At 42.0% G+C, this 105,370-nt stretch overlaps 1 protein-coding gene across 3 annotated transcripts; it reads right to left on the bottom strand.

The window, feature by feature from the left end:
- Nucleotides 1-31,883: 31,883 nt before the first annotated feature.
- Nucleotides 31,884-89,396, bottom strand: WDR47 (WD repeat domain 47). Of its 3 annotated transcripts, none has more exons than XM_075833397.1 (16): nucleotides 89,144-89,396; nucleotides 80,416-80,582; nucleotides 67,609-67,692; nucleotides 66,140-66,224; nucleotides 63,492-64,294; nucleotides 60,958-61,090; nucleotides 55,557-55,735; nucleotides 49,580-49,837; nucleotides 47,634-47,694; nucleotides 45,412-45,575; nucleotides 45,124-45,293; nucleotides 41,619-41,789; nucleotides 41,073-41,204; nucleotides 37,946-38,164; nucleotides 36,701-36,748; nucleotides 31,884-35,033 (listed from the first exon to the last, which is right to left on the bottom strand). In XM_075833397.1, the coding sequence occupies exons 2-16, from the start codon at nucleotides 80,571-80,573 to the stop codon at nucleotides 34,891-34,893; spliced, it is 2,808 nt and encodes a 935-aa protein (XP_075689512.1). In that variant the 5' UTR covers nucleotides 80,574-80,582; nucleotides 89,144-89,396; the 3' UTR covers nucleotides 31,884-34,890. The 3 variants fall into 3 exon arrangements, with proteins under 3 accessions (XP_075689512.1, XP_075689511.1, XP_075689513.1); XM_075833396.1 differs by having other exon boundaries at nucleotides 89,151-89,396; XM_075833398.1 differs by lacking the exon at nucleotides 36,701-36,748 and having other exon boundaries at nucleotides 89,151-89,395.
- Between the last annotated feature and the right edge of the window lie 15,974 nt (nucleotides 89,397-105,370).

The raw sequence follows: 105,370 nt of genomic DNA, 5'->3' as shown, positions 1-105,370 counted from the left end.
CACAGAGCCAGCCACTGTATACCCATAACAACCGTCACAGAGCCAGTCACTGTATGCCCATGACAACTATCACAGAGCCAGCCGCTGTATGCCCATAACAACCATCACAAAGCCAGCCACTGTATAACCATAACAACCTTTAAGTGTTCCATCACAAAGCCAGCCACTGTATAACCATAACAACCTTTAAGTGTTCCATCACAGAGCCAGCCACTGTATAACCATAACAACCATCACAGAGCCAGCCACTGTATACCCATAACAACTGTCACAGAGCCAGCCACTGTATGCCCATAACAACCATCACAGAGCCAGCCACTGTATAACCATAACAACCATCACAGAGCCAGCCACTGTATACCCATAACAACTGTCACAGAGCCAGCCACTGTATGCCCATAACAACCATCACAGAGCCAGCCACTGTATACCCATAACAACCGTCACAGAGCCAGCCACTGTATGCCCATAACAACCATCACAGAGCCAGCCACTGTATACCCATAACAACCGTCACAGAGCCAGCCACTGTATGCCCATAACAACCGTCACAGAGCCAGCCACTGTATACCCATAACAACTGTCACAGAGCCAGCCACTGTATAACCATAACAACCATCACAGAGCCAGCCACTGTATAACCATAACAACCATCACAGAGCCAGCCACTGTATACCCATAACAACTGTCACAGAGCCAGCCACTGTATACCCATAACAACCGTCACAGAGCCAGCCACTGTATGCCCATAACAACTAACACAGAGCCAGCCGCTGTATGCCCATAACAACCATCACAGAGCCAGCCACTGTATAACCATAACAACCTTTAAGTGTTCCATCACAGAGCCAGCCACTGTATAACCATAACAACCTTTAAGTGTTCCATCACAGAGCCAGCCACTGTATGCCCATAACAACCGTCACAGAGCCAGCCACTGTATACCCATAACAACATCACAGAGCCAGCCACTGTATGCCCATAACAACATCACAGAGCCAGCCACTGTATGCCCATAACAACATCACAGAGCCAGCCACTGTATAACCATAACAACCATCACAGAGCCAGCCACTGTATGCCCATAACAACGTCACAGCCAGCCACTGTATGCCCATAACAACCATCACAGAGCCAGCCACTGTATAACCATAACAACCGTCACAGAGCCAGCCACTGTATGCCCATAACAACCATCACAGATCCAGCCACTGTATGCCCATAACAACCATCACAGAGCCAGCCACTGTATACCCATAACAACCGTCACAGAGCCAGCCACTGTATACCCATAACAACCGTCACAGAGCCAGCCACTGTATGCCCATAACAACCATCACAGAGCCAGCCACTGTATGCCCATAACAACCGTCACAGAGCCAGCCACTGTATAACCATAACAATCGTCACAGAGCCAGCCACTGTATGCCCATAACAACCATCACAGAGCCAGCCACTGTATGCCCATAACAACTGTCACAGAGCCAGCCACTGTATACCCATAATAACATCACAGAGCCAGCCACTGTATGCCCATAACAACATCACAGAGCCAGCCACTGTATACCCATAACAACTGTCACAGAGCCAGCCACTGTATACCCATAACAACCGTCACAGAGCCAGTCACTGTATGCCCATGACAACTATCACAGAGCCAGCCGCTGTATGCCCATAACAACCATCACAAAGCCAGCCACTGTATAACCATAACAACATCACAGAGCCAGCCACTGTATACCCATAAAAACCGTCACAGAGCCAGCCACTGTATACCCATAACAACATCACAGAGCCAGCCACTGTATGCCCATAACAACCATCACAGAGCGAGCCACTGTATGCCCATAACAACCGTCACAGAGCCAGCCACTGTATAACCATAACAACCGTCACAGAGCCAGCCACTGTATGCCCATAACAACATCACAGAGCCAGCCACTGTATGCCCATAACAACATCACAGAGCCAGCCACTGTATGCCCATAACAACATCACAGAGCCAGCCACTGTATGCCCATAACAACCATCACAGAGCCAGCCACTGTATGCCCATAACAACATCACAGAGCCAGCCACTGTATGCCCATAACAACCCATCACAGAGCCAGCCACTGTATGCCCATAACAACCGTCACAGAGCCAGCGACTGTATGCCCATAACAACCATCACAGAGCCAGCCACTGTATAACCATAACAACCATCACAGAGCCAGCCACTGTATGCCCATAACAACCATCACAGAGCCAGCCACTTTATAACCATAACAACCATCACAGAGCCAGCCACTGTATAACCATCACAGAGCCAGCCACTGTATGCCCATAACAACCATCGACAGTGTCCCATCACAGAGCCAGCCGCTATATGCCCATAACAACCATCACAGAGCCAGCTGCAGTATGTCCATAACAACCATCAAGTGTGTTCCATCATAAAGCCAGCCACTGTATGCCCATAACAACCATCGACAGTGTCCCATCACAGAGTCAGCCACGGTATGCCCATAACAACCATCACAGAGCCATAAACTGTATGCCCTAAACAACCATCAACTGTGTCCCATCACAGAGCCAGCCTCTATATGCCCATAACAACCATCAAGTGTGTTCCATCATAAAGCCAGCCACTGTATGCCCATAACAACCATCAAGTGTGTTCCATCATAAAGCCAGCCACTGTATGCCCATAACAAGCATCAACAGTGTTCCATCACAGAGCCAGCTGCTGTATGCCCATAACAACCATCACAGAGTGTAACGTCCACCGGGGATGTGGACCCACTGGGCCATTCCGCCCTAACTGAGTAGCAGCTGGCCAAACAATTATAGGACAGTCACCAGTCGATGGTATCTGGTTGGCAGGTTGGTTCCAGATAGCTGTAAACTGATTTGGGCTGGATTAACAGAAGATGGCTTTTGCTGGATAATCAGAAACTGTATTATCGGAAACTGGTTTGTGCTGGATTATCGAATGCTGTCTTGTGCTGGATTATCGGAAGCTAGCTTGTGCTGAATTATCGGAAGCAGAACTGGTCTCGGACACTGGACACGGATACCGGGCACGCCACAGATACTGGACACGGAGGCTGAAGTGGTCACGGGCACTGGACTTGACACTGGACACAGTTACTGGACTGGACACAGTTACTGGACTGGACACGGATACTGGATAGTCACGGACACAGGTTTCAGGAACAGGCCTACGGAACCTTTGCAGACTAAGAGCTGATTCAGACGAACGTGGCGTTTTTGCGCACGCAAAACACGCTGCGTTTTGCCTGCGCAAAAGCCACTTGACAGCCCCGTGTGGCAGCAGCATATGATGCGCGGCTGCGTGGTTTTCGCGCAGCCGCCATCATTATGACACGCCATTTGGATGTTTGTAAACAGAAAAGCACGTGGTGCTTTTCTGTTTACATTCATCCTTTTGACAGCTGTTGCGCGAAACAGGGAAGAGCTTCCGTGCGGCATGCAAATTTTCACGCACCCATTGACTTCAATGGGTGCGAGATGCGCGAAAAACGCAGAGATATTGAACATGTCGCGCTTTTTACGCAGCGGACAAACGCTGCGCAAAAAGCACGGACTGTCTGTACTGCCCCATATTCTTCTATTGGTCCATGCGAGCCGCGTGAAAACCACGCGGCCTGCACGGACGCAATTCACGTTCGTGTGAATCCGCCCTAACACTGAGTTAGCAACAACATTGCTCAGGCACTGGTCTAGTGGGCAGGGTTCCTTAACCCCTTAACGCTCCATGACCTACTATTAGGTCATGCTAACTAGAGCGTTCGCGCTCAGTGACCTAATAGTAGGTCATGGATTAAAGCGCGCCATTTTCCGCCGGCACGTTCACGAACTGTGACAGCTGCTGTTTCAGACAGCAGACTATCATAGCTCAATGTGCAGGGACCGATCGCGGAGGTCCCCGCCGATTAACCCCTTAGAAGCCGCATTCAATAGCGATCGCGGCTTCTTAAGGGTTATGCCACAATCGACGGCCCGCTCCATGATAGCGGGCGGCGATGTCTACTATGGCAACCAGAGTCCTAATAATGTACTGTGGCTACTTCATCGACGGAAGCCTAGTGGGTCCTGACAAAGTCAGGACCCACTATGTTTGCTGTCAGTGAGTAGCTGACAGCTCTAATACACTGCACTATGCATGTAGTGCAGTGTATTAGAATAGCGATCAGGGCCTCCTGCCCTCAAGTACACTAGTAGAACAATGTAAAAAAGTTGTGTGAAAATAAAAGTGATAAAAGTAAAAATCCCCCTTTTTCCCTTATCAGCCATTTATTATTAATAAAAATTAATAAACTACAGTTCGTTACGCAAAAAAGGTCTTCCCTCCTACTTTCTTGTAGTCCAGAATCTCCTTGACCTCGAAGATATCTGAAGAACCGCTGGGAGCAGTTGCAGAATTGGGGGACTTGCTGTACCGATTGAGAATGACAGGTCTCAGGAGAGATACGTGGAAGGAGTTAGGGATTTTGAGGGTAGCAGGCAGGCGTAGTGTGTAGGACACAGAAATGTTCTATTGAAATCTAGGAGAAAATTTGTAGGAAAGAACCTTTAAACGTATATTCTTGGAGGACAAAGAAACTCGTTTCGGGGGAAAATTGAGGAGGTGGCCTTCTCATCCTATCAGCGTATGTCTTCATCTGCGACACCGCCTGCAAGATCGCTGACTAGGTTTGTTCCCAGATTTGGAGAAGGCTTCCTTAGGAAATATTGGCTGCAGGAACTTGGGAGGTAGCAGGCACAGGGAGAGGCACACGAGGATGTTGGCTGTAAACTACAAAAAATTGAGAAGTAGCAGTGGATTCGCTTGTATGATTATTATATGCGAATTCTCCCCATTGAAGGAGTTGTACTCGGTTCTCATGTTGAGCTGAAATTAAATGGCAGAGATAGTTTTTGGACAGTTTATTAATTCGTTCCACTTGGCCACTGGATTGAGGATGGTGCGGAGAAGAAAAGTCCAGTTTTACATCCAGAAGTTTACACAGAGCCCTTCAGAATTTGGATGTGAACTGGACGCCCCCGATCAGAGATAATGTGAAGAGGCAATCTGTGCAGATGAAAAACATGCTGAATGAAGAGATTTGCCAGGCAAGGAGCAGAGGGAGGGCTAGACAGAGGAATTAAATGTGCCATCTTGGAGAAATGATCTACCATGACCCAGACAGTGGTGCATCCAGCAGAGGGAGGAAGATCTATAATAAAATCCATGGCAATATGCTGCCAGGGACTATCAGGAACCAGCAGAGCTTGGAGTAGACCTGCAGGCTTCTAATAAGTAGCTTTGTTTTGGGCACATTGGTACAGGAATCCTTGGACATCCTTGGGTAGCGTGGACCACCAATATGGGCTGGTGATGCAATCGCAGGATTTTCGAATGCCAGAATTACCTTCCGATTTGGAATTGTGACCACAGGAGAGAATTTTCCTCCTGTCTGCAGGAGCAGCATAGGTTTTCCATGGAGGAATGTATTTGATTTGCAGAGGAGTAACAGCTATTATGAGAGGGGTCAGTGATGTGCTGTAAATCCTCTTCATGGTCAGTTGTCTCAAATGATCGGGATAGCGCATTTGCTTTGACATTTTTATCCGCTGGACAAAAATGAAGTTGAAAATTAAACCTGGCAAAGAAAAGCGATCACCTAGCTTGACGTGGATTTAGTCGTTGAGCCGACTGTAAGTAGGTAAGGTTCTTGTGGTCTGTGTAAATGATTCCTAGATGTGCCGAGACTTCCAACAGATGTCTCCTCTCTTCTAGGGGCAACTTGTTGGCTAGAAGTTCACCATCTCCAATAGAATAATTCCTCTGTACTGCCAAGAAGAGTTTAGAGAAAAAGCCACATGAGACAGCTTTTCCATTAGAGTTTCTTTTGAAGAGGATTGCTCAGGCACCAATGGAAGAGGCGTCAACCTCCAACGAGAACTGACGAGAGACATCTGGATGGTGTAGAAGGGAGGCAGAAGTGAAGAACCTTTTAAGCTCGGAGAATGTAGATTCAGCTTCAGGGGGGCAATCCTTAGCATTGGCTCCCTTTTTGGTGAGAGCTGAGATAGGAGCGGCAAGCGAAGTAAAATTCGTAATAAACTGTCTGTAGAAGTTTGCAAAATCCAGAAACTACTGTATAGCACAAAGACATTGAGGACGAGGCCACCTAGAACGGCCTTTACCTTTTCTGGATCCATCTGAAGTCCATGATCAGAGATAATATAGCCCAAGAAGGGCAAGGATTTCTTTTCAAAGATGCATTTCTCCAGTTTAGCGTAGAGGTTGGTCCCCCTTAACCACAACAGTACTTGGCGAACATGCTTCCGATGTGTTGTCAGATCAGGTGAGTAGATCAAGATGTCATCCAAATAAACCACCACGCAGACATACAACAGATGCCGGAATTTATAGTTTACAAATTCCTGGAACACAGCTGGAGCATTACACAAACCGAAGGGCATCATGGGATCTTCATAGTGACCGTCTCGGGGGTTGAATGCGGTTTTCCACTCGTCATCCTCGCGCATACAGATCAAGTTATAAGCCCCACAGAGATCATCTTAGTGAAAATCTTTTTCCACTAATATGGTCGAAGAGCTCAGATATTAGCGTTAAGGGGTACTTGTTTTTGACAGTGATCTTATTCAGGCCACGATAGTCTATGTAGGGCCGGAGGGATCCATCTTTTTTCCCTACAAAGAAAAATCCAGCTCCGGTTGGAGATGTTGACTTACTAATAAACTCCCTCTCGAGGTTCTCCTAGACATAGGCCAAAATAGCTTGGGTATCGGGCAGAGAGAGGGGATATACCCGTTCACAAGGAGGTGAAGTCCCAGAAAGCAACTCGATTGGACAGTTGTATCGGCGATGCAGAGGCAAGGTCTCAGCCTCCTCCACGTCTGCATAACAGGCATATTGCTGAGGTAGACCAGGAAGAGACCAAGGCACTGGAGGTCGGGCAGGACGAACCACAGGTAGACAGTTGAGGTGACAGCGAGGTCCCCACTGAAGAATTTCTCTAGAATTCCAATCAAGCACTGGAGCGTGCTTGCGAAGACAAGGTAGTCCCAACAGAATTGGATTAATAGCCATAGGTAAAATGTAGAAGGTTATTTGTTCATAGTGTAGGGCATCCACTTGTAGCTTCAATGGCTCAGTGATTGCCATTTACGGAAGCCACCGCTAGAGGTTTTTTTAGTGGAGTCGTGGGTGAGGGCGGTCTACTAAGGCCTGGTTTTTGAAGTTCCCGGCCGCTCCAGATAGGCCGAGACGGAATGGGAAGCTTCACCAACGAGGATAGAGACTGTGTGCTAGAGTTTAGGAGAGGATTTTATAGAAGACATGCGTTCACCTAGGGTAGTCTCTCCTATCAACCCTAGGAGCTGGAGTTTCCCGGCTTCTGAGGACACTGATGCACATAGTGACCCTTTCTCCCACAGTACATATACAAGTTAGCAGTGCGTCTGTGCTGCCGCACCTGGTCCGATATTCTGACCCGGTCAACCTGCATAGGCTCTTTAGAAGCTTCCCAGGGCAGAGATAGCGGCCAGGTACTCTGCTTGCTGTAAAGTTCTTGTGGTCGCAGGAGATAGGGCCCCTGGAATGGCAAGGCAGTCTCTGCTACGTCAGGAAGCTCCAGCGATTACTGTTCATATACGGACAGTTACTTCAAGGGAGCTTCCTGATGCATACGTTTAACGGAGGCCTGAGAGGAATGCCATACAGTGGCATCTGCTACCTATACGCCCCAATGTTATAAAACTGTATACCGCAGAGTATATATTTTTTTGCAGGATCTGGCGACTCCAGTTTACTACAATACACAATCCTTTAAAAAAAAAATAAAAAAAAAAGTTAAACAATGACTGTCTTTTGGCCTCTGTTGAGCTAATGAAACTATGGACACGTTAAGCGCATACGTTGTTCACTTTCTTGCCATACAGCTAGACATAGGGCCAAAACATGATGTGAACTAGACCTTACTATACACATTTCCTAACAATTCACTAGTTAATGTGCCAGTACCTGAGGGTTTTTAACCACACACTGTACATGCCTGGCGGCTGTATATACTTTGAGCGCTTGACTGAAACTTAAAGAGGCTCTGTCACCAGATTCTCAAACCCCTATCTCCTATTGCATGTGATCAGCGCTGCAATGTAGATAACAGTAACGTTTTTGTTTTTTTTTTAAAACGTTCATTTTTGGCCAAGTTATGAGCAATTTTGATATATATGCAAATGAGGTTTGAAATGGACAACTGGGCGTTTTTTTTCGTTATGTTCAACTGGGCGTGTATTGTGTTTTTAACTGGGCGTGTTTACGTGTATGACGCTGACCAATCAGTGACCAGTCAGCATCATACGCTCCTCTACATTCATTTACACAGCAGCGATGTGCAGCCACATAAACAGAGATTAATGTTAATCAAGTGTCCTGATAATGAATACACATGACCATCCAGCCTGGACGTCATGTGTATTCAGAATCCTGACACTTCTGACTCTTTTCTTTGAGATTTCTAGCAAGGGAAACGAAATCTCGCGAGATTACGGAGGTAAACGAGATTTCGTTTCACTTGCTGGAAATCTCACAGAAAAGATTCAGAAGTGTCCTGATAATGAATACGCATGATCATCCAGCCTGGACGTCATGTGTATTCAGAATCCTGAATGTGTATTTTATTACTTGCTATTTCTAGTATATAATTTCTATTTGGTGATTGTTTATTTGGTCCGTATTCTGATTTATTTAAAAAGGGTTTACATTATTCCTACATTAATAGTGTAGTTGAATATCAACCAATATCAGCACCTTTATAGTTTCAAGTTCCTATAGCTGATGTTTTTGCATTCTTGCTGTGTACTATAGTTAAAACAGCTATGTCTGTATGTGCTGTATAATTGCGGTCTCATTAATTGCAATATCTGTTGCTTTATGATATCCAAACGATGTTGTAATTGTCTTATATGTAGAAACGCAACTCAAAAATGGTCCGAGGTGGACCGAAACATCTTTCTTTGGCAGCGGCGCCTGCATATACTTTGAGCGCTTGACTGAAACCTCATGCGCGACTTGAAAAAGGTCAGAAACAGACAGAAACTTAGTCTGTCACAGTCCAAGTCATAAAGCTTATGCAATTATCTTATTTTGGAGATCAGAAAATGTAATTATAATTTCCTTTATATTAACCCCTTCCCGTCGTAAACAACTTTCAGATTTTCATTTTCGTTTTTTCCTCCCCACATTCCAGAAGCCATAACGTCTTTATTTTTCCGTCTATATAGTACTATGGGGGCTTGATTTTTGCGGGACGAGTTGTAGTTTTTCATAGCATCTATTTTTCCGTATAATGTACTAGGAAACGGGAGAAAAATTATTTGTGGGGTAGAAGATGAAAAAAACAGCGATTCCTCCATCGTTTTTTGCGCACCGTTTTTACGGAATTCACTGTACAATTAAAACAATATGTTAACTTTATTCTGTGGGTCAATACGATTACGGCGATACCAAATATATATAGTTTTTTCTATATTTGATTACTTTTACATGTAAAAACCTAAGTGTAAAAAAGAAAATTTATTCTGCGTCGCCAAATTCCGAGAGCCACAACTTTTTTATTTTTCCGTCGATTAAGTGGTATGAGGGCTTATTTTTTGCGGTATAAGCTATAGTTTTTAATAATACCATTTTGGTGTACATGCGATGGTTTGATCACTTTTTATTTCATTTTTTGTGGGAGATGAGGTGACCAAAAAATAGACATTCTGGCGTCTACAATTTTTTTTTTTTACGGTGTTCAACGTGCGGGTTAAATAATGATATATTGTAATAGTTCAGACTTTTGCGGACGCGGCGATACCAATTATGTGTATTTATTTAATTTTTTACTATTCTCTAGGGGCAAAATTTTTGAACTTTTAGTTTTTTTGGGGTTTTTTTACACCGAAAAAAACGTTATTTAACTCATTTTTACTTTTTTTTATTAGTCCCCCTATGGGACTTCAACCAGCGATCGTTAGATCGCTCGTACGATATACTGCATTACTAATGTATTGCAGTATATCAGGATTCTGACAGGCACCTATTAAGCTGTGCCGGAGGCAAGGCTTAATAGGTGTACAAAGATGGCGGACCTGGGGGCGTTCATTAAGCCCCCAGGCAGCCATAGCAACCATCACCCCCCCCCTGTGATTGCGTTGCGGGGGGTGCGATGAGCTGTTAGAGGGGGTCGCCCCCCTCTTTCTGACGGTTTAAATGCTGCGGTCGGTATTGACTGCAGCATTTAACGAGTTAAACTAGCGGGATCGCGCTCGAGCTAGTTACTCTGAAGTGTCGGCTGTAACATACAGCCGACACCGTCATCGCATGAAGCGAGCTCACTGCGTGAGCCCACTCCATACTTCCCCTACCCGACTTTGGCGTATGGATACGTCAAATGTCGGGAAGGGGTTAATGAAGATGCTTGTTTTCTGGTGCCTGAAAGAAATATATGATATTTGGTTACAAATAAAGCTATCTTTCATTTTTACCTGAAATTGAGGAGTACCGTGGTTTTATTTATTGCCTATTATTAGAATATTGTCCAATAGTGGTTTTATGCTACTGCATATACCTACAGGAGAGTAAAGAAAATAATTGTATATCACTAGCAGGCACATCCCATTAAGCCCCTCACTATGCCTCCATTTGGCCCTTGTTTACACCGTGTTCCAAATTATTATTCACATTGGATTTAAGTGTCATAAACATTTAATTATTAGTTTTTCAATTAAACTCATGGAGGGTATTATGTCTTAGGGCTCTTTGGATCATTGTAATCAATCTCAGACACCTGTGATAATTAGTTTGCCAGGTGTGTCCAATCAAAGGAAAACTACTTAAGAAGGACGTTCCACATTATTAAGCAGGCCACAGGTTTCAAGCAATATGGGAAAGAAAAAGGATCTCGACACTGAGTCCTCCGCGCTCCCGGACACACGGCGGCACCGGGCTGGTATAGTGAACAGGAGAGACCCGGGACCCTTCCTCCACCGGCCAACCTCTAGACTGCTACATTGTAACAAGTCCTCAGCTGTGCGAAGTATCAAGACACCTCACAGACTGTATGATACTGAAAAGCCGTCATGTAACTGACACGTCAGTGCAGCTCTGGGTGTGACTGGAGTATAAAGCAGCAGAATAGGGGACTTCCGGTTCCGGCGCTGGGATGTGAGGACGGAGCTGCATGAGCTCCTGATCCCCTAACCCATCTACGCCACACACCCGCAGGATATAAACACCCCGGCATTAGGAGGAGAGTCGGGGGACAAGAACCGGGCGGTTTATGGAGAGATATCTCCTCCGGAGCGGCAGCAGAGAGATCTCCTGTCCGGCCGAACACAGCGCACGAGGTGAGGTGCTATCCAAGATGGCGGCGCCGCTGCAGCCACCACTTTCACAGAGCCGGTCTCAGAGCCCAGAAGTTCAGAGGGAAATGTTATCGCCGTCGGTAATGACTGACTTACAAATTGATTATCGGAAGCTGGCAATTGAGGTAGCTACCCAACTGGCCCCCGACATCAGAGACTCCCTAATAGCCACAGTCACAACAACGCTCCAAAAACTCCAAAATGAGGTGACATCTCATGGCAATCGACTAGATGAATTGGAGCAGCGGGTTGGTCTCATGGAGGATGAATCAGCAGGGGCACATACCTGCATTAGAGACCTAATGCGAGATAACACAAAACTCAGAGACCGCTTAGAAGATCTTGAGAATCGTTCCAGAAGAAACAATTTAAGAATAGTGGGACTGCCTGAACATATTAGACCGCAGCTCCTCCAGGGCATCTGCGAGACGGAGTTACCAGAAGCGCTAGGCCTGACCAGATCTTGCATAGTGGAAAGGGCACACCGAGTGGGCCCCCCTGGTCCGAGCGCCAACGCCAAAGGAGAGCCGCAAAGCAGACCGCGCCAGGTGATCATGCGGTACTTGGATTACAATGATAAAGAGGAACTTCTGCGCACTTTCCGGAACCGTAATACCCCTTTGCATATAAGGGGAGCAAAAATCATCCTGTTTGCAGATTATTCGGCAGAAGTCACAAGGCGTCGGAGAGCATTTGGAGGGGTTTGCACCTCCCTATACAAACGCAAAATCAAATTCCAGCTACAGTATCCGGCCACTTTGAGGATCATGCAGACAGATGGCGCCACCAAGGTATTCCACAATCCTGAGGAGGCGGCATTGTATGTAGACAAGATCCCTGGACTTCGGGGCCCTAGACAATCGGGAGAGGAGACGGCGAGTCAAGGTACAGGAGGGGAAGGTCCTCGTGCACCAGTATCTTCACCGAGGGACTGTACATGGTCAGATATCGCCCGCAATTCCACTTCCTCACCCAAGCAACAACGGGCAGAATCGTCGAAGATGCCACATCGACAACGCTCAGACAACCGGCTTGCAACCATCCCGGACTGATAAGTATCTCATAGAGGCTCCATGAGCGCATTTGATTGTGCCTTATATATTGATGTGGCAATTGGTTCTGGTGGGATATTATGCAGACAAAATTCCTGCTATAATAGGCATAAGCACTTGTACCCGTGATGTATAGGAAGTCCAACTTATTTGAATGCCTTAAAAATTAAAATATGAAGACCCAGTATGTCATGAAAAGATGGCGGGAAGGGGAAGGGGGGAGGGGTCACAGACCAGAAAAAAGTGAAGTTATGTATGCCAATTTAAAGTTTGTCTCACAGGAAATGCTGGTGACATTCCTGGATGGGCATTTTGTTGTTAAAGGTTGTGCCAATTCTCTGGCACCAAATGCAAATGTTGTTATTGTAATGTTGGGAGCAATCTGGAGCAGACGCCGCCGGGCGGCTACCAAGGCAGCAAAGCACTCTTGCCTAGAAATAGATATATATGACCAGTCAATAGTGAACCTTTTCGGAACGCCCAATTTATGCAGCTGACCTCGTGGAATGTAAAGGGGCTCAGGTCCCCTAACAAGAGAATGATGGTACTCCGTCACTTAAAAAAACTCCATACGGACATCGCTCTTCTTCAGGAGACACATTTGGAGGAGAGCGACTTCCACCGCATGAAAAAGTTGTGGGTGGGCCAAGTATACGGCTCTTCAGCTTGTGGCCGTAAAGCGGGGGTACTTATATTAATAAATAGAAACCTGGTACATGAGGTAATCCACACTGATGCAGATAAGGAAGGGCGACTGCTCCATATTACTCTAAGCACACCATGTGGGGTATTAAGCATTTATAACGTGTATGGACCTAATAGTGATAATATTGAGTTTTTCAATGGTTTGGAAAGGGCCCTTCTGTCAGATAATGTCCAGCACAAAATAGTGGGAGGTGACTTTAATTCAGTTTCTGATCACAAGGAAGATAGAAGCACACACTGTCCACAAAACACGGAATCCATTCCTACAAGGGCCCCCAGAAAACAGGACCGAGTGTTAGGACCCCTGATGGAAAGAACACACTTAATAGATCCCTGGAGAAGGGGTAACCCGGATGCCCGGGAATTTACACATTACTCCCACGCTCAACAGTCCTGGTCCAGGATTGACTACCTCTTAATATCCCCAACATTACAACCGAGGCTGGGGGCCGCTGAGATAGGGGACTTAGTGATCTCAGATCACGCCCCGGTACGAGTAGATTTCCAGGAAATATATCCCAGGGGATCAGACTTTATATGGAGATTCCCGGCTCATTTAGCAACTGACGACACCTTTGTGAGACAGCTAAGAGGGTGGTGGTTAGAATACACGTCGACGAATTCAGGACACAGAGATGATCCCTCACTGTACTGGGATACGGCCAAGGCAGTGCTGAGGGGGAGGATAATGGCGTATACTGTCAGCAAAAAACGGGAAATAACACAAAAATTTAATACCTCTAGTGCTACACTGAGAGCAACCTATACAGCATATTTGGCACACCCTACACTAGATGCTAGACAGGCCTGGACTCAGGCAAAACACTCTTTTGACGAGTGGGCAGCTCAGAAAGAAACAATGCATACTCGAGACTTTGAAGCTACTTTACATAAGTTTGGAAGTAAGGCGGGTAAACTTTTGGCCAATATGGCTCGAGGAAAGCGCTCAGTGCAACACATAGCGAAATTGAGGGATCATAAGGGGCAAGAAACGTGCGATCCAACTAGTATAAACTCCATCCTGGCCAAATTCTATGAGGAGCTATACTCTGATACATCTTCCCTTTCATTGACAGACACACTGTTAGACAAGGTCACTTTACCGGTCATCTCCGCGGAACAGTTGCAACTTCTAAATGCCAGGGTCACAAGGGAGGAGGTGGATGAGGCAATAAGAAACCTTAAAAATAGTAAGGCGCCTGGCCCAGATGGGCTGACCGGCGAATTTTTTAAAGTAATGCGGGAACAGATTACGGAGACTTTGGTCTCCTTGTTTAACAATGCTCTGGGAGAGGAGGGGCTACCACCATCAGCAGATACATCTTATGTGAAATTATTGCTTAAACCTGGAAAGGACCCTCTACTACCAGGATCATACAGGCCCATATCGCTCATAAACGTGGACGCTAAACTCCTGTCCAAAATCATGGCTGATAGGTTAGCGAATATAATGCCGTTCCTCATAGCCCCAGAACAAGTAGGTTTTATCAAAGGTAGGTCGGCGGTCACTAACATTAGGACGGTTCTGGCAGTGCTAGATAGAGTACAGCATAACCCATTTCCGGGGGAACATTCGGCTTTACTTTTACTTGACGCGGAGAAAGCTTTTGACAATGTCCGATGGAAATGGTTGGATGCTGTCCTGGATAAGATGGAAATAACAGGGGCATTCAGGATCTTATTACACCACATATACAAAGACCCTAAGGCTAGAATCTCCACACCGGGCTTTTTATCTAAACCATTCCGTCTATGTAAAGGTACAAGACAGGGGTGTCCGCTATCGCCACTGTTGTTCAATCTGGCTTTGGAGCCGCTGGCACGTTATCTGGCGTCATCCAATTTATATACGGGCATAAGGGTGGGGGAGATGGAGGTCAAGGAAACGTTGTTTGCAGATGACATCTTGTTATTTCTCGCAGACCCCCTTAAAGATGTTCCGCGTATCTTCCAGGCATTGAACGACTTTGGGAGCTATTCAGGGTACAAAGTTAACACGTTAAAATGCCAGTTATTAGATTTGGGAACGCAGGACCCAGCATATAGGCGGTCCCTAGCCTCCCTGGATGTTGAGATGGCTAAGTCAAACATTACTTATCTGGGTATTAAAGTGGGTCGGGCACCCAACTCTCTATATGATCTAAATTATCCCCCCCTTATACAGGATATCCAAGCAGACCTTCTGAGATGGCACAGTCTACCTCTATCACTGATGGGAAGGAGCTGTTTGGTCAAAATGTCAGGATTTGCGAAATTACTCTACCCGCTCCAGACTATTCCACTTCTGGTCAAGCACTCAGATATCAATATACTCAACTCATCATTTACCAAATTCATATGGGGGGGAAAGAAACCAAGAATAGCGCTCACTAAACTCATGATGCGGAAGGCGGAGGGAGGGGTCAATTTCCCTAACATCCGGGGTTATAACCTGGCCTGTCTGAGTAGACATCTGCTAGATTGGAAACACAACACGGAGTTCCACTCCAACACTAGACTGGAGAGACAGCTAGCAAAACCTTGGGATCTCATGGCTCTGGTACACACAACGTTCACTTGTCTCCCAAAGATCGTCAAGAAATCATCTCTGTTACGAGATACCATCATTGCCTGGAAGGTATTGCGCAAACATTATAACCTATCTTATCGCATTTCAAAACATATGCCCCTATGGCAGCACCCAGAGTTTGCAGCAGGAAGATCTAACAAACTAATGTCAGAATGGAGGGAGAAAGGGGTAGCGACTCTGGGGGATATGTTTCACGCGCAGGATAAGAGGTGGTTAACCTTGCAAGAGCTCCAGAATAAATACGTTTTTGTTCGGCATCAGCACCTACAGTACTTGCAAATAGTTAATCACTGTAAAACTAAACTTGCGGATGTAGCGGATGAGGTCCCCCCCAACCTGTTTGATTCATGGTTCACGGACAATCACAGACACTCCATTTCCCAGTTATATAGTACACTCAGACCATCACTACTGAAGATGTCCCCGGGGCAGGCCTTTGGGAGATGGGAAAAACTGTTTAATTTACCAGGCATTGAAAAGCATATTGAAAAAGGGCTGGTGGATTTCAGGGCACACGTACACAGCGAAAACTGGAGGGAAACTCATTTGAAGATTATTCACCAAGCAATATATGCATTTACCCTGGCCCCCTCCGCCTCACAACCAGATAGGAAAACGTCATGCCCTAGATGTAATATCTCAAAGACGGACATGTATCATGGCCTTTGGGCGTGTGCACATATTCAGCCATTCTGGGGGGAGATAACATCCTTATTGCAGCAGGTGGGCAGGTTCCATGGGAATGTAGGGCCAATGGAGGTCTTATTCCATATACAACATGATGGAGAATTAGAAGAGACAGAAACGACACATTTATCTCCCATGGCCCATGCCACACTGATAGTGGCAAAGAGGTGCATACTCCAAAACTGGCTGGTAGCTGAAGTACCGACTCAGAATATGGTGGTCCAGGGGTTGAGGAAACTGTTTTATCTAGACCGCATTGGTATATTACAGAATAAAGACACGCAGAGCAAAAAATTCTTTGAGAAATGGAAGCTTTTCCTCACAAAATATTTCACCAGTGCAGAACGGAGGGACATTATAGGCCCATTCACGGGAACGTCAGGGTACTTGATTGAAGATCTCAAGGGCACTTTAGGGGCACTGAAAATATCACGGGAGTAAAGCGTATATCTCCTCTTGGGTTTCTTTATTCTTGCGGACTAGCTGCCTGAGTCGGTGAACTGCTTCACGAAGCTCCAATTGTTATGTATGTTCCCATTTCTTATTTGTTTTGTGTATTGTTTAGATATGTTAGCTAGGCAGATATGCAAATTTATGTAACCATGTTTACAGGAATACCTAACATGTGGGGTTAAAAGGATGGGAAGGATAGAGGAGATGAAGGAGGGCTGATAGCCTCTGGGGAATACCATCCAAGATTAAACCTATTTTGCTAGGAAGCATTTAATACCACATGTTCATTTATACATTTTTTTGTAATGTTTATTATTATGGCAATGCATTACTGTATAATCTGTGTTATTTCTTTGTTGGAAAAATTTAATAAAAATATGTTTTAAAAAAAAAGAAAAAGGATCTCTCTGCTGCCAAAAAGCGTGAAATAGTGCAATACCTTGGACAAGGTATGAAAACATTGGATATTTCAAGAAAACTTAAGCGTGATGATCGTACTGTGAAAAGATTTGTGGCTGATTCAGAGCACAGACGGGTTCGTTCACTTAAAGGCATAATGAGGAAGGTTTCTGCCAGACAAATTAATAGGATTAGGAGAGCAGCTGCTAAAATGCCATTGCAAAGCAGCAAACAAGTATTTGAAGCCGCTGGTGCCTCTGGAGTCCCGCGAACCTCAAGGTGTAGGATCCTCCAGGTTTGCAAGTGTGCATAAAGCTATTATTCGGCCACCCCTAAACAATGCTCACAAGCAGAAACGGTTACAGTGGGCTCAGAAATACATGAAGACTAATTTTCAAACCGTGTTGTTTACTGATGAGTGCCGTGCAACCCTGGATGGTCCAGATGGATGGAGTAGTGGATGGTTGGTGAATGGCCACCATGTTCCAACAAGGCTGCGACGTCAGCAAGGAGGTGGCGGAGTCATGTTTTAGGCTGGAATCATGGGGAGAGAGCTGGTAGGCCCCTTTAGGGTCCCTGACGGTGTGAAAATGACCTCTGCAAAGTACGTAGAGTTTATGACTGACCACTTTCTTCCGTGGTACAAAAAGAAGAACCGTGCCTTCCGTAGCAAAATTATCTTCATGCATGACAATGCACCATCTCATGCTGAAAAGAATACCTCTGTGTCATTGGCTGCTATGGGCATAAAAGGAGAGAAACTCCTGGCGTGGCCCCCATGTTCCCCTGACCTAAACCCTATTGAGAACCTTTGGAGCATCCTCAAGCAAAATATCTATGAGGGTGGGAGGCAGTTCACATCAAAACAGAAGCTCTGGGAGGCTATTCTGACATTCTGCAAAGATATTCAATCAGAAACTGTCCAAATACTCACAAATTCAATGGATGTAAGAATTGTGAAGGTGATATCAAAGAAGGGGTCCTATGTTAACATGTAACTTGGCCTGTTAAGTTTTTTTGGATTGAAAGAGCTTTTGATTTCTGTAAATATGACCTCCTGATGCTGCAAATTCAACAAATTACCATTTTAGTTCTCTTTATAACCTTTAGTTCTCTGTTGTGCATAATAATGTGAAACAGTGCATTTTGAGTTTTTGACTTCTAAAAAAAAATCTGTTATCATTAGGAGATTTGTTCAATAAAATTTGCATTATACTCAAACGGTTGATGGCAAGAAGATTATACTGACTGTCATTTGCATCGACTATTTAGGAAAATCACCGAAAAATAACATCTGCATAATTATTTGGAACGCGGTGTAGAGAAATCCCAAAGAATGAGAAGTATTATTTGTGTGTAGTGTATAAGAGTAAAATCTAATTGATAAGTGTAAAGTCCGTGGTCGCTGACCACAAACTCCTTCCATTCAGTCGACGCCCTTCTCTCAAGAGATGTTTGCACATACGGCCGTCCTGCTCCACAGTGACCACCAGGGTGCGGTCACGAGCTCAGTCCAGACTTGAGAAGCCAGAGGTTTGTGATGCATGTTTGTGATTGAGCTAATTGGTCCAGAGTACCCTGGGCTATAAGAAGGTTCCAGCCCTTCCTCCCACGCCTGAGCTTTGTTGTGCATTCCTAGTCTGTCTTGCAAATGGCCCCCTAGTGTTTCCTGCTCCCAGTGTGCCTGTATCCTATACTTGTATCCTGATCTAGTGCTGTGCTGAGCTGTAGTCGTGCTGTGCTGTATACCACGCCAGTCTTCCTTCTCCACGCCTAACGTCCACCTGCTGCCAAGTTCCCGCCGAGCCTGCCTTGCTACTGTCTGAGCTGCCACAGGTACCCTATACGGACTATAGACTTTTACCTGCGTCCTGTTGGCCAGCTGCCTTCCCGCCAAGACGGTACGGCCCAGTGGGTCCACGAACCCTACGTGACAGTAAGCTCAGGCCATGGACCCCGCTGGTCGATCCAAGACCATGACGATGTCACAAGAGATGCGGGCGGATATGCTAGACCTCCGGTCTCGACAGGACCAACTCCTCCAGGCTTTGAACATTTTCGCACGTCGGCAGGAGGCATGAGCTGCCATTCCTCCTACTACACCTACTGGCAGTGTTGATCCTCAGACTACACCTCCTGGTAGTGTCGACCCGCGTTTTTCTTTGCCACTTCCAGACCGCTATGATGGAGACGCAGGTACCTGTCGTGGATTTTTGAACCAGTGTCAGATCCACTTCAGCTTGTATACTAGGACATTTTCTTCTGACGGCGCAAGGGTCACTTTCATCATCTCTCGCCTCACTGGCAAGGCTCTTGCATGGGCGAACCCTATCTGGGAGAGACAAGGACCAGAGACCTGCGACTTCCAGGGCTTCCTCCAGACTTTTCGCATGGTGTTTGAGTAGCCTGGACGGGTCTCATCTGCAGCGGCTTCCTTGATTAACCTTCGCCAAGGAGACACCTCCGTGAGCGAGTACGCCATCCACTTCCGCACCCTGGCGGGAGAACTGTTATGGAACAATGAGGCCCTGGTGGCTGCATTTTGGCATGGACTGTCTCCTAAAATTAAGGACGAACTTGACGCTCAAGACCTGCCATCTACCCTGGATGACCTCATTCTTCTGTCCGCCCAGATTGATATGCGGATCCGAGAACGCCTCCAAGAGGTTCGTCGGGAGGGAGGCCTTCCTAGTCTGGTCCCTACTTTGCAGCAACCCCTGCTGTCCTCAGATGTCGATCCTCCTAAGGAGTCTGTGATTATGGACCAGTGTAAACTATTCACCCAGGAGAGACAACGCAGACGCACTTCGGGACTCTGTCTATATTGCGGCCTCTGTGGCCATCTTGTGTGCCTGTGTCCCAAAAAATCCCAAAGCCTAGGGTTGCTAGGAGAGGCAACCTGGGTAAGAAAGGACTTCTGTCTAAATTGTCCATACCAGTGACCATGGTGTCCGGCGAGAGAACACATCAGGTCTCTGCGTATCTGAACTCTGGATCCGCTGCTAATTTCATCCGTAGAGACCTGGTGGATCTTCTTCAATTACCCACTACCCCTCTGGAGAGGCCATTGACAGTTGCATCAGTGAATGGACTACCTCTACCAGACCCAGTTATAGCTGTGACCAAGCCGCTGAGGCTCCAAGTAGGAGCTCTTCACTCCGAACTCCTGTCGTTCTATGCCCTATTCAAAGCCGTTAGCCCTGTGTTGCTGGGCCTGCCTTGGCTCCGACTACATGCCCCAGTACTGGACTGGAATTCTGGAGAGGTTCTACAGTGGGGCCCTGAGTGTCAAAGCCGATGTCTGGTGCACATTCTTTCGGCTCAGCCTTCGCTGCCTCTGTCATTGGCAGGATTGCCGGGTTATTATGCCGCATTTTCGGACGTCTTCAGCAAGAGGGAGGCGGAGACATTACCTCCACACTGGGCGTATGACTGCCCTATCGAGCTGACTCCTGGTGCAACCCTTCCCCGTGGTAGGGTATATCCTCTCTCCTTGCCAGAGACTCTGTCCATGTCTGCCTATGTGAAAGAGAACTTGGAGAGGGGCTTCATAGGGAAGCCTTCCTCCCCGGCAGGAGCCGGGTTCTTCTTCGTCAAAAAGAAGGATGGTTCTCTTCGTCCTTGTATTGACTACCGAGGTCTCAACCAGATCACTGTGAAAAATAAATATCCGTTGCCACTGATCTCAGAACTGTTTGATCATATAGGTGGTGCCAAGATTTATTCCAAATTAGACCTGCGTGGGGCTTACAACCTAGTCCAGATTCGCCAGGGTGATGAATGGAAGACTGCATTTAACACCCGTGATTGACACTATGAATATCTAGTAATGCCCTTCCGCCTGTGTAATGCTCCCGCGGTCTTCCAGGAGTTTGTTAATGACATTTTCCGTGACCTCCTCTATGTTTGTGTAGTAGTCTACCTTGATGATATCTTGCTTTTTTCTCCAGATCCTGTGACTCATCAGAGACATGTCCGTCAAGTTTTGCTGCGGTTAAGGGAGAATTGTCTGTACGCTAAGTTGGAAAAGTGCGTGTTTGAAAAAGATGTTCTACCCTTCCTGGGCTATATCGTCTCAAATCGAGATCCCGAGATGGATCCTGAATAGGTAAAGTCTGTTCTGGAATGGCCACGCCCTCAAGGCTTGAGGGCCATACAGCGCTTTCTGGGATTCGCCAATTTTTACAGACAGTTTATTCCAAACTTCTCACTGACTTCTCCTATCTCTAACCTCACTAAGAAGGGCATGAGCGCCATGGTGTCTACTCCTGAGGCAGAGTCCGCATTCAATAGCCTGAAGGGAGCCTTCACGTCAGCCTCTATCCTCCATCATCCAGATGTCTCTCTACAGTTCTCGGAGGTTGACGCACCCTCTGTCGGTGCTGGTGCACTCCTGTTCCAGAGAGGCTCCAAGGGCAAGTCAATTGTATGTGGATATTTTTCGAAGCTTTTGTCTTCCGCAGAACGCAACTACTCGATTGGGGATCGGGAGTTACTGGCCACCAAATTGGCTCTGGAGGAGTGGAGACCTCTACTGAGGGCGCAGCTCATCCCATCCTGATTTTTACGGACCATAAGAACCTTACCTATCTTCAGACGGCCCAAAGGCTGAACTCTTGTCAGGCCAGGTGGTCACTGTTCTTTACTAGGTTCGAGTTTGAGCTCCATTATCGCCCAGCCGACAAGAATGTGTGGGCCGATGCCTTGTCCAGGTCTTTCGAGACAGAAGACACCATGGAGATTCCACAGAACATCATTGATCCGTCTTGCATTGTCTCTGTCAATCCCCTGCAAGTTGGGGACATTCCTCCAGGGAGGACTTTTGTGCGCGTGGCTGACCGTGGAAGAATCCTCCGCTGGGGACACTCCTCTAGACTGGCAGGTCACGCGGTGATCTGATTGCTCGTCATTTCTGGTGGCCCACGTTGCCTAAGGACATTATGGACTTTGTTTTTTCATGTTCAGTATGTGCAGCCAACAAAGTCGCTCACGCCAGACCTGCTGGTCTCCTCCAGCCATTGCCTATGCCCAATGCCCATTGGCAGCATATAGCTATATGGACTTTATTACGGACCTGCCTCTCTCTGCCGGATGCAGTACTGTCTGGGTGGTGGTCGATTTTCTAAGATGGCCCACTTCGTTCCTCTGACCGGTCTTCCTTCTGCTCCTCTGCTGGCCAAGCTGTTCATCCAACACATATTCCACCTGCACGGCTTGCCACAGCATATTGTGTCTGATCGGGGGGTTCAGTTCACCTCGAGGTTCTGGAGAGCCCTCTGCGGACTCCTAAGTATAAAGTTGGACTTTTCCTCGGCCTACCATCCTCAGTCCAATGGTCAGGTCGAGAGGATCAATCAGATCTTGGATAACTACCTACGCCACTTCATCTCCAAACAGCATGATGACTGGGTGCAGTTGCTTCCGTGGGCTGAGTTCTCTTACAACAACCATACCAGTGAGTCCACACAGAAGGCACCGTTCCTTATTGTCTATGGCCAGCACCCATGAATTCCTCTCCCGGTCCCTGTTACGTCCGAGGTGCTAGCTGCTGACACGGCCTTTGGGGACTTTCTGCAGATCTGGCAGCAGACTCAATCCTCCATCCTGCTGGCGGTCGACCGCATGAAGCAGAAGGCGGACACAAGGAGAAGAGAACCCCCTCAGTTTCTTCCTGGCACGAAGGTCTGGCTGTCCTCCAGGAATATTCGACTGAGGGTGCCGTCGTACAAATTTGCTCCCAGTTTCCTCGGTCCCTTCAAGATCCTGCAGCAGATCAACCCTGTCGCCTACAAGCTTCGGCTGCCTCCTACCCACAAGATCCCCAACTCCTTCCATGTTTCTCTCCTGAAGCCAGTGGTTCTGAACCACTTTACCAAGACTCCAAGCCCTGCGGATGCCTCCAGCGGCCCTTCAGACACCTTTGAGGTTAAGGAGATCTTGGACATTAAAAAAGTAAGAGTAAGAAACTTTTATTTAGTAGATTGGAAGGGGTTTGGTCCAGAAGAGAGGTCCCGGGAGCCAGAGGAGAATCTCAACGCACCTACCCTCATTAGGCTATGTTCACACGGAGTATTTTGGGGGAGGAATATCTGCCTCAAAGTTCCAAACGGAATTTTGAGGCAGATATTCCTCCCCCAAAATACTCCGTGTGAACAGTAATTATCGCGCCGTTTTTCGCCCGCGGCCATTGAGCGCCGCGGGCATAAAACAGCGAGATATACGCTTTCTCCTGCCTCCCATTGAAGTCAATGGGAGGTCGGAGGCGGAAGCGCCCGAAGATAGGGCATGTCGCTTCTTTTTCCCGCGAGGCAGTTTTACTGCTCGCGGGAAAAAGACACCGACGCCTCCCATTGAAATCAATGGGAGGCGTTCTCGGGCCGTTTCTGCCGAGTTTTGCGACGCGGTTTCCGCGTCAAAAAACTCGGCAAAAGACCCCGTGTGAACATAGCCTTAAGAGGTTTCTTTCTCGTTCTGGTCCCAAGAGCAGGGGGCGTAAGAGGGGGGATACTGTAACGTCTGTGGTCGCTGACCACAAACTCCTTCCATCCAGTCAACGCCCTTCTCTCAAGAGATGTTTGCATATACGGCCGTCCTGCTCCACAGTGACCACCAGGGTGCGGTCACAAGCTCAGTCCAGACTTGAGAATCCAGAGCGCAAGCATGTTTGTGATTGAGCTAATTGGTCCAGAGTACCCTGGGCTATAAGAAGGTTCCAGCCCATCCTCCCACGCCTGAGCTTTGTTGTGTATTCCTAGTCTGTCTTGCATATGGCCCCCTAGTGTTTCCTGCTCCCAGTGTTCCTGTATCCTATACTTGTATCCTGATCTAGTGCTGTGCTGAGCTGTAGTCGTGCTGTGCTGTATACCACGCCTGTCTTCCTTCTCAACGCCTAACGTCCACCTGCTGCCAAGTTCCTGCCGAGCCTGCCTTGCTACTGTCTTAGCTGCCAGAGGTACCCTTCACGAACTATAGACTTTTACCTGCGTCCTGTTGGCCAGCTGTCTTACCGCCAAGACGGTACGGCCCAGTGGGTCCACGAACCCTTCGTGACAATAAGGCGATTTGTAATCAATTGGAAATCTCACAGATACAGTATTTTATTCATATTAGAGTTAATTAACCCCCCTCTGAAGAAATCTTTATTAGTCCCCCTGCACTCGCTGCAGATTTTGTTGCAGATTTTATGCTTTTTGCAGAAACAACCCTATTCAGGTGAATGGAGCTGATTTTTAGTGGCAGAAATTTCTGAAATAAAATCTGCAACGTGTACATGGGGCCCTAGGGTGGATTTACCCATGGCAGAATTTGTCGCAGAAATTTCTGTGACTGAAAATCGACAGACTTTTTTCGCTCATCATTTACGCAGTGTGTGGATGAGATTTGTTCATATCTCATCCTCTCTGCTGCTACTGTAGTGTGCTGCGGATTTTCCGCTATGAAATCCGCAGTATTTACGCTATGTGTGAACTGACTCTTTAGTGATAAACATTGATTATAGCAAACTATATGTGCACCTGCGTTTTCTACTGCCTCTCTGCTGCGTTAACTCTGTAAAAACCGCAACAAAGCAAATCTATTGCAGAATTTATTGAAGTCCAAGGTCCGAACACGCAGCATCTCCATACAGAACACACAGCATAAATTGACATGTTGCAGAATTGAAAGCCGCACCCCAGAACACTTTCCTGCATGGCTTTCCTGCGTTTTTTTCCCAAAGCGTGGGCATAAAATTTGCTTAATCTCATTCACTTCGCCTTGCTGTACAATTTAGGCACAAAGTTCAGTTGTGGAAATTCTGCAGCTACGTGGGAACCCAACCTTAAGACACTTTTACAGAGGCCAATGATTGGGCAACCGCTCGTTTAACGACTGATCGCAGTGTTTAGGCAGCGTAAAATCTTATCGTTGTCGGCAGCACATCTCTCTGTGTAAACAATTACTCATCTCCATACACACCTCCATGTGAAAGGAGCAAACAAGCGCCCATCAACGATCTGTCTCATGGGATGAAACAGGAAGAAGGAGGGCGTTCTTTGTAAGCATGATTTTTTTTTTCGGTGTTGCAATTTTTGGGCCGTAATAGCTACAATTACGCCGCAACACTTGGCTTTCTGTTGCAGGTTTTGCATCCCCATTGAATCTAATGGGTAAAAACCCGCAACGGAAAATCAACAAAAACGCAGCATAAATTAATATGCTGCGGAATTAAATTCCGCACCGCAGGTCAATTTATTAACATTTACGCTGCGTTTTATTCCGCAGCGTGGGCATGAGATTTACTTAATCTCATCCACGTTGCTGCTACTGTAAATGCTGTGGAATTTCCGCACACAATTTTATTGCAGAAATTCTGCAGCGTTCACCTTAGGCTGGTTTCCCACGGTGCAGATTTGCTGCAAATTTTGCATGTTTTAAGCTAAAACCAGGAACAGAACCTAAACAAAAGAAATCAATAAAGAAAGACCATATAGGTCTGCTCTCCAGGATCACATTCTCATTTTGGTTTACATAATGCAAACAAAATCTGCAACAAATCTGCACTGTGAGAACCCAGCCTAAGGCCTTATTCACACGGCCATATTCGGTCCATGAGACCGAAATGTGGCCGACTGTATGTCGGCCGCATTTCCCGGACTGAACACAGTTCAGGGAGCCATACTTCTAGAATTATAGTCATCCATGACGCTGTGAGTCAATTTATATTGCGAAAGTGCTGCAGAATTTCCGCTCAGAAAATCCTCAAGGAAATTCAGCAGTGTTTACGCTATGCGTGAACATGGCCTAAGGAGGAAGAATTATTCGTTATTATTTGTTTTTTGCATCATTATTTGCTTCCCCATTCCTCATTGTATTTTACTATTTGTTTACATTTTATATGTGACGTCACAGTCGAACTTTGACCCGTTTTTTGGCGGGTTTTTTTCAAAACATTGTCTATATTAGTTACATCACCTTGTTTTCTATTGCTCTGTATTTTTGGCCTGATGATGACGCTGGTCCGTCGTTGAAACGCGTAGCCACTCATAATAAAACCTTTGTTTTTTTGTTTTTCATATATTCTCCTCTTCTTTCTAAACTTCCTTACCAGCAGCGCCACTATGGTTCACAACTTTTTTTAAATTTTTCAAATAAAGTTATTTTTCTCTCATCTACAATTCTGTATATTTACTGGTAAGTGTCCGGTCCGTAGAAATAACCCACAAAAAATAGGACATGTCCTATTTTTTTAATTTGCAGACCGTGCTCCTACACTTTATAAAAGAAGCACGGCCCGCAAATGTGCATGAGGCCGTAGCCCATGGATGTGTACTCTATTACTGTTTTTGTGGTAGTTACAGTAGAGCAAAGCGTAATCTCGCTGTAACCTGTAATTTACCGCGTAATCTCGCGAGATTACGCTTCCTCTGCTGTAACTACCACAGACAGAGTAACAAAGTGCAGAGATTGTGAATAGACATCCCGTGGAATGTTTATTCACTGTTTAAACACTTCAGTATTGTTAATGTGTTAGTATAAGACAGCACATAGCGATCTAAAAGGATCCCTATGCGCTGTCTAAATTAATGGAGAGGAGTGCATGACGCTGATTAGTCACTGATTGGTCAGCGTCATACACTCCTCTGTACAACGCCCACTTGGTCTAAAGCAAAAATACGCCCACTTGGGCATTAAGCAACTCATTAGCATAAATCTAAAATCGCTAATAAAGTGGTGAAAATAGATTGTTTTATTAAATAAAAAGCACTGCTGTCATCTACATTATAGCGCTGATCTCCTTATATAGGAGATAGGGCACTTATAATGTAGTGACAGAGCCTCTTTAAGAGAATAGCAGGGTGGCTGATGGGTATACTTCAAACTGTGTTCCGAATTATTTTATTTTTTATTCTTGGCTATATAGGTTTTCGTTTGTTTATATGGCTAATGACAGTTTTATGTAAGAGAACTAATAAGGTGATACATCATAGGCCGATGTGGTGGATGGGCAGAAGCAGTAAGGAAGTCCCCCTCACCCGGTTTAGTGGGTGAGGATAGTAGCTTGGGGATCAGTGAATAGGTTTTAAGAATGAGAAAAAGGAGGGTCTGGACTTTATCATACATTTTACATATTTATTCTCTAATCTTAAATCTATTGAAGTTTTTGCAACTGACTTATGTAACACTTTTGTTTTTCTTTTGTAATGTCTCACCGCAAGCTGAAAAGATATTTCCTCTTTCTTAGACAGACTATGAATCTCCTCGTATAGCTAAAAATATGATGAGTCTGAGCACGTAGCTAAAATATATGATGATTAAAATTATGACAAAACATGTGATATAATGTATACGTGTTATTTTCTGATGACTCCAGGACAAAATCCTTTGTGATTTAGAGAAGGAGGAGACATGGTCAATATTGATTGGATAGACTGAAGGCCATGGCCCCTCTTATGTGATTGGAAAGGAAGACATAGCCAACACCCCTTTATAATGATATATAATCTATGTATTGTTTCCTAATGAACTTGAGAATCTGATTGCACTTACATACATGGAGTCAAGCGTGTTAATTTCTCTCTGATGCATCACTTAATTGCATGCTCTCCCACCATTTGAAACCAGATAGAGACTACCAGTTGATGACCTGCCTAAATTGATGTCCCTAACAGTTCTTAATAGCTATAAGTACACCTTTACGTTTAGCATCAGCAGAGGAGGTGTAGATATGTGGGAAGGCTTTATGTGTGTTTCCTGAACTAATAAAACATTGCATTAAAAAATTACGAGCCTCCTTCCATAGTAAGCTACATTTAAATGGACTGTTCAGTCCATGTGCATTAATAGAGGATATAGTTAATGTAATTTTATCCTAGAAAAAGGGGAAACCAGTTGGACGAGTGTAAACCCCAATCTGCATGTTGGCATTATACAATATATGACATCAGATAACCGACAACAATACACCAATTGACCATAATAGAATATCCCTACAAGAAAGAACAAAGTGAAATTGTACACTAAGTGCACCACATAAAACTGGGACATAAAAAAGTAGAAAAAGAAAAGTCTTAGTGCATCAACGCACCGTACCATCGGGGGGAGAGATCAAAGAGAAAGAGAAAATAAAAGGGAAAACAGCTGAAAGGATATGAGAAGGGTAGTTACCAGCAAATCTATAAACCCAAGTACACATTTCAAGTAATGTCTCCTGACTGTCCAGAAGTGGACCATTCTTCAGTGATGCGGGAAGGTTCAGAAGTCATGGAGCGAAGATGTGTAGAGCCCTGCGGAGAGACTTTCCATTTTTTCAGAAGAGAATAGCTTTCATCCATGGAGAAAATTACCATCAGAGCGCCATTTCTGGAAATCAAGAACTTCACTGGAAATCCCCACCTATACTTTATGGGAGAGTCACGCAGAGCTTGAGTTCTAACAGAAAATTGCCCCCTGGCCTGTAAGGTAGTCGCTGATAAGTCAGAGTAAAGTGAAACTTTGTCATATGGTTCCGGAAGACTATCCCGCTTCCTTGCCCCGAACATCAGCTGTTCTTTTATTAGATAAAAATTAACCCTCACCAAAATGTCTCTGGGTACCTTGTCCGGGGCCACTTTAGTCTTGGGGATCCGGTGAGCCCTATTCAGAACAAGATCCATCTCCGATAAGGTGGGGATCAAGGTTTTAAACAGCTGCTTAAGGAATCTGTATTTCAGATGTAGTCACAGTTTCAGAGAACCCTCTAACTTTTATATTGTTACGCCGTGATCTGTCTTCTGCATCAGCAGATTTAGTCTTGAGCCATTGAACTTCCTCTTCTAAGGCAGTATGGGCATCCACAAGCTCGTTGTGGGCTGTAGAGAATTCTGTCATCTTTCTCTCCAAATGATCTGTTCTATTGCCAATAGTGTCAATATTGGTTTGAAGTTTGGTAGCCATTGTAGTAACTCTATTGTTTTGGAAGAATAATCAACAGAGATTTAAGAGTACTCCGTCAGTGCAGCAGAAGATGACAGGAACACCTCCAACTTGCAGGATTCCAGCACAGTGGGGTCACGCAATCCACTCCTGGCGGTAGCAGGGGTTCTAGAGTTGGAAGCAGATTCTTTGATTGGAGAAGCAAACGCACTCGATCGCGCCCCACTCTCCCCGGGGTCAGGAGGGGAATCCACCAGTGACAATGATTTAGAATGAGGGTTATGTGTGCCTGGCGGCACTCCAGCCCATCTGGGGCATTAGTAAATATTTCATCAACTGTGGGCTCCATTGCTGGAAAGTAGGCTGTCAATTTTCTCGGACCCACAGACTTGCCCCTACGTTTAACCATGCCTGCAGATTAGTAGTTCACATGCACCCCAACGAATAATTGTTGAAGAATACCCTTTGTCTGATTACAGAAAAGATGTTTGTCTACAATCCAATATGGGAGAAGGAAGCAGCAAAGTAACACAGGAATAGTCTCAAATATGGCCCAATGTTAGATGTCTAGCTCCAGGGCAAAGCAGCTGCTCAGTTATATGTGGCTGCGTGGTGAATGGTGTCTTACCAGAGGAATTCACACAGGCAGCATCAGTGCAGAGAACCCACTGCAGAATCTGGAGGGGGAAGAGATCCCACACAGGCGGCATAACCGTAAAGAGAGAGAAAGGTCTGAACACGTGGTAGAATCTGCAGAGGGGAAAGACATCACACATGCAAGCTGCATCAGTGTCTGTGTGGACACAGGGGAGAGGAGATCACACGGGGGCTATATTAGAAGGGAAAGGCAGTACACGAATGAAGCTGTGCTAGATCATGAGAGCAAGTAAGGGTAGCTTTCTAGATTCACAGAGGGCACATCTCCCATGTATTACTGGAAGGAACACTCCCACAGAAGCTGTGCGAACTAAGAGCTTGTCAATGGTGTCCATAGCTGTTAAGCCTTATTTACATAAAAGTACTTAAAATGTATAGGGAGCTGCTTAAAGTATAGTTTTCACTTTAAACTTATGACATATCATACATATGTGGTCCATGTACCCACCAATCACTAGCACAAAGGGGAACAAACTTCCTCATGTTCTATCCTATGAGGGTTCTGAAAGTCTGGATTCCATAGATGACTGACATTTCAGAAGCTATAGCTGCATACTGTGCAGTGACAACCCGTCATTAGTCAGGTGTAATAGTACCTCTAGAATAAATTACTAGATGTATGCACTCTTTACACTTGAATGGGGCTGTGCTCAAGTTCCTTGGGCATCGGGTGTTCTGAAGCTCTGCTGTGCAGGGAAACACAATGAAACAGCAGAGCTAAACCAGTGCTATGAACCCTTGTGGCGGTCAGGGCATACACTAGCCGATAAGAAAGTGATGCCATATATCATCATTTTTTGTAATTGGAATAATCCTTTAATGCGTAGTTTTTGCACAATAGACATGTCCTTCTAGAGGTTACTCAGAGCGGCCTTTCTGGAAACGGATAGAATCAACAGATTGTCAGTCCAGGGCCTAACTGCTACTGGTGCCCAGCCTTACCCTGGTACCCATCATGTGCATATTCACCCATGTCACAACAGTCTGCACAGTTGAACCAGTATTGTCAGATGAAATGATGAATCTTCGATCTCTTTATTTATATTGCAGCACAGTTACACTTCCATAGTAAACAGCTCCACTTTAAACAATAGGTAAAAAATAGATACGTACAGTGCACAGAAAATGTAGTATGTTAAAAGAACAAAATAATAATTCCACTGCATATCAAATAAATAAAACGTTCCTAAATCTTATTTAGTTTTTTTTTTTAATTTAACAAAAATAAAAATATACAGTATGAACAGAATAATCCAGGAATATTAGCATTTACATTAGTGAAGACAACATTGAACCTATATTTCTACCGGTATGATAGAAAAATAGTTAATACAACACGCAAGTGCAAGACCTAATATCCAGGTTAGTTGTTGCTCTGAAAAAACCCAAAACAAAAGGAAACTGATTTCATGCTAATGTGCCATGCGGTCATGTAACCCATTAGGTGCCAGAAAGGGAGTATTGTGTACAAGCTCCATCACTGCCTGTGTGAGGTCTTACTGGCCATTGAAGCAGAGGCTGTGCAGGGAAATCTGGTTTATGTTGCATATAAATACGGTGTATATATATATAAAAACTGGAAAACATCAAGATCAACACTGGATAATTCTAGCAGCATTTCACCCACGATAAAATTCAGCATAGAGCACTGTATAATAGTGTTGAGCGCCTTGATTTGCTTTGTATGGGGTTGGTGAGTTCACATGCCGACACCTCACGGACAACAATATAGTCAAGTGACATGTAAAGGTTCAGACTAGAAAGGGGGCTAGTGAGCTGTAAGCAGGATTATACGAGCTTCCCATCTGTGACCATACAGCGATGTTCATTTGTGAGCCCGGCTTCCTGCTTTTCTCATTTTGTGACCGATGCATTTTTTTTCCTCCTCAATGAATGTTGTTACATTTTCCGATTTATTGTATGTCCACATGTACCACATGTTAAAAACACTCATAAATAAGGAGTTCTACTTTTTTTTTTTTCCTATAACTGCAACTAAATGCATCATTTTTGTTGTGGATTTGCTATGACTATGGGGGTTGGGGAATGTCATAGCAAATCCACAACAAAAACGGGACACACAGGGCCTCATGTATGAAAACGAGCGCAGAGACAAACATGAGGTGTTGCCCGTAGAACCTACGCAATCACTGCTTTAGTTTTCAAACATAAAACTTGAAATCTGATTGGTTGCTATGGGCAACACCTCCAGTTCTTACCTGTACTAGTTTTGATATGAGGCGGAGTTTAAAAAATAAAAAATTAATTAATAAAAAAAATTAATTTATATATATATATATATATATATATATATATATATATATAAAATTTACTTTAATGGTACCTCTGGCCACTGCAGTAACTTACAGAATACATTAAGGCCACGGAAAACACAGCTTTGCTGCAGTTAGTAGCAAGATATTTTCTTATGGGGAATGCTCTCATGGGTGACTTTTTTTTCCAAGGGTTTTTTTTCATGCGTTGGATGAAAAGTGTGAAAGAAAGGGTAGATTGCAGTTTGTAGTATGAGGGGACGCTGTAGTTTTTCCGTGGTAGTAAAAACTGGCAGAAAATGCAAAGTGTTTATGAGGCCCAATATAACCTGCAAGGTGGAGACTGGAAAAGTCTGCTCTTTGCGAGGTGAAAAAAGTAAAGAGCAGGGTGCTGATAACGGTGCCCAAGTGGTAAGAAAAAGATCAACTACCACACAAGTTCTGTAAGAATTGGAGCAACAATTTTGATTTGGACCAATTAAAACTTGTGTTAAAAAAATTACGCCATAGTCAATAGTTAAAAAGCTTTTTCCAAATTAGACATGTCATGTGTAAAACAGGAGGGTATCTGGCCACTGGGACCCTCATTGGTCTTAAATGATGGGAGCCTGGTGACGGCACATGCGTGGTGCGATTACGTAAATGAAGCCTAATCATTGTATAATAAAACATTGTACAACCTTCTAATACACTTTGTTCTACCCCATTTGTTAATATTTCAGCTGTCAGTGAATGGAAAAATTATTTTCTACAGCAAGTGGAAGAAAACATGTTCTGATCATATTAACGGACACGGGTGCATGGCTTGTTAAATGAATCAGAACTATCTCAAGCTGTAGACCTGGATGAATAGCGCATGATCAGGATGGGTTTTCAGCCTCTGGGTGTAAAATAATGTTTTTAGTCACTGACAGCAAGAATGCATCTTGAAAATGGGGAGGAAAGTATATTAGAAAGTTATAAAAAATTTCATTACACAATAAATAAGCTTTAATTATAAAACCGGAAACAACTGCTAACTATGCAAATTGTCAAATGAATCACGCTAAGGCCTCATTCACACTTGCGTATGTGGGTCAGTATTTTGTATCCAAAAAGCAGGAGTGTGTCCAAAACAGGATAGAGGTACAAATCTTTCCAATTTTTCTGTTTAGGTTCCACTCCTTATTTTACAAATATAGATGCAAAATGGACCAGAATATGCATGTGCTCTAATTCCGTTGCTGAATAAGGATGGGAGGTCCAAGTGTTGCATCCATAATAAGGGCGCTAAAAAAAAAAAAAAAGCACCTGTATTACGCTTGTCCGAAAGCAGCCTAAGGCTTTATTCACACATGTAGTTTTTGATGCAGTTTTTTGGAGCCAAAACAAAGGAGTGGATACAAGAGAGAGAATACAAATCAGTCTTTAACTTTATACTTTTCCTTCTTTTTGTGTACATTCCTGTGTTTGGCTCAAAAAACTGAATGTGTGATTGCAGCCTAAAACTTGTAAGAGTCCGTTCACAGAGTTTTTTGCCACTGATTTTATCGCAGAAACCGTGTTGGAATCAGCGCCAAAAACGTCCATAAACGCACACCAATGATTTCAACGGCAGGCAGAAGCATTTTTTTTTTTTGCTGGGCGGCTTTTGGGCGCTCGCGGGAAAAAAAATAAATCAACATTTCCTTTCTCGCCGCGGCAATCGCCTCTTACCTCCCATTGATATCAATGGGAGGCAGAAAAATCCTGTGGCACTAGTTTGAGCGTTTTTTGCCCACGGTCCTTGCATTAGCTTCAATGGCCGCAGACGAAAAACGCAAAACACAAAGGCAGTTCAAAATCCACCTCAAACTTCTAGAAGGAATTCTGTGGCAGATTTTTTTCGGCCTGCACAAAAACTCTGTGTGAACAGGGCCTAAGACTCCCTTGACCTCATTACTGCCATTATGTATTAGATCAAGGGTGTACCTATCACAAATCTCACTCTACCCATCCGGCATTGTCAAGCCACCATCTAATAAATAATAGTAATGATAGTGAACGCATCTTATAGATATTTGGGTGGTTCCCGACCTATGAAACTCACTCTGAAATGGGCGTAGAGGAAAACTACACTGGTTATTTTTGTGTTTTTGTTTTTATTACTGCACATCCCTGTATGTAAAAGAAAAAAACAGCTAAATCTGCACTGCAATCTTTTATGTCTTTGGTGGTTGTTGTCATGTTCATGTAATTAAATGGATTCTATATCATATTGGCACACTCTGCCATCAGCTACTGCAATGACTTGACAACCAGTGGGTAGTAATATAAATATTAAGGTGCAGTTGTCAATTAAAACCAAATAGAAAACGGTCAGACTTGTGTGATGTGAACAACCTGTCCTGATGTGTACGTCATTTGAAAGTGCTACTGTTTGTTTTAGCATAGGCTAACAATGCAAGCTTGTTCCGCAGAGATGCATGCTCTTACAAACCAGAAATCCCACTCACTTACTGATGAAGCAGGAAAAGAAAAAAATATATATACATATATATATTAAATGACCTTTAGCTACGACTAACCTTAGGCTAGTGACAGCCTTCTTTCCTTCTCTTTGCCCCCTTTCATCTGCACTACTACAGCATGATGTATCTATGATTTTGTTCTATATTCATTTTTGGTAGCAGGCATTCAGTGAACATACGCTCTGGCAGCTTAGAGGTTCAACTGTAAAACCATGATAATGGAGGTCAGATAGGAAAAGCCGCTAAGTTAGCCTCTTAATGAAAGTTGACCTAAAGTTTGAAGTGTCTTTTTAAGCATTGTAAGCCCACAGTGAAACAGTCCTGTCAGCAGAAGACGACAAGAAGGAGAGATCTTGTGTATGCCACCGGCACTGGATCACCTTGTCCTTGTGCTCACCGACGTCAATAATTGGAAGAGGTTTTGTAAGATCACCTGAAGAGAAACAAGAGTTATAGCGATGAGATAAGTGTCACCAAATGCTCTTCATAAAAGCCAGAAGGAGATACGCACATACATGTAAATATATATTCTGCTGGGATATATATATATATATATATATATATTAGCACTGAAGGACGCAGCAGAAGACCTACAATGATACAATATGTTACCTCTCTGTGATCAGCTTGTCTCAAGGGGGCCCACAGTCTCAAACAAGTTGGTCCAAACTGGACATCCCCTTTTAAAGAAGCACTCCAGCAATTTTTTGTTTTGTAGAATAATGTAGAGGCTTCTGTGTATGCCTTGTGTATACATGTTTTAGTTGATGTGTCATTTATGAGTTGTCTGCATCTTGGTTCCTTATTCCCCTCTGATATGGTTCCCCTAATGCAGACCACGTTTCCCAAGATGCTTCTGGATTTGCAGAGGGGGCAGAGTCTCTGCACACTGCATTTGCTCGGTGTCCTACTTAAGTGCAGCAAGTGATAGTGACATAGAACTTCTGTCCCCTAACACTCCAGAGTCTTAGTGTATCCTATGTGATGCAGCTCAGCATGTCTCCTGCTTGTGTCAGTTTTTACACAGGAGGCAGTGAGAAGCAGCATCTCAGAAATACACAGAACTCTGCACACAGCACTGACAGATAATATAGACAGTCAGTGTCTGTCGGGAGTATTATAAGTCTGTAGTTAATCATTATATGGACTCACCTATTATATCACTGCACTTCTGCTCCCTTAGGGCAGAAATTAGATCTTCAGGAGCACTATATGCATAGGGGACATACAGAAGAACAAGGAGGGTGGTGCTGGGTGCGGAGGGGTCTCAGAGCTGCCAGGAAGGATTCGATTGGTGAGGATGTAATCTTGTAGCTCACAGGAAGTCAGTCACAAAGGAAAGCATGGTCTATTTTGGTAATCAGACTGAGATCACTTGACACAGCTGTCAATAACGAATGGTTTAAAAATGTATGGATGCAACGGAGTTGGGAAGAAACGAATGACACTGATAGAATATTGCTGGTGAGTTAGCATATGTGCAAAAAAAATAATTTGCTGGAATGCCTGTTTAAGTTGCAATGCACAAATGCACGTGGCGTGTTTATGAACCTAGATGAGAATTTGCACACAAACTTACTATAAATCTCCTTTCATAAGAAAGAATAGCAATACACTATGGGTGAAAACTACCATAAAAAGAAAGTTGCAGGGAACAATGATCACAGGGACTGGTATATCTGTCTGTAACACAGTGCTCTAACCACCAGCATGCTCAAAATAAAACATGTACTATCACTGCCAACCTTCACCTGTTGTCACCATGTGGTTAATGATCACTGTGACATCTTCATTTTTTGGGGGCAGTTTATCTACTGTAAATGCATGTCAGGCAAATAATAGTGTATACAATCTGTCCATTTACATGGTTTATACATGAGAGCTAGAAACCGAATAAAAGAAGTATCATCCAAATTGGAGTCTTCGAGAAAACAATCCAGCCATGACATTTTCAAATAGGATACAAATAGAAGATACAAGTGTGAAAATTGTATAATTGAAGCATATACATTTCTTATTTGTATAATGGTGATGTCACATGATGCATCATTTCTAACATCCATTAAAAAAAAAAACGAAAAACAAAAAACACCTTCCTACCCTGGCTGGAGCCTAGCATCACATGACTCTGCACCTGCCTACAGGCACCTGTGTAATGTGTAGACAGAGGTAATTAGCATATGGCTGACATTTCCTGGTCTGGGGAAAAATGTCAAGGAGATCATGTCATGAACTTCTACAATTTTTTTTTTTTTTTAAATACAGTAACAGGAAACACATAGCTTTTACTTATAAGCGCTTTGTTAAAGCAGATTATTACGGTCATTTTTTTTTGGGCTGGAATTTTATTTACGAACAGCAAACTATAATCAAAGAATAAACGAAGACTAACTTATATAGCAGGTAATATTTATCAGACAATTCTCCAGCCAAACACTGACCGCGGAGGCGATCTCAGCGAGTATGAAACATGACGGCTCCAGCCAGTAATTGGCAACCTGCTGGAACGAAATGGCACTGCTCCAGCCAATGCGAACAGAGACCAATGGGGACCATGGAACGGTGGCGCTGGAGTGGCGGGCGAGTAGGTGGTGTGTGTAAGCTTTTTTTTAATGCTATGTTACGCCATTTACGGGTAAAATTAAATTTTTTATAAAGTCTGGATAACTTACTTTGGGTACTAGTTACCATATATTTATTTTACCTAGATATAGCTATTTCCCTCATATTTTAGCTTCTAAATCTATTCAAATACTATTTACATACAGACATTACAGGTGATATAATAGTAATAATGTAGAAGTTTGTTGTAGGTGCAAAGGAAATTTCATATGGTTCAGTGTGCAGTAGTGCCTCCGACTTTAGGAATTGTTTCGGGTAAAATATTAGTGATTTACATAATAAACAGATTCCTAATATATTAGTATTGTCTAAGATGTTCTTGCAACAACCTAAAAACAAAGTAGCCACAGGGAATTCTATATCCTGCAACTGCTTGTAATGTGGCCATACACATAAAATATTTGTCTTCAGTAGACAAGCATCTCTCCTAACGCCAACATGCACACGTGGCTCGGCTTAGCATGCATGTTTATTTAAAAGAGGAGAGGAAAAGTCCTTTGCCAAATTGATCGCACATGTTGAAATCAGCAGATCACACTTTCCTCCCTGACATCTGTTGTCGGTGTCATGCACCGCCCCCTCACGCTCTGCACACAGAACAGGGTCTACGTTTTGACTGGAGTATTCCTTTATGTGACGTTCCATGGCAGATCCACTCTGCAGAGACTTCATTTTCAGCCTAGAGAGCAATACTTTTTCCTACAGTGTAAAAAGACCATGTACCTTGAAGATCTGTGACTTTAATCTTCATGTCATAAGAACCAGTGAGCAGGTAATGTGCTCCAGGTGAAAAACGGACAGATCGCACATCACTGGTGTGTGGATGATAACTCTGTACCATTCGACCTCCTCTGATGTCATACAGCATGCAACTGGTATCCTCCTGTCCTGTGGCAAGCAGCCTTCCACTAGGATCTACTGCCACTGAAGCCACTGGACTGCCTGAATAAAGAGGAAAAAGACACAATTCAGTTAAAGGGGTTGTCCCACTATTAAGTGTTATTACAATATAATTCAGCAATAAAAATAAATTTGCTTTGTAATTTACTTTATGTTACAGAAATGCTGCAGCTGTAAGATATTTCCTTTGTTTCATTATAATGGCGCCCCCTGGTGTTCAATCTGTATAGTAAGCTGATTAGGAGAGGACGGACGCGCTCAGTTCTACTCTCCAACTGCCACCAGCCAATAAAAAATGCCTTCTCTACAGCAGAAAGGAGACACCCCATGAGTTGCCAACCTGAAGAAAATCTAGCAGAGCAATTGAAGCAATGAATAGGAAGATCTCTGGAAGATACAGGGCTGGTTCTAGCTTTATTAGAAAGAGATAGGGCTTGTCCACACACAACATAATTGCTGCAGAAAATTTCTGCAGCAATTCCGTTGAAAGTCAAAGGCTTTCCGCTGCGGCAAAAATGCACCATTTCCTGAGTTTTGTACGGCAGAAAATGGTGCGTAAATTGCTGCGTTTTCCCCAATGTTAGGAGATGGAGTTATCTCTGAAAAGCGCGGCAATTCTGGACACTTTCCGTAACAGGAATGGGCATGCTGCAGTCCGAAAAACACGCACCACAGGTCAATCTCGGCTCGGAAATTTTACGCAGCATGTGGATGAGATTTGTTAAATCTCATCCACTATGCAGCTACTGTATTCTGCAGCTTTGGCCGGAAAAAACGCGGCAATTCCGAAGCGTGTGGACGTGCCCATAGTCATGCACTATGTTATGCCAGATTTTTTTCCATTAATTCTGGGACAAGCCCTTTAACCCCTTAAGGACACGGCCAATTTTGGCCTTGAGGACAGAGCAATTTTTTTTAAATTTCCCTCTTTGCATCCCGACGCTCATAACGCTTTTATTTTTTGTACGACATAGTTGTATGAGACTTTGTTTTTTGCGGGACGAGTTGTACTTTATGTACGTACCATTTTTTGGTACAAATACATTATCGTTTAATTTCTATACATTTTTAATTAGATTAAAATGCAGAAAAAAAGCAGTTGCGCAGCAGTTTTAATATTTTTTTTTTTACACCATACACCGATCATCATAAATAATGTTATACATTTGTTGTACAGGTTGTTACGGTCGTGGCGATACCAAATATGTCTATATTATTTCATGTTTTGGGACTTCTATTGTAAAAAGTTGATTTATTATAAAAAATGTGTGTTTCTGTGTATTTTATTTACTTTTTATTTATTTATTTACCATTATTTATTTATTTTTTACATTCACTTAACTTTTTTTTTTAATCCCATAAAGGGATTTATCATTTTGATTTTTATTTTGTAACTGCAATGTACTGGCATAGATCTATATGCCAGTACATTAGGCAGTTACTGATCGTACACAGGCAGTTGTTAGGGCATACCACAGTATGCCCCATCAACAGGAAATATGTTCAGACGGCCCTGGGGTCCTTCAATAGACCCTGGGCTGTCTGGCCATACGAGTTGTGGACTTTGATCGCGTCACAGTTATTTTCTGTGACGCGATCAATGTGCAGTCCCCCCTCCTTGAACGCCGCGATCAGCTTTCATCGCGGCGTTCAAAGGGTTAACAGCGGAGAGAAGCTGTTTCTCTCCTCTCCTCTGTCAGAGCGGGGCCGTGGCTGTGTATTACAGCCGTTGCCCCGCTCTCGATCGTGCGCACAGACGCGCGCAGGGACGGCTGTCACACAGGACGAGTATGCTCGTCCTAATGCGCGAAGTGCTCGCCGCTCAGAACGAGCATACTCGTCCTGTGTCGGCAACCAGTTAATGAACACAAAAGCAGCTAAATTAAAAAATTTTAAAACTATGAAATGACTCAACGCCGGCCTAAAAGAAAAGAAAAAAGATGGAAATATTTGATGCAAAACACCAAATCTACACTGTATGCTTGAAGCCCAATGAAGACTATACACAAGCCAATTTCCCCCAATTCGACCAGCATTTCAATATTTGCACTGTTGGGAAGTTGGTTGTTAAAGGAGTTTTCCCATGATGGACATATATGACCTATCCACAGGATAAGTCATAAATGTCAGATCGGTGCGGGTCCCAGAGGTGGGACCCGCATCTTTCTGACATATACTATGGATATGTCAAATGTCCCTCATGGGAAAACCCCTATAAATGGACATACAGTGCAAGAGATCTGCAATGATCAGAATGATTTTACCTGTAGAAAAGTTTTCCATTCTCTACAAATTGTAGCATTTAATCAATAAGAATGCCCAGACATGTAGGTTTTTGTGATTTTTTTTCACCCGTACAATATGTACAGGTGAAACACTATGAAATCATGTGGTTCATCTGTACAATTCATGCCGTTTTGTACACTACCAGCATATGGCCGCTATGTGTACGGGCACCATCAGGACCAATAGAAATATAGAACAAGCTCAAAACCAGTTGCAACCAATGTATCGCATTTTTAATCAGGTGGCACTGATCTTTTTTACTCCCATAAATGATCATTTTTTTATGATCACCTTTAAAGATTGGATTGTTAACATGCTGCGGTAGCGGATTTACCACTAATTACCGTAGTTTTGCTATGCAGCTTATGGCCGCGTGGCTTGTACATGTGAAGCACATGGTTTCAATGTGCTTTACCTGTACAAGCCTATGCAGGCAAAAAAACGCATCACAAAACCATAACAATTCACAGCAAAACCAAGTGCAGTTTTTCCGCGCGTACGGCACGGTACCACAGTACGGCGCGGACTATCCAGGCACCCAAATTGTTGCATCTATTGCAAGATAAAAATTTCCAGCCTGCTGGGGTAGGGAGGGGGAAACATACAAGCAACTAAACTATAACTACAATAGTATAGTAACTATAATTGCAAGTCACTGGTTTACCTGTTCCATGGAATGTAGTTCCAATCACTCGAACACAGCTAGGAACCCGGAGATCCCAGAATCGGACAGTCTTATCTTGAGATCCTGATGCAATCATCCAACCACTCCATGTGTAAAGAGCCAAGATATGCCCTGTCACACAAGGTAAGAAATCTCCTTTATTATTAGGTTGTTAAAAAAATCTACTTGTGTACGCTCATAATTCACACGCTGCAGATTTTATTGCAGAAATTTCAGCAAACTGAAAATCAGTTCCATTCATCTGAATGGGTTTTTTTCTGCAGAAAGCACAAAATCTGCAGTGTGTGCAGAGGAGCTTAGGCATCTTGGGGTTGTCCATCTTATACGTTGTGTGCATAGTAGAAATAATCACAAAGCAGTCATTCTGTCTATACCCTCCAATCCGTGCTTAGAGGGTATTCAAGAAGAATGGCATGCAGAAACTTGTATTTCTTTTGCAACCAGATATATATATATATCTTACTTTGAAAAATGAGAATCCTAAACCTATTGGTGCCCCTGATGTATGCTTGAAATGATGCTTACCTGTGTGCCCACTTAATGCATGAAGTCCCTGCCCACGCTGGCAGTCTGTAGTGTAGATATTACAGTCTCCTGCACCAGCACTGATTAATATTGCACCACCGCTCTCTGGCCCTTCCATAAAAGCCAAGTCTCTAATAGTTCCATCATGCATGCTGAATTCCAAGTCTGGGCCTGAAAAGAAAAGATTCTGAATTACAGTCCCCAATCTGATACATGGATAGCTTATTCATTTAAAATCCAGTTTAAAGCATAGAGACACTTTCAATGGAGGGGTTGGACATTCCATGAACACAATGTTACACATTCAGTTCTCCTCCTCTCATGCAGTGCCTACACTTTATAAAATAACGTAATGTAGTAAGGAGAGCAACTATAAGTCATGAAAAAGCTTCATTAGTAACTTGTGCACTTTCTAAAACCTTCATAGTAGCGAGTTGGCAATACAGACTTTCATGGCTGGTGTACACATACATTAAGAAGACCATTCTATTGACTAGTAACTACAATTTTGATTTTGCTTTCATTTGTTTGTTCTGAATGATGTAATTTAATCCTATATCCACATCTTAATAAATTAGTAAAAAAAAGTAAACCATTTAATCCTGTGTACAGTAGTGACGCAGTAAACATAATATTTCTAATGACATACATGTAGTAAGGCCCCATGCACACGACCGTAATTTTGGTCCGCAATTACGGACCGTAATTAAGGTTAAAATACGGTTCCATTCATTTCTATGGCCCACGTATATTTAAGGGAAGGTGTCCGGGCTGTAGAAATGACCTATTTTCTTATTTTACTGATCGTGCGCCCATACTTTATAATGGGAGCATGGCCCGCAAATGCGGGCGACTGTGCGCTGCGGTCCGTAACCATAATCACAGACCGGGATTATGGCTACGGCTGGGGGCAGGGGGCCTTACAGGCTGTCCCGAGAAACAAGGTTTATATTAATGGGTAACTCCAATGAGACCAGAATTAACTGAACTAACATATCTTCCACCCAGTGGTCACACAAAGTATTTCCAGTAGAGTAAGTATACTTCTCTCAATATCTATGAGGAGTATTTTTGGACAAGGAGCAGTATATAATTTGTGTTGTGTTAATCCAAATTAATATTATAGTCCTAGCCATACATGATACAAAACTTCCCATTTATGCTGGGCATTACTAGAACTTACAAGAATAAAGGGAGTTTAGGTAATTACAAAATTATATTATATTATATATATATATATATATATATATCATACACTAAACAGAAGTGTACCTGTGAAATTGAAATGAAATGTGATAGTTATTAACTGGATCCTGAAGGTCAGAGACACGCAGGTCCAGCTTACACCGCTGCAGCTGACATGACCGAATCGACTTTGACAGCAGGATACAGCTTCTATATATACACAGTATACATAGAAATTGTATCTTAAAAAGGTAAAAAAATAGTTAAAGTAAATTTGAGAGTTGTTTGAAATCACTAAAAAACATGATTTATTAAAAAAGATTTTTATTCAAAGGTTTACATAGTCTTTAAGGACAGAGGAGGATGTTTTTTGGCCTAGGTAGAAAGTACCAGGTTTCCTCCATGGGGTGGCGCTAGGCAAATCCTAAAATCCAGACAATGTTGTGTTACACTATAATGGAGTGTATAGGTGAAATTTGGGATTCCCAAAAGTGTGTCAGAGTTCTAGCCCACACTTGTCTAGCTTGGAAAAGGAGGTAATTGTGTCTATTGGCAAGATTATACACCCGGCATCTACCAAATAAAGCATTTCTAGGATCGAATATATTAAGTGGAAGTGCATTTGTTATAAATGAGTGGACCCAGTGCCTCTCCAGACTTCCCCAATGTAGCACTTCACTCAATTGCCAAATAAAAAAGTTGAAGATCAGGGACTGCTATCCCTTCATAGTCCCATGTGTTCTGTTGAATTTTCCAGGCTAGCTTTGCCTGCCCCTCTGGACATACAAAGGCGTTCAGAATAGAAGTTTCCAAAACACAGTTTGGGCATGGTATAAAAGGAGACTGATTGGCGACAGAGAATTTTAAAGGGGTTTTACAATGAGAGACATTTATGACATATCCACAGGATGTCATAAAAGTCAGATAGATACGGGTCCCACACCTATCTCCAGAACGGGGCCCCCTATACCCCGTTCAGCCACTCTGTGTTGCGGCTGAATCAGGTGAATTCCAACCATGAAAAAGGTTATATGGTCGTGAGAAAAAAAAACAGCATCGTTGATGTTATGGAATTACTTGTTGTGCAATTCCCAAAAGGCTACTGGAGACTGTCGGGAGAAAGCATGCAAATAAAACCGCAACCCCAAATCCATCACAACTCTGATCGACAGAATCTAAGGCAACTCTGAGGTATTCGCCAGAGCCCACCGCAAGGCAGGATGGTTTTTGCTGCATAGAACCCAGGTTGTTCTAACAGAGTTCAGTGTTGGGTAAGGGGTGCAATGCAGGCTATACCTGAACAGGTAAACAGACAGCCAGAGGGTAGACAGAAAGTTCCAAATCAGCAAGCAAGTGGATAACAGCTATAGCAGAGGTCAGAACCAGCCAGGAGCAGAAAGTCCAAATCAGAGAGCAAGGGGATAATCCAGAGGCAAGCCGAGGTCGGTTTCAGGAAGTCCAGAAGTCTAGGGCACAGGGTAAGTGAGAGCTTGATCACAACACCTAAGTAAGGAGGAATTTCACAAGCAAAGAACGAGGGAGGAGGCCAGGTATAAATACCCCATCTAGCCATGATTAAGAACGCAGGAAGCGTTTGAAACGCGTAGGCTCTGCCAATTTTCTCACATCTCTCCTAAGCACTCTAGGACATCATTCAGATTGATCCTAATTTTAAAAATATTTTCATTAAACTTGGAGCCAGTTCCTTTTTATTCACAGCAACGCTGGATCCACTCTGCTCTGTTTTTCTACTGTCTACACATCGCGTGCCGACACGAGGATCCGTGCGGTGACCAAAGTGCAAAGTCCACACACAAAAGGTGAGCTGGAGGTTACGTCTCCCCCTCTTTTCTATAAATACCCCACCCTCCACCTCACAGGAAGAAGACAGAGAAGTGGGATTGGCTCAGGTAGTAAACAGGAGTATCAGTACTCCTAGCGATCTTAAAGACACAGACGCTTCCTAAGAGCTGAGCTACACTGTTTCCGCAAGTCCCAAAGAACTGAATGGTAGTTATAGACACAGTATAGCTCCCATGCTACGCTGCTTCCATAACTGCCAAGCACTACTTTGGGAATTACAGAAACAGCGTAGCTCAGCGAGCTACGCTGTTTTCGTAACTCTCGACCGTATAACCAGGAAGTGGACGGGAGGCAGAGAGATCAGACAAAGCTAGGTTTAGGGGCCCCATTCTAGAGATACTGTAGGTGCGGATCCCAGGAGGTGGAACCCGCATCTATCTGATCAGAATTTTAAAAATGACGAATGTCGGCCAAAGTTACAAGAAAAAACACACTATTTAAATGCACTTAGTCTTACCTGTTGCATTGCAAGTTTCAGCATTGAAAGGCAGCACCTTCACATACTTGTCATTAGATCCTGTAGCAAGGAGCTGCCCACAGGGGCTCCAGGCCACACAGTAAATGGACCCTTTGTGGTGTTTGTTCCTCTTAAATCGAACTGCTGGCTGTATGGGGCTGTTTGGGACACTAAAACAAAAGTAATATATCTATGGAAAGCTGTACACCAATCACTAATGCACATGGCCTCTGTAAGTCATCCGATGCAATGTCACTTACTGCACAAACGTATTTTAAGATCCTTTACCTGGTTGTATCCAAGGCCTCTGGGTAAGCACAAACTCTAAGCGTTTTGGAATTGGATCCAACAGCATAAAGTGACCCACTAGGGTGAAATGCTACAGCCCGAACTGCTTGTGTATCCTCCAGGGTTGTGAGGCAGGTAAACTGCTGCTTTGATTTTCCATCTGGCTGTTAATGTAACAAAATGGGAATTGTAAAACTTGATGGCAAGAGTCTATGTGCTAATCTTGAAAGTAAACTGCACATTTTAAAGAGGAAACAAAACCAAAGAATACACTTAAAATGCTGTAAACAAATCCATGTGCTTTGCTATCACTGATCTGGACAAACCACACACAAAAAAAAAAAAAAAAAAAGATTTTCAAAACAAATTTCACTAGTTATTCAAATTACTTACATAAAATAATATTTCTTTCTACTAAATCCAAACAAAACGAAACTGTAGCAATATTGAAAGTCTTACATGATAAAAAAAAAAAAATGGCAGCTTATATAGTGAACTATGAAGTATGCAAGTATAATGCATAACTGACCATACACCACAGTGTAAAACATGTATTATGTAGACCAATCCCATTATGAAGATCCCGTTCAAACTGTGTTTTTTTCCTTCCGTGGGAGGTATACTTTAGGAGGACTCCCAACATAAACCTCAGATGGAAGGCTGCAACATATCCCACTGCAAAAGCATACAGTAGGATATGCTCCCCGATCAGAGCGCTACCGAAAGCGTTGTGCCCGGAGAAGCTACTGATGTCACTGTCCATATATGGACAGTGATGTCAGGAGATTTACGATGCCAGAGTCCCCGGCCAGAGCATCGTAAGCGCTCTTGCTGCAAACTCTACCTATATCCCCCCACGACCTCAAGAACTTTAAAGAGGCTCTGTCACCAGATTCTCACATCCCTATCTCCTATTTCATGTGATCGGCGCTGCAATGTAGATAACAGTAACGTTTTTTTTTTAAAAACTTTCATTTTTGGCCAAGTTATGAGCTATTTTATATATAGCAAATGAGGTTTGAAATGGACAATTGGGCGTTTTTTTTTCCGTTATGTCCAACTGGGCGTGTATTGTGTTTTTAACTGAGCGTGTTTACGTGTATGACACTGACCAATCAGTGACCAGTCGGCGTCATACACTCCTCTCCATTCATTTACACAGCAGCGATGTGCAGCCACATAAACAGAGATTAACGTTACTGCAGTGTCCTGATAATGAATACACATGATCATCCAGCCTGGACGTCATGTGTATTCAGAATCCTGACACTTCGGACTCTTTTCTTTGAGATTTCTAGCAAGGGAAACGAAATCTCGCGAGATTACGGAGGTAAACGAGATTTAGTTTCACTTGCTGGAAATCTCACAGAAAAGATTCAGAAGTGTCAGGATTCTGAATACACATGACGTCCAGGCTGGATGATCATCTGTATTCATTATCAGGACACTTGATTAACGTTAATCTCTGTTTATGTGGCTGCACATCGCTGCTGTGTAAATGAATGGAGAGGAGTGTATGATGCTGACTGGTCACTGATTGGTCAGCGTCATACACGTAAACACGCCCAGTTAAAAACACAATACACGCCCAGTTGGACATAACGAAAAAGGCAGTTGCACACGACCGAGTGCCACTCGGGCCGTTTTTCACAGCATCCAAGTGGCACCCGATAGTTTTAGTGAAAACGGACCTGACTTTCCGATCTGTGGAAAGATGGGACATGTCCTATCTTTCCACGGACGGGACGCTGCCGGCACACACTGTCGTGTGCATGAGGCAGAAGGGGCTCTATACCTAGCTGGCTGCTGAGCGTGGGAGAAGAGTCCACACTCCACTCCTGTGTGGTCTGCACCGGGTCTGGCTATATGCTTTTTATTTAGTGCTCTTATTTATATTTTCATTGGAAAGCCCTCTCATGGCTAAATAAAAAAATATAACCTGGATGATCACAGCACGGCTGCTCTGGTTTAGGAACTGTGCATCCACCAGCAGCAAAGTCACAAGGCTGCCTTGATGTAGAGTATCATATGCTAGTAAGTATCCAGACATAAGCCTATCAAACGCATGCTAAAACAATACTCTTCTGGGATAATGTACCATTGCCCCAAAGAAACATTCCTATACCTTTGTTTGGGTACACAAAGAAGATATATGTCAGAAAATTTGTGAAAAGGTCATGTTAACAAATCTATACATATTTTTTTTATTGTTAACCTCTCACCTCTGAACTTTTCCTTGCTCCAGCCATTAAGAGTTCTTCAGGGTTTTGCTGATCCTTTTCACTGTAAGGAAAAATAAGGCAAAAGGTTACACATATGGGCTAAATAAATGTATACTGCCAAGACAAAAAAAAAAACACAACAAACATTTCATTTCTCTTCTAAAAACATTCCCTTTAACCCCTTAATGACCAGCTGAATGTTTCCGTTTTTGCCTCCCTGACTTTCAGCAGCCATAACTTTTATTTTTTCATTGACGTGGTTGTATGAGGCCTTGTTTTATGGGGGTGAAATAGTATTTTTTTTTACGGCGTGAATATAGGGAAAAGTGATTCTCGGCAGTTTTTCTTGTTTATTTTTTTTATCTCGTTCACGTTTCACGCTAAATAACCTGTTAAATTAATTCTTCAGGTTACTACCGTCGTGTAGATGCCTAATATGTGTAGGTTTTTTGTGTTCATGTAACTTAGGGGCAAAAAATATATATATTTTATGCAAAATAATGACAATTTTTTGTTTACTTTTATTTTTAATCCCATTAAGGGATAACTTTACTTAAAACTTTATTTTTTACTTATAATGTATTCACATACTCCTGTATGGTAATACATTACACTATGTCACTTTGACACAGGCTGCTGTTAGGGCAGCACATAGTGTGCCCGAACAGCAGGCAAACTGGACAGCAAGGGGTCCTTTCTAGGTCCCCAGGGCTGACTGCAGAGGGATTCCCAGGATTTAATCATGTCACCAGGTTTCTGATGACGAGATCAAAGAGGGGAGCTCCCTTTGATCTTGCCGCGGTCAAGTATCGCAGCAATCAGAGGGTTAAACAGCTGGGGTTGGAATGTTTTACGACCCCAGCTGTATTTACCAGGCTGCTCTAAGATCAGGAGCTGTAAGTTACAGCTCCTGCTTAGAGGAGGAGCGCTCATCAGCTTCTTCTATAGCGACGCCAAAAGGCGTCACTGTAGACGAAGCACCTGCACCACCTGCCGTCAAAAGACGGTGGGCGGTCATTAAGGAGTTAAGTATTGAAAAACCTTATACGTGCAATGAAAGCTTTAACTTCCAAGTCAAAAGAGAAATATAATAATACAATATTGGAATTATCCAAGGTTTTTTGGCCAAAGATGAAGTTCCACTGTGTGACAACATTCCCCAACCAGCCGCTCTGGAGCCACATCTGGCAATTCATTCCACTGCATGGAGATCCCTGTCTGTTGGCAGCTTAAAATACCATTATGTACCAATGACACTCTGGAGACTAGAAAAATCGACCTTGGCAACCAGGTTTCTCTCTCTGTCCTTCATGCATTCAGCGGCCAAATACAGGAAGCTAAATGAAGCAGTTGGCCACCGGCTGCACGACTGTAGAGCACTGCCAGTGGAGGGCGCTTTAAGAGTGTGTTTGGAAGGGGAGAACATGGGTGAACCTTGCGGTGGCTACTGGGAGGGCTAGACCTTGTGTAACTTCGGAGGGTGGTGGTCTGGAAAGAGTCTTGCTGTGAGTACTGGACAAGTAAGGAAGGAGCGCTGCTGTGAGTACTGGGGAAGTAGGGTCTCCACTGACAACTGGAGAAGTGGAAGGAACAGTGGGGAACATCATTTTACTGCTAAATGGGCAAGGGGGCTACTCCAAAGGAAGCTCCATTCTGACTACTGGGAGCAAAACCTCGAGTGACATTTAAGACCAGGCGCCCACATCCCCTGATGGATCGTTTTTGTGCATTAACTGCTCCTCAACCAGGTTGTGAATTCCAGGCCCTATAGCGTTGTGATTTTTTGATCCCAGGCCTGTTACAGTATCAAAGGAACTTGTTAATCGCCATTGATATGGTTCTGACCCTGGTGCCAAGCAAGAACCATATAAGTGACTGCTTCTGTGGAAAGCTGCAGTGTAGCAGTATCTCATCATACATGAAGGACATTAACATTTTTAACTAACCCTATGATACCAAACACCGGAGACTCTTCTGGGAAAGGTATTTGGGCATCAGCTTCTCGTTTCCTAGGGGTGCTTGTACTTATGCTCTGTCCATCAGGCTGCTGATTTCTGGGTAGGGAAGAAGTAACTGCAGGTGAAGGCCCATTTGTGGTAGGCGAGCTGCTGTCTCTGGGCCCATTGTGTGGATGGCTCTTTGTCTGAATTTCTTCACTTAGAGGCTCCATCCCGACATTTAACTCGCCAAGCTTTCTGATAGACCTAAAAGGGAATAGGAGGACAAAAACAAATGCTAAATATACAAAGTAATACAGTTATATGGCTGCTGAGAACCTCCTTCAGCGTTTAAAAAGGCATGTAAAAAAACTTTTTGGTGGTGTTTTTTTTATGTTGTACATGCATTTTTTTAAGTCTTATAGAGAAGCCTATGGAAAAGGCTCTCTCATATTTTACTATAGACTTCAAAGCAGCATGTGTCTGCAGGATTTGTAGGCAATAAAAACGCTGTTAAAAACACTGAGGTGAGTAAATGGTGGGTAGATTTACTAATGCGGTCTAAGATTTAGGTAGTATGCACTTAGACCAGGCAGTCAGAAGATGCATGCTGTATGATAAATTAGGCGCATCTTGCTAGATATCTTTCCCTTATACCAGCTCTGGATTGGCTTAGTTTACACCAGTTTGATGTGCCAAATATTTTGATGCAATTGTGTAACATTTAAGCCACACCCTATTCCATTTGACCTAGTCTCCTTTTCTTCTACCTATTGTCAGACAAGGTGCAAAAAGTGTGTCCAAAACGGATAATAAATGTGGCACACAGCGTGAGTGCCAAAATTATGGCTGAATTTCAATAGTAAATCCTCCCCAGTGTGTGAATCCAGACTGAAGGCCATTTTACACCGGCCGGTGCAGGGAGCGCTGGATAGGGACGAGCGGTCGTTACTCCGATCACTTGTCCCCATACATTATTATCGTGTCGGCAGTGTGTCTCCATGTTTACACAGGGAGATGCGCTGCCGACAACGATAATCTTTTTTTAAAACGATACGACCAGCAGACGATCGAGCGTCTGCTTGTTCATCTGCTGATCGTTCCCCTTTTTACACAGCGCAATTATCGGCAACGAGCGTTATATGAACGCTCGTCTGCCCGATAATCGTCCTGTGTAAAACCCCCTTTAATCAGAGAGTGATTTAGTGACAGCACTATTGTACTGCTAGAGGACTATATAAGGTAGATAGTCAGGATAGTAATATTATACACACAGAGAAGACTTTGCATGCTTCTCCCCTATCACTCCTTGGTCTCTGGGCAGGATCTATACTCCATTACTGCCTGCAGACTGTAATAATCTATGACATTTCTCTTCCAATTAACGCTTATTTATTTAATCTGCCATAAAGCATGTACTATCTATGCGGACCATACAGGAAGGAAGTGTGCATCTTCAATATGGCCTACCCTAGAAAAGCTTATTTTTTCTCTTCTAAATACTTACATCTAATTAATAAAACATCTCCTTTAAGTAAAAAAAGAAGAGCCCATTTTGTCTTAAAGGGGTTTGTCTCACATCTCCTGTACAACGTAAAGAAGTCATGCTTGGACCTAAACACACCACAAATAAAAGTTATTCTTTATGTAAATTAACAAAACTATGTAGGATAAATTTCCTTTAAAAGGGAACCCGTCAGCAAGTTTGATCCATCAAAACTGCTGACAGCGCTATATGCAAAGTGGGGAGTGCAGCGTAACGATACCCGTGTTGTCGGTCATGCAAGTTGCATGACCTAGAATATTGGATTTTTGTGCTCACCGTAAAATCCCTCCCTCGTTTAATTCATTGGGGGACGCAGCACCATCGGTATAGGTTCTTGCCACTAGGAAGCCGACACTAGGTAGGAAAAGTCTTGGCTCAACCCAGACAAGCCATAGTCTTTTCACAGACACTAGCTAAAGGGCCTGTTCACATCACCGTTCGCTTTCCGTTCTGGGGTTCCGTCAGAGGTTTCCGTCGGGTGAACCCCGCAACGGAAAGTGAAAGTGACAGCACAGCTTCCGTTTCAGTCACCATTGATCTCAATGGTGACGGAAACATCGCTAATGGTTTCCGTTCGTCACCATTCCGGCTGGCTTCCGGTTTTCCTACGGAATCAATAGCGGAGTCGACTACGCTATTGATTCCGTCGGAAAACCATAAACCAGCCGGAATGGTGACTAACGGAAGCCATTAGCGAGGTTTCCGTTGTCATTGAGATCAATGGTGACTGAAACGGAAACTGTGCTGTCACTTTCACTTTCCGTTGCGGGGTTCACCCGACGGAACCCCGGAACAGAAATGAACGGTGATGTGAACTGGCCCTCACTTTCACTTTCCGTTGTGGGGTTCACCCGAAGGAAACCTCCGACGGAACCCCGGAACGGAAAGTCAACGGTGATGTGAGCAGACCTAACTTAGTTTGTACAGAAGCAATAGGAGAAGACAAAAAACAACAACAACAACATGTCCACGGTCCTAGGAGTAAACCAAACAAACAGGACAACAAGTCCCGAGCATGGAAAAAACTAAAAAGCCAGATAGATGCAGACTAACCCTTTTACTACGTCAAGACACGGCAGACCCCACTCCCTCGGATGAGATGGGGAGGAACAAAATGAAGGAATAAAAACCCTCTTCATTGATGTGAAAGGCAGAGACCAATTTTGGGAGAAAAGAAAGGACAGAACACCACTTTATCTGTATGGCTGACCAGAAAAGAAGAAGACTTGCAGGAAAAATCAGCTAGTTCCAAAACTCATCTGATGGAGGTAAGGGCCACTACGGAGCTATCCAGGAAAAGAGACGCAACAAAGTTTCTCTCAAGGGTTCGAAGGGAGCTGTCTAAAGGGCCCCAAGACCAAATTAACATCCCAAGGCTCAGTGGGATATCTCAAGGGAGAAACATGAGTCACCTCTTGCAAAAAAAGCCTTTAACTTGGAGCAAAAAGCCAACGTTCACTAAAAAGCATATACAGCGCAGAGACCTGACCCTTAAAGGAAGATAAGCCAAACTCCTGTTCAAGACCTGATTGAAGGCAGGACAAGATTCTAGGTGTAGGACATACCATGGGATGGAAACTGCCTTGCTCACCATCATCGGAAATAAGCTTTTCATGTACACTGCTACACTTTGGCTCACTGACTTTCCTGCTATTCTGCATAGTTTGAATTGCTGGTTCAGAGAGACCGTGTTCTCTTGGAAACCACAGCTTCAACAGCCGCACCTTGTGAAGTAAAGTGGGGTTAAATAGCAGACCTTGGGAAAGGAGGTCGGGTCGTAGTGGAAGACGCAAGGTGAGTACCGGAGCAGAATGACCAGGTCAGCGAATCAAACCCAGTAAAGACCGTGCGCCACAAACAGGATCGCGGGAACGCCCCCCAACTTTATACTTTTGAGGAAGGGAAGAGATACAGAAGAGCGAAACTCTCCCAAGGGGTGAATACAGCATCCACTAGTGCCCTGGGATCACATGCCATGGCCACGTAGGCTGAAACCTTGAGACGAGACGCAAAGCGATCCACGTCTGGGGTCTGGCAGACCTGAAGGAAGACGTCTGGGTAAAAGACCATTGCTCTGGATCTAGTCGTTCCCAAAAGAGAAAGTCTGCGGCCCAACTGTTCACTCCCGGCATGTGGATGGACGACAGAGCAGGCACATGATTCTCTGCCTGGATGAGGATCCAAGAGGATTCCGCCCGACTCCTGGTGCCGCCTTGGTGAGCCTAAAACTGCTCCCACCCTGATAGTCTGGCATCCGTTGAGAGGACTAGCCAATGGAATAAAAGGAAGGACTGTACCTGTTGGATGGCCGGCGGTGTCTCCCACTAAAGCAACTCCTGATGAACCGAGAGGACAGGAAAATAAACTAGTCCAGTCTGCCCTGGCACTTGTCCCATCACGAGAGGATCACCCCTTGTTGTGCCCTTTTATGGAATTACTGAAAAGATCAACATCACCCTGCCCAGCACCCGCATGCAAAAGCGGATGGAAGAGGGAGTGTCCTGGCGAAGGAGAGCCACCTTGGCTGGTATACCCTTGGTCGAGTCCACCGTGAGATTGACTTTGGCTGTCTGTTGAGGATAATTCCCAGAATCTCCATGCGCTGAGCTAGGACAAAAGTGGACTTCTCCCTGTTCACGATCCACACGTGTCTAGAGTGATGTTCAGTAAGAAAAGATCGTCTTCCCTAGAGTGTGCTTTAACTAAGAGCGGTGATGCGTCATGAGAGACACCAGGACCTTGGTGGAGACCATTGCAGCTGTGGCAAGCCCGTATAGAAGGGCGACAAACTGGAAATGCTGAGAACGGACAGTGAAACCAAGGAAACAGTAGTGGGCCCTTGTGACAGGGATATGGAAGTATATTAATTTAAAATCACTGAAAAAAAAAAACAACTTACTCACAATGGCAGATGCACGCACCAATGGCTTTTTTCAGTGATTTTAAATTAATATTGCTCACATTTTGGATATGGAGGTATACATCGCAAATGTCAACAGAAGAGAGGTACTCTCCTTGTTCTAGAAATGTGACCACTAACCACAAGGATTCCATGCGAAACCTCCACGAACAAATCAATTCAACTCCATCAGACCCAGGATGTATCTGACAGGCCAGTCTTTTTTGGGACTGTGGATAGAATTCAAGTAGAATCCTTGGAACTGGGATAACTTCCTGGAGGAGAAGAACATGAACAAGCTAAAAAAAAAAATAAGATAACAAAAGCGCGATTCGAGGCGCAAGGCGGAGTCGACAGAAAAAACAACCGGAGGGAAAAAAAAAAAAAAAGGTTGAGAATTTTTTCATTTCCCCTGTTAAAACAACTTGTCGAACCATATCTCCTTAACTCCGATAGCCAATAAGGCGGAGGAAGGTCATATGACCAAAACGGGGCAGGATGAACAGCCGTGGAACTTGCGGTCTAGGTCTATAACAAGCCAGGGGCTAGACTTGTAATTTCTGCCGTGGCGTTGTCAGAACGAGCACAGGACCACTGCAGAGAAGGCAGCAGCAGTACAAAAAATGGTTGCCAGTGGGTTTCCCTAGTCAGGTGGTCCCCTCCCTAATAAAATATAGCCCCTTCTCCATAAACAAGGTTTCCAGAGGGGATGGGAGGGGTGTTTAGCTCCTAAGAGGGAAAGTACACTCAGACCTTGCAACAAGGATTCTTACTTCAGGTCCTATTACCCGTCCCGTCCTGGGCCGTGTAAACGAGCGCCAATTAATGAGACATCTCGTTGATTGGCGCTTGTTTGCTCCTTTTACAAGGAGCTAGTATGGGTATGAGCGCTCGTTACTCCGGTTGCTCGTCCCCATACTTTATTATAATGTCCTGCCGACAACCATAATATTTAACTTTTTTTAAAACAATATGATCAGCAGATGAACGAGTGGCAACAAGTATTCTATGAACGATCGTTTGCCCTATAATTGGCCAGTGTAAAAGGGCCTTTACTCTCCTAAACTTCGGGTGTGCACAGGATCACCTATTCTGTAAACTTTCATACATAATTGTGTTACTGGCACTCCAACTGCGGATGCAGACAATAAATTAGGTGGCCAGCAGTTACGGAAAATCAGTGCAGTGAACTGCCTGGTTTCCCGACACCTGCAGGGGGTTAACTAGGCTAGAGACCTACCTAGTGTCAGCCTTCTAGTGGCAGGGGCCTATACCGATAGTGCTGTATCCCCCAATAATATTTACAAGAAATCTATGTTTGAATGCCCCTGGAGCTGAGATCGCAAGTACCACGGAGGTAGGTCTCTTCATGTTTAGTGTACTGGACTCTCTGCACTGATCACTGCCAGCGCCTCTAAGTGACAATCTGGCGATAGCTAGACCCGTAAATCAGATCATAAAGTGCCACTTGAGAACACAGCGCTTGGGACATTAAAATGTAGATTTTTTTCCCTTGAATAGTGCCCATCAGTTAACCATACCTATTAAGAAACTGTTCTGTGAGGTTTTGGGGATGTTCAGATTCCTCTATTTGGTTGACTCCCCCCTCAAACAACATTTGTTGATAGAGCTGCCTTTGCTGCTCCTTCTGTTCCAGGTGCTGCTGGTAACGCAACTTCTGCCGGTAATATTCTTCAAACTGTTCTGTAGAGTCCCGGAGCTGAAATACAATCACAGCCAAATCTAAAGTTTGCAAAAGTTGCTGTTGTTATTCTATGAAACAATAGCAAATGAAGAAGACTGCAATTTTTGGGGGACTTTTAAATCAAATAAATTTTTTAGAAAGTATAACTCACTCAAAATTGTAAACAGAAATAATTGCAGAAATATTACAGGTCAAATGATTGAAGGAGTTGTCGGATTTAAAAAATAAAATAAACTAATAATAATAATGCCCTTTTACAGTATTATGAATCAATAGAGAGGGCCGTCTTTCAGAACACTTTATCTACACAAAGTATTTCTGAAAGACATTTCATTATCTTGTTCTGCCACATGTGCAATAAATCCGAAAATAAAATGGGTGCGGTTAAACAGCTTGTAACAGTCGCCCCACAATGTATTATACTGGCATACATGATGAGGTGGCATGTGCCTAGTATGTTGTGAGCTGTGCAATGTTATGTACTGTGTGCAATTTTGATAAATTTGAAGGAATTCATTCTTAAAGAGGCTCTGTCACCAGATTTTGCAACCCCTATCTGCTATTGCAGCAGATCGGCGCTGAAATGTAGATTACAGTAACGTTTTTATTTTAAAAAAACGAGCATTTTTGGCCAAGTTATGACCATTTTTGTATTTATGCAAATGAGGCTTGCAAAAGTCCAACTGGGCGTGTATTATGTGTGTACATCGGGGCGTGTTTACTTCTTTTACTAGCTGGGCGTTCTGACGAGAAGTATCATCCACTTCTCTTCACAACGCCCAGCTTCTGGCAGTGCAGACACACAGCGCGTTCTCGAGAGATCACGCTGTGACGTCACTCACTTCCTGCCCCAGGTCCTGCATCGTGTCGGACGAGCGAGGACACATCGGCACCAGAGGCTACATTTGATTCTGCAGCAGCATCGGCGTTTGCAGGTAAGTCGATGTAGCTACTTACCTGCAAACGCTGATGCTGCTGCAGAATCAACTGTAGCCTCTGGTGCCGATGTGGCCGACACGATGCAGGACCTGGGGCAGGAAGTGAGTGACGTCACAGCGTGATCTCTCGAGAACACGGCTGTGTCTGCACTGCCAGAAGCTGGGCGTTCTGAAGAGAAGTGGATGATACTTCTCGTCAGAACGCCCAGCTAGTAAAAGAAGTAAACACGCCCCGATGTACACACATAATACACGCCCAGTTGGACTTTTGCAAGCCTCATTTGCATAAATACAAAAATGGTCATAACTTGGCCAAAAATGCTCGTTTTTTTAAAATAAAAACGTTACTGTAATCTACATTGCAGCGCCGATCTGCTGCAATAGGAGATAGGGGTTGCAAAATCTGGTGACAGAGCCTCTTTAAATTGCTGATAGCCTGGTCCAGGGACACCATTACAGGACTATGGCAGAAAAAGGATAGTTATCCCTCATTTAGAATAGTATGCCATAAAACAGTATTTTTTAGGATTTATACTCCTCTTTAGACTTTTGTCTAGTCACTGATACTCTATTTTTCAGTTTAATAAAAAAATATATACATCATAAGCACATCAGAATCTGCATTACATTAAAAAAAACAAAATAAAAACAACTCATGTACACACACTTCTGGCTGCACACATGTGCCATGCCATTATATTATACACCAACTCATTTAATCCTTTGGCAGATTTGAACATACATGTACAGTACATCCAAACGTACTGTGAGTTAAGGAATGTATGTTCAAATGCACCCCCGGACAGAGCTGAGCCGCCAGCGGGTTTACGGTCATACATGAAAGCCCATTAGGCCATGCCTAATAGATTGTGTGTCAGTGATACATAGACAGACAATATTGCTTTGGAATACTAAGCATGTCAAGTGAAATTAAGTTAAATAATGTTTAATGGGAAAATAAATCCCCCCCCCCCCAAAAAAAATGTAACAAAAATTGAACCCCCTTTTTTCATTAAATGATTTTTTTCTTTTTTGTTTAAAAAGAGTTCAACATAAAAAAAATAAAAATAGGTATTTGGTACCCACAGTGACCGGTAAAGTTCAAAGGGCTTGTCCAGGCACGGGTGCCGGATGTTATGCAGGGTATGCAGTATTCGGAGCTGGAACCAGATGGCTCCGACTACTGCATAGTGGTCGTGCTGCAGAACAGAAACTCTGCTCCTATTCACTTGAATAGGAGCAGTACTGCAGCTCGGCCGCTATTCAGTGACCAGAGCCATTTGCTTCTGGCACGGACATCAGGTGCCTGGAGGCAGCCAAAACAGCTGATCGTTGCAGGGTCTGGGTGTCAGACCCCCACTGATCATCTACTAATGACCTATCCTGTTTATACCTTTTATTTATACGGGCTTCTTTTTTAAAAGGAATGATCCAAGACAGCATTAAAACGCGTCTAGCTAGTGAGACAACCAGCATACCACCATCTATACCTATCATTTGCTTACATGCACATTCTATTTTTTTGTATTTCAAGTCCTCCAGGACTTCTGCTTCCATCATTATGGATCCGACTAAGAAAAACAGTGCAATCGCTTGGCACCACAAGTCCCAGTATATCCAACTTTTATGATGGCGATTGCGTACTAATAACACCAAGTGGCACCAAGCGCAACTACAGTGCCTTGCAAAAGTATCCCCTCCTTGGTGTTTTCCGGTTTTGTTACATTACAACCAACCTGGAATTAAAATGGGTTTTAAATTTGTTTTTATGTAATGGACCTGACAAAAATATTCCGAATTGTTACAGCAGAATGAAAGGAAATACCTTGTTTAAAAAAAAGCTAATAAAATAACTAAAAACTGAGAAGTTAGGATTGCATATGTATGCACAACCTTTGCTATGAACCCCCTAAGGGTGTATTTAACATGCTGCGGTTTTGCCGTCTGTCCAAAAACCACACCGGAAAATGCTTTTTTACCGCAAATTTGCTAAATGTTTTGGTGCAGTTTTCAGTCGTGCGGCAAAGCCGCACAGTGTGAATACACCCTAAATAAAGTCTGGTCAAACCAATTAACTTCAAGTCACATAATTAGTTGACTAAGGTCTTCCTATGTGCAATCAAAGTGTCACATGATGTCAGTATAAATTCATCGGTTCTGAAAAGCCCCTGAGTCTGCAAAACCACAGAGCAAGCAACATGAAGACCATGGAGCTCTCCAAACAGGTCAGGGACAAAGTTGTGGAGAAGTATAGATAGGGTTTGGGTTCTAAAAAAATAATAATTTTGAACATCTGCCTGAGCACCACTAAATCCATTATAATAATAATGGAAAGAATATGGCACAACAACAAACCTAAGAAGAGAAAGCTGCCCACTAAAACTCACAGAATGGGCAAGGAGGGCATCAGTCAGAGATTCAACAAAGACACCATCAATAATACTCAGATATCCACAGTGGACATGGAAGTATCTGTCCATAGGACCACTATGAGCCGTACACTCCACAGAGTGGGACTTTATGGAAGAGGGGCCAGAAAATTGCCATTGGTTAAAAGAAAAACATGAGAGAACACATTTTGGGTTTGGCAAATAGCATGTTGCAGACTCCCCAAACACATGGAAGAAGGTTCTCCGGTCAGACGAGACTGAAATGTAACTTTTTGGCCATTATGGGAAACACCGTGTGGCGCAAACTAAACGCTTTCCATCACCCCATTTCCACAGTGAAGCATGGTGGCGGCAGCATCATGCTGTGGGGATGCTGATCAGCAAGGACTGGAAAACTGGTCAGGGTTGAAGGAAAGATACGGCCAGTAAATACAGGGCAATTCTTGAGGAAAATCTATTTCAGTCTGCCAGATCAGAGACGGAAGTTCACCTTCCAGCAGGACAAGGACCCTAAACAGACTGCTAAAGCTACATTGGAGGGGTTTAGGGGGAAACATTTAAAATGTCTTGGAATGGCCTAGTCAAAGCCCAGACCTCAATCCAATTTACAATCTGTGGCACGACTTGAAGACTGCTGTACCCAAATGCAACCCATCGAACTTAAAAAGGCTGGAGCCGTTTTGGCTGGAAGAACGGGCGAAAATACCAGTGTCTAGATGTGCTAAGCGAATAGAGACATACCCCAAGAAACTTGTGAATACTTATGCACATTAAAAGTTCTCTTTAGTTACCCAAATTTTTTGTCTTAATTATCAATTGTGCCATAGTAAATTAATATTTTGCACCTTCAAAGTGGTATGTATGTTACGTAAATTAAATAGTACAAAGCCCCCCAAATCCATTTTAATTCAAGGATGTAATGCAACAAAATAGGATAAACACTGAAGAGGGGGCAGGGTGGTGTTGAGTACTTCGGCAAGGCACTCTAACTTGCATTACGGCGTATTGCCCAGAATTAAAACTGGTTTAAAGTCTCGGACACTGCAGATGGTGGGCATACCATGAAGACTATTCTGTCGATGGGCAGACCTGAACAAGTCAAGCATGCTGGATTGGTCAACACGCAGACGCAAGGTACCAAACCAGAAATTCTACGGTCACTATGCATGGCTATTTCTTACTAAAGTGTAACTTTGCCATAATCAGTAAGGATAGTGGATGATGTGGCTTGTTCCAACAACCAATACAACTAGTATAAAACATGGCATAGGCAACTATTCACTACGATGGTACAGTTGTATGCTGCGATGGCCCGCATCTTTTCTAGAACGATTTTTCAGATACTTGGTATTTTAGTAGTACATTTTTTTTTTATTAGTTGGTGGTCACCATGGAAACTAATGATTGTCGTCTATTATAATTTGAATAACCGTACTGTGATTCTACATATGATATTTTCCCACAAGAATAAGACGTCTTGGGAGCCAGTGTTTTGCAATATTTTTCATTTGAATTTTTGTGTATACCAAAAATCCCTTTCACCAGTGCACTCGACGCCTTAGCCACCATTTTTAATGTTTTCGTCAGCTCTCCATATATACACACACATTTTTTTTTACAAATTATTTATACTGCACGCTGCATGGATTTGCTTCTTTCCCATCACACCCCCCAAAAAAAAACTTCTCAAAGTTAAAACAGTAAATTACAAGTATCCCAAAATTGTAGCAATAAACAAAAATTCATCCCACAAAAAACAACCCCCATAAAGTTATGGCTCTTGGAATGAGACAATGAAAAAGCAAAACAAATTGCTTGGACCTGACGGCCCAAAATAGGCTAGTCCTTAAGGGGTTAAGATTCTCTAAGTACTTAGAGTAATGAAATCCCCCTGCAAGGAAAAAATTACCTCATCTCTCTCTGGTTTTATTGGCTCTTCACATGCTGCCGCTGCTTGAAAATCGTTCTCGTTCTCGGGGCTGATGTTTTGGCACAATGTCTCACTACTGCCCGGAATATCTTTATCCTGTGGAGTTTCACTTCTGTTACAATAATAAGAGTTAGATTATATTTGCTGGATATTCCAATAGTTGATTCTGCGAAAAGGAGATATTCGGTGACAGGGGTATTCCATTTTTCTTTTTAATTTGTTTATAGAATAGAAAATCATAGAAGTTTCTAATAAATCTGAAATAAAATTCTGCTTGCATCGCATACCATACCAGTGCAGTAGGTGAATTTCTCTGTACAGTAGAATAGTATAGAGCAAATATCAGTCCTGTGTAGTGTATTAATGGGCTAACTGAATAGAACAAAACATGGCGTCAGTCATCTGACCCCCTGGGATTCAGTTAGCAACCGGGTATAAAACACAGGACATGTGCCGTGTCAATACGCAGGATGCATCCATGGCCTACTGAACTGGACTGTCTTAGGACTAATTCTTACTATTTATTGCAACTTCTTCACGGCCTGTTTTTACTTGTATAATATGTTTGCTTGTCTCTATGTAATGCTGTCATGTTGTTAATAAAGTTTACTTAAAAACAAAAAAAACATTCACACAGATGCTTCTCAATAAACTACTATTCACCTGTTACACACCTGGACAGTGTCCTAAATAATCTGCTGCAAACAACTAAACATGGCGAAACAATCACATGACCAGCACGTGTTAAGTGACCCGACGTGTCCTATGTCATAACTTTGTTACCAACGGAATGCCAGTGGTCACATCACTAATGCCTGTTCAGCCCCATTGGATGCACTACACATGACGGACTCATGGGCTATGCCACTCTATGGCACAGTCAGTGGGGAAAATATACTAAGACTAGCGTGTCACATGCCAGTCTTCAACCAATTTTCGTCAGCAGAAAATTCACTAAATATATCAAGAGGTGCACACCTCTTCATATATTTGAAAAATCTGACTGTTTGTGCCACATAAACGCAAATCAAGCCTAGTAAAAGCAGGCATAGGTTTGCGACATAAGTTACGCCAGTTTTAGGCGTAAATTATGGTACATTTTTTTCTGGCTGGGGCCCCGCCCCTTAGGCTAAACCATGCCCCCTTTCTCACGCCTTTCGAAAAGAGGCAAAAAAAATAAAAAAGTTGCAAATGTTAACGCAAATTTGAGACTTTTTTTTTTCACCAGAAAGCGGACATAAACCGGTTGATAAAATCCGCTCAGTATATTAGGAAATTCTGTTCTATAAATAAATACATTGCAAAAAATAAAAACCAAGGAATGTAAAGATCCAAATGCAGATTTTTCACTTTATCTGCTGAATGTCTGCTTCAAGCATCACATACTCAATACTATAATATTCTCTTACACCAATTCTGAAATGTCCACTTCCTTCAGAACATTATTCATCCTCTTAGGCCTTATTCACAAAGCCGTGTTCAGTGCATGAGATATGGACCGTAGGTCGGCTGCATTTGCTGGACCGAACACAGTTCAGGGAGCCGGCATTCATGACGCTGAGAGTCACTGCCTCCCCGTGGCACTACCGTCCCGTACTGAAACCACGATTACAGTGTGGGACAGTATTCCCACGAGGAGGCAGAGACACCAGAGGTCCAGCTCACTGAACTGTGTTTGGTCTGGGAAATGCGTCCAACACACGGTCCTTATCTCATGGACCGAACACAGCCGTGTGAATAAGGCCTTAAGATTAATGGTTGCAATTATGCTGCCCCTTTTTATCCCTTTCCTTCTTAGACCTTTTACAATTTTTAGATCTCAAGACTAGTGGGAGTGGCTATTATTATTTAAAGCACCTGCTCACTCTCCTTCATCAGCGTTTCTGACCTGGCTGTGTCCATTTGTAAGTATGGCCTTTTTCGGTGTTTTTGTATATGTCCCCTTGTTTTTATAAATTTTTAGATCTGTTCTACCTCAGTCATATATCTTTTTGTGAATTATAATCTCTGAAAAGTGATCGATGTTAAAAAAAACAAACAAAAAAAACCAAAACACAATCACAGAGACTTATTTCAGTGGTTCAGTGCACACAGAGACACTTTCCATAGGTAACAAAGAAGCCTAAAAATAAATTTTTACCAATTCATAGTCTAATAAATGTGGAATTACATTTTAATTGAGAATCATACTGAAGAGGAAGAGATTTATTTAAATATTTTGTCTAATGGTGTACCCTTCACATACCAGTATCAAGACACTTTAGGACCCACACTGCTCCTTCCTATCAACGTAGCCACGGGTACAATGGAGACATCGTATACCATGTCTTGTCCACAGAGAATTGTGAATCAGCTATGGTCCTGACGGAAAAGTCTTTTTTTTTTTTTTTCTTAGGGATTCAAAATTTAAATATGATAGTATTGCAATATTAGTAAATAATCGTATATGTTTATTGGTGGTGTGGTCGATGCTGGTAAATGTTTACAGATTCACTAAACTTCATGCAAAATACCTTTCAGAAGACTCTTCGTAGATACTGTGGCAGTCCGAGCTCTCCAACATTAAGCTACGGGTGAGGTTTTGCACTCCAGGGTAATGGAAGTTAGCAAATGAATGAGACATTGGTGACGTTTTACTGCCAGGCTCAACTGTTCTTTTCTCATGGCCACTCAGCCCACACGTGAGACCATCCAAGGCTGGGTTCAACGAGCGTGACATGTATGCGTCGGCAGACTGCGGCCGTCTCATAGGCGAGGATGGGTACGGAGAGAGTTTGCTGATCAGTGGGGTGAGAAGGTCTGCATAGCCAGCTTTGCTGGGCTTCATTAGCTTGTCAACATGAATACTCAATGTCTTTTGTTCAAAAGCACAAGAAAATACACTAGGAGGCAAATTCTGAAGCCATGATAAGAGACTTAAGTCAAGATCATCACACCCATTACCACAAAGAAGGTCTATTCCTAGTAGGACCTCGCTTTCTGTAATCTCCTCTCCAGTGGCCTTACTCTGGCAGAACTCAACACAACATTCATACAGAAGGCCCTTCATGACGAGTTGGAACAAGCGGTTATTACTGGCTTTGAAGCCGGCCTCACTTAGTTTCCGATCAGCAGGAATAAACTCCGCTACCATAGAACAGGACTCTTCGAAGCAGTGCACACGAGCTGTGCTTGGATTCCAGTCCTTAAACTCTGCATGGTTCGTGAGCCTTGGTAGGGTTAGCAAAAGACATAACTTGCTGTAATCGTCCTTCGAGGAGCAGAACTCTTCCAGGGCATGGAGACACTTCACAGCTTCCTGCATTGTAAATTCCAGCTGCAGTAAAACAAAACATTATAATAAAAAAAAACAAAAAAAAAAACAAACTTAATTCTGGTTCACTCAAATCTGTTCCAATTTAATTATGATGGGTCCTTTCAACCATTATAAGAGCACAGATCATCATTTTATTTTAACCCTGCAGCACAGGACTAAAGCACACGAAGAAAGCTCATCATTTACAATAAGCTTACGACATTGTAGTTTAAGGTACGCTGTTATGATCGACAGATTTCTTTTGATATGGAGCACACGCACGCTTATCAATATATACCAGTAATGTAACGTAGTATTACAAGTCTACAGAAGTTTCAGGTTTCTTCCTCCAGTTACCCGTCTGTTGCATTACTTAGTCATGTTTTTCCGTCTCTCTGGGTCTCATTTTTAAAGTGTAACTAAGCGTTCAACAAACTTCTGACATGTCAGAAGTTTTGATTGGTGGGGGTCCGAGCACAGAGACCCCCAACAATTGCTAAAACGAAACGGCAGAAGCATTCGTGTGAGCGCTCAGCCGCTTCGGTTTGGCTTTTTCCAGAATGCCGATGTATCGGAGTACGGGCTCATAGACTTTCTATTCAGCCCGTACTCCGATACATTGATTTCCAGAAAAAGCCGAACATACACGAAGCAGATGAGCACTCACACGAGCACTTCTGCCACTTCGTTATAGCGATTGGTGGAGGTCTCTGTGCTCGGACCCCCACCAATCAAAACTTCTGACATGTCAGAAGTTTGTTGAACGTTTAGTTACACTTTAAAAATGAGACCCAGAGAGACGGAAAAACATGACTAAGTAATGCAACAGACGGGTAACTGGAGGAAGAAACCTGATCACTGGAAAGATGTTAGGCTGGAAACTTAAGTTCCCTGCAGATGTCATAACTGTACTCCATGTAGCAGCCTCTAAAAGCTAAAGCTGGCCATTGACAAAGATCTAGTTCTGATTTGATCAGCGTTTTTGTTATTTTCACTATTGGGACCTTGGTAGGTCTAACAATCCTACATGTGTATTTTCTTCACAGACAGCTGATTAAGGCCCTGGGCTCCACAGCGACTCTTAGGATCACAGAAGATTCACAGGTTACCTCAATGTTTTTCTAGCTGGGGGTGGGGGTTTCTGTGGACTTCCAACTATTTCAAGAACTCCAACAATGTCAAAATTGTTGTGATGATTGCTTGACTTTTTCTGCCAAATGGAAACACTGAGATTGCAATAACCCGCAGTTTTACTGCAACTAAAAGTCGCCACGGAGCCCTAGCCTAGAAGCTATAATTGTAGTGCTGGTCTGTAATAATTTAAAGGGCTTGTCCCACCACAAAAACGTATCCCATATCCACAGGATAGGTTATAAGTGTTTGATCGCTGGGGATCCCACCGATCAAGAGAATGGGGGTCCTGAGTCCCCTTATGAACGGAGAAGCGGGTCACACATGTGCACTGCCGCTCCATTCATGCTCTATGGGACTGCCGGAGATAGCCGAGTACAGTGCCATAGTCTCACATAATAATATGTTTAGGACTTTTTTTGCTTTTAATTTTTGTGAACACTCTCCAATACTGATTGTTGTACCAATGCATACATTACACATGAGGCAGCAAGTGAGATGCAAAAAAACAAAAAACTAAACACACATTTTCATCAAATACCTCAGCTAAATTTTAGCACAAATTTTTTATTTATCAGATTCTGAAGAAAACAGGGGTAGGAGTTTACAATTTCATATTTTTTTCTAATAGAACATTGCATAAAGAATAAAAGCAAATGGTGAAGAAAGGGAAAAACAGGTTTCCCAAGGGCAGCTCTAGGATAAACCTACATTCTCAACTAATTTATATCTTACATGCTGCGGCTCCTCTTCTGCTGACATTGCATTGTTCACACACAGCGCTTCCAAAAACTTCTGCTTTAGAACTATGTACCGGAACCTAAAAAGATCAAAACATCCGTATGTGTATATATCCTCACACTGTCAAATATAAACTTAACAATACATAATAATAATACACAAAATTATTAGATCCTACTATTGCTAATATTTAATCAGATGCGAGTGTGTATTTTCTAATTTACATGTAGAATACGAAATCATACAGTTTTCTAACATGGACGTATTAGAAGTTCTGCAGTACCAGTTTAGTAGCCCCTGTCTCTTCACAGCAGAATGGTATAGCCAACAAATAAGTCCTGTGTAATACATCCATAGGCTAACTGAATATGACTAAACATGGCGTCAGCCGTGTGAACGCACGCACGCACGCACACACACAAAATGTTATCACTAACATTCAGCTAGCAATAGGGTTACATGACAAACAAGTGTTGGAGCAACATTTCATGGGCTAAGTAAATTGGACGACTGGTGGAACAATGATAACCAACTGAATCACTGCGCCTGTATTCACGGTATCTAGAGGATTTTAAAAAATGGCCGCCTGTCTCTGGGGGATGTTGTCATGGTGTGAATTAAGTTAACTTCAAATAAAAAGCACACACACACAATACACAGAGGAGACAATTGGAAGAATGTAAGGCCTCACACGCACACCTCCGTGTCTGCCGCTGAACGGCCGCTAATGATGGTTCCGTGAATCATGGACCGCACACGGAAGGCTTCCGTGTGCAGTATGTTGTTTCACGGACCAAATCAATGCAAAGGCCGAGACTGTTCCGTCAAAAATGGGTAGGAGTAGGACCTGCCCTATTTTTGATGGAACGGTCGCACGGTTCCATTAAAACAACGGAAGTGTGCATGGCCCTAAGAGCTGCTCCTCACAGACACGGACAGACATGATGATGAGATGTTGCTGTAGGTAGAAATACTTTATAACTTCTGCTCCTCAATAATGAACTGTTACCTGAATGCCAGGGGTCACATGATGTGTGGGTGGAGGGTCACATGATGTGTGGGTGGAGGGTCACATGATGTGTGGGTGGAGGGTCACATGATGTGTGGGTGGAGGGTCACATGACTAACGCCATATTAGGTCCATTCAGTTATCCTATGGATGCATTGCTATAGACTAATCTGTGGGCTATAACCACTGTTATAAGAAAGAATTTCTAACACATGTATATTAGAAAATTTTATGAGTTCCTGTTCTATAAGTAAATGAATTAATAAAAAAAAGAAAACGTGGACAACCCCTTTAAGTAATGCTAAACTACACGAGAGCACACACACACATACATATATATATATATATATATATATATATATATATATATATATATATATATATATATATATATATATATACACACACACACAATCCCGATCAACCATTTATTTATTTTACCTATTTAAATTACCTTTTTCTGTCAAATTTGTCCATACACTCAAGTGGTTGGATAAACTGAAGCACTTCATCCCACTGACCATCAAGGATCAATTGCCTGTGGGTTATCAAAGAGAAGAAAATTGCCAGACAGCTGTGACAGATTACATTACCATTTACCACCCTTAACTCTCTCTTTATTATATGAAATAATGCTCGCTCTATGTATTGGTACTGCCATGTACATTCTGTTTGATTATTCTTTAGACTTAACATTTTAGGCCCAGTCCACGTAGAAACTGCGCCAAAAAACATCAGAAATCGCCTCCCATTGAAATCAATGAGCGGAAAAAAAAACACTCGTGGGAAAAAAAGCAATATGCCCTCTTTCTTCAGGCGTTTCCGTCTCTGACCTCCCATTGACAACAATGGGAGGCAGAGAAAGAGATTTTCGCTGCGTTTTTGCCTGCAGCCAAAAAACGCAGTGAAAAACACGGCACAAAAACGTGGCAAAAAGAGTGCAGGCAGGTCAAAATCTGCCTCAAAATTCCTGAAGGGATTTTGAGGGAGATTTTTCTGCCTGCAAAAAACTCCATGTGAACATACCCTTATTTTAAAGAGGACCCGTAATCTCTCCTGACATGTATATATTAGTAAACACTTGTATTTCCCATGAAATACCAATTCTGGAACATATTTTCTTAAACCGCTGCGTTGGGTCTTTCCTCTGGTATTCCGCCAAGAAATTTATGAATAAATTGTCAACTGACTCCTTGTCAAAGGGGCGTGTCCCTACACACTGACTGTCAGCACTGATTGGACATTGTCAGTCTGTGTATGAACACACCCCCAACTGGTAACACCCAATTGTCAATTTATTCATACACTTATAGGAGGAATAATAGAGGAACGACAACGCAGAGTTATAAGAAAATATGTTCCAGAATTGTTATTTCACGGGGAATACAAGTATTTACTAAACAGACCTGTCAGAAGAAGTGACAGATCCTCTTTAAGAACGTACACCTCCCTGATAATTCAGTTTAAAACAGAGGCAGGGGGTCAATATCGACTAATTTTCCAATAGGGTTCACAGAACTGATAACTGGAAGACAATGGTGTATGCAGCTAGAATGGGAGGAAGAGATTTACTATGCTTTATGGATTCTTAAGATAAAAAGGGAGGATAAAAAAGAGAAAAAAAAAAAGAAAAAAAAAGAAAAAAAGAAAAAAAAGAAAAAAAAAAAGAGAAAAAAAAAGAGAAAAAAAGAGAAAAAAACGGCGCTCCTCTAAGGTGATATCGTTCTGGTATTTGTAAGATATTGAGTAACTTAATGAATGGAGCTCACCTTGGTGAGTTGTGCAATGTCGCCAGCACAACTTAACTTTGTAGCTTGTACATGCTTGATCACACTGTGCTTGCCTCTGGAGCCATAACCGCATGGGGTGAATTCGTGTCAGGAACTCCTCTCCTTGCGGTTTTGAAGTAATGCAGATTAGGAAGAAAAAGCTGCTCCTCTGAACGGGCGCTCAGGTGTGGATTGTACTGATATCTTCACAAAATCGTCAGGGTGTATTTTCAACGATTTTATTATTAAAAAAGAACAATATAAAATTTGATTGCTGCAACGCGTTTCAACCACGCACTGTGGTCTTCATCAGGCATATAAATTTGGTTACAATACATCATCTTATATACTTGTATCATATGCTTCACTTCCAGGTTAAACTGGCAAGGTGAAGGTTCATCATGGGTGTTTCAGCACAGGTGTGTGTATGTTTTTTCCTCAGACTGATTTTCTCTTAATTGCTATTTCTCCTCTTTTCTACCTTTTAACCAACTATTTTCTGCCAAATGGTAGATATTCTTAGCTTTAGTGTAAAAGAGGATTGATTTTTTGTATACATACATATATATATATATACATACACACATATATATATATATATATATATATATATATATATACACATGTCCACATGCAGGTGACCGTATATTTCAAAGAAATCATCATCGTCCGCGTATTCTCGCCGCTGACAGACAGTGTGAGTGCTCTTAGTTTCTTTGATAATTGTGTTTATTCTTTTTGATAGTTTTGATGCTATCCTTTATTCTAACTAAGATAATTGTATTACTGGTAAAAAATGCTTCTAGTTTCATTGCTGTTCGTTTGAATCTAATTGTCGGGAGCCAGGCGCTCCTGTTTTTTATGTATATATATATATATTTAATTTTAAGAAGAGAAATATTCCCATTATTATTTATTCTTTGTAGGTGTATCACACTCAATCTTATCCTATCATTTTTAATACAGATGTCATTGTATTTTAATAGATCGTTCACACTACACTTGATCAATTTTTTCATTGAGTCCGTTTGGGCTCAAGGTCCCAAATTTAAATATCCAGAAGGACTCCCTTTTATTCAGGGTAGAGATTCTGTTGTGTGTTTTAACATTTACTTGTTCGATTGGGGAAATTTTTATTTTAGAAAAATCAGATGAATGGTTATATAGTAAATGCCTTGATAAGCTATGTTTGAGAAAACCGTTTTTTGCATTAAAGCGGTGACCATTTAATCTCTTTCTTAGTGTCTGGGTTGTTCTTCCAATATATTGCAATCCGCACTCACATTCAATCATATAAATTACATAATCAGTTTCACAGTTCATATAAGTATTAATTTCAAATATTTCTTGTGTTACATTTGATGTAACTTGAGTTTTTCCTTTGTTAATATTAAAACAACACAAACAGTTTCTTTTTCCACATTTATGGATCCCTGCCGGTTTATAATAATGATCTTGGGTAGAGGTGGGGATATTCGTTTTCAACCTACTAGGTGCTAATATATTTTTAATAGTTCTCCCCCGACGGAATGTTATCCCTGGTTTTATAGGGATAATTTTATTTAAAATCGGATCGTTTAAAAGTACATTCCAGTGTTTTTGCAATGCACTTCTAATAACATTATGATCTTTATTAAATGTTGTAATAAAATTGTTTGAATGTCTTTTCTTTAAAATATCTTTGTTATGTGCTATATGTACTTTTTCTACAAGGCATGCTTCTTGAGATGTATCTAAATTTTTTTGATACGCATGTTTAAGGAGATCTTGAGGATATTTTTTCTCCTCAAACTTTGCTTTGAGGATTTTGGATTGTTCTTTGTATCCATTCACTGAGGAGCAATTTTTTCTTATTCTCCTATACTGACTGTGTGGGATATTTGTTATCCATTTTTTATAGTGTGCACTTTTGAAATTTAAAAAACTATTTTTATCTGTGTCTTTAAAATGTGTTTTTGTTAAAAATTTATTATCAGAATGACTGATTTCTAAATCTAAAAATATTATTTTTTCTTTTGATATATTTTGTGTAAATTGTATTCCCCACGTATTCTTATTTAAAATATTTATGAAGCTGTTCGCTTCCTCCCTAGTACCAGACCAGATTAAAAAAAGATCGTCAATATACCTTTTATAATAGACAATTTTATTCCGATATATATCAGCATTCTCTATATGTATTGATTCAAAATGCCCCATGAATAGGTTGGCATAGCTAGGGGCAACTCGTGTCCCCATAGCTGTGCCCCTTATCTGTTTATATAATTTAGAATTATGTTTAAAAATATTGTGGGTGAGAATAAAATGTAATCCTTCTAATAGAAAATCATTTTGTTTTTTCGGGAGTATACCTCCATGTTCTAAAAAAAAATGTATGGCCTTTAATCCAAGAGTATGATCGATATTCGAATATAAGGAAGTCACATCCAATGTTATCAATACGTAATTTTCATTCCAGCTGTATCCTTGTAATTCTCTGATCAGACTCGTAGAGTCTTTCAGATACGATGGTAATTTTTTCACTAGATTTTGCAAATGTAAATCTATATAATGTGAAAGCTGACTTGTCAGGGAATTGATACCAGATATTATTGGTCTACCTGGAGGATTCGTTTGATTTTTATGAATTTTAGGTAGATGGTAAAAAAAAGGGGTTTCCGGATTTGCTGTCATTAAAAATGATTTTTCTTTTTTATTTATAATGCCCTCTTCGAAGTTAATTTTTATAAAATCTGAAAATTCTTTTTCATATTGATCTGATGGATCAGAGGTTATTGTTTCGTAATATTTTTTATCAGAAAGTATTCTCTCAGCTTCTTGGATATAAGTTTCTCTATCTTGTATTATAATTCCTCCTCCTTTATCCGCTGATCTTATTACAATATTTTTATTTTTTTGAAGGTCTTTGAGTGATTTTTTCTCTCTTTTATTAAGATTACATTGGCTAGGTACGCTTTTTTTCTTATTGATTATTTTCAATTCATTTGACACTAATATATAAAAAGTTTCTAAAAAATTGCCCTTATGATGCAGTGGGTAGAAGCTCGATTTTCCATTGACTTCAAGATGTGTATATGGGTCTTCTACACTATTATCTTTTTCCGTTTGTTTGGATTTCCCTGTTTCTATAGAAAAATGACGTTGCAATGTGAGTTTTCTAATAAAATTATTTAAATCTAAAAAAAGTTGAAATTCATCAGCTGATTGTGTGGGACAAAACGACAAGCCTTTAGATAGTAACTCTATTTCTCCTTTTTTGAGTATATATTGTGATAAATTAAACACATTACTGGATTTTTCATGTATATTCTCAATTTCAATAGATTCTTGCAAGTCGGTTTCTAATCCTCCCTGCTTTTTTTGTGGGTTTCTTTTTTTCCCCCCTCTGCATCCTCTGATCTTTCTTTTCTTTTCGTAGATCTGGATAGATGCATTTGATTTGGGAGGGCTTGAAAATATTTTGTGATTACATGATTCCCTATAGGGGGTGATGTCTTGGATTTTTGTGTTTGAGGACTGATGTTCGAACTTGGGGGGAACTCTAAAAAAGATATATTGGTTAGTGTGCTATTTATTGTAGAGTTCGATGTCTCTATTTCAGGAGTGATAGGATCTGCGGTGGGTCTATCCATGTCATTGAGATATAGTATCAAAGGTGATGAAAAAGTCGGTTCTGGGCGACTACCTGTGTGGACCGGAGTGCCTATCCAACGGAAAGTGGTATTTATACCGTCAGGTGAGTCATGTGTGGTAAAAAATGTGTTATCTATTGAATTAGAATGATGTGACATATCTATATGCGCTGTTTCCATAGTAGCTTTAGGAAATAGTGGGGGTAAATTAATATTGGGTGGAATCCATGGTTCCGTATTCTTTATTGTTTGGTGATGATCTGTTTGCCTTACTATGTTCTGATGACTATAATCCTTCATTTTGTTTTCATTATATTTTTTATAGATTCTATTGGTCTCTACATTTTCCTGTTGAGGTGTATTAGTATTTCTTCTGTAGGTGTACCTACTATATCTTTTTGTATTTGTACTTATGTTTTTATTAATCCTAGGATTTCCATATGGTCGATTATGATGATATAGAGTTGACTGTTTGTTTTGTTCTTTGTCTAGGGATTCTGTAGTGGGTTTGTCAATTGATTGACATGCAAAATCCTGTCTATCACGTTTAAATTTAGTTGCTTTTTTTTCGATTACATCTCTCTCCAATTTCAACAATCTATTCTTAATAGATAATTCTATTTTTTGGAAATCTTGGTGTTTTTTGTATAATTCTAACTTGACCCACGTGATATTGAGAAGTTTGGAAAAATGGTCAGATAGCGATGTTCTTTTATTATATAGTCGCTCCATCATACCTCTAGAGCATGTGGACATGTATTCTTTCCATTCTAAGGAAAAGAGTGTATCATCAGGGAATGCTGATAAAAAGGGTAATCTTAAACCTCTAGGGGTGAGATTCTCTGTGATATACATTTTTAAAAAAGTGGCATCTAGATTATGCATCAGTTCCGCTTTACTAAAATCTTCAAATTCTAAAAATAAGTCAGTCATGTATTTCGTTTCTTCAGTAGTATATATTTTTGTTGCGATCCTCCTTGTAGGGCTTCTTTTCTCAGTTGGAATGGTATTAGTAAGTAATAAGATCAATTTGTTACGATTGTCTAAACGATGTTGATAATATTCCATTTTGTTGAATGAAGAGTGGTTGGGCTGATCTTTTAACCACCTCTAGTATGCTTGCCGTACTCTTGAGGACGTATTTTTTCCTGGAATGGAATCGTCCACCTATTGAATCCGGTATATCCTGGTTGACAACCGTATTGAAGATTCTTAAGATAAAAAGGGAGGATAAAAAAGAGAAAAAAACGGCGCTCCTCTAAGGTGATATCGTTCTGGTATTTGTAAGATATTGAGTAACTTAATGAATGGAGCTCACCTTGGTGAGTTGTGCAATGTCGCCAGCACAACTTAACTTTGTAGCTTGTACATGCTTGATCACACTGTGCTTGCCTCTGGAGCCATAACCGCATGGGGTGAATTCGTGTCAGGAACTCCTCTCCTTGCGGTTTTGAAGTAATGCAGATTAGGAAGAAAAAGCTGCTCCTCTGAACGGGCGCTCAGGTGTGGATTGTACTGATATCTTCACAAAATCGTCAGGGTGTATTTTCAACGATTTTATTATTAAAAAAGAACAATATAAAATTTGATTGCTGCAACGCGTTTCAACCACGCACTGTGGTCTTCATCAGGCATATAAATTTGGTTACAATACATCATCTTATATACTTGTATCATATGCTTCACTTCCAGGTTAAACTGGCAAGGTGAAGGTTCATCATGGGTGTTTCAGCACAGGTGTGTGTATGTTTTTTCCTCAGACTGATTTTCTCTTAATTGCTATTCCTCCTATTTTCTACCTTTTAACCAACTATTTTCTGCCAAATGGTAGATATTCTTAGCTTTAGTGTAAAAGAGGATTGATTTATGTGTGTGTGTATATATATATATATGTATGTATACAAAAAATCAATCCTCTTTTACACTAAAGCTAAGAATATCTACCATTTGGCAGAAAATAGGAGAAATAGCAATTAAGAGAAAATCAGTCTGAGGAAAAAACATACACACACCTGTGCTGAAACACCCATGATGAACCTTCACCTTGCCAGTTTAACCTGGAAGTGAAGCATATGATACAAGTATATAAGATGATGTATTGTAACCAAATTTATATGCCTGATGAAGACCACAGTGCGTGGTTGAAACGCGTTGCAGCAATCAAATTTTATATTGTTCTTTTTTAATAATAAAATCGTTGAAAATACACCCTGACGATTTTGTGAAGATATCAGTACAATCCACACCTGAGCGCCCGTTCAGAGGAGCAGCTTTTTCTTCCTAATCTGCATTACTTCAAAACCGCAAGGAGAGGAGTTCCTGACACGAATTCACCCCATGCGGTTATGGCTCCAGAGGCAAGCACAGTGTGATCAAGCATGTACAAGCTACAAAGTTAAGTTGTGCTGGCGACATTGCACAACTCACCAAGGTGAGCTCCATTCATTAAGTTACTCAATATCTTACAAATACCAGAACGATATCACCTTAGAGGAGCGCCGTTTTTTTCTCTTTTTTATCCTCCCTTTTTATCTTAAGAATCTTCAATACGGTTGTCAACCAGGATATACCGGATTCAATAGGTGGACGATTCCATTCCAGGAAAAAATACGTCCTCAAGAGTACGGCAAGCATACTAGAGGTGGTTAAAAGATCAGCCCAACCACTCTTCATTCAACAAAATGGAATATTATCAACATCGTTTAGACAATCGTAACAAATTGATCTTATTACTTACTAATACCATTCCAACTGAGAAAAGAAGCCCTACAAGGAGGATCGCAACAAAAATATATACTACTGAAGAAACGAAATACATGACTGACTTATTTTTAGAATTTGAAGATTTTAGTAAAGCGGAACTGATGCATAATCTAGATGCCACTTTTTTAAAAATGTATATCACAGAGAATCTCACCCCTAGAGGTTTAAGATTACCCTTTTTATCAGCATTCCCTGATGATACACTCTTTTCCTTAGAATGGAAAGAATACATGTCCACATGCTCTAGAGGTATGATGGAGCGACTATATAATAAAAGAACATCGCTATCTGACCATTTTTCCAAACTTCTCAATATCACGTGGGTCAAGTTAGAATTATACAAAAAACACCAAGATTTCCAAAAAATAGAATTATCTATTAAGAATAGATTGTTGAAATTGGAGAGAGATGTAATCGAAAAAAAAGCAACTAAATTTAAACGTGATAGACAGGATTTTGCATGTCAATCAATTGACAAACCCACTACAGAATCCCTAGACAAAGAACAAAACAAACAGTCAACTCTATATCATCATAATCGACCATATGGAAATCCTAGGATTAATAAAAACATAAGTACAAATACAAAAAGATATAGTAGGTACACCTACAGAAGAAATACTAATACACCTCAACAGGAAAATGTAGAGACCAATAGAATCTATAAAAAATATAATGAAAACAAAATGAAGGATTATAGTCATCAGAACATAGTAAGGCAAACAGATCATCACCAAACAATAAAGAATACGGAACCATGGATTCCACCCAATATTAATTTACCCCCACTATTTCCTAAAGCTACTATGGAAACAGCGCATATAGATATGTCACATCATTCTAATTCAATAGATAACACATTTTTTACCACACATGACTCACCTGACGGTATAAATACCACTTTCCGTTGGATAGGCACTCCGGTCCACACAGGTAGTCGCCCAGAACCGACTTTTTCATCACCTTTGATACTATATCTCAATGACATGGATAGACCCACCGCAGATCCTATCACTCCTGAAATAGAGACATCGAACTCTACAATAAATAGCACACTAACCAATATATCTTTTTTAGAGTTCCCCCCAAGTTCGAACATCAGTCCTCAAACACAAAAATCCAAGACATCACCCCCTATAGGGAATCATGTAATCACAAAATATTTTCAAGCCCTCCCAAATCAAATGCATCTATCCAGATCTACGAAAAGAAAAGAAAGATCAGAGGATGCAGAGGGGGGAAAAAAAGAAACCCACAAAAAAAGCAGGGAGGATTAGAAACCGACTTGCAAGAATCTATTGAAATTGAGAATATACATGAAAAATCCAGTAATGTGTTTAATTTATCACAATATATACTCAAAAAAGGAGAAATAGAGTTACTATCTAAAGGCTTGTCGTTTTGTCCCACACAATCAGCTGATGAATTTCAACTTTTTTTAGATTTAAATAATTTTATTAGAAAACTCACATTGCAACGTCATTTTTCTATAGAAACAGGGAAATCCAAACAAACGGAAAAAGATAATAGTGTAGAAGACCCATATACACATCTTGAAGTCAATGGAAAATCGAGCTTCTACCCACTGCATCATAAGGGCAATTTTTTAGAAACTTTTTATATATTAGTGTCAAATGAATTGAAAATAATCAATAAGAAAAAAAGCGTACCTAGCCAATGTAATCTTAATAAAAGAGAGAAAAAATCACTCAAAGACCTTCAAAAAAATAAAAATATTGTAATAAGATCAGCGGATAAAGGAGGAGGAATTATAATACAAGATAGAGAAACTTATATCCAAGAAGCTGAGAGAATACTTTCTGATAAAAAATATTACGAAACAATAACCTCTGATCCATCAGATCAATATGAAAAAGAATTTTCAGATTTTATAAAAATTAACTTCGAAGAGGGCATTATAAATAAAAAAGAAAAATCATTTTTAATGACAGCAAATCCGGAAACCCCTTTTTTTTACCATCTACCTAAAATTCATAAAAATCAAACGAATCCTCCAGGTAGACCAATAATATCTGGTATCAATTCCCTGACAAGTCAGCTTTCACATTATATAGATTTACATTTGCAAAATCTAGTGAAAAAATTACCATCGTATCTGAAAGACTCTACGAGTCTGATCAGAGAATTACAAGGATACAGCTGGAATGAAAATTACGTATTGATAACATTGGATGTGACTTCCTTATATTCGAATATCGATCATACTCTTGGATTAAAGGCCATACATTTTTTTTTAGAACATGGAGGTATACTCCCGAAAAAACAAAATGATTTTCTATTAGAAGGATTACATTTTATTCTCACCCACAATATTTTTAAACATAATTCTAAATTATATAAACAGATAAGGGGCACAGCTATGGGGACACGAGTTGCCCCTAGCTATGCCAACCTATTCATGGGGCATTTTGAATCAATACATATAGAGAATGCTGATATATATCGGAATAAAATTGTCTATTATAAAAGGTATATTGACGATCTTTTTTTAATCTGGTCTGGTACTAGGGAGGAAGCGAACAGCTTCATAAATATTTTAAATAAGAATACGTGGGGAATACAATTTACACAAAATATATCAAAAGAAAAAATAATATTTTTAGATTTAGAAATCAGTCATTCTGATAATAAATTTTTAACAAAAACACATTTTAAAGACACAGATAAAAATAGTTTTTTAAATTTCAAAAGTGCACACTATAAAAAATGGATAACAAATATCCCACACAGTCAGTATAGGAGAATAAGAAAAAATTGCTCCTCAGTGAATGGATACAAAGAACAATCCAAAATCCTCAAAGCAAAGTTTGAGGAGAAAAAATATCCTCAAGATCTCCTTAAACATGCGTATCAAAAAAATTTAGATACATCTCAAGAAGCATGCCTTGTAGAAAAAGTACATATAGCACATAACAAAGATATTTTAAAGAAAAGACATTCAAACAATTTTATTACAACATTTAATAAAGATCATAATGTTATTAGAAGTGCATTGCAAAAACACTGGAATGTACTTTTAAACGATCCGATTTTAAATAAAATTATCCCTATAAAACCAGGGATAACATTCCGTCGGGGGAGAACTATTAAAAATATATTAGCACCTAGTAGGTTGAAAACGAATATCCCCACCTCTACCCAAGATCATTATTATAAACCGGCAGGGATCCATAAATGTGGAAAAAGAAACTGTTTGTGTTGTTTTAATATTAACAAAGGAAAAACTCAAGTTACATCAAATGTAACACAAGAAATATTTGAAATTAATACTTATATGAACTGTGAAACTGATTATGTAATTTATATGATTGAATGTGAGTGCGGATTGCAATATATTGGAAGAACAACCCAGACACTAAGAAAGAGATTAAATGGTCACCGCTTTAATGCAAAAAACGGTTTTCTCAAACATAGCTTATCAAGGCATTTACTATATAACCATTCATCTGATTTTTCTAAAATAAAAATTTCCCCAATCGAACAAGTAAATGTTAAAACACACAACAGAATCTCTACCCTGAATAAAAGGGAGTCCTTCTGGATATTTAAATTTGGGACCTTGAGCCCAAACGGACTCAATGAAAAAATTGATCAAGTGTAGTGTGAACGATCTATTAAAATACAATGACATCTGTATTAAAAATGATAGGATAAGATTGAGTGTGATACACCTACAAAGAATAAATAATAATGGGAATATTTCTCTTCTTAAAATTAAATATATATATATATACATAAAAAACAGGAGCGCCTGGCTCCCGACAATTAGATTCAAACGAACAGCAATGAAACTAGAAGCATTTTTTACCAGTAATACAATTATCTTAGTTAGAATAAAGGATAGCATCAAAACTATCAAAAAGAATAAACACAATTATCAAAGAAACTAAGAGCACTCACACTGTCTGTCAGCGGCGAGAATACGCGGACGATGATGATTTCTTTGAAATATACGGTCACCTGCATGTGGACATGTGTATATATATATATATATATATATATATATATATATGTGTGTATGTATATATATATATATGTATGTATACAAAAAATCAATCCTCTTTTACACTAAAGCTAAGAATATCTACCATTTGGCAGAAAATAGTTGGTTAAAAGGTAGAAAAGAGGAGAAATAGCAATTAAGAGAAAATCAGTCTGAGGAAAAAACATACACACACCTGTGCTGAAACACCCATGATGAACCTTCACCTTGCCAGTTTAACCTGGAAGTGAAGCATATGATACAAGTATATAAGATGATGTATTGTAACCAAATTTATATGCCTGATGAAGACCACAGTGCGTGGTTGAAACGCGTTGCAGCAATCAAATTTTATATTGTTCTTTTTTAATAATAAAATCGTTGAAAATACACCCTGACGATTTTGTGAAGATATCAGTACAATCCACACCTGAGCGCCCGTTCAGAGGAGCAGCTTTTTCTTCCTAATCTGCATATGCTTTATGGAGCGTCCATCAGACATGTCAGAAGGGTGTGGTAGCGACAAATTTTAATGAAAGAGCGACCAGCTCTGATCTGACTCACAGAAACCCTTTCATCTTGGCATAAAATCAGTGATATAATAACTCACAATGATCTTCACCACAAATTCCCATTTCCAGAACTGTAGGGTTCCCAAAGACTACTGTCCTGGCTCCAACGACCATGAATTCTGCGTGCAAAGTATCGTCCAAACAATCTATTTTGCTCTTTTAAATACACTTTATAGATCAACCTTTCTTTCTTGTTTCAGTCCGAATTACCTACTATAATGCAACAAAATACTACACATATACGCTACTGCTACAGGATCTATTGAAGGCGACCTGGCAAAAAGCAGGTGTTAGCCATATACAGTCCAATGTAAACTGGTAAAGCCATGTTCACATGTGGAGGACACTATCAGGATTTAGGCACGGACTCCATTAGAGCCCGATGTCAGCTGGATTACAGTCGGCACCCACTGGTGATGGCACGGGAACAGTTCCTATACCATCTCTGCGCTGTAAAAGTACAGTGTTTCGCAGGAAAAAAAAGTAAAAAAAAAGATATATACTTTCCATAGTGAAACATACCTGAGAAAAAGCATGTCATCAGAATAGAGCCCATTTATCACCCCGCTCTCCTTCTCCAGGGCCAACATGCTGATGTGCAGCTTCTTGGCATTGAGGAAATCTAAAATCAACTTTGTAATCTCTACTTCTTTAACATTCACAGTTTCTTCAGCCGTCATTGTGATGGTCTGAAAAGAAAAAACAAATTAATCATGTATGAGACAATTTAGTCGTCTACATTAAAAAAACACAAAACAATTTATTTTTTCTAGTAAAGCTGACCATACATTAGGGACTGCACAAAACAACGACCGGAAAAAATCAAACAAGGCAAATCAACTTTTCCACAGATATCAGTCTTTGCTCGGCGTCTGTCACGCTCGTTCAGGTCACGAAAAGACTCCGACAGTCAGCAAAAAATTGGCCTAGTTCGTCCTTATTAGTCATCCAAAGCCTGTAGTGTATGGCCAGCTTAAAGCCGCTTTCACATTGGTCTTACAATGGTGTATACCACGTAAGTCAATGTTATTGGCATAACTAAGTTTATCAGTCTTTTATGCCTTCTACACTCCAATGTAAAAATTTCAGAAATGCGAAGGTCCAGTGTTAAAACAGAGGAGAAAAGCACAGTATGCACCTCTATGGCTTCCTTCTATACTAATGGAACCAAGCTCAAACTAGAAGTTTCAGCATTTTTTACATGAACCCATATGGGGCACAGAGGAGGGCAGGGATAACGCTTAAAACAAATCACTTATGCCCTTTAACCCCTTCCCAACAAAGTCGGGTAGGGGAAGGATGGAACGGGCTCACGATGCCAGTGTCGGCTGTAAATAGAAGCCTGTAAGAATCCCGATATACTGCAATACATTAGTATTGCAGTATATAGTGCAAGTGATCTAACGATCGCTGGTTGAAGTCCCCTAGGGAGACTAATAAAAAAATAAAAAAAAGTGTCAAAATGTGTGAAATAAAGTTTTTTTTTATGTAAAAAAAAAAAAATGTTTAAATTAAAAAGTTCAAAAAAACAAAAACCCTTTTCCCATTTCCCCCCTAGAGCATAGTAAAAAAATAAACCAAATTATTATTTTTTTTTAAATATGTATTTTTTATTTTTCAACAATTACAGACAAGTAAACAAATATTAAAAAATTCAACAGCATGTCCCATGGCAATAACATCTCTGAACACTGATATCAATATGTTGCAGAAAATATATCCTACAAGTAATATAAATTATTACAAATGATCCTCGTTAAAACGGTACGAGAGATTTTACCCCAAAAACAAGGAGAAGAAAAAAAGAGTATGTTCATAGGACATGTAACACAAAGGAAATCATAAAGAAGGGGAAGGGAAGGACAGAAGAGGGAGGGGGGGGGGAAGAGGATGGACACGTGTATCCCCCGCAGTACCACAATTGGTATCGCCGCATCCGTAAATGTCTGAACTATTACAATATATCACTATTTAACCCGCACGGTGAACGCCGTAATAAAAATAAAAGTTGTAAACGACAGAATCTCTATTTTTGGTCACCTCATCTCCCACAAAAAATGAAATAAAAAGTGATCAAAACGTTGCATGGTATCGTTAAAAACGACAGCTTATCCCGCAAAAAATAAGCCCTTATACCACTTAATAGAGGGAAAAATAAAAGTTATGGCTCTCAGAATTTGGCGACACAAAATAAATGTAATTTTTTACTCTTAGGTTTTTACTTATAAAAGTAGTAAAATATAGAAAAAACGATATATATTTGGTATCGCCGTAATCGTATTGACCCACAGAATAAAGTTAACATGTTGTTTTAATTGCACAGTGAAATCCGTAAAAACGAAGCGCAAAAACAAATGGAGGAATCACTGTTTTTTTTCATTTTCTACCCCACAAATAATTTTTTCACAGTTTCCTAGTACATTATATGGCACAATAAATGATGCTACGAAAAACGACAACTCGTCCCGCAAAAATCAAGCCCTGATAGGACTATATTGACGGAAAAATAAAAGGAAGGTAGGGAGGAAAAAAACGAAAATGAAAATCTGAAAAATGGCTGCGGCGGGAATGGGTTAACAAACACTAAAAAAGCATGCACTAGTATGAGAAGCACCTTACCTTACAAATACACAAAAGTTTACGAAAGAAAAAAAAAAAAAAAAAGAGAAAAATATATGATCTGTTCTAAACTTACTGTAACAAAAATGTCTCGTCCACTAAACGGTTAAAGTAAGCGTTCTGTACTATATGATTATGCTTGTTTATACAGAACAGACACGCCAGCCATCAATGACATGATGTGAAGCTATAGCCCGAGAGCCACGCACACCCTGCCGCTACCTCTCAACAAATTTATGTAGCGTCTATACTTGGGTGTGAACATGGAGAGAACAACCACAGGTACTGCACATTTGTGGCTCTCTCACAGCCCAACTTTATATGTAGAAGCTAAAGGATTAACCTATTCTTTGCCAATGCCTCATCACAGTAAGATCTCCGCACATTCATTTTACTACAGATCATATAATACAAATGTAAACAATTTTGGTAAAGTTTGCAAAACATCAGAGCAGAATTATATATCAAGATTATTATTTATAGAGGGTTCATTGGCCACATTACTACAGGCTCCACTGCATGTTATCACAGCTGACCCCCATGCCCAATAAAGTGTTATCTGTCAGGATGGCAGATGTTACTTACAACTAGCCACAGCTGCTGCCCATTTTCCTATGTTGGGTGCCCTGGCAAGGAGCATTTGGTAGGGCACATGCATGACCATTCAAACTCCTTCTCACGGTGGTCGTGCAGTGAGGAGGAATGGGGAGTTCGGTTCCCTAACTCAAGTGATATGAGGGGTCCCAGCGATCAGACTTTTATCACCTATCCTGTGGATAGGTGATAAGTCCTTCATGTGACAACCCTTAAACCTTAAAATGAATCTCTACCTTTAACCATCACGTGGTTTTTACAGAATTTTTTTTTATTTCTTAAAGTGTTATTTGCATTTTATAAAGTGATGGCATATTCCTAGGATATGTCAACAATTTATGATTGGTGAGGGTCCAACCTCTAGGAACCCCCTGATCCTGAGAATGAAGAGGCCACAGCGTTGCTGTGCGGGGGGAAACCGAGAAAGGGCCGCAGCGCCTTCATTCTCAGGATCGGTGGGGGGTCCTAGCGATATGCCATTACTTTATGGGATGGGAATATATCTTCATAATGGTTGAAACTTTGTTCTTCCGATACCCTGCATAGACTTAGATTTAAAATATAACATGGATTAGGGTATAGTGGATATAACACGGTGGGGTTACGGTGCGGTCAGAAGACGCAATTCAGCCGCATAAAAAAAAAAAAAAACTGAAGTAAACTGCATCTTTTTTTGAAGTGCTATTTTTATATTGCGGCAATTTAGTGCTGTTTGCGGTTGTCACGCGGTTATGAACTTTTCAAGACTTTGATGTACTTTCTTCCAATATGCTAACTCACAAAGCGGTTCTGCATCAGAAATTACAATATGCGGTTTAGCCAATAGCCCATGAAAATAATAGAAGGAAAACCACAGTTATCAACGCAAGTTGACCAGATTGCGTCTTAATACGTTAATAGGCGGTTTTGGACGACTACCATAAAATAAAGATAAAAAAACACCATTCATTTACCTGAGAAATCAATCGCAGATGGTATCAGATGGTATCACAGTTTTAAGACCTTAAAACAAGCGCACAATGAGAATATATCCTTCGAGAATGTAAAAAGTGGGAAAGCCCTTAAAAGATAATAGGCAGATATACTGAAGTGCTTAGTAATATGCATATTAAGACTACTATGTTAAACTTGAGCCATGAATATTTTAATCATGGGAATCTACAAGACTCCCAAGCAGGACGGACTTAGTAAGTGTAGGGCTACACGATGACTTTTGCCGCGACACAAGGCGTGCGTCCAGATTGCTGTGTCACGCTGCAGTCGCGTAAAGCCTAGCGGGTTTGGAGTTCTTGAAACTGTAGAATCGTGGTCACGGCAACTTGCAAAGCGGCCACATTGACTTTCATTACCTGCAATGCAGGCAAGGATACCCAGCAATCTTTGGCCGCGCAAAATGCCTAGCCTAAGCGTTCCGTCGCCAGCTTCCAGCAATGGAGGAAGATACCACTCCAGTGTTTCTAAACCATTTACTCACTACTCAAATAAATTACATCTAATGCTACAACGAGACTAAGTGCTACTCATGAAAAGCACAGCATGAGGACAGTGCGAGTACGCCCTAGAGACGTGGCGTGTTACCCCAGGTTAAGATCCTATGAACTATGCTGGTCCATTTAGATGGTACATAGAAACAGTGCACGGGCCAACGTGGGGTAAAGTGGGCACAAACAGCACTAACTAGGATAACCATTAGATTGTGAGGGTAACGTGGACACATATTGCTATGTGACATATTGGAAGTAGTGATGGTGCAGGTATTCAGCTTGTACTCGTATCCATGCAACAAGGACACAGTCAACAAGCAGTACAATGGAGTCTGGAAACCAAGGAAGCCTTGCCATATAGAGGAAAACATATGTGATTTACTACAGGAGACACCATCTCCCTGCTAGAGAAGACATGGCAGTGACTCTTCTCCAAACAGTGGTGCCACTAGAACAGCTCCGCACCTCTGACCAGACGAGAGCTGGCAGGACTCTGCTCATATGCTTCATAGGACTAAGTAGGCAGCATACGGCACCTCTGAACCCCCTACTCTAACTAGCCTTGGCATCTTATAGATGCCACTATCTATGCCACACAAAACACAAACGGGTATGTATGTAGGGCAAAAAAATATATACCATAGAATAACTACGTATACCACAAATATATATTTTATTTAGAGTAAATACACCACATAAATGGTTAAAAACATTTATAATAGCATAAACATGCTTGACAAAATCTCTGGGGGTAGCCACTCGGATAAGTGGTCAACAGTAAAGATCCCCACACTCCCACCTAATCCCCTCAAGATGCGTTCCTAGTATTAGAACATTAATATGAAAAAAATGTTGCATCAAACCAGCATAGTTACGTGATAAACAGAGAGGGGAAGAGGGGACTGTAAGCCCCTCGCATATCGCCACAATTCCCCTGAGGAAGCCACATTGTGGCGATACACGTGGGGCTTACAGTCCCCTCTTCCCCTCTCTGTTTAGGTGGGAGTCTTTACTGTTGACCACTTATCCGAGTGGCTACCCCCAGAGATTTTTTTATGTTTTTTTTTAATGTTTTTAACCATTTATGCAGTGTATTTACTCTAAATAAAATATATATTTATGGTATACGTAGTCGTTCTATGGTATATATATTTTTTTACCCAAGATACATAACCATTTGTGTTTTGTGTTGCATACTGTGGTTTATAGGGTATGTGGCAATATTTATGCAGTGCCCGCTGGGGATAAAATTAGATGCCACTATCTAATGACAGAGGTACTTTAATTATATCCAGAATATCCTTTTAGTCAATCTCTCCAACAGGGATGTGTGCCTGACAGGGTTCTCCGGCCATTTTATATTGAAGGCCATCCCCACCAATCAGCTGACCGAAGTGGCACGTGACCACTGCTGCTTATGCCATATGCAGCTGACGTATTATTTTATATAGTTTTAAGCCCAGAAAACCCTTTAAGATATGGCCAGATCAGCTAACATAGTTGTCTTCTATTGCCCTCTCCTTACATGTTTTATTATGGCTACTTGCACAGTATATATCTTGTGCAGGGATATTATGGACCATCTCCTGGATGGTATCTCAGACTGTATTTCATATCACTCTCTAAAATAAGTAATTAAATGAATAAAAAAATAAATCCTCTCCTACTAATATTAGATGGATGTTTGCTATAGTTACATACAGCTATACTGATCTATGGCCACTGATGACTCTGCTATAGTAGTTCTATTCTTAGACACTACCTATTATTCGGTTATAACCGCTGCCACCGGAGACTAGAGAAGCTAGACTTTACTTTTAATGCCCAGGGCATAGATCTGAGGCACACAAAGCTGCTGCCCATTCACCGGCACAGGGAGGCTAATTTGCACATTGCGCCATAAATAATTGAACAGACTGGATCTCCCATCTGGATAGGGCGGCCCCCTCCCAATCCTATTCTGGGTGCAGAACAATTAAAACTTGCAATACTGAAATCTTCTCAACCACATGCAACAAAGGAAATGACATTCTGTCTGTATCCTTTTCCCAGCCAGAAAAGACATAAGGGATGGGTGGGGGGATAACTCTCAGCTGCCGCTCCCCCATCACTCCCACCGTGAAGGCGTGATCACTATCTAGCAGACAGGCCCCTCATCCTACCGATTACATAAACAACATGAGCTCACTATTTGGCAGATAGGTCACTCCCTTAAATGCAACAGAGAAACTGAGCAGCCTAATATACGTGAAGCTGGATGAAGGGGCAACGATAAAAATATGGTATGACAAGAAAGATCTATGGGAACCAACAAGCTTTCTATGTAGCATTCAGAACCATGCCAAATGTACCAGCTGATAAATAGGGCCTCAGGCAGACACGTCAGACCAAAAACAAACGCTCTAACTATAATCGACAACAAAAAACATTCATAACTGAGAAACATGTATCACGCTTGTGTAGAAATGTACTGCCCAGCTCTTTGTCATGTCCGCTGGCATATGATAGTCTCGAACAATAACAAGCTCTGGAGACACTTTACATTTTATATTAAGGAGTTGCATTATAAGCGATTTCCTAACAACGTTATTATTGGAATTGCTCCTTTTAAATGAAATAGCGTTCCATAATCCCGCATGGCTGTGGAGAAATTAGTTCTATAGCAGTCTGTGCTTTGTGACTGTCACAGTGCTTATCTGTACACACTGAGACAGCCTCTGCGGGTGCTTTATTTTCAATATGGAGACAGTACCTGTAGTTTGTACAGACAGGGCCAATATTGGGGAGTGTGTTTACCAACAGCCCTAGAAGGCTTTCTATTGGTACCATTCACATTTGTAAAAGGTGTGATTCCAATAAGTTAGTAGAAAATTGCTCATAATGCAATCCTCTACTATAAAAAGATAATGCGACTCCCGGGGATCACTTTAAATAACGGACCACCGTGAAACGTTACATGGAAAGAGACGTACTAGTTGTAACAATATCACTACATTTGCTGGTTAGTCTAAAGAACAAACAAAAAAAACGATATCGCTCGCAGCCATAAAATCAGTCAAATGATCATTTAATGTCAGATTTATGGAACAGCCATTAAGCACATCTTCATTGTCCTGAATGGTCCTTTGCTTAGAATGTTGTGTCAGTTTTTAGAAGGTTATTCCTATCTTAGACATTTATGACATCCACAGGATAAGCCAGAAATATTCAATAGATGCGGGTCCCACCTTTGGGACTCGCATCGATCGCCCAAACCCGTCCGACATAGTGAGGCGGCCATATCCAGGTGGAGGACAAATGGAGAGGTGGTCGGTGGCTGTAACTCCCACAGAAGTGAATGAGAGTTATGGAAACAGCAGAGCACCCCTTAAGTAACAGAAATTTATGGGCAGTGCCATAGTAAATTAAAGTGAAACTCCAGCCAACAATTACAATTCAACTTTTGCCCGGAGTTACACTTTAATCACTGTATAAAGCCTTTTCATTCTGGAAATCAGTGGAGGTTCAAGATGACAGACTTCACGAATGTGATCTTCCCACATACGTCTATGATCTCCCCACATACGTCTATGATCTTCCCACATACGTCTATGATCTCCCCACATACGTCTATGATCTCCCCGCATACGTCTATGATCTCCCCGCATACGTCTATCTATGATCTCCCCACATATGTCTATGATCTCCCCGCATACGTCTATGATCTCCCCGCATACGTCTATGATCTCCCCGCATATGTCTATCTATGATCTCTCCCCACATATGTCTATCTATGATCTCTCCCCGCATACGTCTATGATCTCCCCACATATGTCTATCTATGATCTCTCCCCACATATGTCTATCTATGATCTCTCCCCACATATGTCTATCTATGATCTCTCCCCACATATGTCTATCTATGATCTCTCCCCACATATGTCTATCTATGATCTCTCCCCACATATGTCTATCTATGATCTCTCCCCACATATGTCTATCTATGATCTCTCCCCACATATGTCTATCTATGATCTCTCCCCACATATGTCTATCTATGATCTCTCCCCACATATGTCTATCTATGATCTCCCCACATATGTCTATCTATGATCTCCCCACATATGTCTATCTATGATCTCCCCACATATGTCTATCTATGATCTCTCCCCACATATGTCTATCTATGATCTCTCCCCACATATGTCTATCTATGATCTCCCCACATATGTCTATCTATGATCTCTCCCCACATGTTTATCTATGATCTCCCCACATATGTCTATCTATGATCTCTCCCCACATGTTTATCTATGATCTCCCCACATACGTCTATCTATGATCTCCCCACATCTATCTATGACATCTCAGAGGATCACTCCGATTGGATCTCCCCTTTAAGTTGGATAAACACCAGGAAGATCTGAGAGTAGATTCAATTCCTGACAAACAGATCCTGAGCCTCCTACAATATGTTCAGCCAGAAGGACACAATCCTGGATCTCCAATGGAAACCCTGTAATGATGGGTTACTCGGTGTTTCACTGAGACGTCATGGATGCAGCCTCCTTCACCTGGTACCTGGTTTTCCAGTCTCCCGGTCCGGTGTCCCAGAATCCCGGCCGGCTTTGTTGTCTCCGTGAACCCAGCTAGTCACTCGTGTCAGTAAATGATCGGCGTCGGTGCAGACAGCGCTCCTTCCAGTATAAACCCCCGGTGCACGGGCCGCACCACCCTGTCTCTGCGTCTCTTTTCTCTCTGGTTGCGGTTGTCAAGCGGATCCGCCGGTAACCAATCACAATCCACTGTGTGAGGACCCCGGGCAGAGCTGCCTGCAAATTTGCCTGAGAGGGTGTGGTACACATGATGGAGATGTGAGGGACGGGGAACTGGTCATGTGACCGCAGAAGTGAGGGATGCTGAGCGCAGTAGACCTTGGTTAACATGCTGTCGGGTGTATTTCCCTGCGTGTACTGACAATCTGCAGTTTGTAAAGGAATAGTAGGCCTAGATCTATAGTTGTAGAACGGTGCTGTTTAAATGCATTGTAGTGTTTCCTGTTATCAGCCATATTATTCTGGGAAGAAGGTGACTGCAGAGTTCTTCGATAAGATTATTGACAGAAAGTCCCAATTTTTTTTTACCCTCCTTATGACTACTACATTTTGTCACATAGCTCCGATTTTGTTAAAGGGTACCCCCAGGAGAGTTGGTGCTGCCATAGGCACTTTTAGTGCTGACACCCCCCATAACTCCTGAAGTTACAGAAACAGCGCAGCTCGCTGACATTGCGGCTCCAGCGCTGAACCCAGGAAAGGTAAGTATAATAATTATTTAGCTTTTTTATGTGTTACTAATGGTTTTTTGTGGGTTTGTATTTTTTTTACAGGTTCGGATGTTGGACTTCTTCGGATTCGAGGGTTGTATGGGGGTTTTATTTCATACAATATTTTTTCTTTTTAACATTGTTACTACTGTCTTAGGTCACATGCAGACGACCGTGCCCGTAATCACGGTCTGTGATTACGGGCACGGCCGGCATTGGACTGTCGTCCACATTTGCGGGCCATGCTTCCATTATAAAGTATAGCAGCACAGTCTGTAAAATAAAAAAATAGCACATGTCCTATGTTTTGCGTAAGGTTTCTACGGCACGGACACCTTCCTGTAGATATACCAGAAGGTGCCCATCGGCCATAGAAATGAATCGGTCCGTAATAACGGACAAATTGTACGGTCGTGTGCATGGGGCCTTAGTAATGGCCACTCTCTGATAGACAGCGGCCATTACTAATGCTGTGCTTATTATTACCATTATTACCCATACCCACCGCCAATAGGGGTATCTGGTAGAGCCAGGTACAATCCAGTACCCGACCATCTGAAATGATGGTCAGGCACTGGGGCGCCCGCAGGCTGGTATTATTAGGCTGGGAAATCCCAAAAACTCCTTGGTACAAGCCCCCCCCCCCCTGGTAATGCTAGCCTGCTTCTGCTATGTTGTATCTGGCTGGTTAAATAAAAATAGGGAAGCCACGTTTAAAAATGATTTATGCTTTTTAAAAAACGACATGGGGTCCCACCCATTTTTCATTACCAGCCAGATACAACATAGCAGCAGGCTAGCATTAGCAGGGTGGGAAAGGCCACAGTTTTTGTTTTTTCCCAGCCTGCGGCCACGCACTACACGACCGTCGCTTTAGATGGGTACTTGGTTGTACCCAGCTCTTCCCGACACCCCTGGTGGAGGTGGGTACTGGGGTAATAATTGGGGGTTACTGCTAGCCTTTTCACTGGCTAATACTAAGCCCCGGCTTAGTAATGGACGCTGTCAACCAGAGAGTGGCCATTACTAAGGCAGTAGTAATAATGTTAAAAAGAAATTGCCAACACAGAAAAAATATTTTATTGAACTAAAACCCCCCCACACAATCCTCATTAACCATTTTATTGAAAATAAAAACACCTCGAATCCAAAGTAGTCCAACAACCGAACCTGTGAAAAAACAAAAAAATTAGTAACACTAATAAGCAAAAAAAGAAAAACAATTATTATAATTACCTTCCTTGGTCCATGACAGTTAACTAAGCAGTGACAGCTCTAAGATGTCATTGGTTAGTTTACGCATATATTCACTTAAAGACCCATATATACCCACACAGGCACATATATACACAGTACATATAATGTAGTAGATGTTACCTGCAGTCCGATGTAGCACCGCAAACACACAGTGATAAATCTGAGTGTAGCTAATGTAGAAGATGTTACCTGCAGTCATGTGAAACACCACAGATAACGCAGTGATAACTCTGAGTTAAGATAATGTAGTAGATGTTGCCTGCAGTCCTATGTAACACCACAGATAACACAGTGATAAATATGTGTACAGATAATGTAGTAGATGTTACCTGCAGTCCTATGTAACACCACAGATAACAGTGATAACTCTGAGTACAGATAATGTATTCGATTTTTCCTTGCAGTCCTATGTAAAAACACAGTGATAAATCTGAGTACAGATAATGTAGGAGATGCACACACACATAAACATATACACATACACAGAGACATATATAGGCACTTAGGCGCACAAATACATGCATAGACACATATACAAACATATTGTAACATATACACATACAAACACAGAAACATATATACACACAGACAAATAAACACACAGAGACATATACACTCAGAGAGACATACACACAGAGAAACATTCAGACACGTATAGACACACACAGGTACATATGAGGCACAAACCGCAGACAGATTCTCCATTAGGCTCTTACCTCCTCCCTCGCACAGTCTCACTGGCTTTTTGCAGGGGCAGGCTGTGGGCGGAGCTTCCTTCTCTCCTCTTGCTGCCTCTACTCCTGTCTACTCCATGTGTGTAACCAATAGACCAGCCCTGAGTCTGAGACACTCCCACTGTTCTTGAATTGGCTACATATGCTCACGTGAGCAGTTCTGTCCAAACCATGATCAAAGGGCGTGTCTTACGCTCAGTCTGAGGAGCGCTGGTGTAGCCACCAGGGGGGGTGGAACAGGGGGGCCTTGTAAGTGACTTTATTATTAAAAAAAATTAACGATCCTGCAGCCGCCCCCGCTGCTGGACGCCCTAGGCACTGCACCACCAGTGCCTAGTGGCAAATACAGGCTTGCCACCAGGGATGATTTTTCCTGCAGAGTCCGGTTGCCATGCCTTCCCGCCTGTGTCCCCTGCCATTTTTTTAAACTAGCGAAACAAGCAGCTGCAATCAGCATTAGAGGGCCCCTTTCACTTCTAGAAATATTTACCTACAAATGAATCAATACTATTAGCAACTCAATATATACCAAAATTAGTACTACATAACAACACATAAAAAAAATGGTCACATTGAATTCTACTTTAGATTATATCTGTTATATTTTATAAAAATGTAGATACTTTAAGCCCTTAAAGGGTTATTCCCAATGTAGACAATTCCACAGGATATACCATAAATGTCTGATAAACGCGGGTCTCAGCTTTGGGACCCCCATCTATATCAAGAACGGTTGTCACTCGTCCCCTGTTTCACCTGGTGAGGTGACCGATGGTTATCGATTACGGAATGGGACTAAGTGGAGAGGAGGCTGTGCATGCCCGCCGCCCTCTCCATTCTATTCTATGGGAGTAACAGAAACAGGCGAGCAAGCAGAGCTCAGCTGTTTCCGCAACTCCCATAGAACAAAATAAAACAGCCGCACGCATGCACTGCCCCCTCTTCACTTAATCCCCGGCTGGAATCGGCAACCAGCGGTCACCTTTACCAGGCGAAACGGGGATCACAGTATGAGGGTATGTGCACACGAGAACTGTCTTTTACGTCTGAAATTACAGACTATTTCCAGGAGAAAACAGCTGCGTAGTTTCAGACGTAAAAGCTCCTCCTCGCATGAATGCAATGAAGAACGGCTCAAATTACGTTGCAAAGAAGTGTCCTGCACTTCTTTGACGAGGCAGTCAATTTACGCGTCGTCATTTGACAGCTGTCAAACGACGACGCGTAAATGACAGGTCGTCGGCACAGTACGTCGGCAAACCCATTCAAATGAATGGGCAGATGTTTGCCGACGTATTGGAGCCGTATTTTCAGGCGTAAATCGAGGCATAATACGCCTCGTTTACGCCTGAAAATAGGCCGTGTGAACCCAGCCTTACAGTATTTACTTGAATGGTAGAAGGCTGTAAGGCCCCATGCACACAACCGCAATTACGGACCCGTTCAGTTCTATTGGCCGCAGACATCTTTCCGTATCACTACGGTAGGGTGTCCGTGCCGTAGAACTGTGCCCGTGAATTATGGAACATGTCCTAATTTTTGTATTTTACGGGCCGTGCTCCAATACTTTGTAGGGGAGCACGGTCCGAAAATGCGTCCGTCGGTGGCCGTGCCCGCAACCCCGGGTCGTGATTACGGGCATGGCCGTGTGCATGATGCCTAATACTGTGAACTGCTGTTTCAAGTGTGTCAGCGATTCACAGTACGAGCAGCTTGAAATGTAGGGAAGCAGCACTCATACGAGTGCCACAGCCCCTTTAGAAAAACTGATTTGCAGGGGTGACGGGAGTCGGGCCCCCACCGATCAGGTAATGATAGCCTTTCCTAAGGATAGACCATCAGTTTCTTGGGACTGGAAAACTTCTTTAATTGTTTTAGAGGGGGAATGGAAAAAAAACAGCAGTTGTTTTTTGGGATATGTTTTTATGACTTTCACCTTGCAGTAAAAAATAACAACTTTATTTTCTGGGTTGATACGATTATGACAATACCAAATTTAGTAATTTTGTTTTGTTTTACTACTTTTGTTTAATAAAAAAAAACCTTGTCACCACATTCCAAGATCCATAAAAAAAAATATTTTTCTGTCGACATAGCTTTGTGACGGCTTGTGTCTTAAAGGACCAGTGTCACGGAAAAAAAATTTTTTCGATCAATTTGCTTTTAGTGTTTTATTAAAAAATGTTTTATTTATTTGTGTGTCTGTGTTTTACTTTTTTTTTTTTTTAACTTTTTCTTGTCTATGGGGGCTGCCATTTTTTTTCCCATCTCTGTATGTGTTGATTAACGACACATACAGACATGGAATACGGCACATACAGCCCCATAGTGAATGCGAACGGGGCCCGTTCCACCCACTATGCTGTACGCCGTCTGTGTGGGAACGGCGCATGCGACGATCCCATACAGTCCAAATTGAAGGTCTTCGGCCGAGCGACGTCCGGCGCCATTTTCTTGTGGACCGGAAGCCGCAGCCGGACAGTAAGATTACTACTTCCGGTCGCGGCTTCCGGACTTGTGCACTTGGAGCGGAGGGAGCGGACGGACCGGAGGGAGCGGCGGTGGCAGGAGCAGGTAAGTTATTTCTGTGTATGTACGTGTTTTACTGTGTGATTACTACTGTATCTAAACCTACTACACTGTGTGTTAGCTCAAAAAATGTCGACACACAGTGTAGGAGGTTTGACCGAACAATCCCCTCCTTTCTCCTGCCACTAGCCAGGATAAGGGAGGGGGGATTCTGAGAGCTCACTAGAGCGAGTGAGTTTTCTCAAATTTTGCAGCATAAAGCAATGTGGTTGCTTTACCACATGCCAATGCTGCAATTTTGGGAATTGCTCCATCTAGTGACCAGCACTGGGAAATGTTATAAATTAGAATCTAATTTATAATATTTCCTGACTCGTGAAAAAATTAAAAAAATTAGAACAGTGTTTAATCACTTATACACTAACTGTTTAACTAAAAAAATAAAAAAATAAAAAAAAATTCTAGCAACACATTCCCTTTAAAGAGGCTCTGTCACCAGATTATAAGTGCCCTATCTCCTACATAATCTGATCGGCGCTGTAATGTAGAGAACAGCAGCGGTTTTTATTTTGAAAAACGATCATTTTTGAGCACGTTATGAGCAATTTTAGATTTATGCTAATTAGTTTCTTAAAGACCAACTGGGTGTGTTTTTACCTTTGACCAAGTGGGTGTTGTAAAAAAGTGTATGAGGCTGACCAATCAGTGACCAATCAGTGTCATACACTTCTCATTGTTCCAGCCCAGCATGATCCACAGCACAGCGTGATTGTGCAGTGAAAGGAGCTGGGCTGGAACAATGAGAAGTGTATGACGCTGATTGGTCAGCCTCATACACTCCTCTGTACAACGCCCACTTGGTTAAAAGTAAAAACACGCCCAGTTGGTCTTTACGAAACTAATTAGAATAAATCTAAAATTGTTCATAACTTGCTCAAAAATGATTGTTTTTCAAAATAAAACCCACTGCTGTTATCTACATTACAGCGCTGATCAGACTATGTAGGAGATAGGGCACTTATAATGTGGTGACAGAGCCTCTTTAAAGGACAAGTTGAAGTTTTCATTGGTACCATTTTTGGGTACATATGACTTTTTGATGACTATGGGACTTGAGCAGGCGATTGTTTACTACTATAATACACTGCAATACTTCTGTATTGAAGTGTACACCGCGTTCCAAATTATTATGCAAATGTTATTTTTCGCTGATTTTCCTAAATAGTCAATGCAAATGACAGTCAGTATAATCTTCAAGCCATCAACCGTTGGAGTATAATGCAAATTTTATTGAACAAATCTCCTAATGATAACAGATTTTTTTTTAGAAGTAAAAAACTCAAAATGCACTGTTTCACATTATTATGCACAACAGAGATCAAAACATTTTAAAGGTTGTAAAGAGAGAGAACTAAAATGGTAATTTGTTGAATTTGCAGCATCAGGAGGTCATATTTACAGAAATCAAAAGCTCTTTCAATCAAAAAAAACTTAACAGGCCAAGTTACATGTTAACATAGGACCCCTTCTTTGATATCACCTTCACAATTCTTGCATCCATTGAATTTGTGAATATTTGGACAGTTTCTGCTTGAATATCTTTGCAGGATGTCAGAATAGGCTCCCAGAGCTTCTGTTTTGATGTGAACTGCCTCCCACCCTCATAGATATTTTGCTTGAGGATGCTTCAAAGGTTCTCAATAGGGTTGAGGTCAGGGGAACATGGGGGCCACACCATGAGTTTCTCTCCTTTTATGCCCATAGCAGCCAATGACACAGAGGTATTCTTTGCAGCATGAGTTGGTGCATTGTCATGCATGAAGATCATTTTGCTACGGAAGGCACGGTTCTTCTTTTTGTACCACGGAAGAAAGTGGTCAGTCATAAACTCTACGTACTTTGCAGAGATCATTTTCACACCGTCAGGGACCCTAAAGGGGCCTACCAGCTCTCTCCCCATGATTCCAGCCCAAAACATGACTCCGCCACCTCCTTGCTGACGTCGCAGCCTTGTTGGGGCATGGTGGCCATTCATCAACCATCCACTACTCCATCTATCTGGACCATCCAGGGTTGCACGGCACTCATCAGTAAACAACACGGTTCGAAAATTAGTCTACATGTATTTCTGAGCCCACTGCAACCGTTTCTGCTTGTGAGCATTGTTTAGGGGTGGCCGAATAATAGCTTTATGCACACTTGTAAACCTCTGGAGGATCCTACACCTTGAGGTTCGCAGGACTCTAGAGGCACCAGCGGCTTCAAATACCTGTTTGCTGCTTTGCAATGGCATTTTAGCAGCTGCTCTCCTAATCCTATTAATTTGTCTGGCAGAAACCTTCCTCATTATGCCTTTATCTGAACGAACCCATCTGTGCTCTGAATCAGCCACAAATCTTTTCACAGTACGATAATCACACTTATGTTTTCTTGAAATATCCAATGTTTTCATACCTTGTCCAAGGTATTGCACTATTTCACGCTTTTCGGCAGCAGAGAGATCCTTTTTCTTTCCCATATTGCTTGAAACCTGTGGCCTGCTTAATAATGTGGAACGTCCTTCTTAAAGGGGTTGTCCGAGATAACATAATATTTTAAATAACACCATTAAATCATTTAAGTTATAAATATAAATACATTTGTAATATACTTACGTTTTCCAAAGTGGCCCCGTTTCCAGATCCTGCCGTCGGGAACTTGATTGTTGATGTCTCTCTCTGCTCCGGCTCTGCCGCGTTGTTGATCTTGAATTCTTGCCGGGTATACGACACGTCACTTGTGACGTGGTGTATATCGGCTTGTTCTGTTGTAACACGCATGCGCGGCCCCTGCTGTTATCTCGAGAACAACAGGGACCGCGAGAACAGCAGTGACAGCGCATGCGCGTTACTGGATGTGAATCAGAAGAAGCCGATCTACACCACGTGACAAGTGACGTGTCGTATACCATCCGAGGTCTCTCTGGTGCGAGACCATGTGATCGGGATACGACACGACAGTAGAGGCGGCTGAAAAGGTGACGTCAGAGCTCATGTGACTAGAAGGAAGAAGCAGCCAGAGCGGAGAACAGAAGCAAGATTGCACGGGTAAGTGTATTATGCAATTTTTAATATGTATAATGTATTTCTAAATGTACTTAAAAAACAAAATCTCGGACAACCCCTTTAAAGGGGTTGTCCGAGATACCAACATTTTTTCAAAAACTCTGTCATACATTACCCCTTATACAGACAACCTAAATAAAGCATTATTTTTAAAAAAAATTCTACTTAGCACATTTCTTCTTTGAATTCAGCACAGTTTGTTTACATGCAGTTCAGCTCTGGTTTCTTGATCTTTCCTTGTTATGAAACTTTTTTCCCGTGCACGCTCATTGCAGGCTGCAATGAGCGTGCACGTACCTTCCAAGAGTTCACGTGAGCTGTCCTTGCTCCTCCCCGCTGACATCCTTCACTGGACTTGTCTCCTTGCTGACATTCTTGAAGGATGGTGAGCAAATGTCATCCTCCCCATTATGTTTTTCACATTTATGTTTTCTTTCTCTTTTCAGGTCTATAAACCTCTTCGTGTCTACCCTCACCCTCGTCCACCCTCTTCTATCTCATGTCTCTCTCCACTAAGGCTATGTTCACACTGAGTTTTTTTGCCGGAGGAATATCTGCCTCAAAATTCCGTCTTGAAGTTTGCGGCAGATTTACCTCTCCCTGCACGTTGATTTTTGCGTCATTTTTCCCGGAGTTTTTTGTGCGCTGTTTGCGGTTTTGTTTGCCGCTTTGTTCGGGCCGTTTTTCGCTTCGTTTATCTTGGCGTTTTTTGCTTGTTTGTTTGCGTCTTTTTTTGGTGTGTTTTCCGTTGCGTTTATCGTAGCCTTTTTCGCATCGTTTATCGTTTCTTTTTTTGCATCGTTGTTTGCGGCTATTTTTGCTGCGTTTTTCGTTGCGTCTTTCGTGGCGTTTTTTGCCTCTTTTTTCGCGGCTTTATTTGCGATGTTTTTCGTAGCCTTTTTGGCGTTGTTTTTGCGGCTTTTTTTGCTGCGTTTTTCGCGTCGTTTTCCGTCATGTTTCTCGCCCACGGCAATTGAGCGCCGCGGGCATAAAACAACGGAAATACGCTTTCTCTGCCTCCCATTGAAGTCAATCGGAGGTCAGATGCGTAAACGCCCGAAGATGGAGCATGTCGCTTCTTTTTCCCACGAGGCAGTTTTACTGCTCGCGGGAAAAAGACGCCGACGCCTCCCATTGAAATCAATGGTACGCATTTTCGGGCCGTTTTTTACAAGTTTTGCTACGCTGTTTCCGCTTAAAAAAAAACAGGCGGAAACATCCCCGTAATTTCAGCCGTTATGGACGCCCTCGTGTGAACATACCCTAACAATGTAGGCTTAGATACAGGACCCCAGAATATCTTATCCAGTTCATGACCGGGCTATTTTGCGCCTTCAGGACCAGACAACGTTTAGCCATTTTTAGCACGTGTTCGTTAAATGGCTCTAACTTTTTTATTTGTTGGGCTAACGACGTGATTTTTGCGATGTTTGTTCCGTAGACAATGCAGGTTTCATTTTTTATCGTTTTTATACACACCTTTTTTGCCATTTTAGAATTTTCTTTCATAAAGTTTGAAAATAATAGTAAAAAAAAAACTTTTTTACGTTTCAGCTATTTTTTTTTTTGGTAATAACTTAGTTTTACCCTAAAATAGACCTTTTATTTGTGATCGTCATTGTCTACCGTAAATTTTTATATATTACATGTCTATATTAGGGTAATTGGGTCAGCGCTAGCGTTACAACAATGATTGGCGGGGGGGGGACGTTTTTGTTTGGGGTGGGTATTTTATGTGTATTTATTATTTTTATTTTTTTTTGCACTTTACTTTACTATTTTTTTTTTTAACTATGGTCTGTCTCCCAAAGGTCAGAAAAGACCTTTGGGGAACTTTATATATTTTTTTTCTTTCTTTTACATGTTTTTCCACTGTAACTGGGGCTGCACGGCAGCCCCAGTTACAGGGGAAATCAGCCCTCTCATAGTGACGATTGTCACTAATAGGGCTGTGCTGGGTCTAGTAAGACCCAGCAGCAGTCTGTCAGTAACGGCACCCGGTGATCATGTGACCAGTCACATGATCACCGGGAGGAATAGAGACAGCGGCGCGGGGCCGCTGTCTCTATTCCTATATACAGCGTTCATTGAGCGCTGTGTAAAAAGACATCGGAGAAGACAGAAGCAGCTAAAGCTGCTTCTGTCTTCTCCTCAGGGTCCCCGGCAGTCACTGACAGCCGGAGACCCGACATTCAGCTGCCCGATCGCGCGGGCAGCAAGTTAAAACCCGAGCCGTAGAAAGTCTATGACTCGGGTTTTAAGGACCCGTCCCTGACCGCTGGCCGTAAAAATACAGCCAGCGGTCGGGAACCAGTTGTTAAACAGTGTACGGTGTCCCGCGGGCCGCAGATAACAGCCTCAAGGGCTGCATGCGACCCGTGTGCTGCATCGTGTTGTATAATTCCCTATCAAAGCCTACTATGTGTAGGCTTTGATAGGGGAAGAACTAAAAGTACAGAGGTCACTGTACCTTTCTAGTCCGCGGGTGCCGTCCCTCTTAACTTTTTTCACTGTGAACATGCATAGGTGCGCTCACAGTGAAAAGATGCATAGGCTGGGCGGGCGGGCACGCGCAGAAACGTCACGTCTCCAGTGACGTGTCGTGTCCCATCCGAGGTCTCGCTGGGGCGAGACCATGTGATCGGGATACGACACGACAGTGGAGGAGGAAGAAAACGTGACGTCAGAAGACATGTGATCGGCAGAAAAGAGCTGCCAGAACGGAGAAGATTGCACAGGTAAGTATATTAGGGAATACTTAATGTGTGCATTGTGAGTTTAAATTTAAAATAAAAATATATCTCGGACAACCCCTTTAAGTAGTTTTCCTTTGATTGGGCACACCTGGCAAATTAATTATCACAGGTGTCTGAGATTGATTAAAATGATCCAAAGAGCCCTAAGACACAATACCATCCATGAGTTTAATTGAAAAACCAATAATTAAATGTTTATGACACTTAAATCCAATGTGCATAATAATTTGGAACACGGTATATAATGCCTTCCAGGTAGACTAATAGGCTCAAGTCCATTGCAGACCTAAGGACCTTTGTTAGGCCGCTGGTGCCATGGCACCCTGCCATCGTCTCATCTAATGGGTTTAACGGCCATCTTTGGGGTTAAACGTCCAGGATCGGAGCTAGTTCCAATATCGGCCGTTGCGGTAGGGTGTCAGCTCTATGTTACAGATAACACCTGCTGATGGGGCATGCTCAGGAAGTATTATTCAACACAGAACAGAGAAGTTGATTCTGGGTAGAATCGCCCTCAATCTAAGGGCTTATTCAGACGAACGTATAATAGGTCCGTGCAACGCGCGTGATTTTCACGCGCCTCGCACGGACCTATGTTAGTCTATGGGGCCGTGCAGACTGTCCGTGAGTTTCACACAGCGTATGTCCGCTGCGTAAAACTCACGTCATGTCCTATATTTCTGCGTTGTTCGCGCATCACGCACCCATTGAAGTCAATGGGTGCGTGAAAATCACACGCAGCACGCGAAAGCACTTCCGTGTGACGCGCATGATTCGCGCAACAGCAGTAAAAAGTATGAAGACCAAAACGGAGCTCGTTCGTAGAGCGAAATCCGGCGCCATTTTCATGTGGACCGGAAGCCGACTTCCGGCCATATGTTCAACGGAGCGAAGGCGCAAGGAAGGGGAGCGTAGACAAGCGGAGGCGGCGGCAGGAGCAGGTAAGTTATGTTCGTGTATGATGTGTGTATTATGTTCGTGTGATACTGTCTGCTGAGCCCTGTATCTAATCCTCATACACTGTGCAGTCGCTCAGAAAATGGCGGCACACTGTGTAGGAGGTTTGAAGACATTGAAACCCTTCCTTCTCCTGGCACTAGCAAGAAGAAGGGAGGGGAGATTGTGTGAGGACACTGGAGGAGAGTGTGTCCACCCCAAATTTGCAGCATAAATCAATGAGGTTGCTTTACCACAGTGACCATGCTGCAATTTTGGGAACTGCTCCCTCTAGTGCCCAGCACATGGAAATGTTATAAATTAGAATCTAATTTATAATATTTCCTGACTTGTGGAAAAATTAAAACAATGTGTAATCACTTAAATAATAATTGTTTAACTGGAAAAAAAAATTCTAGCGACACATTCCCTTTAAGGAATTTATTCTACACTGTGTATGGTTGTTTTTCCCTTATAGCGTTGGTAGTGATCTGTAACAGTAAATACTTGTATTCCTCATAAAATGCACAACAAAATTGGGAATACAGCTAGCACTCGGATCGATAGAATATTAAAGTAATTATTTATTACGAAATTTTTTTTTAATTCATCATAGAAAATTCCATAAACACTGCACGTACTTTACAAACTAAGGCCCCATGCACACGACCGCAAAAAACCTCCGTTTTTGTGGACCGCAGTTGCGGTCCGCAAAAACGGAGCCATTCACTTTCATTGAACACTGACACCTGTCAGTGCCGTGGAAATGTTCCGGGAATTATGGAACATGTCCGTTCTTTCGCATTTTGCGGGCCGTGCTCCCATACTTTGTATGGGAGCACGACCCGAAAATGCGGCTGTCAGTCAGCGGCCGGCCGTGCCCGCAATCGCGGGCCGTGATTGCGGGCACGGTCGTGTGCATGGGGCCTAAGCCGTCACTAAACTGGACAGTATTAGCAATAAATACGGAAATAGTCAAGAAATATGACGATAGTCACAATGTATCAAATGTTTATTTGGAAACACTGGTATTTCATATAAGAACGCTACGTGGGAATAGCAGCAAGCAAGTCCCAAATATCGGAAGTTTAAACAGTGATAGAATATATGTCGGGATGGTCATCCAAAGCAACACAAGTTCAGAAAGAGGGAGAATTATTTATCTGGGCTCCTATCAGTAACGACAATCGTTTTAACTGAGATCCATATACACGTAAATGCTCCATATATAAGCACCATCCGATTTCAGTACAGGTACAAGTGCCACAAAAGTGAGCATAAAATATAAAGTACAGCATTTAATTAAGTAAAGTGGTAGCAAACACAATGATGCCACAGAACAGAGATAACAAACACAATTGTGTAAAAAAAAAAACATGCAGTGATGTCACCACATGACAAAATAAGCACAGTGATAATAAAGAAATAATGCAAACAGCAATATCACAATAAAAGAATAATAAACAGAGTAGTCAAAATACATGGATAAAGCACACAGTGATGTCACAATATAGGGATAATAAACAGTGATGTCACACTCCCGCGACATTAACCACTTAAGGCATGATCACATAACTACGTGATAAGGGTTAATGGGAAGTATGGAGCGAGCTCACGGGCTGAGCGAGCTCCATACACAGCGGATGACGGCTGTGTTACATAGCTGACACCTCACTGCAATGGGCGGAATCACAGATCACTTTGATTCCGCCTGTTTAACACCTTAAATGCCACGGTCAATCGCGACCGTGGCATTTAAAGTGTTAGAATCAAGGGGGCGCCCCCTCAAACAAGCCATCGCGCACCCGCGGCACGATCGGTCGGTAGCAACGGTTGTTATGGCAGCCTAGGGGACTAACAAAGGCCCCCAGGTTGCCATCTTTGTACTCCTTTGAAGCTCTCCCTCCGGCAGGGCTTCAAAAGTGACTGTCAGAATCACGATATACTGCAATACATTAGTATTGCAGTATATCATGCAAGCGATCCAACGATCACTGCTTCAAGTCTCCTAGGGGAACTAATAAAAAAAGTAAAAAATAGTTACATAAAGGTTTTTTTTATGTTCCAAAAAAAATGAAGTATTAAAAGTTCAGAAAATCCCCCTTTTCACATTTTTCCCTAAATCAATGTTAAAAAATAATAGAAGTTAACATAACTGGTATCGCCGCGTCCTTAAAAGTCAGAACTATCACAATATAGTGTTGTTTAACCACTTCCCGACATCTGCCGTATATATACGGCGCACGCTGGGTGGGGGAATATGGAGCAGGCTCACCGGCTGAGTCCGCTCCATAGAGCGAGTGTGTCGGCTGTGTGTTACAGCCGACACTTCCGGGTTACGAGCGGGATTCCGTGGCATTTAATTTACGAAAAACAGGGGAGCGACCCCCTGTAACGTGACAACGGCCCCCCCACGGCGAGATCGGGCGGAGCCGTTGGTTGGCACGGCTGCCTGGGGGCCTTACGAAGTCCCCCAGGTCCGCCATCTTTGTACTTCTATGAAGCTCTGCCTCCGGCAGGGCTTCAAAGGTGACTGTCAGAATCACGATATACTGCAATACATTAGTATTGCAGTATATCGTGCAAGCGATCTAATGATCACCGGTTGAATTCCCCTAGGGGGACTAATAAAAAAAGTAAAAATGAGTTCAATAAATGTTATTTTTTTTTGTGTAAAAAAAAAATGACAATTAAAAGTTCAAAAAACCCCCCTTTTCCCATTTTCCTCCTAGAGCACAGTAAAAAATTAAATAAATAAACATAATTGGTATCGCCGCGTCCGTAAAAGTCTGAACTATCACAATATATCACTATTTAACCCGCACGGTGAACATCGTAAAAAAAAAAAATTGTAAACGCCAGAATCTCTATTTTTTGGTCACCTAATCTCCCACAAATAAATTAAATAAAAAGTGATCAAACCGTCGCATGTACACCAAAATGGTATTATTAAAAACTACAGCTTATCCTGCAAAAAAATAAGCCCTTATACCACTTAATAGACGGAAAAATAAAAAAGTTACGGCTCTCGGAATTTGGCGAAACAAAATACATTTTCTTTTTTACACTTGTAAAATAAGTAAAATATAGAAAAAACTATATATATTTGGTATCGGCGTAATCGTATTGACCCATAGAATAAAATTAACATGTTGTTTTAATTGCACAGTGAATTTCGTAAAAATGGCGCGCAAAAAAACATGGAGGAATCTGTGTTTTTTTTATTTTCTACCCCACAAATAATTTTTTTCCCGTTTCCTAGTACATTATATGGCAAAGTAAATGGTGCTACGAAAAACTACAACTCGTCCCGCAAAAATCAAGCCCTCATAGTACTATATAGACGGAAAAATAAAGACGTTATGGCTTTTGGAAGGTGGGGAGGAAAAAATGAAAATCTAAAAAAGGGCTGCGGCGTGAAAGGGTTAACCCGCTCGGTAAATGCCGTAACAAAAATAAAATAGATAAAACAAGCAAATTGCTGGTTTTTGGTCACCTTAGCTCTCCAAAAAAATGAACTCAAAAGTGATCACAAAGTCGCATATATCCTAAATGGTATTGGTGAAAAATACAGCTCGCCCCCCAAAATTTAAACCCTCACATCGCTAAATTGATGGAAATATGAAAAAGTTATGGCTCTCAGAATATGGCGACACAAAATATTTTTTTAATTTAGCAAATAGTTTTATTTTTTTAAAAGTGGTAAAACATAAAACAAAACATATAAATTTGGTATCGCCGTAATCATGTCAACTTGTATAATAAGGTAAATATGACGTTTTTACCGCCTGATGGATGCCGTAAAAACAAAACCCCCCAAAAAATGGCGTAATCGCTGTTTTTTGCCCATTTCATCCCACAAATAATTTTTTACTACAACTTGTCCAGTAAAAAAACAAGCCCAATATGGCTATATAGACGGAAAGAATAAAAAAATTATAGCTTTTGGAAGGTGGGGAGGAAAAAAAAAAAGTGAAAATTCGAAAAATGAGGAGGGAAGGGGTTAAACCACATACTTTTTATTGAAATATACCATAAAAGTGGTGTCATCCACATAAGAAAAATGGTGCAGATGACATGCACTATATTTATGAAAGATGTGCACTATTTGCCTGGAATGAACATAGGGGCATCCAAAAAAAACAATAACTTGTTTTTC

Source organism: Rhinoderma darwinii, chromosome 7 (genome assembly GCF_050947455.1).
Source record: "Rhinoderma darwinii isolate aRhiDar2 chromosome 7, aRhiDar2.hap1, whole genome shotgun sequence".
NCBI lineage: Eukaryota > Metazoa > Chordata > Amphibia > Anura > Rhinodermatidae > Rhinoderma > Rhinoderma darwinii.
Note: the sequence above shows the minus strand (reverse complement) of the source record. Positions and strands in the feature narration are given on the sequence as shown.

Coding starts and splice junctions, on each gene's coding strand:
- WDR47 (XM_075833397.1), bottom strand. CDS start 80,573: ATGACGGCTGAAGAAACTGTGAATGTTAAAGAAGTAGAGATTACAAAG. Junction 67,693..80,415: donor GATGACATGCTTTTTCTCAG/GTATGTTTCACT, acceptor GATAACCCACAG/GCAATTGATCCTTGATGGTC. Junction 45,576..47,633: donor GAGCAAGGAAAAGTTCAGAG/GTGAGAGGTTAA, acceptor TTACATTAACAG/CCAGATGGAAAATCAAAGCA.